This window comes from Lampris incognitus, chromosome 9 (genome assembly GCF_029633865.1).
Source record: "Lampris incognitus isolate fLamInc1 chromosome 9, fLamInc1.hap2, whole genome shotgun sequence".
Taxonomy (NCBI): Eukaryota; Metazoa; Chordata; class Actinopteri; order Lampriformes; family Lampridae; genus Lampris; species Lampris incognitus.
In genome coordinates this window covers 8,564,455-8,706,727 of record NC_079219.1, presented here as the reverse complement: position 1 = coordinate 8,706,727, position 142,273 = coordinate 8,564,455, and the positions used below count along the sequence as shown (strand labels likewise).

General features: G+C 46.2%; 7 protein-coding genes across 8 annotated transcripts; 4 read left to right on the top strand and 3 right to left on the bottom strand.

The window, feature by feature from the left end:
* The first annotated feature begins 15,332 nt into the window (after window positions 1–15,332).
* si:dkeyp-77h1.4 (uncharacterized) lies at window positions 15,333–37,787 on the top strand. The gene is made up of 9 exons (XM_056286130.1): window positions 15,333–15,428; window positions 18,020–18,158; window positions 31,199–31,264; window positions 31,625–31,645; window positions 31,796–32,071; window positions 35,130–35,250; window positions 36,329–36,504; window positions 36,730–36,872; window positions 37,055–37,787. Exons 1-9 carry the CDS (start codon window positions 15,333–15,335, stop codon window positions 37,208–37,210), a joined length of 1,194 nt encoding a protein of 397 aa, XP_056142105.1. The 3' UTR covers window positions 37,211–37,787.
* An 8,345-nt stretch (window positions 37,788–46,132) lies between these two features.
* On the bottom strand, window positions 46,133–54,410 carry si:ch73-54f23.4 (zinc-binding protein A33). The gene is made up of 6 exons (XM_056286908.1): window positions 54,285–54,410; window positions 53,949–54,044; window positions 48,072–48,305; window positions 47,246–47,268; window positions 46,909–47,024; window positions 46,133–46,814 (listed from the first exon to the last, which is right to left on the bottom strand). Exons 1-6 carry the CDS (start codon window positions 54,363–54,365, stop codon window positions 46,270–46,272), a joined length of 1,095 nt encoding a protein of 364 aa, XP_056142883.1. The 5' UTR covers window positions 54,366–54,410; the 3' UTR covers window positions 46,133–46,269.
* A 1,403-nt stretch (window positions 54,411–55,813) lies between these two features.
* Window positions 55,814–60,040, top strand: ino80e (INO80 complex subunit E). Its single transcript, XM_056286909.1, has 8 exons — window positions 55,814–55,868; window positions 56,231–56,313; window positions 56,416–56,486; window positions 57,090–57,142; window positions 57,301–57,376; window positions 57,886–58,009; window positions 58,350–58,448; window positions 59,435–60,040. Exons 1-8 carry the CDS (start codon window positions 55,841–55,843, stop codon window positions 59,630–59,632), a joined length of 732 nt encoding a protein of 243 aa, XP_056142884.1. The 5' UTR covers window positions 55,814–55,840; the 3' UTR covers window positions 59,633–60,040.
* Window positions 60,041–61,475: 1,435 nt separating this feature from the next.
* On the top strand, window positions 61,476–69,313 carry LOC130118454 (uncharacterized). 2 transcript variants are annotated; one of them, XM_056286903.1, is made up of 4 exons: window positions 61,476–61,771; window positions 62,298–62,875; window positions 64,637–65,473; window positions 68,399–69,313. In XM_056286903.1, the coding sequence occupies exons 2-4, from the start codon at window positions 62,558–62,560 to the stop codon at window positions 68,912–68,914; spliced, it is 1,671 nt and encodes a 556-aa protein (XP_056142878.1). In that variant the 5' UTR covers window positions 61,476–61,771; window positions 62,298–62,557; the 3' UTR covers window positions 68,915–69,313. The 2 variants fall into 2 exon arrangements, with proteins under 2 accessions (XP_056142878.1, XP_056142881.1); XM_056286906.1 differs by lacking the exon at window positions 61,476–61,771 and adding an exon at window positions 61,970–62,012.
* Window positions 69,314–74,988: 5,675 nt separating this feature from the next.
* vars1 (valyl-tRNA synthetase 1) lies at window positions 74,989–94,514 on the top strand. Its single transcript, XM_056286902.1, has 29 exons — window positions 74,989–75,065; window positions 75,565–75,920; window positions 76,012–76,155; window positions 76,827–77,034; window positions 77,140–77,255; window positions 77,430–77,505; window positions 77,647–77,747; window positions 77,864–77,991; window positions 78,103–78,267; window positions 78,368–78,449; window positions 78,539–78,658; window positions 78,795–78,903; window positions 79,020–79,199; window positions 79,320–79,444; window positions 79,586–79,689; window positions 79,798–79,956; window positions 81,698–81,788; window positions 81,935–82,040; window positions 82,166–82,236; window positions 82,794–82,919; window positions 83,009–83,113; window positions 83,568–83,715; window positions 84,504–84,631; window positions 86,815–86,970; window positions 87,128–87,352; window positions 87,562–87,673; window positions 92,905–93,080; window positions 93,979–94,128; window positions 94,234–94,514. The coding sequence occupies exons 2-29, from the start codon at window positions 75,567–75,569 to the stop codon at window positions 94,300–94,302; spliced, it is 3,834 nt and encodes a 1,277-aa protein (XP_056142877.1). The 5' UTR covers window positions 74,989–75,065; window positions 75,565–75,566; the 3' UTR covers window positions 94,303–94,514.
* Window positions 94,515–94,523: 9 nt separating this feature from the next.
* Window positions 94,524–109,981, bottom strand: abhd16a (abhydrolase domain containing 16A, phospholipase). The gene is made up of 20 exons (XM_056286907.1): window positions 109,880–109,981; window positions 108,985–109,041; window positions 108,679–108,745; window positions 107,997–108,083; window positions 107,629–107,714; window positions 107,345–107,418; window positions 103,951–104,058; window positions 102,972–103,086; window positions 102,772–102,873; window positions 102,151–102,214; window positions 101,986–102,035; window positions 101,533–101,656; window positions 101,251–101,355; window positions 101,088–101,151; window positions 100,214–100,270; window positions 97,103–97,165; window positions 96,912–96,988; window positions 95,929–96,027; window positions 95,782–95,828; window positions 94,524–95,202 (listed from the first exon to the last, which is right to left on the bottom strand). Exons 1-20 carry the CDS (start codon window positions 109,979–109,981, stop codon window positions 95,119–95,121), a joined length of 1,632 nt encoding a protein of 543 aa, XP_056142882.1. The 3' UTR covers window positions 94,524–95,118.
* Window positions 109,982–117,073: 7,092 nt separating this feature from the next.
* g6fl (g6f-like) lies at window positions 117,074–139,128 on the bottom strand. Its single transcript, XM_056286128.1, is given in 14 exon segments — window positions 117,074–117,095; window positions 117,479–117,525; window positions 118,619–118,645; window positions 118,985–119,058; window positions 119,526–119,559; window positions 119,561–119,652; window positions 132,645–132,765; window positions 132,767–132,900; window positions 136,640–136,975; window positions 137,368–137,403; window positions 137,678–137,938; window positions 138,233–138,361; window positions 138,364–138,573; window positions 139,050–139,128. Coding segments are annotated over 14 exon segments (1,602 nt in total).
* Window positions 139,129–142,273: the final 3,145 nt, after the last annotated feature.

Genomic DNA, 142,273 nt, shown 5'->3' with positions numbered 1-142,273 from the left:
ATCTGTTCCCTTCACCAACATGCCCATTGAAGTCCGCTCCAACAACCACTCTCTCCTCCTTGGGTACCCTCTCTACCACTTCATCCAACTCACCCCAGAATTATTCTTTCTCTTACATCTCACACCCGACTTGTGGGGCATATGCGCTGATAACTTGGAATAAGCTAATTCAGAATTTATGTTGGGAAAAAATATGGTCTCCTCCTAATAGATATCTACTGGTTAACAAAGTTAAAGACATTTCTTTTAAGATCATTCATCGCTGTTATCCTGTCAAGTCTTTTCTTTTAACTTCTGGAGTGATTCTGAATTGCTGGTTCATCTAGAATAGAGTAAGTATCATCTTTCTTGCTTAACAAGTTGCTATTAGTCTTATTCCAGCTGCTTGAGTATTAGTCCTTTTCTCTGTACATCTGCTGCTGGTTCCTAGTGGGAACTAGTGGGATCTTATTCTAGCTGTAGCTGTCTTATTCTAGCTGTAGCTCTTTTTTTTTCACCTAGTGTGTCCTTAAATATTTCTTGTTGACCAGCTGTTTTGACTTAGTTATCCTTTTAGCTTATAAATATATTCCTTGGTAACTTGCTGTTTGCAGTTATTGTACTGTGTGAGTTTTGATAGAGTTTTACATAAGTGACCGGTTTCTGGCCAATAGGCCTATTTTCAGTGTACCTCTTTGGCCAGTTGGGTGTTAAGCGGCCAGAGTTTGGCCTGCACTCCTGGCAGACAATTAGCAATCAGTGTTCTTTAAATCACTGCTGCTACCTGGCGTCAGGCAAACAAGCCGAGGGCAAACAGGTCTAGGTTGAACGAAGGGTAGAGTGAACAAAGGCAAGCGTGACTTTTTCAAGCCAAGACTTCGTCAAGCAAGGACTGCTCTTTTTCGATCCGGTCAGTCATCTGTGTCTTGTGTACCTAGTATAGACTATGTGTTCCCTGCACATTCCTGTCCTTTCCTCTTCCCAGGGCTGGTATAGACGTTGGGTCACTCCTAGGCGCTGTGACCCTACCAATCTCATCTATTCCACTCTCTCCACTCACGTTGAGCAGGTGGTGACGGGAGGGCTCTGGAATTGCCAGTCTTTGGTGCCAAAAGCTGAGTTTATCTAAGGCTATGCATCCTTGCTCTCCCTCAACTTTCTTGCTCTAGCTGAGACCTGGATCATGCCAGAAAACACTATCACACCTGCAGCTCTGTCTGATATGTACTCTTTTTCTCACATTCCCAGAGCTGGGAGGCGGGGTAGTGGTACCGGCCTGCTAATCTCCCTGAAATAGAAATACTCTCATTTCCATTCCACAATTTTCTCCGCCCTCTTTTGAATTTCATGCTGTTACTGTCTCTTATCCAGTCAAACTCACCATTGTGGTTGTGTACTGGCCACCACGCCCCCTTGGTGAGTTTCTGGAGGAGCTTGACACAACTTCCCTGTTGATGACTCTGCACTTATCCTTCTCGGTGACTTCAACATCCACACTGACAAGCTAGATCCTCTTCTCTCTTTCCTCTCCTCCTTTGACCTTCACCTCTCACCCTCTCCTCCTACCCACAAGGCCGGCAACCAGCTAGACCTTATCTTTACTAGACACTGTCCTATTTCCAATCTCTCTGTTACTCCCCTCGAGCTTTCTGACCACTATTTCATGTCCTACTCTCTCTCCCTCTCTTCACCCCACTCCCCCTACCCACATGGTTTCCACCCATAGACACCTCCGCTCTCTCTCTGCCACTGATCTTTCTTCCTCTGTTACCTCTATCCTCCCTACACCTGAATATTTCTCCTACCCCCTGACACTGCTACTGGTCTTCTTCTCTCTACCCTCGCCTCTTCTCTGGACAGTCTCTGTCTCCTCACCTCCAGGCCTGCACGCCCAACTCCACCTGCCCCTTGGCTGTCCGACTCGGTACGTACTGACAGACGGAGCCTAAGAGTGGCAGACCGCAAATGGAGAAAAGGCAAACTCCCAGAGGACCGTCTCAACTTCCAATCTCTTCTTTCCACTTTCTCCTCCTCCCTTTCTGCTGCTAAGGCTGCCTTCTATTGCTCTAAAATCCTATCCTCTTCCTCTAATCCTAAGAAACTCTTTGAAACCTTCTCTACACTTCAACCTCCTCCTCCTACTTCCTCCCTTCTCCCTGATGACTTCGCTAACTTCTTTGACAAGAAGGTAAATGACATCAGATCCTCCTTTTCTCACCACCTGTTTAGTGCTGCTTGCACTATCCCACCCTCTGCACCCTCCCTCACCTCTCCACGTCCCACCCTATCCCACCTTGCTACCCTCTCCCCCGACGAGGTCCTCAACCTCATCACATCCAGTTGCCCCATCACATGCTCCCTTGACCCGGTCCCCTCCCCTCTTCTTCAGTCTATAGCACCTGAACTCCTTCCCTTTCTAACCCACCTCATCAACACCTCCCTCCAGGCAGGATGCTTTCCATCTTCCTTCAAGACTGCTAGAGTCACCCCCCTTCTCAAGAAACCATCACCTAACCCCTCTGACATCAAAAACTACAGACCGGTTTCCCTTCTACCCTTTCTATCCAAAACTTTCGACCGTGCTGTCTTTAACCAACTTTCTTTGTACCTCCACCAGAACAACCTCCTGGACCCCAACCAGTCTGGGTTCAAGGTGGGTCACTTGACAGAGACAGCCCTCCTTGCAGTGACAGAATCGCTGCACTCTGCGAGAGCAAACTCTCTCTCCTCTGTCCTGATACTCCTGGACCTGTCAGCTGCATTGGACACAGTGAACCACCAGATCCTCCTCTCTACCCTCGAGGGGCTGGATGTCACAGGCTCTGCACCCTCAATGTTTGCATCCTACCTGACGGGTTACTCCTACCAGGTGACATGGAGGTGATCTGGGTCGGAGCCTCGCAGACTGACTACAGGCGTTCCACAGGGTTTGGTTCTGGGTCCTCTCCTTTTCTCCCTGTACACGACATCCCTGGGTTCTGTTATTCGCTTGCACAACTTCTCTTACCATTCTTATGCGAATGACACTCAGCTGATCTTGTCCTTTGCTCCCTCTGTCACACAAGTAGAGACACGCATTGCTGCGTGCTTGACTGACATCTTGGAGTGGATGGCGACACACCACCTGAAGCTCAATCTGGACAAGACAGAGCTGATGTTCCTCAATCTGGGTGTGATCCTGGACGACCAACTGTCGTTTGCTGCAAACGTTGCATTGGTTGCTTGCTCCTGCAGACTTCTCCTCTATAACATCAGGAGGATTCGCCTATTCATCACCGACGAGACGGCACAGGTGCTCATCCAGGCTCTGGTCATCTCCCGGCTGGATTACGGCAACTCCCTCCTTGCTGGAGCCCCGGCGTCGGCCATCAGACTACTGGAGCTTGTTCAGAAAGCTGCAGCTCGTCTTGTGTTCAACCGCCCTAAGTTCTCCCACACAACTCCCCTTCTCATGTCCCTACACTGGCTCCCCGTAGCTGCTCGCATCCAGTTTAAGACTCTGGTGCTAGCGTACAGGGCAGTGAAAAGAACAGCTCCTTCCTATCTCAAGGCCATGGTCAAGCCCTACACCCCCGCCCAACCACTTCGCTCTGCTGCCTCGGGACGCCTGGTTGCCCCGTAGCTCAGAGGCCCCTGCTGCCGATCGAGCCGGTCACGGCTCTTTTCTGTCCTGGCCCCACAGTGGTGGAATGAACTCCTCACTGATGTCAGGACAGCGAAGTCGCCGTCCATCTTTCGGTGCAGGTTGAAAACTCACCTCTTCAAGAACTACTACCCTGTTACTTGCTCTTAGCACTTGTTGTATTCACTCATTTAAAAAAACAAAACTCTGTCTTGCGCTTTTACTTTAGCAATGGTTTTGCTCTTAGATGCTTGTTTAGATGCACTTATGACCTCTGATGACTAGTAGTTTTCCTGATTTCGTACATTAAATGCATTTATTGTAAGTCGCTTTGGATAAAAGCATCGGCTAAATGACTGTAATGTAATGTAATGTACAACAGGCACAGATCAAGCCAAGTATTGAAGTCAAGGAATGCTATCTCCTCTCTCTTAGATAAGTTGCAGGTCCTAAGTATGTTATTCATACACAGACTGTAGATTGGTGCGATCACAGTTTGTGCAATCACAAAGAGTGTGATTTTGCTCTATAGTTGTGCTTGCATGTTTAATAACCTAGGTGACAGAATTCCAAGGTCATAGTGACATTTGACAGCACAAATATTAACTTTTCTCAATAAGATTTTTATTTACTCTCACAAATAAGGATATATAAAGAGAATGATATTTCTACAAATGTAGAAGAAATCAAAATCCAGACCATCCCCAGCCAGAGGACAATAGGGCTGTTTGTCAAAAATCACCAACAAAAAGGCATATGCATAAGATGGCAGTATTCATGACAATTTATATAGTGGGCTGTGTTGAAATCAACATCTTTCAACTTGCTGACTTCACTCCACAGTGTAGTCTGGTTTAGATTGGCTCCTACAGTGTTAAGATTATGTAACATTTTTGATGTTTGGTATGGAAATTGTTATGATGATATACCTGGACATGGAACTTTTTGCATGTGAGTGAATTTTCCATGGAAAATATTTTCCACAACCATGCAAAGCCACACTCAAACAGTAGACAGTTGTTCATGCATAACATATTTCATGAATTGGACAATATTCAGAATGCAGAATATAGGATGGTTTGTGACTGAACACAGGTTTTGCACTTGAACCGATCTCATAGTACTAAAAACCAGGAGAAACACAATGGAATGAATGAACGACGGATCAGATGGAAAGGAGTTTTAACAGACGGGTATAAATAACCATTTTCAGCAATTACTTAATTTACTGAAACTGAAGGTGCTATTTATAGAGAGAGACTATTTTGTGGGTGGGAGCATGCAAAGAATACCTTCTGTTTTTGAAGGTGACAAATCGGTTTTGATTCTGTTGCGACTCAGCAGCCCTAGTGTTTTGCTCTCAATTGACATGGCTGCAAGATTGTGAAGCCTCTTCTGCCCCGTCATTTTACGCAGCCAGTGGCAGACAGACATTGAACAATAGCAGGTAAAGTGTCAAGAACTACATTAAGGGATCGCAGCTGGCACGCCGAGCAAGTGATTGAAAGTTGTACAAGTTCAGCTGATGTCAATCCAAGTTTGGACTGAGCTTTGAACGTGTGGTGCTTAACTAGGGAGGTGCTGAAAAAGGAATAGACACTCTCCAAACAAACTGAAAAACCCTGCAGCCTCTGAAACAGCCCTGCTGTCAGAGGTATCTCAGGGAAAGGATGGAAACCTTTCTGAACAAAATGCCTAATCTGTAAATAGTGGTAGGGGTGGGAGTGGTGCAGGGTAAATTTTTCTTTCAATTGATTGAAGCGAATACCCCATCAAAGTATAAATCTTTTATAAATCGAACCCTATTCCCATGCCGTGCTCAAAAAGCCATAAAGTGCAAAAGGCACTTGGCAGGGGTAAAGAGGTGGTTGACATAATGGGTGTCATTAAGGAGGCTTTTTGCAGGCTAAATGTTTTCCTAACTTGAGTCCATATTCTGATTTTATGAGCTGTAACCAGATTTTTGTGTGGTGATTCTATCTTCACCCATTCAGGTGTGTGCTCAAGTGAGCTGCTTTGAACATGCGTGACAACCTTCTGGATATTACTAGCCCAATAGAAGTAAAGAAGATTGAGCATAGCCATCCCTCCCAGTGCTTTGGGGCGTTGTAGGAAGTCCTTACGTACCCGGGGCTGTCTGCCATCCCAGATAAAGTTAAGAGAACATTCTGTCAAGAAAGCTAAACTCTTTTTTTCCCTTCGAAATTAATGTAGGGATGTTCTGAAAAAGATATAGGAACTTAGGGACAATATTAATTTTAAGCAAGCTACTGTGCCCAACCATTGATAATGGTAATGTGCAACAGCGCACCATATCTTGTTTGCATTTGTCAATTAAAGGGGAGAAGTTTAGTTTGTGTAAAAGCTGAAAGGAGTGAGGAACCATAAACCCCAAATGTTTGAAGTTTGAGGTCACTCTCCTGAAGGGACTATAGAGGCAGGGATACCAAGGGATGCAGGGTTCAATGTGTGTGTGTGTGTGTGTGTGTGTGTGTGTGTGTGTGTGTGTGTGTGTGTGTGTGTGTGTTCTGTATTCACTGGAGACCATGGTTTGACAAATTGATATCTATTTAGGTTTTTTTTTTCAATTTCCAGTTTCCAGTCCTTGTGGCATTAGGTGGATTATAATATTTGTTAAATTGTATCTGCAGCTGTATCCTGCAAAGAGGACATGATGTGATAACGCAGATCAAATCGATGGGGATAATACGGTGGGTGGCAAGGATCAAACTTTATATCAGACAACATGCATGTATTTTTGAGGTGCTAGGGGTGCTCGAAAACTCAGGAAACTTTGCACATGTATCAGAAGTAGCGGAAATTGATATCTGATATGGTTCTCTGGCTTGAGTGTAGCAAATTGGCTCGATAGCGCCCTCTAACTGCAAAGTCGAAGCCCCCACCTTTAAAATTGATGTAGCTGTACGAAATTTTCTTGGCAGATGTAACATCTCTTTAAAAAAAAAAGCCGTACCCTAAGCACAAGTCAGCCATTTTGAATTTACTGTCCAGGGTGTCTCCCCGCCTGTTGCCCAATTGAAGTAATACTTGGGGTAGTATTGGTCAAGGATCAATGACCACACCGGGTTATAGAACTCAGGTTTAATCGTGGCAGACGTAATAACCATACATGGTAGTGGTGTAACCATAATAACAGTCCGGGTAGTACATAACACCTAGTGTAGTTCCAGTGGATATACATGGCATTATATCACTACACCAATGACTGCTGGAATAGGCTCCAGCATCCCCGCGACCCTGAGAGCAGGATAAGCGGTTAAGATAATGGATGGATGGATGGATGTGCAATTTCAAGGTGGCGCCGCGGACGGTAGCCTCGGTTCTGCGCTCTCTTGTAGTTTTTCTGTTTTTGTTTATTTTGTGTAGTTTCCAGCGCCCCCTCTCTGATCACATACAGTGGGAACTTTTAAGCCTTTTAACTGTCCACTGGACAAACTGAACAGAGTTTTTTTTTTAACCGACTTTAATTTAATGTTTTAACGAAAGTCTTAGGACTACAGACTACGTGTGCGGACTACGATTTAGACGCCAAAGGGGTAATCGAGCTGGAGCATTAATTAAACTGCGACAGCGGGGCGAATGTCCACTCTCTGGCCAACAAGATGGACGAACTACTACTCCTAAACGGAAAAAACTCAGGACTTTTCCAAATCTGCCACCCTGTGTCCCACTGAAACCTGACTTAGTGAGCATATCGCGGTCTGTACACTTCATCTGGCCCAGTTCAGCATAACGGAGTGATGGGTGGTGGTGGTGGCATATGCTTCTACATAAAGAAGGTTGGTGTACGGGTGTCAGTGTTGAAGAAATCACGCAGCCCTCGCTTAGAGACCTTTTTCATTCATCATGTATTCTAGTCGCTGTCTCTATCTCACCCGAGGCCTGTGGTAAAGAGGCGTTAAAACACCTGGCTGATCAAATTACAAACATGGAGCGCAAATATCCAGACTCCCCTACTCATTATCCTTGGGGATTTTAACAGAGAAAACCTCAGCCATGAACTGCCAAAATACAGACAGCATGTTAAATGTCCCACCAGAGACAGAAACACTTTGGATGGATCATTGCTACACAGTATTAGAGGATGCCTATTGCTCTGTCCCCTGTGCATCCCTGGGCTTCTCATATCACTGTCTGATTCATCTTATCCCAACCTACAGGCAGAAACTAAAATCTGCAAAGGCTGTGGTTAAAACTGTGAGGAAATTAACCAATGAGTCAAAACTGGAGCCCCAGCCCTGCCTCGACTCCACTGACTGGAGTATTTTTGAGGCGTCATCTACAGACCTGGACGAACTTACTGACACTGTGTGTATGACATCTTACATCAGCTTTTGTGAGGATGTGTGTGCCCACCAAAACCTTCTGCATCTTCAACAATAATACGCCATGGTTCACAGCAAAACTCAGGCAGCTCTGTCAGGCCAAAGAGGAAGCCTACAGGAGTAGAGATAGGATCCGGTAATAACAAAGCCAGAAATACAATCACAAAGGAGATCAGAGTGGCAAAAACAAGTGTGAATGTTCTCCCCATGTCTGCGTGGTTCTACTCTGAAAAGTTGAAAAACAGGTTTTCTGCCAACAACCCATCATCAGTCTGGAGTGCTTTGAAAGACATTACCAACTACAGGAGACCATCTCTCCACACTCTAGGGAACCATCAATTGGCTGATGGCCTAAATGGGTTTTACTGCAGGTTTGAAAAGCAAACTTTCACACCCCTCACCCTCTCCGGCCATCACACAATCAACTGCACTCCCTGCCAGCCACTCTACCCTCTCCACCAAACCCTCACCCACACTCAGGATCTGTGTTGAGGACCTGTGACAGCTCTTCGGGAGACAGAAGACCAGGAAGGCACCAGGCCTGTATGGAATGTCACCCTCCTGTCTTAAAGTCTGTGCTGACAGCTGGTCCCCATTTTCACACTAATCTTCAACAGATCACTGGAGCTGTGTGAAGTCCCCTCCTGCTTCAAGAGTGCCACTATCATCCTGGTTCCCAAGAAACCCCGTATCGCAGGATTAAATGACTACAGGCCCATTGCCCTAACGTCTGTGGTCATGAAATCCTTTGAGAGACTAGTGTTGGCCCACCTGAAGGAAATCACAGGCCTCCTGTTTGACACCCTGCAGTTTGCCTACCGAGCAAACAGGTCAGTGGAGGATGCAGTCAACATGGGATTGCACTACATCTTCCAACAAGTTGACTCCCCAGGGTCATACGCAAGAGCACTGTTCGTGGATTTCAGCTCAGCATTCAACACCTTCGTCCTAGATATCCTCCACTCCAAACCCACCCGGCTCACTGTACTAGCCCCCCATCTGTCATTGGTTTAAAAACTTCCTGACAAACAGGAAGCAGCTGGTGAGGCTTCTAAAGTTTGCGGATGACACAACCATAATTGGCTTTATCCGGGACAGTGACGAGTCTGCATATAGACAGGAGGTTGATCAGCTGGCCCTCTGGTGTGGCCATAACAACCTGGAGCTGAATACGCTCAAAATAGTGGAGATGACAGTGGACTTCAGGTGGAGTCCCCCAACACTGCCTCCCCCACCATCCTCAACAGCATGGTGTCTACTTTGATTTCTGGGTTCCACAATCTCCCAGGACCCAAGTTGAGCATCCATCATAGACACAATCATCAAAAAGGCCCAGCAGAGGACTTTCTCTACCAGCTCATGAAGTTCAACCTACCCCAGGAACTGCTGATTCAGTTCTACACTGCAATAATCCAGTCTGTCCTCTGCACATCTGTCTGGTTTGGATCGGCCACCAAACAGAACAGGGACAGACTACAATGGACAGTTTAGTCTGCAGAGAAAATGATTGGTGCCAACCTGCCCTCTATTCAGGTCTAATACACCTCCATACTCAGGAAATGGGCAGGCAGCATCACTGCAGACCCATCACATCCTGGTCACAACCTGTTCCAACTCCTCCCCTCTGGTAAGCACTACAGAGCACTGTACCCCAAAACAACCAGATATAAAAACAGTTTCTTTCTGCGGGCTGTCATTCAAATGAATGCTTAACACTGTCAAATAAATCCAACCATTTTGTATATACTGGTACTGTACATTATGCATACTGGTATGCTATGTCATGCCCATCTACCTCAGACATGCATATAAGTAACCTACTAACATTTATTTCAGCATCTCTGATATATTCTCTGCACCACTGCACTTTATCACCTCTTATTTCGCCAGTATAAGTCAGTCTTTTTGTATATTATGTGTAGACCACACTATGTAAATTTCATGAGAATCAAATGATGTTTGTCACATAAGGGTGACTTCCTGTTGCCAGTAGGTGGCGCTATAACCATGACTCTTCACCTCCTGTTGCCAGTAGGTGGTTCTACATAAGTGTGTCATAAATGCAGCAATACATTTAATGGAGGTTGCATGACATGCTTGCATATGCATTTCATGAATATCGAACATTGCACAAAGGACTTAACCACTACAAGAACACCACCATATGTCAGTTGCTGTATATCATGTGTAGACTACACCATGTAAATGTCATTTAAATCGGATGATGTTTGTCACATAAGGCTGACTTCCTGTTGTCAGTAGGTGGCACTATGACTATCACTCAATATGGGTATGTAGATGTCTTCAGGCCTGAATTATCCAGCATGTGAAATTTGGGCCAGAATGGACTGTAAAATCAAGTTACAACAGCTTCCTCTTTCATGGCAAAACATGCAACTGTTCTGCATCTCCATGGCAACGGCATTTCATGAAAACTCAAGAGCTTCACAATTTAACACTGTGAAGGTCGTTAGATGTCCCTGATCAAATTTGAGATGGATCTGGTTAACCTGCTAGGCAGAGATCGCCAAATTACAGCGCCTGTAACTTCCTGTTGCCAGTAGGTGAAGCTATAACTACGACTCAGTATTGACATGTAGATGAGTTCAGGCCTGGATTTTTATCAAGCATGAGGAGAAATTTGGGGAAGATTGGACAATGTACATTTGAGTTACAACAACGTCCTGTTCCATGGCGAAAAATGCAAATTGACTGGCACGCCACGTCAGAGGCATTCAACAAAAACTCAGCTTCGCAATTTGCCATCTCAAAGGTTTTTAGATGTCACAGACCAAATTTGAAGTCACTCTTGTTAATTCTCTAGGAGGAGTTTGTTAACATGCAACGCCTGGAAAGGGCAAAAACTGCGCAAAAATTCAGAATGAGAATCTGAATCATGTTTATTGGCCATGTAGGTTTGCGCATACATGGAATTTGACTATGGTTTCGTGGCTCTCTCGGTGTACTTAACATAGAATAACAACACTACAACACAACAATCTTCAGATATAAAGAGCAACATGACGTATAGTGGGTGTTTTCTACATGGACACAGATGTAACAATAGGATTGTTGTTCCTAGTTTGTGGTTCCGACCACTCAGACCCTGAGTGATGCTGGCTAGAGCTGAAAGTAAGGGAACTGTATGATTGAAGGATTAATGTTAATAAAGTAATTAGTAAGCAAGTAAAGCTTTAACTGCCCATTCTGTATGGTTAAGTAAAGAATGGAATAGAAGGAAACATGGTGGCAGCGGTGTACAAGTTAAGTTGCCGTTAGATGCGAACGAGTGCTGCTGGCTAGCTAATGTAAATTAGTTTAGAGTCGACGACTAACCAAACGCCGCAACGGGAGAGGGCAAAAGGATAACGGTCGTCGGGATGGATGGACTAAAATCTCCGCTAATACTAGTGTTAGACTCCAGCAACCTAGGCATGGAAGAATTGGGAGGAGTTTACATCGTACATGGACCTTACTATGCCCAATGCAGGAGAAAGCACAAGAGTCAAGCTATTCTGCTGTCTCATAGCAGAGAGTGGGAGAGAGCTGAGCGAGGAGAACAGTGAGCTCAATGGTAGCGCTGTTTGACGGACACTGTTATTCAAAGGTGAACGAGGCTGTTGAGAGATACAGTTTTTTTATGAGAAACCAAGGATTAACAGAAAACATTGACAAATACGTCACAGACTTGAGAATGCTAGCCAGTGGTTGTAATTTTAGAGACATTAAAGACTCGATAATAAGAGACCGGATTGCGTGTGGCACAAATAGCTCTGCAATTAGGGAGAGATTACGCAGGGAAGAGAATCACACTCGAAAATGTCTGCAAATATGTAGAGCTACAGAGCTGTCAAGAGAGAACAGCAAAACACTACAAGGACTGAAACAGACAGCCATGAAAAGCAAAGAAAATGAGATCTGCTGTAAGTTTTGTGGTAAAACACAAGAAAGAAGCAAAAACGAATGCCCGGCTTTTGGGGGAAGAAAAGTGTAGGAAGTGTGGGAAAGAAAATCATTTTGCTTTACAATGCAAATCAAGAACAGAGAACGGCAGGAACTATAAGCCAGTGCATGTTGTCTCAGAGCAGGACAGTGACACATATGAGGACATTATGACCATAACAGAGGAGACTGCATGCTGTGACAAAGGAGGAAAAATGTGACAAACACATGACAATGGAGAGAATAAAAACAGAGTTTGAAGATGTGTTCACCGGTGATGGGTGTTTGGAGGGAGAATACAGCATTGAAATAGACAACAGTGTACCACCAGTGAAACTGCCAAAGCGCAGGGGGCCTGCTTCAATGATTGCACCTCTAAAAGAGGAACTCCAGGATCTGGAGAGACAAGGGATCATTACTCTAGTAGAGCAGAGCAGGGACTGGATAAGTAATATGGTCTCAGCGACAAAACCGAATGGGAAGCCAAGAATCTGTAGTGTCCCAAAGCCACTGAATAGAGCACTTAAAAGGAGCAATTTTCCCCCACCTATGATAGATGACATCCTCCCAGAGATGTCAAAGGCAAAAGTATTCAGTTTGTGATGTGAAGCATGGCTTCTGGCATATCAAGCTAGAGGAAGAGTCAAGCTACCTCACCACATTCACCACCCCGTTTGGCCGGTTCTGGTACCAGAAGTCTTCCAAAAGAAGCTCATGCAAGCGCTGGAGGGCTTACCTGGAATATACACTCACCGGCCACTTTATTAGGCACACCTGTCCAACTGCTCGTTAACGCAAATTTCTAATCAGCCAATCACATGGCAGCAACTCAATGCATTTAGGCATGTAGACATGGTCAAGACGATCTGCTGCAGTTCAAACCGAGCATCAGAATGGGGAAGAAAGGTGATTTAAGTGACTTTGAACGTGGCATGGTTGTTGGTGCCAGACGGGCTGGTCTGAGTATTTCAGAAACATCTGATCTACTGGGATTTTCACGCACAACCATCTCTAGGGTTTACAGAGAATGGTCCGAAAAAGAGAAAATATCCAGTGAGCGGCAGTTCTGTGGGCGAAAATACCTTGTTGATGCCAGAGGTCAGAGGAGAATGGCCAGACTGGTTCGAGCTGACAGAAAGGCAACAGTAACTCAAATAACCACTCATTACAACCGAGGTATGCAGAAGAGCATCTCTGAACGCACAACACGTCGAACCTTGAGGCAGATGGGCTACAGCAGCAGAAGACCACACCGGGTGCCACTCCTGTCAGCTAAGAACAGGAAACTGAGGCTACAATTCGCACAGGCTCACCAAAATTGGACAATAGAAGATTGGAAAAACGTTGCCTGGTCTGACTAGTCTCGATTTCTGCTGCGACATTCGGATGGTAGGGTCAGAATTTGGCGTCAACAACATGAAAGCATGGATCCATCCTGCCTTGTATCAACGGTTCAGGCTGGTGGTGGTGGTGTAATGGTGTGGGGGATATTTTCTTGGCACACTTTGGGCCCCTTAGTACCAATTGAGCATCGTGTCAACGCCACAGCCTACCTGAGTATTGTTGCTGACCATGTCCATCCCTTTATGACCACAGTGTTCCCATCTTCTGATGGCTACTTCCAGCAGGATAACGCGCCATGTCATAAAGCTCGAATCATCTCAGACTGGTTTCTTGAACATGACAATGAGTTCACTGTACTCAAATGGCCTCCACAGTCACCAGATCTCAATCCAATAGAGCACCTTTGGGATGTGGTGGACCGGGAGATTCGCATCATGGATGTGCAGCCGACAAATCTGCAGCAACTGCGTGATGCTATCATGTCAATATGGACCAAACTCTCTGAGGAATGTTTCCAGTACCTTGTTGAATCTATGCCACGAAGGATTAAGGCAGTTCTGAAGGCAAAAGGGGGTCCAACCCGGTACTAGCAAGGTGTACCTAATAAAGTGGCCAGTGAGTGTATATATCATTGCATATGATGTGTTGGTCATGGCAGAGGGAGCAACACAGGAGGAGACAAGCAGAGACCACGATGAGAAACTCAGACGCTTCCTGGCCAGGTGCAGAGAGCGAAACATAAAACTGAATGAGGGTAAGTTCAAACTATGACAACAGGAGGTACCCTACATTGGGCACCTGCTGGTGGCTGAGGGACTGCGGGTCGACACAGAGAAAGTGCAAGCAATCAGAGAGATGCCGAGGCCGACAGATGTCAAAGGTGTGCATAGACTGGTGGATATGGTGAACGACCTGTCAAAATTCTATGAACGCCTGTCAGATGATTGTGAGACAGTGAAACAACTCACACACAAAGAGAACATGTGGGACTGGACAGATGAACATGATGAAGCGCTTCAGAAGCTGAAAGACAAAATAGCCAATGTACCAGTTCTAAAATACTACAACCAGGAAGAAAAGTTGACACTGCAGTGTGATGCATCGGAAACAGGGCTGGGAGCTGTCCTAACACAGAGAGGTAAACCAGTAACATTTGCAAGTAGAGCACTTACACCTACTGAGAGAGGCTACGCTCAAATAGAAAAGGAATGCCTGGTGATAGTGTTTGAGATGGAAGAGTTCCATCAATATACCTATGGTAGACAGGTGAAAGTACAGAGCGACCATAAGCCGCTGGAAAATATCCACAGAAAGCCTCTACTTAGCGCACTTAAGAGACTGCAGAGGATACTACTCAGGTTGCAAAAGTATGATATCAGTATAATCTATTTACCAGGCTGAGGTATGTTGCCGGCTGACACACTGAGCAGGGCATACTTACCAGAGAGCACCAAGGGAGACATTGAGACAAGAGTTAGAGACTGTTAACATGATTAATTACTTGCCTATCTCTGCCGAGAGACTGAGCTCAATAAGTTCTGCTACAAAAGAGGGTACAAAGTTACAGAGTGTGGCAAAGATGATTCTGACTGGGTGGCCACAGAAGAAAAAAAACGACATTCCAACAGACAGCCAGCTTTACCACTCATTCCAGGATGAATTGAGTTTCCAGGATGGCATAGTGTTCAGAGGAGAGAGAGCAGTCATACCTGATGCACTCAGAGCTGATATCCCCTGGCGTGTCCACTCCTCTCATCTTGGAGTAGAAGGATGTCTCAGGCATGCCAGGGAATGTGTACTGGCAAGGGATGAATGAGTACATAAAGAAGTTCATCTCCAAGTGTGACATATGTAGGTCAGTAGACCCAAAGCAACAGAGAGAGACACTACACCCTCATGATATGGCATGCAGACCCTGGGCCAAGGTGGGTACAGATTTGTTTTCCTTTCATAACAAGGACTACCTGATAACAGTGGATTATTACTCCTAACTTTTGGGAGGTAGATTACCTTCCGGACACTAAGAGCAGTATAGTAATCAGAAAGCTGAAAGCCCACTTTGCACGACAGGGGGTTACCTGATGTTGTTATTTCGGGTAATGGGCCGCAGTATGCATCTCAAGAGTTTCAGAGACTCAGCCAAACCTGGGAATTTGAACACAGGACATCCTCACCTGGGTATGCCCAGAGCAATGGTAAAGCTGAGTCAGCTGTAAAAACAGCCAAGCGTCTCCTGCTGAAAGCTATGGCTGCGGGACAGGATCCATACTTGGCTATACTGGACCATTGCAACACATCGAGCCAAGGCGTTAACACGAGCCCGGCACAGAGTCTACTGAATAGGAGGACAAGGACCCTTCTTCCTACCACAGATACTCTGTTGGAGCCAGTGATAATGGACAACACACAAGGACTGATGCACAACAGACGGAGACAGGAGAAATACTACAACCACACAGCAAAGGACTTGGACCCTCTGCAAAAAGGTGACAGTGTGAGAGTTCAACCTTTTGAAACACATAAGGTCCAAGATGAAATAAAAGATAAAAGCAGTGGGCCACAGATCGTTTGAGGTAGAGCTGGAGTCAGGAGGTGTTCGAAGGAGGAATCGCCATCACCTCCGACACAACCACAGCAAACCAGCAGCTGCTGCTGCTGTTTGTGTTGTTGTTGTTGTTGTTGTTGTTATGGAAACATCCCGTAATCAGAAACTAAAAGTCTGATACGGGATGTACTTTGTTCTGTATTTTCGAGAATCAGTTCAGTGCAAATCTATGGGAAAGAAATATAACAGGTTAAGACGGGGCAAATAAACTTGCTGAATGTTCTGACAGAGAACGTTGGGTCAAATAAAATGACTGTGCCGTTGATTCGATGTGTTTTTGCAATGTACCAACATAATTTTAGCGAGCTGTCTGTCAGTATCTGTATTTTATGATGCTTCTTTCGTTGCTTGATGATATGGACTTTTCCCATGTGGTTCAAAGACTGAAACAATGTTTTGTGCGTTTCTCCTCGTGTCTGCATTGCTATAACTTGATCTTTTATTTAAGTTGGAAAGTTCTGGTCGTTATGATTGAGCCTTTGACTCGGATTTCATTAAGTGGCTGTGGGCCCTCTCTAAAACGGGTGTATTATATTGAAATCTGTGATTGTTCATTCTTAACCATTATTATTATACACTAAATAGACCACCCAACTAATTAGGTTGCCTCTAAAGGTAACACTGTGTACCTTACCGAACTGAGGTTTGCCCAAGTGAAAGGGGTGGAATACTTTTGCAAACAGCATATTCCATTTTTCATTTTCTTAAAAATATTGTGGTGTAAAACTCATGTTACGCAATGGATATTCATTAAAAGTACTGTTGTAAGTTAAAATATCACAATGAAAAATATCAATGTATCGATTGTTATCCAATGAAACGAGTGATTTAGCGAGGGGGTGAACACTTTTGCAAGGCACTGTATGCATGTCACATTCTCATTAGGGGCTGAGCCCCCCTAAAGGTCTGATCCTAGCATCACCCCTGAGCTATAGGCCACACTTACTCTTAACCATGACAGATTTTCTTACACCAAGTGTATTTGAAAACAATTTGGGCGCTCATAAAAAGCATGTCTCTGGGCTTATGGTTTGATTTTATGATCAGACTCCCTTTTTTGTTTTATATTGCACAGCATCATCTTTTAGGAGACTGTCCTCCACCAAAAAACGACCCCATAGGCCGTTTGTACAAGCAGCTTATTACGACCTATAGTTACGTTTTAAGCTGCTTCCTCGTTACTTTCCCTGTAACAATAAGCGACCTCCTTCCACAAGCTGTCGTGAGGACGAATATTAATAAAAGCAAAGTTTAATGTCACATAGCGGTTATTGTGTCCACGCTAGCTGACTTTCCAACTTGTAGCTCTTATTACGTTATTCATAGGTAAACATACTGCCAATAGCAAGCTTAGGTACTATACTAGACGGAGAAACAACACAAAAACGCACTGACTCCATATTCTATTCTCACATTGTTTTAAAAAACCCACGATGCACAGAGGCGAAAAGTATCTGTGGCATATCTCCTGCCGCCGGTAGGGGCGCTAATTTGGGAAACGCTCCTGTGGGTCGTATTGGAGGACAAACGACCTATTGTGGTCGTATGGGTTGGAGGACTTGTTGCCTTTTAGTCATCCTATAGCTACACATCATACTGTTAATTCTTTTGTTACAACATCACCACAGTGTCCACAGAACCTTGTACACACCACACACTTCATGAACGCCAAGCCAAAAAACATGCTGCCCGTGAAACTGGGGTGTCCGAAGGGGATGGAAATGGAGGATGGCAGTATTTTAAATATATGCTGATCTGACACCAGGAAGGTTATCACGAAGCTCTTATTGTCATGTTACGTGACCACAAACACGAATCTGTTTTTGTTTTTTGTGGGGTTTTTTGGGGGGGGGGTTAGAGGAAGGGGGGGTTGCAACAGGGGTGGCCAAGTAGTCCCTGAGGGTCGTCAACCCTTTAGATCCGCCTTAGCGCTGTAGGCCAAAATAAATACACCTGACCATCCAATATGTAAATAATCGATTGACTTGATCAGTTCGAGTGAGACAAATCCCAGAGCCTCTCTCCAAACCCCGTCGTCGTCGTCGTCATCGTTGAGGCGAACGCGTCCCCGGCGCGAGGGGCCGGGCGCGTGTGACCGGCGTTCGCCGACATCACACGAGCGTCTCCGAGAGGCAGCGGAGCCCGACGTGTTCTGAGCGGCTCCCAAATGTTGAGCCCCAGTCGTCTAGAGCTGCTGCTGAGAGGTCGGGGTTGAGCTGGAAGGGAAGCGGCACGACGGAGACGGGCATCAACGCAGACTCCCCACCTCTGCATCGGCATCCCCCCGGCGTCCGCGGACTGTCACGTCGGTCCATTGAGGGTAAGCGATGCGAGAAGGGTCGTTATGAGGAGGAATGTGTGTCGTTAGTTTATCCCGGTAGGGAACGGGTTAAATTCTGCAGTTTTTCGCGAGATGCGCTTTTATCGGCTATCCCGGCGCAGAGCAGCGTGGCCAGACTTTGGCACATCATATCCCCCCCGAAAACAACGCCAGCGGGGGAAAGGGTGACCGATCTAAGCGTCCTCTTGTCTCCAGTTTGAGGAATAATCGACATGTGCGGTGCATCTCATCGGTTGCTTAACCTCTTGTGTAGACTCGCCTCACAGACCAGTTTCCTGCACGCAGAAGATGTGCAGGCTCTCCAAGCTCGGGGAGAACGACGCGTTTCACACAGAAATAACGAGCTCACGGAAATATATTGACTCTATGCAAACTTGTGGTGCAGCCCAAATGAGAATGAAGGATTCAACGCTGGCAAATGTGATGCGTTCTTTTAATCACTTTGCTATAGCTATTTTTATTTCTGTCTGCCTTTTTTTTTTTTTGCGTGGCCAGCAACATCGCCTATGAACAAAAGTAGCCTAGATTGTGGTGTTTTTACTCCCAAGTAGCGTTTTTATTCTCATCGCCTTTAAGCGGGAGCAGCTGCCGGTGTTTGCCCAAATGTTGCATCCCCTGTGGAATATGTATGCCCCGTATTCAGTGAGGCCAAACGCAAGACCCTGGTCGTTGCGTTTCCTGGTCATCGCGTTTGAAAAAAAAACGGCAACGTGTTGATGAAAACGCTCGTGTCTCCTCCGCATGTCTTGGACTAGCGGAGTAAAAGCCGCGTCGACGCGCGGAACACGAGTAAATCTGCCCTTCCGCACGAAGGCGCAGTGAGCCAATCAACATCTGCCTTAAAGATGTCACGCAAATCAGACTGTTATATGTTGGGCGTGTTTGATAGTGAAGCTGAAGTTCTCGTGTCTGTGGGATACGTAGTCTCCAGGGGCCGCCAAATTTGACAGAACACCGGCACTGGCTCTTTTGCCCGACCCCCCCCCCCCCCCGCCTGCAGTGTGCGGATGACAGACTGGCTGGAGCCGCATGCAGGCCTCGAGACGTTAGAGTAGGCTGATGTACTCTGGCCATCAGATGGTCTGATTCTGTCTGCACAATCATATCATGTGAAGGCAGAATAAAATCCACGTCTTTTGTGGCCTTTCAGACGTAACGAGTCCTCCTTTGCTTGTCAACACTCCACATAGCTCCACCGTTCATCCCCCGCCCTCTGATTTTAATTAATCTGACAGGTGCAAGCAATATGGTGGAAACCTGTCTTATCCTTTAGTTCAATGTGGCCTCCTTGGCTATAAATGACAATAGGTTGTGAAATAAAGATTTCTAAGTGAACTGTGCTAGATAGATAGATAGAGAGAGAGAGAGAGAGAGAGAGAGGGGGGTAGACAGATATAGTCTTTATTGTCCCGCAGGAAATTTGTTTTCACAGCAAGTACGTGCACAGAAACCACACTGCAATGTACAGATATACATACAGACACATAAACACATTCACTCACACCCACAGATACAGCGTGTGTCCAACTGATTGATGATCCCTACAGTCTGGATGTTTTCTGGACAAGACTGTGGTTTGTGGAGTCTCTTTACCTCCTTCAGCTGTGTTGGACAGACACACTATAGAAAATTATAGAATTAGTCAGTTCCCCAGTATTAGTCCACTAGTGCACTTATTGAAAATGCGATCATATACACAAGGTTTGGACAGTTGCTGGAGAGGAGACCATCAGGAGTGCAACAACAACAATGCAGTTTTTAGAATATACACACCGTGAAAGCTGTGCACCTCAAGTACACACTCAGACAGGCTTAAATGGGTGACCTGCTCTCCTGGTGCAGAGATCCTTTTTATTTTTCATTTTTTTTGATGCATAATTATTTATGAATGTCCAGCGCTGCTAGAAGAGGGTAGCCTGCGTGTGCTTTTGCGGCTCTGCACACGTGTGCAAGTGTGTGCAGCGTGGCTTCTAACATGTGTCCCGGCTGTCACCGTTGCTTTGTATTGGGTACAGTCATTTCTCCTTACAAGCGGGGTTTATGTAAGACAAAGGCAGACAGCGAGATCGAGAGCTAACTGATGGAAGGTGAGGCACAGAGATGGCTTTGTGGGGTTCCCGCATCTGCAGTCATTGAAGGCTTTTCCGCCTCTTTAAAGTGCCGGACAAAGATCTGTCTGTCCTCCCAGTAAGCAGGGAGTCTGGAGTCAGAATGAATACAAGCAAAGGCTTTGATTTCTGAGTGGGATGCACTGGCTGGGATTATATAAAATAAGGAGGAGGAGTGGATGAAAGGGAAATGAGCGAGAGACGGAGAGAGACAGAGAGAGAAATTGCATGAAAATGGGGGAAGAAGGACAGTTGCTGCAAGAGAGGGGAATCGTACAGTGATATAGTGGAACACAAAAGGGTGGCGGAGAGGTGGCCGGGGACGAGATGGAGCTGTCAAAGAGAGGGAAGATGGAGGTGTGACTGAGAATGTTTGTAGGGGGAAGACAGGGAGTGGCGTCAAATGGCGACAGTAGAAACTTGCAGTAGATGGGAGACTGGCAAAAGAAGCGAGAAAATGATAGAAAAGGCAAAAAAAAAGGGGGCAAAGACAGAGTGCAGAATTCACTGGGGTAGAATGATGGAGTGGGTGAAGCTACATGAAGGCAGAGAGGGAGAGCGAGTGAAAGATAGCAGATGGCATATTTTGTCTGTGTCTGGCAGCCCATGGTTAACAGCCCAAAGGGCCGTAGAGACGAGTGCGAATGAGCATGCGTGTATATGAGTGCCTGTGCGTGTGTGCGTTTTGTCATGTGCTTGCATGTTTGTGCTCAATGAGGCAGGCCATATGTTTTTTCATTCAAATGCTTAAAATACACTCAGTGAAGGTGGAGATTCTCGCAGATTGGTAGTGTTCCTTCCTTGAAGACCTACTGTGAGGACAAACAGATGGACATGGTTCACTAGTCTCTCTCTTCCCTACAAACCGGTTCTCGTCACTGCGTTGAGAATCTTGGATCAGTTGAACATTGAAGACCAGCTTGCCAGTGGAGGTTCATCAATGCACAATACACTGGGTTCAAACCAGGGTGAGGGAGCAATATTTCCTGAAATAGGGACAGAGAGAGCACTCTTTTGAAATTTCACCGTTATTTGATCTTTGTGGATGAATGCAGAAAAGGATTGGGCCTGTGCTTTCTGTCGACCAAGCAGACAATCTGCATTGTGACGCAGCTTTGTTCAATCTTTTGTTTCAGATGTAATAAAATCAGTGGGTTTTTAGGCCCTCTGCCTAGACTGTGGTGAGGCTGAGGCAGCAATGGTGCAGTGGGTTGCCAGAGACCTTCTGGGTAGCAAGAAATCGTGGCTGTCAACATTTCACAGTGTCATAATCTAATTAATCTTATTAAATGAAGAAGGACAAAGGCCCCCCTAATGATATCAATGTGTAGATTGTGTGTGTTTTCCGGTTATTGGATCCTTATAAAAACAGATGAAAAGAATAAGCCATACAGACAAATTACATGCACCCAGACACAACAGAGACAGAGACATGGCGAGGATAGCTTCATCTGTAATAATTTAGGAGGGACAACGGGTGATTCAGTAAAGAAAAGCTTATGGCTGAGGTCATGCACTAGGTGGATTGGTGGATCAGCTAGTAGACGTTGTGACAGAACCCTTCCTCTAGGAGCGGCACTGGACATTCCCCCACGCTTGTCAGGATGGAACCGGTGGTAGTACCATATGAGGGAGGGGTACAAGATGTTGTGGGCAGGGATCAAGGAGCATTCTTTGGGGCCATAGCCCTCCCAGTTCATGACGTACAAGAGCCCCCCCTCCCCGCCATCGGGATCTGATGAGGTGATGGACAATGTAGGCCGGCACTCCATCAAAGAGTTGGTGGATGGTGAGGGTCTGGAGGAGGCATGAAGAGGACTTTCAGCAACAAGCTTAAGCTTGAATACATGAAATGTCGGGTGGATCCTCATAGTCAAGGCAAGCGAAGATGGATGGCTGCTGGCTTGAGCTCTTTGGTGATGGGGAGTGGACCCACAAACCATAGTGCCAACTTCGAGACTTCACACAGAGAGGCAGGTCCTGCATGGATAACCAGGCATGCCTCCAGGGGGATAACGAGGTGCTACTTGTTGATAGCAGTTGGAAGCGTGGAGGAGGGTAGAATGATCCTGCATCCAGGTACACCAACACCTCCGAATAAAGGCTTGGACAGAGGGGACACTGACCTTGCATTCTTGTTTGGGAAACAGGGGCAGTTGGTATCCCCGGGCACATTGGAAAAGAGCGAGTCCACCTTCTGGAGTTCTGCCCAGGTGATGTTTTGGCCAGTTGTATGCTCCCACTTGGTCCAGGCCCCCTGCTTACACATACCCACTATTCTGCTGTAGTGAGCTTCATCCACTTCTGCCTGTACCTCCTCCTGGATTAGCTTTCACCTCTCCTTTACTCAGGCTTTACCATAGCAAGATTTTGAGTTGCTCCTAAGCCTGGCCTGAGCAGTTGCCACAGTGCCCATCGGCATGTTGTGCCACAGCCTTGTCTCTGCCCGCTCAACTGCCTCCTGCGCATGCCACTACCTTCCTGTTCTGACCTCGATACCCACAGAGGAGATCATGGTGTCAGCGGAATCTTGGTAGAGCAGGACTTCTCTGGCTTGGGTGACCTTGAACTCCCCTGCCAGACTGCTGAGAGCCCAGCCACCTGTGCAGGAACTGGCTGACCTTCCTTTCGAAGCCCTCCACGATGGTGATTGGGACTTTGTATAGCAGTATAATGGAATTGTTTGGTAGATAGTGGAAAAAAGCTCCAGGGTTTGGTTTACATCCAAAAAGAGCACATTCTACCATGTTTGCGGTCAAAACTTTCACTATGCTAATGCAAACTCGCTCTCTGCACTGACAAGTTGCTCTTCACGGGAGGTTTCAGGTGTCTTTTCTCGCCCCACATTTGCATACTAGACAGCAATTGACTTTGTGTCGTACCAAATCTAGTCCCAGGATATGTTTGAATCTCAGATTTTAGGGAAGTGCACAAACAGCTCCTCCCTCAGTATGGGGATGTGAACACACCACTCTTGTGACAAACTTTGCAAAGATACAAGTCAGTATAGTCAAGTCTAGCCATTTTAGGGGAAACAGACTTACGAAAAACACATTTTTGAGTGGAAGGGGACATCAAGTATTACTATCGTGTTGAACATGTTCCTGTAGTATTACTTTAAAAATGATGTAGTACATGGGTAAAGTGTTTGTATAGTAATGTGATGGGGGGAAAAAACAGGAAATGCTGTAGTAATTTTCGATTTTTCTATTTTGGCACATGAAAGTTTTTTGGGGGTTTTTTTTGTGGATTTTTGCCCCCTTTTTCTCCCCAATTGTATCTGGCCAATTACCCTACTCTTCCGAGCTGTCCCGATCTCTGCTCCACCCACTCTGCCAAGCCGGGGATGGCTGCAGACTACCACATGCCTCCTCCAATACATGTGGTGTTGCCAGCCGCTTCTTTTCACCTGACAGTGAGGAATTTCGCCAGGGGAACATCGCGCGTGGGAGGATCACGCCATTCCTCCCATTCCCCCTCCCCCCGAACAGGCATCTCGACCAACAACCAGAGGAGGCTCTAGTGCAGTGACCAGGACACATACCCACATCTGGCTTCCCACCCACAAACATGGCCAATTGTGTCTGTAGGGATGCCCTACCAAGCCAGGGGTGTAGCACAAAATTCTGGGCCCTATACATAAGCTGTCTCTATGGGCCCCTTTCCTCTTTTTTCTCTCACGCATCACTTTCACATCATTGCAGCTATGATGCTGATAAATGTATGATACTGCGTGTGTTACAGTACTAGCTAGCTAGCTAACTCGTACTTGTCCAGGTAGTAGGAGTTAAGATTAAGCTAGCTAGCTGCTACCTTGCTGTGGTAGTAGGAGTTAGCTAGCCACCTTTCTTTTAAAAGCTCTTAGCTCACCGTTCTTTTGGAAGAAATTACTCAACAGTTGTTTTCCCCCATTTTGCCTTCTCTCCCTTTACTTTTTTTCCCTTCTTTTCTTTCCTGGAACCCAGATTTTGCTTTCTTTGGGAAAGACATGACACTGTGCTTGTATCAGCAGTCACTCACGACAGGACTAGATGAGCTGCATTGAGAGATGCTCGTGAGGGGCGGACTAAACCATTTTGCACCTTTTGTAAGGGGTGAGAGGGGCCTCAGAGAGCCTCAACTATTTTCCTTAAGTCCCTCAACCAATGTATTGAGTAAATTTTAACTGAAGTTATGACACTAATCAGTTAGAAATAAAAATTTGCAAACCAAAACAAACTTTTAATTCCAGGCTTCCTTCCCCCCCACTACGACGCCACTGACCAAGCTAGAGGTAACACGGGAATTCGACCGCGCCGATCCCCAGTGTTGGTAGGTAACGGAATAGGCCGCTACGCTACCCGGGCGCCCTCCAGCAATGTTTTTACGTAACTGTTTTCGTACTGTGTAACGGATGCTGTTGTGCATTACTGTAATGTCTTTTTTTTAATCTATTATCTATATTGGGTTTTGCAATTTATTCAAACAACACAAACAAACAATCAAGCATATGCATCCCCTCCCTCTTTCCCTCCCTCCCTCCCTTCCATCCCCAGAGCAGAGATAAACGGGGGGGAATGGTAGTACTGGTGACATTCACAACAAAGACAGAATTTCGTTCAAAGTCGTGCCATTACAGTAACAACAGGGTTGCAGCAGTAGCATTACTGTAATGCCTCAATAATGTATTGTCTGTTGTCATGTAGAGACATAAAATGCGAGCCTTATTTCAGAGAAAGCTGTCAAGTAAAGTATAATCTAATCCGTGTGCGATGTACAGAGGTACACTAAGACGTTTTAGTCTATTATACATGGTTTTTTTGTTGTTGCTACAAATAGCGCTGTGAGGAGTGCAGTATTTCCCACTTGTCTCCTCTCTATGTAAATGGAAACCACAGCAAAATGCTAACGCACAGTTCCCTTGATGTTCCGCCTCTCTTGTCTCGGTGCTGCAGCAGGGAGTTCAGATCATCATATTCCTCCAGATATTTTGCAGCTTAATTTGGATTCTTCTCAACGTCTCTTGGCCTTTACCGGGCTTTGTGGAAACATGGTTCTGCTTTTCCTGTTACTCTCACACCCCCTGCTCTTTTTACTCGCCTGGTCGTTTTATTTTCATGTCTTTTAATTCTGGTGTCTTCGGTGGACAATTAATCAATGAATAATCCTTAATAGTGAGCCTGAGTGAGGCGGTCCAGGAACACAAATTGTCAGTAAAACGACCTGGAGCGGTATAAAGAATGACTGGCTGGTGCTTTATTCCCACAAGTTCTAAAACCCCTCAGTCTGGAGCACAAATCAACTAGTGACCCTGACTTTAAATTGAATTGAGATACACCATTAGGCTATAATGACAGTCTCATTGGTTTTCTGTAAGACTGTTGTACCGTAGGTTTTTTTTTTTGTGTGGCCACATCCAATCTACTACTACTACTTTCGGCTGCTCCCATTAGGGGTCGCCACAGCGGCTCATCCATTTCCATTTCATCCTGTCCTCTGCATCTTCCCCTGGAACACCAGCCACCTGCATGTCCTCCCTCACCACATACATAAACCTCCTCTTTGGTCTTCCTCTTTTCCTCTTCCCTGGCAGCTCCATATTCAGCATCCTTCTCCCAATATACCCAGCATCTCTCCTCCACACATGTCCTAACCATCTCAATCTTGCCTCTCTTGCTTTGTCTCCAAACCGTCCAACCTGAGCTGTCCCTCTAATATAGTCTTTCCTAATCTTGTCCTTCTTCGTCACGCCCAGTGAAAATCTTAGCATCTTCAACTCTGCCACCTCCAGCTCCGCCTCCTGTCTTTTAATCAGTGCCACTTCTCCAAACCATATAACATAGCTGGTCTCACAACCATCTTGTCAACCTTCCCTTTAACTATGGCTGGTACCCTTCGGGCGCAAATCACTCCTGACACTCTTCTCCACCCACTCCACCCTGCCGGCACTCTCTTCTTCACCTCTCTCCTGCACTCCCCGTTACTTTGGACGGCTGACCCCAAGTAGTTAAACTCCACATCCACATCCAATAATATCCAATAATAATAATCTCAAGGCAGTGGAAGATAAATTCAGTTTACAGGGACTACAGATACAATCTCTTCAGGGTTGTTTTTTGTATAGTTTGATTGAACAGCTTAATTCAAATCTTGGTGCAAAAAAAGAAAGAAAGAGAAAGAAAGAAATAATAAGAATGATGAAATTAATAATAATGGATTATATTTATATATCGCTTTATCTAGACACCCAAAGCGCTTCACGTTGAAGGGGGGAAACTTACCTCAATGTGTAGCATCCACCTTGGTGGTGCACGGCAGCCATTTTGCAAAAGAAGACTCACATCAGCTCCAGGAATCATTGAACAAATTACACAGGGGATGATTAGGTGGCCAAATGGAGAGAGCCCGGTCGGGAATTTTGCCAGGGCAGGATAAGTCTCGTGGGATCTTTAATGACCACAGTGAGCCAGGACCTCGGTTTAACGTCTCATCTGAAAAACGGCATCTCCTACAGCAGTGTCCCCGTCACTGCACTGGGATCCCATCCAAGTACTAACCAAGACCCTACCTGCTTCGTTTCCGTCATTCGGCAGAGCCAGGTTATATGTTGGTATGGTTGCCGGCAAAGAAAGAAAGAAGGAAGGAATAGGAGAGGAATAAGTGCCATATTGCAATAGCACTTCTCCCGCTAACCGATTCAGCAGAAATGATCTATACATCAGAGACAGAAAAGTAAAAAAGCCACATCACAGTTGCTACTGTGATCCAAGCAAAACACATATCAGCAGTCTTATCCTTCGCTCACCATTACGCAGCATCCACTTGAGTAACAGTATCCACACATGATGGCTGAGAGTCAGCCAGAGACTAAAGCTGCACTGGGGCAGAGCCACGTTTTTGGCCCAATGACCATAGCCTGCATTTTATCAAATGGATCAAGGAGTTCATCTGCAAATGTAGCAGTTGCCAAGCTTTTTCCAAAGTGGGAGATGCCTATGCTTTAGGGCTGATTTCCTCAAGAAAGGGTCTAGAGTTCTGACAGAAAAATACTTGAATACTGTGGTAAGTGTCCGTCTTAGCAATACCGCCTGTCATCCATATGCCGAGAACCAAAATGCCAGTAATGAAGATATTGTAACGTGCATGGATAAGAAGACACGCTGGCCGCTGGCTGGCGGGTCTGTGCGGGCGATACAGGTTCGCTTCCCGGCTGCGGCAGTTCCTGTGGTTGCGTTGTCCTCCGAATTCGCTACAATATCATTACAGCCACTGCTCAGTGATTAAATCCAATAGTGGGGATGCTGCCAGACATTGAGCATGCAGACAGCTGGTGAGCCCAGTGCTCACTAAACCTGCAATATGCAACTTTTCCTCCTTTGCAGGATGGTAAGGTGTTCACCCATGTTTTTCAACAGGCCTCATATATGTTGCACATTTAGCAGAGCTGGTACAAAGGGAACTAAACTTCCATCCAGATGTTGTGAAGTTCTAAATTAATTTGTTGTGATGCATCTTTATAACCATTGTCATGGACATTTGCCTGCAAACATAATTACAAATAATTACACAAAACAATGATGGTTGATGATAAAAGACAGGACAAAACAAGACAAGACAAATAGGGGCATCCGGGTGGCATGGTCTATTCTGTTGCTTACCAACACAGGGATCTCCGGTTTGAATCCCCGTGTTGCCTCCGGCTTGGTCGGGTGTCCCTACAGACACAATTGGCCGTGTCTGCAGGTGGGAAGCCGGATGTAGGTATGTGTCCTGATCGCTGCACTAGCGCCTCCTTTGGTCAGTCGGTATGGTATAGAGAGACACAATAATACACAATGAAAGTATAAATGATAACTCTCAATGCTTCATGTTAATTTTCTTCCACATTCCCACCTTTTTATAATTTATTCATTCCAGGGAACATCTTACCTCACAGAGTGACCACGAGCCCTGTCTGTATAAAGAGTATGACACAAGTACACATGTTCTTCATACCTATAGGAAGGAGAAGGACATAATAAGCCAGGATTTTCAGAGTCACTTACTTGGAGTTCTCCACTCTCTTCCTGAAAAATGGTGGAAGGATGTGAGACTTCTGCAGACAGTCATGATCTTTGTGATGGTCGATTACTGTTTCCAAATGGTCTATTAACAGACACACCGGCAGGTGGTGGTCATAATGTTCCATGCTCACCATCCCATCATGCACTGCATTACAGCAGTGCAATCTTTGACCCAGTGACCTACTCGGCCATACGTCCCAACAGGCTTCGGTCCCTTCTCTGCTGTCAAGGAAGAAGCTCCTGCCTCAGCCAGATGGAACATAGTAGGCCAATTGAAGCTTCAGCATACATGCTCCCTCACGCCTCTGGGCGCACATGCTTCCGATGGCCTCACGGTCTCACCATCCCACTTCTGGCACCAATGTAGTGACTTCGGGGGGGGGGGGCAGCCGGGAAGTGCCACAGCCGGGACGCGAACCCGTGTCTCCCGCACCACGGGCGGCTATGTTAACCAGTCGACTAAAGGGTCCGACCCGATAGCCAAGGGCTAGCGAGTCTATTTATCCGTGCACGTCACAGTGTGTTGGCCCTGAGAGCAGGATCAACGGTTTGGATAATGGATGGATGGATGTAATGTTTGTTTGGGGGTTGACTCGGACAAGGTAGACGACTATGTTACTGGCTGACTGTAGGACCGAGATCAGGATTACCGTGTTCAAGAGTGGCCGTGTTTCGGGAAGCCATTGTTCGGCAACCATGGGGAGAGGCAGAATGAAGGCGCACTCCTGGAGTCGTGCAGCGCATGGGACACAGTAGCCGCCTCTCGTTTCTCCTTTCCCGCCAGTTCCGTTCGGTTCTGGCGACGTGTTAAAACGAGACAGCACTCTCGAGGTCGTGCGGTGTGTGGGACACGAAATTTGCGAATAAGAGCTCTCTATCTCGGCGCGCTATCTACTTTCCCACCCGCATTCCGGGGGATACCGGGCCCTACTCTTCCTCTGATTGGCTAATGCCGCTTTCAAGCGCACGTCGGCATTGATCGAGTGCGGAAGTCGTTCGCGCAACTTGCACGCGTTCAAGTCGTGTTTGTCCGGGACCCGGGAAGAGCAAAACGCCTGCTCGGTTTGTGGCTTCTGCTACCGTACAGCAAATACATCCAAAGCTGTTACCAGCGCCTTTAGACGTTGAGTGAAGAGGAGAGGAAACGCATACGGCGATTATTGAACATTTCATCTGGCCAATTATTCCGTTTCTTGATTCTACCTGAATTATTTGTCAGCAAACCAACGAAGCTAATGTAAACTGCTAATAAGACCCGTTAGCCCCTAGCTAACGGGTCTGACCCTTTAGCCGAGCGGTTAGTGATGTGGCCTTGTGGTGCGGTCCACCCCGTATCGAATCCCGCACCGAATCCCGCACCGGGCAAGAAAATGGCCGGTTACACTGACTTGTCGACACTGTTGCCACTCTCAGTGGGTTCGGTTCGGATCACAAGATGCTCCAAACGTTCGTGGTCGAGCGCGGCCATGTTGAACTAGACAATGTCGTCAGAACTCGGCCAGTTCGTGTTGCGTCTAGAATTCCGGTGTACCCGACTTGATTATCCGACTTTGTAGGGTGTTCGTGTGCTCTTCCAAGTGGGAAGCTCGTATATCCGATAAACCCGACAACCACTCGGAAGCACCTTAACTCTAACCTTAACCAACCCAAACAACGGAGGCAACGGGTACTAGCCAATCAGGGGCAGAGTTCCCAGAACGTGGGTGGGGACTAAAACAAGACCGTAGTCGTCATATAAAACCCGCCCCATATTAGATAAACGGTGGTGATTGGCCCGACCAAAGCCAGGTCGGCTGGAACTCTGTCTGAGCAGGAGGGTGGCCAGACAGATATACCAGAGCAAATTTAAGATATGAGCTCGCAGGTTCGTCTGGTTCCCAGATGACTAGGATCTAATCAGGTCCAGATGGGATTGTCAGACACGTTATTTGGCGTTCTTTGGACCGTCAGATACGCCTTTGCACCTGTAATTGCCCCCTGAGGCAAATTTGTAATTTGTGATATTGATGCAAATAAAATTGACTTGACTTAATTGGGCACCATCTTGTGGTGATTTATTGTGAAACATTCCTAAAACATTTTCCTATTGAATAGTTTATATCATGGGGCTCTCCATGTTTGCTATTATTGTTTATTTTGTTTTTTATTTTTTTGGGTGGGGGGAGTTTTTGTTTGTCACATTTATTAAATTTCTAAATAATTTTGATCTGCCATAAATATCTCAAGATAAAAGCTTGCGCTAACCACAAAATAGACCGACGTTAATGGATCCAAAAACACTAAGCCATGTTTACTGAAATTTGTTGTTATGCCATACAATTAGCAAGTAAAGGCATTTGTATACTTTGTAAATTCATTCTTTCTTATCAACAATTGCGTTTTTGTTTTGCAAAATCTAAAAAAAAAAACAACCCAAAAATGTGAAGACTACTCAATAGAATCTTGAATTTTTGACATTCTCTTGCTTTTGTGTAGGTGATGAGACACACATTGTGAGTGAATGCATAAATGACGTCAGCCCTGCCCCCAAACTCATTTGGAGCTCACTGCATGTGTGCCAGCATCAAAATCACGGGATGACATCACCCACAGATGATATCATACACTTTGCTATTACTATGAATAAGAAATAAGGCCATATATTATCTATCATCTACATCTCCTTAGATAACCCCTCCACACACACATAACAAAAAAGGAGATAAGACAGAACAACAAAGGAAATAAAGAAAGAAGACACTGAACAGGTGATACTGCAAAGGAAAGAGAGAAAAAGTTAAATTTAGATATAGAGACGATGAAAGATGAACATTGCTCATCTGTTCCCTGACCAACCTACCTGTTCTTAACATAAATCTACTTTCTCTAGACAGAAGAGAACCAGTCAGTATGATGACAGTGAGTGGGATCCTGTTCAGCTTCCTGCTCAGCACAGGTATGTATGCACAGTAGTATTGCTGATGATGCTCCGTCCAGCAATAATGCGAAAGGAGTGAATTTGTGTTAGCTTTGTCACTTGTTTAGTGTGGATTTGTCTTTTTATCTGCAAAAATGTCACATTGTATTGTTGAAAAGAGAAAAATGGCACCTTTAGTCGTATATGGTTAGTCAGACTGGTGTATAGATAAAGTCAGTGTTTTTTGAAAATCCACATGGAGATGTAAGACACAGCACGCTAGGTAAGTAAACATAATTTTGGGGATAAAGGTGCAGCTATAATCTGTTATTGGTTTCTTGGAAAGACAAATGATTGAAAAGGATCTCTAATGATTGTTATATTTACATTTGTTTCTAGCTCTCTGTGCCCCTGTGAAAGGTAAGACTTGTTTTCACTTTATCTGACCAGTAGATGGTAATTTGGAGATAGACAGTGATCAAAAATAGATTGTAAACTTTTATTGGCCTCATAGGTTTTCTTAATTCTCTTGTTCTTTCTCATCAAACCTCTCCTGCACCCGCCCCACAGTTAAAGAGGAGACAAACACCTTGTTCCATGGGGACGACTTCCACATCTTGCTGCCCTCCCAGGGGGCGGAGGTCACCTTCCGGTCCAGTTCAGCTCCACGGGCAACAGACGTGATCCTGATGCGGGACGGCAATGTGGTCAGCACCAGGGCCAAGCTCAACCAGTACCTAAGCCATCTCATCCTGGATGCTGTCGGCGAGGCAGATGAGGGCGTGTACACTGTGAAGAACCCCGAGACACCGGACGACATCCGGAGCATTTCACTTATTGTTCGAGGTAAAGCATCAGGCGAACGAGAGTACTCCTAAATACATCAAACGCATTAGAGTGGTAGGCGTGGCTGCACAGTTTACCAACAGAGACTCTCCCCCTTTCACAGGAGTTGGGTTTGCTGAGTAGAGCAACCTTGGAGGGTTTGTCCGCACTTAAGAGGATAGGGCGGGTTTCTTTTAAACTATCATTAGTCACAGATTACTGGTTACCTGTTTACAAGAAGAATTAATAATGTAATCCCCAATAGCAGGGGTTCCCAAATATTTTCCAAACTCCATGATGCTGAATCAACAATACATTTAAGATTATAGTTTATAATTTGAACTATTACAATCCTTACATTCAACTATTCATAACTCTAAAAATGTGTATTTTGCAAAATTGCTTTGGTTTTTCATGGACAAATCATGGATCCATCTTTTTATCTGCTGTCATATGACACTATGACTATGCCACCAGTACGGTTGGCCAGCAGGGTGCTGGTGGAAAGTATGCTTCTCTTGGGTGAAGGAGAAGGAGATGGGGGCAGCGGGAGAGGAGGAAGGGCAGGAGTGTGGAGGGGAGAGTCCGAACTTTGAATGTTGGCACCATGACTGGTAAAGGGAGAGAATTGGCTGATATGATGGAGAGAAGGAAAGTAGATATACTCTGTGTGTGAAAGAGACCAGGTGGAAGGGGACTAAGGCCAGCAACATCGGAAGTGGGTTCAAATTCTTCTACCATGTTGTGGATGGGAGGAGAAATGGGTTAGGGGTAATCCTGAAGGAAGAGTATGTCAAGAGTGTGTTGGAGGTGAAGAGAGTGTCAGACAGAGTGATGAGTATGAAGCAGGAAATCGAAGGTGTGATGATGAATGTTGGCAGTGCTGCTCCACAAGTTGGGTGTGAGATGGAAGAGAAAGAAGAATTCTGGAGTGAGTTGGATGAAGTGGTGGAGAGTGTACCCAAGGAGGAGAGAGTGGTGATTGGAGCAGACTTCAATGGGCATTTTGGTGAAGGGAACAGAGGTGATGGGTAGGTATGGTGTCAAGGAGAGGAATATGGAAGGACAGATGGTGGTGTATTTTGAAAAAAGGACGGAAATGGCCATGGTGAATATGTATTTCAAGAAGAGGGAGGGACACAGGGTGACGTATAAGAGTGGAGGAAGGTGCACACAGGTGGACTATATCTTAAGCAGGAGGTGTGATTTGAAAGAAATTGAAGACTGCAAGGTGGTGACAAGGGAGAACATTGCTAGGCAGCATCGGATGGTGGTCTGTAGGATGACTTTGGAGACCAAGAAGAGGAAGAGAGTGAAGGCAAGTAGACGTGGTGGTAGAATGAGGAAGTACAGGAAAGTATTCGGAGGAAGAAGCTGGTGAATAAGTTGGATAGTCAGAGAGATGAAGAAAGTAGACAGGAGTAAAAGGGGATGTGGCATAAGGAGAAGAGAGCGGTGGCAAAGACAAAAAAAAGGCGTATGGCAAGTTATATGAGAGGCAGGACACTAAGGGAGGAGAAAAAGACTTGTACAGATTGGCTAGACAGAGGGAGCAAGCTGGGAAGGATGTGGAGCCAATGGGGGTGATGAAGGATAGAGATAGAAATGTGCCGACAAGCGAGGAGAGTGTATTGAGAAGGTGGAAGGAGTACTCTGAGGGGCTGATGAATGAAGAAAATGAGAGGGAGAAGGTTGGATGATGTGGGGATAGTGAATCAGGAAGTTTGGTTGCTTAGCAAGGAGGAAGTGAGGGCAGCTATGAAGAGGATGAAGAGTAGAAAAGCAGATGGTCCGGAGATGACATACCTGTGGAGGCATGGGGATGTTATGGAGAGATGGCAGTGCAGTTTTTTATTGTTTTTTTTTTTGTTTGTTTTTTTTGGGGGGATTTTTCCCCCCTTTTTTCTCCCCAGTTGTATCTGGCCAACTACCCCACTCTCCGAGTCATCTCGGTCGCTGCTCCACCCCATCTGCTGATCCGAGGAGGGCTGCAGACTACCACATGCCTCCTCCGATACATGTGGAGTCGCCAGCCGCTTCTTTTCACCCGACAGTGAGGAGTTTCACCAGGGGGACATAGCTCGTGGGAGGATTGCGCTATTCCCCCCCCCGAACAGGCACCCCGACCGACCAGAGGAGGCGCTAGTGCAGCGACCAGGTCACATACCCACTTCTGGCTTCCCAGCTGCAGACACTGCCAATTGGTGTATGTAGGGATGCCCGACTAAGCCGTAGGTAACATGGGGATTCGAACCACCGATCCCCGTGTTGGTAGGCAACGGAACAGACCGCCACGCCACCCAGACGCCCCCACTAGTTACGGTGTTGATGCCATACTCTAACTAACACCTAGTGATTTGAAAAAGCCCTCCGCATCCGAGTTGTAATGGGATGAGGCATGCACACACACACACACACATGAATGGTTTGAGGAAGTTGAAAAGGTGGACTCAACTCAGCAGCTCTAGATGACTGCAGTGAGGCAGTGTGTAGAAGCAGCAGCAGCAGTGCCATATGGTGCCAGTAATGTGCGGCAAGGTGTGTGTGTGTGTGTGTGTGTGGTTTGTGTGTGTGGTTTGTGTGTGTGTGTGTGTGTGTGTGTGTGTGTGTGTGTGTGTTCACGAGCGGAGGACCATGCAGCAGATGCCAGGCAGTAATTATGCAGCTCTTTAACCACCAGCCCACCCTCCGTCCCTCCCGGCCTCCTGTTTTCCTGTCTTTACCCGGACTTTACACTGATTCCCTCTATTTTGGGTTTGCCCTCACGCTCTTATTCTGGCTGCTCCGATAGTATTTGTGGATCAGTGCTCCCTGCACCCAGCCTCCTACCCTCGGCTCCTGTCACAACGTTTCTCGTTCTCCCTCTCTCCCTCCTTCATCCTCTCCTCCTCTTCGATGCCATGTTCCTATCCATAATGACTATTCTTTGCATCCCCTTATTCGAAACAAATTGTTTCTCACTCTTTGACACTCTTTTTGTGGCCCTCTTCAATTTAATTCTATTCCTATCCAGTGCAATTAGTCTTTCTGCCCCCCTTAACTTGAAACAAACAATTGACGGACCCATTTTGCCTTCTAGATTGCTCCAATGAACAGAACGTTAAATATGGAGACAACTTCCACATCCAGCTGTTAGGAGTGATGACTCCCATCTCCCTGGAGTACAAACCCAGTGCTGTGGAGGCCACCCAGACATCTAGGTAGAATCAGCATTATATGATTAACACAATATCGTAAAATGTAATTACATTTTATGATATTATGTTAATGTATAAATTGTAATTTAAACAAAATGGAAACAGTGACTTTGCATCTTATCGTTCTCTGTAATGCTTCTCTGTTTTTTCCCTCACTTGAGTCCCGTAATCGACATGTATGAAATACTGCTGAAGAGTCATTGATCGGTGATATTAGTACTCACGAATCAAAAGAAATCAGTTGTTACGTTATTTTATTAGCCACCGTGAGGTATTTGCCAAAAGTCGATAGAGGTAACACATCCTTATAAAAGTACCATAAGACTGCATCCTGCGACCTCTTGTGTTGTACCTCTCACGTCATACCTCCTGCCTCATACACTGTAAGCCAGGCCACATCGAGGTTCAGATTTTCAAAATGAAAGTACCCAGCAAGGCTGCACAATTAATTAATCTTCAAGACCATAAGGCTGTGTGCTGCAGGTGAGATTTTTATTCAGGGCCATATATGAATATTAATGATATACGCGTCCCCGGTGCATTGTCATCGGTTGAGTCGGACCGCGAGCGCTGAAATGCCCACCAATCACTCTGTCACATGCATAGGATGTATTTTGACAAATAAGGACATTGCCGAAGACATCTGCTCAGATTATCCACCATCGTATGATTACATTACATATGTTAAAGTTTAGGTATTACATTAGAGATGATCAAGTTTAGGTGTAAGGTTTGAAATTGTTAAGATTAAGAATGCTTAAGATTAGATATTAAGTAAAAAAATGGTTATGTTTAGGTATTATGTTAGAGATGGTTAAGTTTATCTATGTGTTTAGGTCAACGTAAGGATTTGGGAGGCATTATAATCCACACTGAGTGTAAATCAAGGTTGAAAGTTGATGTTGGCAGATGTTTCCTCAGACTGAACCATGTGTCCCGGTGTAGTTGCCGTTTTTACATGCCCATTTGTACCAGGCGAGGATATATGATGCTGGAGGTATGACATGAGACCTCTCTCCAGGATGCAGTCTTGCCCTGCTCTAATCATCCAAGAAAGCTCATCATCTCCAACCTCTTGCAGGCCTGCTCTGGTGCTGCTGACCAGCACAGGGCTGCCCAGGGGGGGCTACCATGGCCGTTTCAGCGTCAACGACCGCCATGTCACCCTCAACACTGTCACCGGTGCTGACGAGGGCAGCTATACTGTCAGGGATGCCGAGGGGAAGATCCAGAGGAAAGTGTGCCTCAATGTCAAAGGTAAGAAAAGAAACCAAAATGGGTGTCCTTGTTTATTTTAATCGTTGTATTTGTCTAAATAACCAGGAAGTTCCACCCCTTTTCCTGGCTGTGATAATGGCTTTTTAAAAGACCCAAACCATAATGGACTCTGGGATACGATTGCACATTAGATTATCCAGAGGGCTGTTATTAGAGCCATGATGTCGTTATAGTCCCACTTATCCGGTATCTGTTTTGTCTCAGAGCACCAGAACTTTGAGCGCGTTCCGTATGGGGAGACAATGAAGATCCACCTGATCCTCAACAGCTCCTTGGTCAAACTCAACTACATTCCCGACTATGACCACAAACCCCGCCTGCTGATGGACAAGGGAGAGTTCACCAGTGTAACTGATGCCTCTTTTTCACTTTCAATCTTCTCACATTAGTGATGATTTGACGGTGTTGTTTTGTCATCGTGACATTGTCCCATACGTTGTTTGTTGGCCTGTACTGCACATGACGACATGTCTTAGGATGTGAACCAATTAATTAATTGATTAATCTCTTTTTTTATTTTTGTTTCTAGGCCCAAACCGACCTGGGTCTGGAGGGGCGTCTCTCTCTGGACGGTTCTGTGGTGCTTCTGGAGCGGGTCAAGCGCTCAGACGCGGGCGAGTTTGAGGTGACGGATATACTGGGCTTCCACGTCACCACGGCCTACCTGGAAGTCGAGCGTAAGTAAGAAAGGATGGGCAGGGAAGGGAAAGAGGAGAGGATGGGGAGGGGAACAGGATAAGGGAGAGAGGTCTGAGAAATGGCTGATTAATTCACAAACGCGGCACAAAAGAACCCCAAACGGTCGTGAAATTGTACATTTCTGGGAGAATGTTCATATGGTTATTAATGAAATCCTGGGCTATGATACACCTATAGTATGTAATGTATTATACTGTACTTTGCTAATATGACAGGAGATATTGTGTTAAGAGAGGACACATATTTGTTGAAAATCTTGTTGGCAGCTTGTGTAAAAAGGCCATTATGGAAAGATGGGACAAGGCAGAACCACCAACACAGGATGAATGGCTAAAAATAGTGACAGCAGTATATGATATGGAACCGTTAACTCGCAGGATAAGAACTCGACGAACGATGTCGAGAGAAATGGGAGAAATGGATGGTGTTTACATGTCAACGACTAGATAAGTGAATGGTGCGCTGAATATGTCACAAAAATGTGTGGACTTTTTGGTTTTGTTTGGTTTTGTTTTCTTTGGTGTGTCTTTGTTTAATGGAAAAACAAGTATTAAAACAAAAAAGCAAACCCAAACAAAGAGTTATGTCTTTCTTTTATTCTCTGTATTCATGCACTGGTATGTTCATCGTGTCATTAAAAGTCAGCTCAATGGTTTCTTTTCCGACTCCTGATCTTTTGCGCTCTGTTTCTCCTCTCTCCATCCCTGTTTTCCACACCAGCCTACAGGCTTCCACCAGTATACGTGGCCGTCATCGCCCTGTTGGGCCTGCTGGTTTCCCTGCTGCTAGTATGCTTGCTGTCCTGCTTGGTCAAAGTGAAGAATAGGGCCAAGAGGGCCGCTGCCCTAGAGAAGATTGCCGAGAATGCCGGCAAGGAGGATGAGGGGGAGGCCTTCAGGCAGGTAGGTGCTAAGTAGACAGGATGTGCAGTGCAAAGATAACCTGTATCCGCCACAGCAGATCATCTGTTTCCATCTCTTCCTGTGCTCTGCATCTTTCTCTGTCACACCAGCCACCTGCGTGTCCTCCCTCACCGCATCCATAAACCTCCTCTTTGACCTTCCTCTTCACTGGCAGCTCCATATTCAGCAATTGTATCTCTAGTTAATGGTCACAACAATTTGCATATGAAACCGATCGTTGGTTAGGTCATTATGCCACTGAATTGTTTATAAGGGTGAGCATACCTGCAGTCAGTTGAGACTGAAGAGGTGGATGTCCGGGTAGCGTAGCGGTCTATTCCATTGCCTACCAACATGGGGATCGCCGGTTCGAATCCCCGTGTTACCTCCGGCTTGGTCGGGCATCCCTGCAGACACAATTGGCCGTGTCTGCGGGTTGGAAGCCGGATGTGGGTATGTGTCCTGGTCCCTGCACTAGCGCCTCCTCTGGTTGGTCGGGGCGCCTGTTCAGGGGGGAGAGGGAAGTGGGGGGGGAATAGCGTGATCCTCCCATGCGCTACATCCCCCTGGCGAAACTCCTCACTGTCAGGTGAAACAGAAGCGGCTGGCGACTCCACATGTATCGGGAGGAGGCATGTGGTAGTCTGCAGCCCTCCCCGGATCAGCGGAGGGGGTGGAGCAGCGACCGAGATGGCTCGGAGAGTGGGGTAATTGGCCAGGTACCCCACCCCCCCAACAAAAAGACTGAAAAGGTCAGTTGGATGAGTGATGAAACGTTTCTCTCAATAAATGTTGTGTGCAGATGAACTGATTCAACTTCCTGGTGTTTCCTTAACTGGATTCTTGAGCATGCATCAAGACATTGTACAGACTGAACGAGGCGTAGTGGGGTTAATGGATTCCTTATAGTGGATTTTCATCCTGACAATCACTAGGCTAACTCTTTTTAGCAAGTCCTAGAAATTTGACCAAGTCAAAAATAACTCTCGAATTTATCTCCAGCTAGCCTCAATTCAAGGACAAGTCAGTAATACTCACCAAACCAAAAGTGTTCTGCTGCTCAGGAGCTCTTTTACCCATATACATAGTTTTTTTTTCTTAATAGCTTGCTTCCTTTTCAAGAATAGTAGGTACAGTTAAGTTTTCAAAGCTGTAGTCTCATGTTGAATATGAAATAAACAGATGTATTTTGGCTATATCTAACTAGTTTCCCTCCAACTGTAGACTTAGAGCGGTAGTAAAATATCTACACTTTTTGGGTTGAATCTTTGTGTATTATGTTCATGACGATGATCCCTCATGCAAAATTACTTTCTATTAGAAAATTATGTAAATTATTTATGACTGTTACTGTCAATTTGACAACACTTGAGCGTGTGTGTGTGTGTGTTTGATTGTGTTTTATCCCAGGTTGTCAAGAATATCACCCAACTAAATGAGGAATCCAAACATTCCCAGGCTGACACTACAGAGAAATCGCAGAGTACTGAGGTCGACATTAAAGTAAGTTACAAGTAAAATAAAGTTCAGACGAATTGGCTCTTTAGAATTTTTTCTTTCTGATTTGATGGCTCTGTGCATCCTTCAACCTCTTGCCATCTCTGTCTGGATGCAGGGTCTGGAGGTTTCCTCTAAGGAGGTTGGATTGGGCAACCTTGAGACCAGTGACTCGGGGGTCGGGTTCAACACCACCGCCCTCCCACTGGACACGGACACCGACGTCCCCGATCAAGTCCCAGATTCTGAGGCCGTGAGCATCTCTGTTGCCACTGACACAAAGCCAAGCGCTCCACCGGCTGCGGAGATGAAGCCTAGTCCTGTAGCTGAGACAAATCCAAGCCCTCTGGCAGAGAAGGAATCTAGCCCAGCACCCGAGGCCAAGAAAATCCCCGATCAGCCCGCTGAACCAAAGCTTGACATTCCTAAACCAGCAGATGTTAAGCAAAGCCCTGTGAAAAGTCCTGAACCCAAGTCTGGCCTAAGTCCCATCTCCAAGCCAAGCCCAGCTGATGGTGTGGATGCCAAAACACCTGAACCAAAACCAGCCGCCAGCCTAAGCCCAGAGCCAAAACCAACCTCAGCTGTGGCTCCTTCTCCTGAACCCATCATCACCCTGCCAGCTGAATCTAAGACTGACCTGACACCCACACCAGAGCCATCCAAGCCAACTACACCAGAACCGGTCCCTATTGCCAACGGTACACCTGAGCCTGTCTTGGAGTCCGGACCCACCGAACCTGATTGGGGGATCTACTCCAAAAGCAGCGCTCCCTAAAACTCCTGAGGTGGAGCTGAACTCTAGTAGTCCAGCAATAGAGGCCAAGGCGGATGCCCTTGCTAGTAAAGACGGTGCTTTGGCTGAAGGTTCAACCACCACCACTTGATAAAAGCCCCTGCACATACCCAAGGGAAACCCCGTAGATATTCTTCATCCATCACCACTGTAGACAATCGAACACCCCCTACCAAATGATGAAGAAACCACAGCTACTGGGCTGGGGAGTTAGGTTTAACACTTCTAATGCCTGAATATAATAGTAGGTCAGTAATGATAACTCACATGTGTATAACTAATGCTTAACCTGCGGACCTTTTCTAATCAACTGGAACAGTTTGTGTAACTAAATAATACAAGGAGCTCCTTCGCATGATTTTTAGGCCATATGCCTCTTTATCATTTGTCTATTTTACAATATAACTGCCAGACTGCAAATGAGATCCTTTGCAGAGTTTACACCCGAAATATCAACCCCCATGTAAGGTCTTTTTCTAATATATTAAGATGGACAGATTAGATTACAATTTTTCATTTAATTGTGTAATGGACTGGCAAGTAGTTTGAGCTTTGATAACCATTGTCTCTCCTTCTGGAGGCCAAAACGTGACAATTTTAAACCCACCTCTACATGTCACGTAGCCACGGACCTTGCGAGCTGTCCTTTTAATTTGTGTGATGACTTTCTTTTAATTTGGCCACGGCACATCATCTGCCAGGGAAAGCCCCTTCTTGATGTCACAGGGACATTTAGTTGTCCTCAGTCAACAAGGAAAATAATTTCTTAAACCGTCAATTTCTGTTGAATTGAAATGTGGATCGGTGCATCTGTGTGGAACTTCTTCCCACAGAAACATCTGAACTAGTCTGCCGATTTAAGAAAGAGGAGAATTGTATAGCACTAAAACATGCATCGCTAACACCACCCACCGTGGCCTCTTGAGTTTCAGACTTTGATCCCCCGTCAGTATCTCTTGATTGAAATCTGCTCCCTAAACAGACCTCTCCGGATGTCTGGAGCAACCACGTTAGACTCTTGGATACCCCTAAAGCTCTGTGCAATCCCAGTATGTGTAAATGACAAGACAGAACTTGTAAGAGAGTCCTCAGAAACTTCAGGCGTTCTTTGGAGCTGCTAGTATCTTGTTGTTTTACTGCATCTCCATCCTTTGCTCCTTCCACAACCTTCCACCTTTCCTCCCTTCATTCCTTCTTTTTCATTTTATCCTTCCTTCCTTTGTTACTTCCTTCCTTCCTTCTCCCCTTCCTCTCGTCTATTCTTCCTTCCTTCCTTCCTTCCTTCCTTCCTTCCTTCCTTCCTTCCTTCCTTCCTTCCTTCCTTCCTTCCTTCCTTCCTTCCTTCCTTCCTTCCTTCCTTCCTTCCTTCCTTCCTTCCTTCCTTCCTTTCATCTGTTCCTCCTTCCTTCCTTCCCACCATAATTCCTTTCTTTCTTCCTTTTGAAATGCAAGAGGAATCTTCTCTGAGTCTTCAGAGACTCCAGGCTCTCTTTGGAGCAGCTAGTGTTTCTGTATATTAGTTACACCCTTCCCTCCTTCCACAACCTTTCTTGATTCCCTCCTTCTTTATTTCCTTTTGTCTGCCCTTCTTTCCTTTGTTCCTTCCTTCCCCCATCTTTTCCTCCATTTCTTCATGTTTTCTGTTCTTTGCTCTTACATCCATTCCTTGCTATCCCTCTTTCTCCTCTCCATCCTTTATCCCTTGGCAATTGACGGATTGTTCGAGTCTCGATTCTGTCCCTTACAGCTGTTTTAATCAATATTCGTTCCTAAACTATTAGAGCTCGCTGGCTGTTAAAGAAGTTCGTACCAGTAGCTATGCATGTATACTCCAAAATGTGTCCAAACCTCAAGTATCTGAGGTCTAGTGGAGAGCCAACTTCTCACAAATGTCATTTTCACATGCCGTAAGTTCAAAAGCATCATTACCATAAGCATGTTGAAATGATTCAAAACATCCAAATCAGTCGGTACCATCTCTCCAGAACTGCTTCAGTAAGAGATCAGAGGGCGGTTCAGGGTCAGTCAACCATTTCAGAGTAAAAGGGTTGGTTAAAACCCCTGTATGGTGCAGGGGAGGTGTGCAGATACGTTTGTGTGTGACAAAGGTTTATCTCTACCTCATGTTTTAACTGACCACACCCAAACTAACGACAGTCCAGGTTTGGTGCACTTAAATCAACGAAAAACCTTTAGGTTTTCCACGAGAAGCACAAAGCCACGAAATGCCGAACAAAAGATCTGTCAAACGTTGGAAAACCGTATTAAGTAGATCCATCTCAAACCATTTACATCACTGGTGGTTCTTTCTAACTTTTCCTGACTTTTAGAATTTTCTTACGAATAAAGGGACATAAAATTAGGTTACAAAATCTTTAAAAGCCATGTAGGTTTAGATGTCAGATTTGATACTTTGATCAGTCGATAGCCTAGATAGAAAACTAAAAGAACGCAAATTTTCAGAACGAGGTGCCTGAACGCTTTGCCCACAGGATTGTCAGATGGTCAGATGGATGCAATGCAAAAGAATTTAAGGTGTTCTAATGATCACGGGTCTTATTGGTCTTTGACCTTACGGCAAAACATCGGACACGGTCTTCTCACTTCCAGCGAGGTCCTGTGAAGCAACTGCAAAAAACCATTTGGGCAATATGAAAACCAGTGTTTTTTGCTTACACACACACACACACACACACCACACACACACACACACACAAACACAGAATAATTCCCTTATACTCCTGCTGACTTTGTCCAGCCTTGTAAATACTGCATGTGTAAGCCGGTATGAAGTCTACCCCCCTGCAAGGTCGCATTCGTGTCAAGTGTATAGAACAGCTGTTATGTTTTACTTAAGAACATAAAACACTAATCTAAATCCTCACCGAGCCTAACTGCAGAATATGGAATATCCACGCATACTGTATACTAGACACAATAATATTTACTAACTTCTTGACCTGATTTATGAACCAAATATTGTAAAGATTCATCCAGGACTGTCGTGGATCTGATCAGATCTAGTATCCTGTATTAACGCCATTCCATCCTGATACTCACAGCGTAACTCTCACAGTATTTACATCGGTGTATTGAAATGATTAACCTGTGTCACTTTAAGATGAAGTATTGACTGCAGCATGTCCACAAGATGTCCTGAAAGACAGGCTTTTATTGTTCTGTAAAAAAAAAAAAAAAAAAAAGAAGTTGTCTCCGTGTGGGGAACAGAGGAGCGTGTTGGCGTCGCCACATGTGGAGAAAGCGTGTTTGCCTGTGATGTACCTACATGTACGTCGGTAGTCATCCATCGTGCGATTATACATGTATGTGTGTGTGCGTGCGCGCGCGTGTGTTTCGAACCTGTGTACAGGCAGTTTGTGTTGGCTGAAAATCTGTGTGCGTATCTCCCATCTATTTCGAGCAAGATGTCCATGTGCCTGCTTATATTGTATCGCAATATGAAAAAAGTGCTGTGTTATTGTCATGGGTGCGGATGATGTGTTTTAAAGCCACAAAATCTATATATATATATATATATATAAAAAAAATGATTGCATCTCTGAGGTGCTTTGAGAGATTCTCATCTTAGTGGTTCTTGTTTTAGTGCCTAAAATATTCAGTGACTAGTTGGCCTATATGCTATTGTTAGCCTACACTCCTAATGGCACCTTTTTCTTACGTGTCCCGGGCCGGGTATTGACAGACTGGTCGGGGACAGAAGGCCGTATGCACACTCTGACTGGTCGAGCTGTCGGTTTCCTATACCGCGTGACTGACCTGACGTTACCGATGTGCTTACGTAAAGGAGTATGTAGTATGTGATTATGGTACGATAAAGGAGTCAGAAAGCACTTTGAGCACACGCTTGTTTCACTTTATTCGATGAGAACTCGGCTCTCCGGTCGGTCCGGCCGTCGGGGTCTGCAGACGCTTAAAACAAACGAAGGGGGAAAACCTTGTGGCTGTTCTATGTATGTACGAGTGAGGCCGTTGTCCATTTTATGGTACGGTTTGAGCACTTGAATCCGCTCGAGCGGTGGGTCGGTGGATGTGAGGGGTTTGTGTTCGGTAGGGAAGGACCTAGATGAATATTTGGGTAGGCCGAAACAGCATTCTGACCTATGCTGCCGCTGTAGAGTAATTGCGACTATTAACACCAGGCCATTTGAAAAGCCAGGGGATGTGAGAGGAGCAAATAGTGCGAAGAGGGGAAAGGGGGGGGGGGGGCTTTGGTATGCACAATACTGGTGTGTGGAAGATCTAGTGTCCCTACGTCGACCTGCTGCCAGGAGATTGTTGGTTTAGTTCCCACCTCAGATAACCCACCAATAGAAACCACTGTTACCACTGGCACTCCTTGCACTGTGTGCACCGTCTCTGTCCTGATCCTCTGCGCTGTTCCGGTCTGGGTGTGATGTTCATCGTGTTCTTTCTCCACTACCTTTATTGCAGAGCACAGCGCAGACATTTTGTAAAGGGAAAACAAATGTGTAAAGACATACTAAGAATAAACGACAGATTATGACATTGGCTGTGGTGCTGTCCTTATTAACCCCCCCTTTTTTTTTTCTCCCCCCCTTTTTTTTTTCTCCCCCCAGTTGAACTTGGCCAATTACCCTATTTTCTAAGCTGTCCCGGTCGCTGCTCCACCCCCTCTGCCGATCCGGGGAGGGCTGCAGACTACCACATGCCTCCTCCCATACATGTGGAGCCCCCAGCCGCTTCTTTTCACCTGACAGTGAGGAGTTTCACCAGGAGGATGTAGCGCGTGGGAGGATCACACCCCCCCAGTTCTGCCTCCCTCCCTCCCTCCCTCCCTTGAACAGGCACCCCGATCAACCAGAGGAGGCGCCAGTGCAGCAACCAGGACACATACCCACATCCGGCTTCCCACCCCTAGACACGGCCAATTGTGTCTGCAGGGACGCCCCGCCCAAGCCGGTGGTAACTCGGGGATTCGAACCGGTGATCCCCGTGTTGGTAGGCAATGGAATAGACCGCTACGCTACCCGGACGCCCGTGTCCTTAATGGTTTTGTAAGGCGAAATTCTACCGTTTGTGATGGTGATGGCTGCAGGCCTGCATCACGCAGTGACTGGTGAGCCATGGTTGGGGGGTGGGAATGAGCAGCTGGCTCTCTGGGGGCGTGGCTATGCTGTCATTCCAACTCGGCCATGTCATTACGTGTCACCCATCATTTGTTCCTCGACTGTCACTCTCCCCTTAATCAACCAGTCAGGCCCCCCCGGCTCCTCCCAATCCTACCGCCTTGTTTTCTCAGCCATGAATCCCCCGGCCCTGCCAGGCCATGTGACAGCAGTGAAGGCACATATGAGGTATTTATAGACGGGCCAAAGGTAACGTCGTAGTTCGGTTAGCACCTGCTGTGCTGTGGACTTCTGAAGCCGTGGGAAGGAGGTCTAATTGACCCACGAGATTATAGCAACTTTAAAAACCTTTTCATGGCTTTTTAGGGCTTTTTTTATTTTTTAAATTACATTTGCATCTTATTTCAAATAGCACTGCAGAAAAGTGCACTTTTCCTCCCTAAGTTTTGTATTGGTCCTCCTTTTTCCCAACTTTGACATGTTTGTTCAAAAATACATTCAAGTACTCAAAGATGAGAAATGAAGAAATACCCTAAAAATAACGGGGGAAATTAATCGGTGATAATAAGGGTAAACATCTACACATTTTGGTATGAACCTTTAAAGTAAATCCTCTTTATTTACAACATGTAAATAAAATACTAAGTACATAAAAATATAAAATTAGCAAGTTGTTCACCTTATCGATTTAACCGCTAAACTACAGCACTCAAGCTGGTGAGCACGGCCCCCCCAATCCCCATCATAGCGAGGGGCTAAAGATGTGAATGGGGCCCCTATTCTCCCCATCATCTGTATCACATGGATTAAAGAAAGGGAACAGAGGGACCAGGACAGTGTCCATGCTGAAGGTGAAGATTGGCGCCATGGTAACAGCATTATAGAAAGACACTTCCTCCTTATCACAGTCTAGGAACACTCCGATCCGTTGGAGGCGGGCAGAGACGTTGATCTTGGTGGGCTGTGGTTCGGTGCAGGCCAGTACGGCTCCTCCTTTCAAGGACAGGGTCCAGAGGCTGCTGGAGGAGACAATTTCCCCTCTCTGGATGTCTTCCTGTGCCACGCCGACCCTCCAGGCCGTCTTGTAGCCGACGTCCACCTCCCAGTAGTGCCGCCCTGTGGTGAAGCCCTGTTTCCCCATCACGCTGTAGTAATAATTAAACCTCCGTGGGTTTGACAGGCACATCGTCACGTCTTTGTCCTCCTCAAACCACATAGATGTGAGAGAAGGGGATATTGTGACGTTGGGGTGGGCTGTCTCAGGGTCAAAGGTCACCGAGGTGATATCTGCAGGTTGACAAAGAAGAGTAGAGTATGTTTTACTTTTCTTAATTTATCTTTACAGGTGTTTGTTTAATTCCCGTGATATAAAAAGACATACTGGGATAAAGGCAACTTTTCATGTGTTTCCATATTCGGTACTGGATGGGGCCCACAAACCGACCGGAGCGCACCTCTGTCTCCACCTCTGCCGGGGGGATGAAGCTGACCTGAGACCTGTTTGGATGGAGGGGGAAGTGGGGAGTAGCGGAGGAGTTAATTGCTGGATGAGAGGAAAACAGGACATGGCGCATGTGTTAAAAAAGGGATTATGGAGATGGATCAATGGCCACAAGCACATGAATGTGAGGAGATGCAAGGTACATATAGCTTGATAAGTTGGAGAAAAGTAGGGTCGGCAGCAAAATATAGGTAGCTTTGGAAAACGCATAACTTGCCTTTTTACGAGATCCTGAATTTCCTGCAATCAGAAAATAGATTGGGAAGACAACTTTTTATTGGATGTCTTAAAAGTAGAATACAGCACTACAGAATGACTGAGGGCACTGAAGCAAAACTTTGAACAAACTATTTTAGAATTGCACAAGACTAATCCTTGTATGAATTTTAGATGCCAGATGGTCCTATTTACCTTAGGTTGTTAAGTGCCTTTTATTGTTATCTGCTGTGTAGGCTTTCTTTTGTCCTTCCGCCTTTAAATGAGAAATTGATTTGGAGCTGCAAAACCAGGCAAGTCAACTCTTTAGCCAATCAATGCCTATTATTGATCCAATAAGTGCAGAGAACAGCAGAAGGGCCGACTGGGTGGCTCTGCATGTCTTGGCTTGAATTCCTCGTAAATAAAACTCCAGGGCCGTTCTCAGCTTCCATCCGTCCTGCACCCAAAGTGGCCTACACAGACAACTAAAGGATTTCTATTTTCACTGATAACAGGTACTTGTTCCATAGATAGCTTTGTCTCATGCCAGGGGGATGGTTACACTGATCCTGAATTAACCTGCATGTGTTGCAGATCTGTTGCTGTGCAAACTGAGAGACTCCAAACTATTCCTTCTCTCCTCCTCCTTCTCCCTCCCTCACACATGCAGTTAAATTCTCCGTGCTCAGCGTTGAGCTCTGCATACTGCCACATTTACAGTGTTAAGACTCACTCAAACATCAGCTGACTGATTACAGTGTCCATGCCAGTTTCAAATGTAAGATAATCTCTTCGTGTTATGATATATGGTCTACTGTCAACGGCAATAATCGAAGCTCTCTCACTGTGAGCAGGTTAGTGCTGTCTTCCTCGGCCAGTTTGCTGTTGAGCGTCATGATTGCCCTCTCCAGGTCCCTTCGCTGACTGGCGATCTTCCTCTCTCTCTCCTTCAGTAGCTTCACTTGTTTCTCTCTTTCCTTCCACAGTCGCTCCAGGTCTGTACACTCCTCCTCATCCAGGAAGCGATGGAGGTTCTTGAACTCAGCTCTGATTTCTCGTTCCAGGTCTTCAAACCTGCCCTGAAAAGAAAGACAGAACAATAAGGGAATTATGGTTATGGCGTGGTGCTAAGCAGGCGTGTGTCGGAGGCCCCTCCGTAAAGTTTTGACAATTTTGACGGATGAACAACCTTAATCTGTACAGTCACAATCTTCTTGACTAAAAGCAAAGCGGTGATCGACAACCTGCGAAAATAGACTCCGCGCTGGACCCTACACAGAAAGCTTATAGCAACGCCAATGCTAACAAAGAGGCAATAGATGTTACTATGGCGACCAGCCCAGACCAAATCCTGACCGCTATCCAAGAGATGAAAGAAGATTTCATACGGCCTGCTGAGCGCCACACACAAGCAATACAAGGTGAATTGAAAGTGGCCCCGGTGCGCATCACAGAAGCTGAAGACAGAATTAGCACCGATCAGGACAACATCGCATCCATGCTACCTCAAAATACTGCAATGAAAGCGAATGCTGAGGATTTAGTGCTTAAAGTGGATGACTTGGAAAACTGTAGCCGCCGTTCATTTTTGGAGAAATGGCTACCCGATGTGCTTGGTGCAGGTAACTTTCCTGGGCCGCTGCTGATTGAGAGAGCGCACAGAATTGGCTAACTTAATGAAGCTAAAGTGCTGTCAGTGGTATGATCCAGGGCAGTGATAATGAAATACCTGAACTTCAAGACCCGGGTCATGAAGGCCGCCAGAATGAAGGGAACCATATTCCTGAAGAACCAAAGAGTCGTGTGTGTCCCCCCCCCCAATCCTTGCTATCAGCTAATTACGGAGCTCCATCAACTGAGAGCTAAATATAATGTTTGATGAGATTTAAGTAATCCTACTACGAGTGAGGTGAAAAGGCTGGTAAGCTACTAGCCTGGCACATTAAACAGATTCAAGCAGAGAAGGCAATAACTTCCATTCAAACAGATGAGGGGGTGATAGTCCAAAAGAAATAAATAACACCTTTCTAAACTTCTACCATAGCTTGTACAGTTACAGATATTCAGACTCAGTGCTGCATATACGAAAAGAATTTCTGGATTCACTAGAATTTATCATCCTGAATGGGGGATCCTTAAGCTTATTAGAGTTTAACCTTGGGGTCCAGGAACTGTCTGAAGCTACTATAACCAGCTCGAAAGGAGGAAAAGCTCCCGGACATGATGGAATTCCAGTTGGAATATATACAATTTCTAAACTAAACTAATACTGCCTCTGCTTGATATAGATCAAGAATCGTTTGATAGGGGATCTTTTCATCCCTCACTCAACACAGCAATAATTATGTTACTATCAAAACCCGGAAAACCACCAACTCAATGCGGATCTTATAGGCTGAGCCCTTATTAATAATAACCTTAAAATTCTATGTAACATATTAGCTAAGAATTTGGAACCAATTTAACCCAAAATGGTTCACTCTGAACTAAGTGGATTTGCACAGGGAAGGCAGGGCTTTCACAACACTAGGAGGGTGCTTAACAAACTTTTTGAGAAATCTGGCAGCCCTGACAACGCTATCCTATTGTTGGACGCAGAGCATGCCTTTGACAGAAAAGAAAGGCATTATCTGTTTGAAATTCTAGAAAGGTTCAGTATAGGGGGGACATTTCTTACTTTGGTAAGGCTTCTTTACTCTAACCCACAAGCTGAAATTTTGACTAACAGGCTTACGTCAGCTGCCTTTAAATTTAATTGAGGAACAAGGGAAGGTTGTCCCTTATCTCCCTAATGTTTACAGTGGCTATTGAGCCACTAGCCAAAGTAATCCGTAAGCACATCAACACAACAGGAATAAAAATAGGAGCTGTAGAACACCGAATAGCCCTGTATGCAGATGACGTAATTCTGTTTTGCTCCAGTTTGAAACAACCTCTGCCTACATTACTTGACCTGATAGGTGCTTTTGTCATTTTTCAGGCTACAAAATAATGACAAACCTGCAATAATGGCAGAAAACGAAAGGCTCACTCATCCGATTTTAACTCCGTTTGTGGTGTCAACACTGGGATTTATAATCGGCGGTTCGAATCCCCGTGTTACCTCCGGCTTGGCCAGGCATCCCTACAGACACAATTGGCCCTGTCTGCGGGTGGGAAGCTGGATGTGGATATGTGTCCTGGTCGCTGCACTAGCACCTCCTCATGTCGGTCGGGGCACCAGTTCGGCAGGTAGGGGGGAACTGGGGGAAATAGCATGATCCTCCCATGCGCTACGTCCCCCTGGCGAAACTCCTCGCTGTCAGGTGAAAAGAAGTGGCTGGCGACTCCAGATGTATTGGATGAGGCATGTGGTAGTCTGCAGCCCTCCCCGGTTCGGCAGAGGGAGGGGAGCAGAGATCCAGACAGCTCGGAAGAGTGATATAATTGACCAGATAAAATTAGGGGGAAAAGGGAACCCCCCCAACCCCCCCCCCACACACACACACACACACACACACCCAAACCCTGAGATTTACTTACCTGGGCATTAAAATCCCCCAGTTTATTACAACCCCCTAACAGAGGCGGTTATGCAGATTATAAATAGGTGGACAAAATTACCCGTATCCTTGATTGAGCGCATTCAACATTTTAGGCGGCACGGTGGCCCAGTGGTCAGCACTGTTGCCTCACAGCAAGAAGGTCCTGAGTTTGAACACAAGCCCATCCCAGGTCCTTTCTGTGTGGCGTTTGCATATTCCCCCTGTGTCTGCATGTGTTTCCTCTGGGTGGCCCGGTTTCCTCCCACCATCTAAGACATGTACGTTAGGGTTGATCATCCTGTCTGTGCCCCTGGCCGAGGCAATAAGAAGAAATAAATGGAGTTGGTCCCTGGGCGCTGCACGGTGACTGTCCACTGCTCCTAACTACACCGCTAGGGTGGGTTAAATGCAGGGAATTCATTCCATTGTTTGTACGTACAATGATAAATTAAGTGTATTCTATTCTATTCTATTTTACCTAAATTACTGTACCTCTTTCAAATCAATCCCACTTTCCCCACCATCTTCCTTTTTTCAATTTTTAAAGAAAACATTTAAACTTTATTTGGAATAATAAAACATCCAAGACTTAAGCTTTCCTTGTTACTACTGCTACTACTACTACTACTACTACTACTTTCGGCTGCTCCTGTTAGGGGGCGCCACAGCGGATCATCCGTTTCCATCTCTTCCTGTCCTCTGCATCTTCCTCTGTCACACCAGCCACCTACATGTCCTCCCTCACCACATCCATAAACCTCCTCTTTGGCCTTCCTCTTTTCCTCTTCCCTGGCAGCTCCATATTCAGCATCCTTCTCCCAATATACTCAGCATCTCTCCTCCACACATGTCCAAGCCGTCTCAATCTCGCCTCTCTTGCTTTGTCCCCAAACCGTCCAACCTGAGCTGTCCCTCTAATATACTCGTTCCTAATCCTGTCCTCCTTCGTCACTCCCAATGAAAATCTTATCATCTTCAACTCTGCCACCTCCAGCTCCGCCTCCTGTCTTTTCATCAGTGCCACTGTCTCCAAACCATATAACATAGCTGGTCTCACAACCATCTTGTAAACCTTCCCTTTAACTCTTGCTGGTACCCTTCTGTCACAAATCCACCCACCCCACCCTGCCTGCACTCTCTTCTTCACCTCTCTTCTACACTCCCCGTTACTCTGGACAGTTGACCCCAAGTATTTAAACTCGTATGCCTTCATCACCTCTACTCCTTGCATCCTCACCATTCCTCTGTCCTCCCTCTCATTCATGCATAGGTATTCCATCTTGCTGCTTTTGACTTTCATTCCTCTTCTCTCCAGTGCATACCTCCACCTCTCCAGGCTCTCCTCAACTTGCACCCTACTCTCGCTACAGATCACCATGTCATCATAGTCCATGAAGACTCCTGCCTGATCTCATCTGTCAACCTGTCCATCACTTTTGCAAACAAGAAAGGGCTCAGAGCCGATCCTTGATGTAATCCCACCTCCACCTTGAACCCATCTGTCATTCCAACCGCACACCTCACCATTGTCACACTTCCCTACAATATCTTGCACCACTCCAAGATACTTCTCTGCAGTTAATTAGGCTTTCCTTGTTACTTTTGTTATATGACAGAGGTGGACTACAATTACCAAATCCTATAAGGTATTTCTGGGCAGCTCAAATTAGAGCAGGTATGTTTTTTTCTGTTAATAGCCATCCACCAGCATGGGTTGCAAATGAAGCCCAGTCAATTATAGTCCCTATAAACTTGTATATGTACTCAGCAGAAAAAGTTAATTTTAACAGACAAAAATCCCCTTCCTGAAAAGTACAATAATTGTTTGGTACAGTGCCCTCACACATTTGGGTGTGACACAACAGTTAGCTCAATTTTTGCTAGTCTTTGGTAATTAACTTTCAGCCAGGCAAAGCAGACCCAGGCTTTACACTCTGGTCTACCAAAGGTATAGCTAAGGTATCTAACCTTCCATCCATTATCCAAACCACTTATCCTGCTCTCAGGGTCGCGAGGATGCTGGAGCCTATCCCAGCAGTCATTGGGCGGCAGGCGGGGCGACACCCTGGACAGGCCGCGGCTAGACCATCACAGGGCCCGGCAGGCCATCACAGGGTGTCTAACCTCTATAATGGAAACAAATTTATATCATTTGAAGAACTTAAAACCACCACACAATTCCTACAAAGCACTTTTTCAAACATCTTCAGCTCCAAAGTATTATTATGTTCAAGCAGCACAACAGTTTGGAGCTTCCCCCTCGATCTACCTTAGAAGACGTCACTTTAAAGCCTCTACGGGGGGGGCCACGTGGCTTTACTATACAATCCATTTGTAAAAAGCTATAAAGAATCTTCAAACAATATCCTGCAGGCACAGAAAATAGATAATAAAGAGATGTAACAGAGGAGGACTGGTCGGAGGCTCGCTCCTTAGTTCAAACCCAAACAGGAAACACAGGCTCCAAATCACTACAATATCAAATGGCTAAGCAGACAGTACATCACCCCGGCTAGGCTGCATCACCTCAGTCCTGATACTCCCGACCCGTGCATCAAATCTAATCACCAGAAGGGGTCTCTAGTTCGTTGTATGTGGGAGTGCCCGCAGATATTCTGCTTTCTGGGAAAGATACTGGATCTGATTGGTCAGATTGCTGGTAAAGAGGCGTCAAAACGCTGTATTCTGAATATTTAGCCAGATTATTTGGTAACGTCTCTGTTTATAATTCGCCTTTTGGGAGCTGGAAGAAACAAACACCCCGTGGAAGTTCCCAGTGGCTGAGAGGAATTTTGAAAAAATGTGGGATTTTTTTTTGTTGTTTTTTTTTTTACATTGCCCTGGAACATAATGACATGCACGATGATGGTTGGAATGATGAGCTGATCTGACTGCTAATAGAGATGTGTTTTCTTTTCTTCCTTTCTCTTAGTTTTAAAGCTCTACGTTGTATCTGCTCGGATTGGGTTTGTTTGCTGGCGTCCTATTGTCCTTTTTTGAAAAAGCCAATAGAGAGATATTTTTTGATAAACAAGAGGGAAAAAATAAAAGTCTTTCAGCAGTGTGTGGAGCACATGACGCAGTCCCAGTTTCCAATCATTTCTTGGTAGAATACTGTTTTTAAAAAAAAACCTGTTAAACCAGAGCACAGTACACGAAAACACAGAATGAAGACGATTAATAATGCAGTAGTAATACCTCGACCTCCCGTGACTCTATGTACATGTCTGTTTCTGCTTCCATGCACTCGTCTACCTCATGCTTGATTCTTTTAATAGCCTGGACAAGCTTCTCCTGCGGGACACACACAAGGACACACAGACAGGAGGGAGAAATCACATGTAGTAAAGATACAGAGGGGGGAGGGAGAGAGACAAGAAACTGCATTTATGCACTGGAAATACAAAACAGGAATGTTTGGCTATCCTATAAGAGACCTCATTTCCCGTCAGTGATAGAGCAGCTGTCTGCTGCTGCCAGACTCCAACCTGGGGATTCAAGGTAAAGGTGGGAGGTGTACAGTGTAAGGCTTACCTTTTGGTCAGAGAGGAGGCTTTTATTGCAGTTGCTGTCTTTTACGTGATTTTTGTACATTCTGTGTTCTCCAATAACCATGCAAGAGAGAAACGAAACAGAGGGGGCTCTAGGAAATGAACGAGAGAAGGGGGGGAATTGCAATAAAAGAGGGGGGAGGGAGGGAGGGAGAGGGAGGGAGAGAGAGGGAGGGACAAAGTGAACAAATGATACTGTAGAGGGAGTGAACAGGCGAGCGAGGGGGAGAAATCGATGCAGCGTAATGAAACAAAACACATGCCAGGCTGGTTTAAACACCGAACAAACCCACAGACCAACAATGACGCAGGGAGAAAATATGTTAACAAGCGCACAGTCACCATCAACAAGTACACACTCTGCACCTTGGCTGGGAGAATCGATTAACAGAAGAAGGGAGAAACAGGAAGGGGCAAGAGAGCTCCAGCAGCCAGGAGAGGGTGGGGGTGAGTGGGGGGGTGAGTGGGTGGATGGCAGCAGCGATTTATGGCAGCAGATACACTGGCTTCTATTTACGTCTTGGAAACAAATGAGAATCCGGCAGGGGGAGAGAAGCAGCCAGTCAGTCAGATATTGTGTTTCATTTAATGTCGTTCGGCCTGGACGGGAGACAACGCTGTTTACTTTTGTAAGTGGGTTTACTAATGTCTGAGAAGACCCAGTGCAGTAAATATGAACCGTTAGAGCACGTTGACAGTCTCTTTAAAGGATGCTGCCTGGCTCGCTGCACCCCGCTGAGTTATACATTATTTGAGAGGAGAGCAGTGACTCGAAAAAAACACGGTCAGCATTTCTTCTCTCTCTCTCTCTCTCTCTCTCTCTCTCTCTCTCTCTCTCTCTCTCTCTCTCTCTCTCTCTCTCTCTCTCTCCCTCTCTCTCTCTCTCTCTCTCTCTCACACACACACACACACATATTCTTGCTATAGGTGCATAGGCCTATGCAAAGGCAGCATTAGTCATCTCTGCAACCGTTCCTCATCTATAATTCATGGTGCTGGGCCCTGGCAAGCTGCAGTGCTGAGCTCAGGTTGAGCTCGCCGCACCACAGGGTGGAGGGGCTGGGTAGGAAGCTGAAAGGCTTATATACACTGACTGACCAAACATAGGACTGCCACATGGGCATCAACAGCTTGTAGTAGCAGCTCGAATGCCCGTGCCAAGTGAAAATAATACATAATAAGTAATCAAGTCAATCAATGAATGTATTCATTTGTAACTTTGTGAACATGTTGATCTCTGCGTACGCTTGACATTTTTAAAAGACTTTTTTTCATTATTTCCAAGACAAAAACGCATATTTTTCGTGTTCAGAATCAGGTAATAATTTATTATTTGTGTGTGTGTGTGTGTGTGTGTGTGTGTGAATTAATTGTTAAGCGCTTTCATTTGACTTGACTGATTGATCGATTGATTGATTGATTGATTGATTGATTGATTGACTGCGATCACCGCGGTCCCCATCTCTCCGTCCATCGCCGACTAGTTAGGCCCCTCCCACTCCGACGCTGGAAAATGACGTCACGGAAGTAAACACAAGCATGTCGCACAGGCAGACTCAACCGAGAGGTAATGATGCTTTTCCGTCAGTTTCAAGAGTTTCGCAATATTTTTTAAGGATTAATCGCAACTTTTGCCGTTACTCGAAGCTTCTTTGCCTTTTAGAAGTTCAGATCAGCGGCGCTTTGTGACCGCAGCAAGATGGTCGCTATCGCGCCGCTGCACCGTTAGCTTTACCGAGCCAACCTATTCGTGCCTTAACGATGTCTTCCCATTTTTACAAGGACTGTATTTATTTTTCCGATTTCAGAGGCATTCAGTGTTACAAAACGGATCTGGCTTTGGCTATTGCTTGGCTAAGTTAACCCTCAGCTGACGTCATCTGAACCGGAACGTGTCTTACGTGTGTGTGTGTGTGTGTTGTATTTCAGATATGAACGGCCAGGCAGACGTAGAAGTAGACTATAAGCGGAAATATAAACATCTCAAATGGAAGCTGAAGTTTTTGGTCTATGTGAGTATAACCAGGTTATTCTATCATTTATCCCCCCCCCAAAAAAAGTGTTGCACTGACTATTGATAATGACACCCGGTGTCTTGTTTGCCTGTCCTCCAGGAGCAGGAATGTTTCCAGGAGGAGCTGAGGAGGGCACAGAGAAAACTGCTGAAAGTTTCCAGGGATAAAAGGTTGTTTTTTTTTTAAATTATTAATTGCCTTTGAAAATGACTATTTCCCCTGCGCTCTTATAATCAAATAATCAGTGTTTTTATAGCGTGCTCAGCTCTGTCGCCACTCTTATTTTGCACAGCTGGTGTGGCTGGTTGACTCGCCAGTTCATGGAATCATATCTGCTTGTTATAGGCTAAAACCAAGTGTTATTGATAACAGATCATTCACAGTCCGCACACAACTCCACTCTTCGAAGCGTAGAACGGATAGTAAGGCAGTTGGGATCCTGTCAGTTCGCATTCATTTTGTTTCGATCATTACCACTCAGCAGCTCTGATATTTGCTAGTTCTTAATTATGCTTCCGGAAAGCTGAAATATTTTGCATAGCTCATACTAGTGTGGTTCTGTTGGTCTTTTGCCTTGTATGTTTCATTGGCTTTGTATGGTTGTCTGTGTGGTTACTTTGCGCCAGTGTCTACATTCATCTGTGTTGTGTCATGCAGAGGCTGTCTGGTTGTGCAGTTTCTATGTTTGAAATGTCAATACAAATATGATCCAAAAAACCCAATAGTGTTCTTTTATATTAAGTGAATAACATCATGAGTCATGTGTTTTCTAGCTTCCTCCTGGACAGACTACTACAGTATGAGAGGGTAGATGAGGATTCCTCGGGTAGGTATTGCATTTCATTCTCCAGGCAGTACTGAAACTTTTGAAATCCACATTGTTTTCCCTGTTACTCTGACAAGTTTATTTCTTGAGTCCTTTTCACAAGTGTTGTAGCCTATCTGCTGCATTATTGTTCAGTATTTCTTTGTTTTCTATCCCAGATTCAGATGCAACAGCTTCTTCAGAAAACAGTGAAGGAGAAGTGCCCAGGGAGAGGGAAAGAGACAGTGGGAAAAAGTGAGTTGAATATTTTGGATAAAGAAAATACAGAGAAAAGCCTCAATGATAAAGTACAGGTTCAGGGATAGATACAGTTGTCCAATCGATTACTGTTCAGGTTGAGTCTTTTAAGGTTGGGCCAGCACTGAACAGGACTCTAGCTGTGAGTAGTTTTCATGCATTCATACCAAGAATTATAAGCACATGGAAAACAAAATTAAATCATTTGTATTGTCTTGCCTTCCTTAAAGACAGTGAACAATCCCACATGCCAACCCAGTAGGATCATAGAAAAGTGATGCCTCTTGAAATTTGTCTTTGAGTTGTAGACAGAATGGAAGTGGTTAATTCTATTGGGGCCTGCTGAAACTTACTCAGCCTGTGGAGTGGTGACTTTACTGGATCGGCGGACCATAGAGGATCAAAATGAATGTTGGCTCCCGCGAATAGTTCTCAGTAAGCTTACTTATTGGCATAATTCTCTTTGTACCTCAGTTTTAATCATTGTCTCATACTCATTGTTTAAGGCGAAGAAGTAGCCCTGCAACAAGCCTTCCCTCATCGTCATCGTCCCCCCATCCTCTCTCCCTCCTCTCCCGTCCTGGTGTGAACCCCCTGCAGTCATCAGGGTCTGGAGGCTACCTCAACACAGTGAGTGGCTGTCTCCTTTTCTAACACCTCAGTGCACTCAGTAACAATAACATTGTTGCCATTGTCATCTCCCCATCAGCAAACATAATCCCTGTTTTGATTTGGCATTATCGAAATAGTTTTGTTATTTTGACATTTTACTCAGAAGTCTGTTTTATCTCCTTTTTGTTTCTTTTGTTGTTTATCATGGCTTCATTGTCTTTTACATTGTCTTTGTACATTTTCGTGCGTATGTGTGTGTTTGTCTTTTTGTCTGTCTTTTGTAAAATATGGCTGTGTTCGTGTGCATGACTGCTTACGTGGTCAATTGGCATATGGGGCCCTTGTGTGTGTTGGGCAGATGCCCTTCCCACCAGAGTATTTGGCTCCCCCAGCTGAGCGAATGAAGAAAGAGAGAAAAACAAAGACGCCTAAAAACAAGAAAGAGACATCGGGGAAGGTGAGAGAGGAACAGGAAATACAATTTTTGGAGCACAGAATACTTTCTTGTGCTCTTATAGATGCACACACACACACACACACACACACACAAACAATCCTTGCATCCCTGCTGTTGCTTGACCATGTAGTGTATATATATATATATATATATATATATATATATATATATTTATATATATAAAGATAGATGTAGGGAAAAAAACGTGGTAATACATAGCAGTACAAGCTTGTTACGTGCATCGCGCACTCATCAGCTGCCAATGTCTATGTGTGTGTGTATATATATATATATATATATATATATATATATATATATATAGAAGTATGTACATAGAAGTAGTATTGTGGGTGCTGTTGTACAGTTTAAGCATATCAGGACCTGACACATTTTACTAGCAAGGACATTCTCCTCAGCCGTGATGTCCCTCATTGGAGTTCGTGGGTTGTGTGAAAAATGTTAAGCTCGTATACATGCTGATAACCTTTTCTTACTGCGCTGTACAGTGAAGCATGCTGAATGAGGGAGGAGGAAGTGTACACTACATTACATTTTCACCATATTGCATTTAAACCATACACCGATGGCATGTCAAGAATTACATATTTGTTTTTTCACATCTGTTTTATTTTACTGTCACTCATGTCAAGCGTCATTGTTAATAGGTTTTGGCGTAACGGTTTTCAAACAGACTTATCCAAGGTCTACACTGTCTAACCTGGAATAATGGCATTTTCAGCACACTAATCTTGCAGAAAGAAATACTGTTAACAGACCAAATACAATATAATATATTGAAAAGGATCACTGATCAGCGGGTATTGCTGTCTAGGGACACACCACGAGTTCAAACCTGATGCTACTTGAAGCGTATTTGTTCAGCTACTTGAAGGACATTTGTTCGGGATATCCATACTCCTGTCTTCACATTTCCATCCCCCTTTTTTTTTTCTTAACACCGCCTTCTCATTCTGCACTCTTTTTAGGTTGTGGCAGCTAATTACCCAGCAGCCCCCTCAGCTCCTCCTGCAACTAGCGGCCCGTTCAGCTGGGTTCCCAGACAGATGCTAAGTGGTGATGCTGCTGAAGAGGAGGGTGACAGCGAAGGAGACAGTGACAGAGGAGATGAAGACAGGGGGGAGGGAGATGAGGCTGAACTAGTCATTGATATCCCCAATGAGTGAGCCTGAGTGTATTTTCAGAGGAATTTTTGTTGGTCTGTCTGTGTTTTTGTGTACATATTTTTGAGCAAAAGGTGGAATGCAACGTTTGTATTTCTGTGTTCAGCAACCCCTTATGAAAGTTCATGAGAAGAGCAGAGCTCCTCCCTGTGGACTTTGGTCAAACTGCAGAATCACTGCCAAAACAAGCTGCTGCAGAAACGCAGTGTTCAGCTATTATCCTTGTGATTCATTCATTAGTGAAGATGCAGTTTGCAAGCTTTTAGGAAAGCACCGCTTCCAGAGGACAATCGGACATTTTATCCTGTACATGGCTTCTGGCACCCTACTGATTATCTCTTGGTGAAAAAATTTAGCAATGCATACTGTAAATTTTGTGACTTAAATAAAGTGTCTCCCTGCTAAAGCGGTTGACAAGCTACAAGCTTCTTTTTTTTTGCATTTAGCCTAGCCTGTGTAAATTTGAAAGTAACATAGCAAAGCAGTGCTCTATGATAATGGGCTTTTCACTGGAATGGCTTGTGTTGACATCTCTGGATTTATCACTTTACAAGATAAAACCTAACACAATGTATATTTAAAGTCTGCTTTGTTCTCACAAGTAGTTTAGAAAGTGGTTGTCATTTGTATCAAAGAAGGTTGAATCAGTTCATATGGATACAATGTTTATTGACAGATACTTTGTTTCATTGCTCGATTTTGTTGTCATTTGGAATTATTATTTTTTTTTTTTTATTATTTCCCCCCCAGTTGTACCAGGCCAATTACCCCACTCTTCTGAGCTGTCCCGATCGCCCCCCCCCCGTCGATCTGGGGAGGGCTGCAGACTACCACATGCCTCCTCCAATACATGTGGAGTCACCAGCCACTTCTTTTTACCTGACAGTGAGGACATCACATGCCAGGGGGACATCACATGCGGGAGGATCACGCTATTGCCCCAGTTCCCCCTCCCCCCTGAACAGGCGCCCTGACTGACCAGAGGAGGCGCTAAGTGCGGCGACCAGGACACACACCCACATCCTGCTTCCCACCTACAGACATGGCCAATTGTGTCTGTAGGGACACCTGACCAAGCCGGAGGTAACACAGGGATTCGAACCGGAGATCCCCGTAGGCAGCGGGATAGACCGCCATGCTACCTGGATGTCCCGTCGTTAGGAATTATGTTAATGATTTTTTTTTCTTTTTTACTAATTTCTGAACCGGAACTTTGTTCAGATCACAATGGAAATATGCGTCTGTTTTTACTCATCGTGTATCATATTAAAGTGGTGGCGTTTCAGCTGACTTCTTGTAAAACCTAATGAGCCGTCAGGTGTGCTCCTGGTTTCTGCTGACAACTAGTTTCAGTGCACCATTACATCTGAAACAGCTGTTTGGATTTGGGTTCTGAAGAGTTTGTTTTAAAGATGTCTTGTTCAGCAGATTTTATTTGGCTTTAAAATTGAGTGAAAGTTGTCAGGCGAAGAAAAACTTAAAACAGTTTGACCCCTCGGTGCACTTATCGCCCCACCCAGAACAGCACTCCTTAAGAGTTCTCCTGACAAAGTCCCAGTTAGTCATTCAGGTATGCTCAAATAACTACTGTGCAGGGAGTGTATGTGGACAACTGGTATTTTCCGTCTGAATGGCAGAAATGAGGTGAGACGACATAACCCTCGCTGATATTGTTTTAGAGTGTGTTATCCTTGCTTAAGCTTACCCCTCCTGTGAGGCAATCCCCATTCCACCCTTGACAGAAGCCCAAGGGTGCGTTTGGTTCATACTGGTCATATTTCTTTACCCGACAGCGCCGTATCCAACTCCTTCAGAGGTCAGAAAGAGAAAATGGTCTGTTCCCAACTGTCGATGCAACATCAGATACCAGTTTCTGCTTCTTGATTCATAATGATATTTGAAAGAATCCCCTCCAGAGCCAGCATCAAGTCTCGACAAGTGTATTTGTGATATGCTGGAAGACAACGTCAATCCTCGGGCCATGAAAGGGATTACGTTTTTCCAGAGAAGCGAGATTTGAAGACCCACTACACGCAGCGGGACGACAACGACCCATGACTCGTACTCCGGATTACATTTGAGCGAGGTTGAGAGGAACAGTTACGGGACTGTTGTAGTTTGACCACATCACAACATTAAGAGGTCAGTTAGGTGTCCACTGTCCGTTCTATACCACGTGGCTACTGTGAAGTGCATCGCAGTTTGAATCAAGTGTTTACTGCTCCCAAGCAGTCACTGGCTCAGTGTCGTGAGGAGGCTGCAAGTTGATCAGAAGGGGTGTGCTTCAGCAATGACAGTGGTTCATTATTGTGCTGTTGTCGCCTTGTCAGTCAAATGGCTAACCCACGCCGAGAGGGCATTGTTTGAGAATGCAGACTTACAGGTAATTTGGTGGTACTTGCTGGGCGTGGGTTTGGCTCGTATAGCTAACAGCAAAGTGAGTTAAAGGTGTAACCATAGAGAGACAGAGAGAGAGAGAGGGAGAGAGAGAGAGGGAGGGAGGTAAAGCCAGAGGGAGAGTGAAAAAGGGAGGGACGGACAGAGGCAGTGAGGTTGTCAGGGAGAGGGAAATGAAAGAGTAAGCAAGATTGTGCTTGCAACACACACTGACTCTCTCTCTCTCTCTCTCTCTCTCTCTCTCTCACTCTCTCTCACTCTCACTGTACAGTTGTTATTGAAAGAAGACAGGCATGGGTGGAGGACAGAAAATGGACGAGATAACAACAGACTGAGAGGGACCACAAGCCATCGACAGAGATTGCCATCCTGGGTCCAGTATTGTCTCAGCCATCTTGATACGGAATCCTCTGGATAATTCAGAAGCCTCTCCCTCTCTCGTGTGTGACTGTGATAGAAAGAGCGAGAGAGAGAGCGAGAGAGAGAGAGAGAGAGAGAGGGGAGTTGCTGAGCTCACTCACCACACCCACCATGCCGGGTCCTGCTGCTGTCAATGCAGTGGCTGTGGCTGGCTGGCTGCTGGCCGCCCTGGGCCCGTGTCTGTCTCTTCCAGCTGAGGACAGCGCCGAGCCGGGCTTCTCCCTCTGCAGCCACTGCTTCTACAGACAGAAGCCCCCCCAGGGAGCCTCTGCAGGGGCACTGCTGCGCCCCCTCTGCCACAGCCTACCCAGGGGACAGGCATTTGCAACGCTCTACAATCCGACCTGTGACACGGCTGCCTACTCTGCATTCCATCTCAGCCACGGATGGACAGAGAGAGGGGGAGAGGAGGGAGAAGAGCTGGTGGTGGTATGGACACATTTCTATTGCTCTAGCAAATGTTTTCTCACTACTGTTGTTGGATGGCCTGGGCCGTGCCATGAGGAAAAACAAACATATTAAATGGAGATTGTAGGTTTCATGCAATGCACACTACAACGCAAGCAGTAAACGCCGTAAACAATCAGCCGTTGAAGTAGCAGGTCCCTATACCTGAAACTGTAAATCAAACGATATGAAAGTGTAGGGGTAAAGTGTAGGCAGGATGACTGAGCCCTTTTTGAATCAGTCTACAAACATTGCGTCACGGTGACCTTTTGTTAGAGTTCTTAAGGTCGACTGTTTGCACAAATATTAAACATTATTTTGCAATATGATGTCTGTTAAACGGGGAAAAAAAACCCACACTATTTTCTCAAGAGAAACTAAGGCATTATCCTGAATATAATATTATACAATAGCATGAGGGCTGAGTGATATTGGGAGGAAAAAAAATCAGCAATTTTTTGTCGCAATATTAAAGAATACAATACCTATTTTCAGCAGATGCATACATGCAGCTTTTAAGTTTTAAAGCTCCATTTGCAAATCATGTATCGCTCTAGCGATGAATTGGGTGATTTTAGAGGGGGAAATAAGGCTGCTGTGTGAGATCAGATGAAATTATTTGTCAGATGTTGAATATTTTTCTTCAAGAAAAGGAAAAAAATGTGGACCGCGCAACATTTCATTATGTATCAAGCAGCAAAACGAACATGACTGATCCCAGATAGCAAAATTGCTGTGGCCCGGACCCGTCCCACACCCGACACTTTCATCCGGCCCACGTACCGTGTGGAATGATGGCACTTGGGCGGTCCGCTCCTGTTTGCCAGATCTGGGCCAGAACCAAGCCATAGCGATGCCGCATGTGCCACATATTTACAAAAGCTGGCCCATATTTGTTTTGTGATATTTAGGTCATATTCACCATTTACAGGCCACTTCAGGGTCACATCCAGATTACATGGTGCCCAGAGCACCGCATCTTTGCCAAAAAAAAGCCCACATTTGATTTGGCCATATTTGCTATTATGCATGTGGGCCACTTCAGGCTCACATCCATTTTGTCAGGGCCAGAAGAAGGCTGTCAGTGCTGCATCACTGTCTGAAGTGGCCCACATCCGGATGCTGTCTGGGATCGGCCCAATTAGCCTTCCATTGCATCCTTTGCGACATGACTATTGCAGTTGTGCATATTTCAGTGTTGGTTCTTCAACAATATATTGTTCAGTCCCCAGTGGCAATTTTATAATCAAAGAAGTTATGACTAAAAGGCAATAATTCAAGGCGTCTGGGTGGCGTGGCGGTCTATCCCGTTGCCTACCAACACGGGGATCGCCGGTTCGAATCCCCGTGTTACCTCCAGCTTGGTCGGGCGTCCCTAGAGACACAATTGGCCGTGTCTGCGGGTGGGAAGCTGGATGGGGGTACGTGCCCTGGTCGCTGCACTAGCGCCTCCTCTGGTCGGCCGGGGAGCCTGTTCGAGGGGGAACTGGGAGGAATGGCGTGATCCTCCCGCGCGCTACGTCCCCCTGGCGAAACTCCTCACTGTCAGATGCGGCTGGCGACTCCACACGCATCGGAGGAAGCATGTGGTAGTCTGCAGCCCTCCGCGGATCGGCAGAGGGGGTGGAGCAGCGACAAGGGTGGCTCGAAAGAGTGGGGCAATTGGCCAAGTACAATTGGGGAGAAAAGGGGGCACAAAAAAAAGAAAAAGGTTTTGCTTAGACTACTCAACTTCTCTTCCAGATAAAGAACGAGGCTGATGATGTTCAAGTGTTAGTCCCAGCTCTTCTCCAAGGAGTTGGGAGTGAATCTCGGATCGCTTCTCCTACAAACACCCCTCCTCAACGTTGGGACCTGTCAGTGGCAGAAGTGGTCCGGTCAATCCTCATTCCAGACTGTAACTCTCTAGGAGGCGATCTCTACATACTGACAGGGGCGGGAGGACTAGGGGCCGCTGAAGGTGGAGATGCAGCATGCAGGGCCAAGTTTCTTTGGTCTGCAGTGTGCTGCACTGTCTCAGAAGAGGAGGGGGGCTTCAGCATAGGGTTAGTGAGAGAGGAAGGGGAAGGGGAAAGGGATGTTAGTGTTAAGGAGCTGGAGGAGATGCTTGGAGTATCAGAACTGTTTTCTGAAGGGTGCACGGGAACGCACAGGGAGATTAAGGCAGGCGAAGCGAGGCTTCTCAGGGAGGCGTTGTCTGGAAACGTGGAGAAGCTGGATCCAGAGGCTTCTAGTCAAGATGCAAATGAGAATGTTGGTGAAAGTGCTGAGGCACCCGTCGCTAAGGAACAAGTGGCCAGTAATGAAGCTGAGCCAGAGGAGGTTCGAAATGCAGATGTCACACGGGAAACTTCTTCAGTGACCTCAGAGGGCACGCTTGAAGAGCAGAGTGACACGACACACTCGGAGGCTGCCAACTCAGAGTTTCTTCAGTCTTCGGATGACAATGAGATGAAGGCTGCGGCAGAGACAGACACAGAGACCAGCAGCACTCTGGTCTGGATTATCTACTCCACCTTATCCTTACTGACCACTCCACTCCGCCTTGTCGTATCCGCCATCACACAGTTGCCTGGACAGGTGATTAAAAGCAAGAGAGCTGAAACGTGATCACCCGATCCCGGAGGTAGGATCTGGAAGTACATTTGCCATTCATTTCTCCATAGACACTTCAGAAAATTCCTATATGAAGAGATTTAAGTGTTGAACAGATCCAGTCAACTACAAAATTAATCATGGCCTTATAACAATTGATTCCAGCCATAAAATAATATTTGAAAAAAAAAAGGGTACAAGACTTTGTACTTAACATGTTTTAAGAGAGAATGAACCACTCATCCTATAAAATATTGTCACTGATGTCATTAAATCCGTCAACCTCACTTTCATCCAGTCTCAACCGACTTTCTCGTTCGCGCACGTTTTCTTTTATGCTTTATTTACTATATATATATATATATATATATATATATACACACACACACACACACAGTGATACTTGAAAGTTTGTGAACCCTTTAGAATTTTTTATATTTCTGCATAAATATGACCTAAAACATCATCAGATTTTCACACAAGTCCTAAAAGTAGATAAAGAGAACCCAATTAAACAAAAATATTATACTTGGTCATTTACTTATTGAGGAAAATGATCCAATATTACATATCTGTGAGTGCCAAAAGTATGTGAACCTTTGCTTTCACTATCTGGTGTGGACCCCCCCCCCCCCCCCTGTGCAGCAATAACTGTAACTTAACGTTTCTGGTAACTGTTGATCAGTCCTGCACATCAGCTTGGAGGAATTTTAGCCCATTCCTCTGTACAGAACAGCTTCAACTCTGGGATGTTGGCGAGTTTCCTCACATGAACTGCTCGCTTAAGGTCCTTCCACCACATTTTGATTGGCTTAAGATCAGGACTTTGACTTGGCCATTCCAAAACATTAACTTTATTCTTCTTTAACCATTCTTTGGTAGAACGACTTGTGTGCTTAGGGTTGTTGTCTTGCTGAATGACCCACGTTCTCTTGAGATTCAGTTCACGGACAGATGTCCTGAATTTGCTGGTCTAATTCAGAATTCATTGTTCCATCAATGATGGCAAGCCGTCCTGGCCCAGATGCAGCAAAACAGGCCCAAACCATGGTACTACCACCACCATGTTTCACAGATGGGATAGGGTTCTTATGCTGGAATGCAGTGTTTTCCTTTTCCTTTCTCCAAACATAACGCTTCTCATTTAAACCAAAATGTTTTTTTTTTGGTGTCAGCCGTCCACAAAACATTTTTTCCAATAGCCTTCTGGCTTGTCCAGGTGGTCTTTAGCAAACTGCAGACGGGCAGCAATGTTCTTTTTGGAGAGCAGTGGCTTTCTCCTTGCAACCCTGCCATGCACACCATTGTTGTTCAGCAATCTCCTGGTGGTGGACTCATGAACATTACCATTAGCCAATGTGAGAGAGGCCTTTAGTTGCTTAGAAGTTACCCTGGATTCCTTTGTGACCTGGCCGACTATTACACACCTTGCTCTTGGAGTGATCTTTGATGATTGACCACTCCTGGGGAGGGTAACAATGGTCTTGAATTTCCTCCATTTGTACACAATCTGTCTGACTGTGGATTGGTGGAGTCCAAACTCTTTAGAGATGGTTTTGTAACCTTTTCCAGCCTGATGAGCATCAATAACATCTTTTCTGAGGTCCTCCGAAATCTCCTTTGTTCTTGCCATGATGCACTTCCACAAACATGTGTTGTGAAGACCAGGCTTTGATAGATCCCTGTTCTTTAAATAAAACAGGGCACCCACTCACACCTGATTGTCATCCCATTGATTGAAAACACCAGACTCTAATTTCACCTTCAAATTAACTGCTAATCGTAGAGGTTCACAAACTTTTGCCACTCACAGATATGTAATATTGGATCATTTTCCTCAATAAATAAATGATCAAGTATAATATTTTTGTCTCATTTGTTTAATTGGGTTCTCTTTATCTACTTTTAGGACTTTTGTGAAAATCTGATGATGTTTTAGGTCATATTTATGCAGAAATATAGAAAATTCTGAAGGGCTCACAAACTTTCAAGCACCACTGTAGCCTGTACAGGCTTGTACAGGCCTGTACTGTCTAATCAAATAATTACTTTAATCACTGGCTTATATAAATATATATATCTATAATCCGGTGATCCAAGTAAATCTTTATGAGACGGTACAAGCCTGTTTCATGCGATAAGCAATCATCAGCTGTCAATAAAGTTGTATTGACAGCTTTATTGATTTATTTGCTAAACTTTATTGACAGCTTTATTGATTTATTTGTTAAACTTTATTGACAGCTGATGATTGCTTATGGCATGAAACAGGCTTGTACTGTCTCATAAAGAATTTACTTGAATCACTGGATTATTTTGCTCATTTGTTGAGCACTTTTCCTACCGTTGAGTGTTTCTTTTAACAAAGTTATATATATATATATATATATATATATATATATATATATATATATATATATAAAATCTTATTTATTGGAGCGTTTTTTGCTTTGTCTTCTCCTCGTCCCTAAAAAAAAAGCAAATTATCACGTCTGACAGAGAAAACACGACGTGATGATGGTCCTTCGCTACGATCGGGCTCCCAGCCGTGCAATTCGTGGTTTACATCTCCATGGTAACAGCAACGTCTCTAGAGGGACTCTCTGTAGGCTTGTTGGTAGTGTAGTATTCCACTAGGAATTCGATAATAAATCACTTCCTCTCAAAAATGAAGTCCAATCAGACGGATTTATGGTTTCTGCAGGAGTATGTACCATTGTTTCACAAGTCTACCTTGTACGAGTAATACATTATGGCTGAGAGCCAAATTCCCTATGTGACTATGAAGGGCATTTATACTTCCGGAACCCAGCATTTCAGCTCTATTAGCAACATTATGATTTACTAGAATTTCTAATCGCACCTCTGCCGTTCTACATTTTTTATGTCTTATTCTATCTTATCATTTAGGTGACCTACATTCTTCAGGAGGACCTGGGAGTTCTCTCTGTGCTACCTGGAGACACCTTCTCCCTCTTCCACCTCATAACCTCTGACCTTGTATCTGGGTTGGGCTCAGCCGTGGACATGCTGCTGGGCCTGGGGGAGACCTGCTTCTCTTGCGTCTACCACTGCACCTCCTCTATGTTGGAAGCTCTGCTCACTAGCTGCCAGACGGGGGTCACAGGTGTGGGGGTCTTAGCCAGTGACACAGTGGGGATATTTTCCGGGGCAGTGGACAATGCTTGGTGGGTGACCAGCTTCTTTGGGGGGCGACTGTGGGAACAAAGCGAGGGGTATGTAGGAACACTGGTGTCAGAGATGGGAGGTCAAGCGAAAACTGTGGGCGGAGGACTCGGGAGCCTGGCGTGGCGAAGTGGAAATGGGGTGGGGAATGTGGTGGGGCTGGTTTCGGGGTTGATAATGGGGGCTGCGGATATGGTATTTGGTGCAGTAAGGGGGGCCTTTGGGCAGGAGTCAGAATGATGCCAAGTAAAGAATCTAGACTCCAGATAGGACGGCTTTAAGAAAAAACATAGAAACAAGGAAAACAATACAAAGTTTGACAGAGACTACTGAAAAGATGTCTCAGTCGTTGTAGAAATAGTACCACACAAATGCTGCAACACCTTTTTTTAATGTGATTCCGTTATACATTGGTTTGCCGGACAATTTGCCCTACACTTGTTTAAAAAAACTAGCTAGTCCAAAGTAATTACCAGAGAGGTTAAACAGGTAACACTGCGATTCTAAAAACTGGGTTTAGTTTCAGCTTTATTATTGCTGTTGTAACAAAGCTTTTGGGAATAAATGCTTTGGTCAGCTCTTGTATGAAAAATGTTTGCTTCTGTATTTTCAATTAAAAGAGGTTGCTGATTTATCATACCCTCTTTTTCCTCAGGTTTTGTCTTGTTATTAACGTTTCTGTCATCGACACCAGTGAAATGTGTTGAACATGTGTCTTTTTTATTGAGATGCTATCGCAGTAATTTCTCAAGCGAAACATCAAACAGAGGTTGGAGCAAACTTTAATCAAGAGAAGATTAAAATGAGATAAAACTGAAATAATGCCTGTGGCGAAACTGAATTGCTACAGCAGCAGAAGAATAAACAGAATGTGAGATTAAAAGAAGATGAAATTCAAAATAAGCGTTAAAGAAGGATGAAATTAAAAGAATTACAAAAGCATTAAGAGCAAACTTAATGGTAGAACCAAGGTATTGGAAAGACAACATATGTCTGTGGTGTGCAAACCCAACTGTAGAACCCGCCAGCATCAAAACTCTAACAGTAGTTCAACAGATGATGCTGAGGTAGTTTTGTGTAGAAAGCTTAAACCTATAAATAACAGCAGGAATGCAAGAAAGCAAGTTTTGAGAAGTGATTTAAAGGAAGGCACCGAGTTTGCTTTTGTAGCAAGGCTGGCTGAGGAAACAGTTGATAGGGTCCTACCTAAGGAGCACAGGCAGCGGCTAAACTCACAGGGTGTGAGTAAATCAGTGATATAGGTAGGCTTCTCCTGGACCACCACCTTGATGTGGGGAAGACGCTTGCGTGTACCAATGATCCCAAGAGCTATGCCGTCGGGAGCTTGGCTCCTGGTAGGGTCACCCAAGGCGGATAGGTCAAGGGGGAGGCTCCAGACCAGGGGTGAGCAATCTTATCCAGAAAGAGCCGGTGTGGGTGCAGGTTTTTGTTCCAACCAAGCAGTTACATACCCGATCCCACTAATCAACAAGTAGAGTCTTTGCTGAGGAACTTGATTAGGAGAAACAGGTGTGTAATCGCTTGGTTGGAACAAAGACCTGCGCCCACACCGGCCCTTTCTGGATAAGATTGCCCACCCCTGTTTCAGACGAAGCGTGATCCAACAAAGTCCTGAATGGCAGAACTGGCGGAAGATATCTCCAGGTCACAATGGCAGTAAAGGCTGCAACAGAGGGTGGTCTCCAGTCGTCTTGGTTCTCCGTGTCAGTGGACTCTGGCCACCCCCTGCCAAGGACCATGTGGTGGCTACAGGCGCATCAGCTACTCCACTTAAAAAGCTGTCACGCTCAGGCATCCTCCCATTTTGCGGCTCCAGGATCAGCCTCTACACCCACCTGAGGACCCAGAGGGACCCAGAGGGAGGACAGTCATACTCGTACCCAAATGACCGCCGATGATAATGAGGATGATAGTGATGATGATATAGGTGGGAGCAAGGCCATGTAGGGCTTTAAAAGTAACTAGTCTACTACTAACTACTTCCGGCTGCTCCCGTTAGGGGGCGCCACAGCAGATCATCCGTTTCCATCTCTTCCTGTCCTCTGCATCTTCCTCTGTCACACCAGCCACCTGCATGTCCTCACTCACCACATCCATAAACCTCCTCTTTGGCCTTCCTCTTCTCCTCTTCCCTGGCAGCTCCATATTCAGCATCCTTCTCCCAATATACCCAGCATCTCTCCTCCACACATGTCCAAGCCATCTCAATCTTGCTTCTCTTGCTTTGTCCCCAAACCGTCCAACCTGAGCGGTCCCTCTAATATACTCCTTCCCAATCCTGTCCTTCTTTGCCACGCCCAATGAAAATCTTATCTTCATCTCTGCCACCTCCAGCTCCACCTCCTGTCTTTTCGTCAGTGCCACTGTCTCCAAACCATATAACACAGCTGGTCTCACAACCATCTTGTAAACCTTCCCTTTAACTCTTGCTGGTACCCTTCTGTCACACATCACTCCTGACACTCTTCTCCACCCACTCCACCCTGCCTGCACTCTCTTCTTCACCTCTCTACTGCACTCCCTGTTACATTGGACAGTTGACCCCAAGTATTTAAACTCATATGCCTTCATCACCTCTACTCCTTGCATCCTCACCATTCCACTGTCCTCTCTCTCATTCACACATATGTATTCCATCTTGCTCCTACTGACTTTCATTCCTCTTCTCTCCAGTGCATACCTCCACCTCTCCAGGCTCTCCTCAACCTGCACCCTACTCTCGCTACAGATCACAATGTCATCATAGTCCACGGAGACTCCTCCCTGGTCTCATCCGTCAACCTGTCCATCACCATTGCAAACAAGAAAGGGCTCAGAGCCGATCCTTGATGTAATCCCACCTCCACCTTGAACCCATCTGTCATTCCAACCACACACCTCACCACTGTCACACTGCCCTCATACATATCCAGCACCACTCCTACATACTGCTCTGCCACTCCCGACTTCCTAATACAATACCACGCCTCCTCTCTCGGCACCCTGTCGTATGCTTTCTCTAAATCTACAAAGATACAATGTAACTCCTTCTGACCTTCTCTATACTTCTCCATCAACATTCTCAAAGCAAACATTGCGTCTGTGGTGCTCTTTCGTGGCATGAAACCATCCTGCTGATCGCTGATCATCACCTCTCCTCTTAACCTAGCTTCTATTACTCTTTCCCATATCTTCATGCTGTGGCTGATCAACTTTATACCTCTGTAGTCGCTACAGTTCTGCACATCACCCTTATTCTTGAAAATCGGTACCAGTATGCTTCTTCTCCACTCCTCAGCCATCCTCTCACTTTCCAAGACTGTGTTAAACAATCTAGTTAAAAACTCCACTGCCATCTCTCCTAAATATCCCCATGTCTCCACAGGTATGTCATCTGGACCAACCACCTTTCCACTCTTCATCTTCTTCATAGCTGCCCTCACTTCCTCTTTGCTAATCCACCGCACTTACTGATTCACTACCCCCACATCATCCAACCTTCTCTCCCTCTCATTTTCTTCATTCATCAGCCCCTCAAAGTATTCCTTCCACCTTCTTAGCACACTCTTCCTGCTTGTCAGCACATTTCCATCTCTGTCCTTGATTGCCCTAACTTGCTGCACATCCTTCACAGCTCAGTCCCTCTGTCTAGCCAATCGGTACAAGTCATTTTCTCCCTCCTTAATGTCGAACCTTTCACACAAATCACCACATGCCTTTCCTTTGCCTTTGCCACCCCTCTCTTCACTTTACGCTGCATCTCCTTGTACTCCTGTCTACTTTCTTCATCTCTCTGACTATCCCACTTCTTCTTTGCCAACCTCTTCCTCTATACACTTTGCTGTACTTCCTCATTCCCCCACAAAGTCTCCTTGTCTTCCCTCCTCTGTCCTGATGACACACCAAGTACCTTCCTAGCTGTCTCCCTCACTATTTCGGCAGTGGTTGCCCAGCCATCCAGCAACTCTTCACTACCACCCAGTGCCTGTCTTAACTCCTGCCTGAACTCCACACAACAGTCTTCCTTCTTCAACTTCCACCATTTGATCTTTGGCTCTGCCTCCACTCTTTTCCTGTTCTTGGTCTCCAAAGTCATCTGACAGACCACCATCCGATGCTGCCTAGCTACGCTCTCCCCTGTCACCACCTTGCAGTCCCCAATCCCTTTTAGATCGTGCCTCCTACTAACATACGTTATAGTCCACCTGTGTGCACTTTCCTCCACTCTTATATGTCACCCTGTGTTCCTCCCTCTTCTTGAATTATGTATTCACCACAGCCTTTTCCATCTTTTTTTGCAAAGTACACCACAATCTGTTCTTCCATATCCCTCTCCTTGACACCACACCTACCCACCACCTCCTCATCACCTCTGTGCCCTTCACCAACATGCTCATTGAAATCTGCTCCAATTACCACTCTCTCCTCCTTGGGTACCCTCTCCACCACTTCATCCAACTCACTCCAGAATTCTTCTTTCTCTTCCATCTCACACCCAACTTGCGGGGCACATGTGCTGATAACATTCATCAACACACCTTCGATTTCCAGCTTCATACTCGTCACTCTGTCCGACACTCTCTTCACCTCCAACACACTCTTGACATACTCTTCCTTCAGAATTACCCCGCCTGCATTTCTCTTCCCATTCGCACCATGGTAGAAGAGTTTGAACCCTCTTCCGGTGCTCCTAGTCTCCCCTTCCACCTGGTCTCTTGGACACACAGTATACCATAGGTGGAAATCCCGGGGGGGGGGCACGACCCCCCATCTTGGGAAAAATATGATATATCCCCCCAATACTGAGACCAACTTTGTGACGTTTCTCAATGGAGATTCTTTTAGATGAGATCACACCATGCTTGTTGTATTTACGAAAACTGTACCCATTCAATGTACAGTATCATTGCCACCTACTGGCTTTTCTTGGTATTGCTGGTTGTAAATACAAATACCTGCATACATACTGGACTGATAAGGAACACTGCTATAACTATTAGTAGTAGTAGTATAATGATTTAAATATTTGAACAAGTTGGGACAACCCTTTAGTTAACTACCTATCAATTATCCAGTAGTAGTAATTAGGGTTCCTCAATATACATTTAACACATTACAACGTAGGCTATGTGTTACAGCACTACTTTTGGTGTCCCCCTCAGGAATTGCTCTTGAGAAAAATTTCATGTAATTGTCCCCTCCAAAGTTGATATCAGATTTTCGCCCCTGCAGTATACATACCTTTTCTCTTTCCATCAAATCAGCTAGCTCTCTCCCTTTACCAGTCGTAGTGCCAACATTCAAAATTCAGACTCTCACCTCCACACTCTTACCCTTTCTCCCGTCCCACTGCTTCTGCACATGCCTTCCCCCTCTCCTTCTCCTTTGCCCAACAGTAGCATAGATTCCACCGACACCCTGCTGGCCAACAGTACCGGTGCCGGTCATTGGTAACCCGGGCCTCGACCGATCCAGTTTGGAAATCTGATTCATGATCTGTGCTGTGACGTGGGGACGGAATCCTGGTTGATATTGCTCAAAAGATGCTACAATTATTCATGTGTGCAGTTAGTTGAGAAGCAACAGACTTTTCTAATATTTTGCATGAAAAGGTACATTTTAAATTGGTCTAAATGTGCTTAACGAGAGGGCTGAGAGCGGCCTTCATCAGGAGAGGTCGGACTATTATTGCACGTTTAAAATGAGATGGGAACAACCAATCGGTAGACAGTGAGCAGTTGATAATGAAGAGAATTTGTGGGTCGACTGTCTGAAATACCTCTTTCAGAAACCTATGGGGATGGTATCTAATTAACAGGCAGGAGGCTGAGAGATTGACGCCCCTAAATCTACAAAATTATTACGAAAATATTGTGTGTGGAAATTTGTTCACTTGTGTGTGAGTCAATGATCACACAGGCTTGTAACAAAACAAAAAAACAAACTACAAAACAAAACAAAACTGCTGGTTTATTAAAACAAAAATAACCAAGTGACATAAGGCCGATAGCGTTACATACGTGCCAAATCATAGTAGTAGATCCCAGAACACATCGATACCGAGTCGATTTGTACGCCAGAACATAGTAGATCCCAGAACACATCGATTTATCCCAAGATACGGTAGCTCATAGTGAACAAAGAAGACAATCATTTAGCCAAATGATCTGCATTATGTAATTAACCTAAACGTAAATAATAATAATAATAATAATTATTATTATTATTATTATTATTATACGGCATTGTAGAGGTCACCTTAGTGTGGCAGGGGGGTCCTTGAAACCGGAACACATTCACCACATTGCATCAGACGGCGGAGCGGCGGAGTGGGAACTCATGAGTCCACTTGTATGCTAGCGCCAAGCTGACGTCTCTGGCTCATCGAAAGGTATGGGCAACTTTCATAGTAGATTTGACTCAGTAGTTCTGTCTAAAGTGGTTGTCATTAGAATTACTTTTAGAAAATGAATACCTACGGGGAAAATTGCCGAATCCCGTCGTACTCGTTGCAATGTGCTTGCCAATACTCCCGTCAAAGTTTTGACTTGACTTATTGGGTCTGGCGGTTAGCCTCTTCAGTATGGCTTCATCACATGCAATGTTATGACAGGTGCCCAAACACCAGCTCGGCAAAAGATGAACTCGCTCGCCAGCCGATTAGTGTGACCAGCTTCCTTTGAAAGATGCCAAGTAGTAGATAGTATGATTATATCGTAACTACTGTCTTAATACCCATGCATATGCTCGTTTACCTTGCTAGCTAGCCCTCGTTGTTGCTGTGCACGCTGAATTCTGTTACTGAGGAATCATTTGCTTCACAGTTTCAACGATTGTTGACCCTCGATTACCCAACCACTGACCAATCGACAATTCTATTTCCCTGTCAGGGATGGCCGCTCTCTATGTGTCCCCACATCCGGATGACTTCAGGAGTCTCCTGCCTCTTATAGCGGCCGAGTTTTGCCTCTCCTCACGTCCCCGTATCATCAAAGAGGACCCTCCGGCCTCCTTGAATGCCCGTTGTAAGCCCTCCCTTGTTCTAGGAACCAGGCAAGGCGGTGATGTCCTGAGTGGGGCCAGTGCTGTGGCCTGGTACCTGGCCCTTCAGGGTAAGAGGGCAGGCCGGGATGCTAAACAACAGAGTCAGGTGTGGCAGTGGCTCAGCTTCGCAGACAATGAGCTCACCCCTGTGTCTTGTGCTGTGGTCTTCCCTCTGCTCGGGGTGATGAGTGAGGATAAGAAGGTGAGGGAAGGGGAGACTAGAAACATTTTTATATGCCTTTTGTTGAAACTGATTAGGTTTCATTTAAAGTTCACTTCCCCCGCTTCCTTAGCTCCAGCAGAGTTCTCGGGCTGAGCTGTTGCGTGTTCTGAAAGTTTTGGACCGGGCCCTGGAACCCAAGACCTTCCTGGTGGGGGAGGCCATCACACTGGCTGACATGGCTGTAGCAACAGCTGTTCTCCTGCCTTTCAAATATGTAAGTCAGGCTTACATTGTTGTGTAACCTGTTGTCTTACGTGTTTCTGTGGCTATTTTAGTTGATGATTGTTTTTCAGTATGCATGCCTGCACTTGAAACCCAAGGTATTTCCTTGTACTCCTAATCTATTAAGCTGCTTTATCAATCTCATGTGCATTTTCACCAAAAAGAACGAACAGTATTGAAATTGATTAAATTGTAGCAGTAGTATCATCTAAATGTAATATCAAAACAGTGCAATCATAACAATGTTGCTAATTCTATTTTTATATTTTCCTCTTTTTAAATATATCCTTATTTCTTGTGATTGCCTCTCAAATGTTTATGGTTCTGGTTGGTTGTTCATTGCTATGAGACTACATATTTCGATTATTTATAGCCAGAATTTTTTTTGATAGTGTTTTTTTTTTAATCGCCCTGTCTGTTCATTATTTAGACACCATTGCTCTGTTTCTCCAGTCATATTCTGTATTGTTTGTAGTTTGTAATTTTATTGACTTTTATCTTCAGCAATTTAACTCCGCACTGTTGCAGTGTTTTGAGCCTGCTTGCTGCCGAATAATATAATTTCCCAGGAGGGATTATTACAGTTTCTTACCGTATTGATTGTGCAGTATATTAGTCAGTCTTGTTTTTCCCAACTTTTTTTTTTGTTCCTTCGCTTGTGAGGCTTTGGAGTCACCAGACAGGAAGCTCTTGATCAATGTTACCAGATGGTTTATGACCTGCATCAACCAACCCCAGTTTCTCAAAGTCTTGGGGAAGATCGCTCTGTGTGAGAAGATGGTACCCGTTACACCCACGACTATTGTTGCTGCCAATGGCAACCCGGCCAACACCAATCATGCTGCTAATGGCACTGGTGCCACAGCCAATGGTACGGCTCCGTCGTTGGTGGTTGCAACAGTTTAAGTGTAAAACTTCTTTTTGTTAATATCAGGTGTGTACAGTACCATGATTTTAGAAACCTTTCCTCATTCAGGACCACCAAAGACAGAGGCCCAGCTGAAGAAGGAGGCGAAGAAGAGAGAAAAGATGGAGAAATTCCAACAAAAAAAGGAAATGGAAGAGAAGAAAAAGAAGCAGCCACCAACAGAGGTAAAGACACTAGGCTTCAGTAAGTAGAATTATTCTTAAGACAGTGGTGCAACTTCGAGAAACAAATCGTTCCAATATTGACAATATTGGTGTGTAGGTCTGGATTTGCCATGTTTACTTCCTGTCAGTTTGACATGCCAAATGGATGTACTCTTTTCTTTTTCTTTTTCTCAGAAAAAGGCAAAGCCAGAGAAGAAAGAGTTGGGAGTGATCACATACAACATCCCTACCCCACCTGGGGAAAAGAAAGGTAGTTGGTCTGTGTGTGCATGTGTAGGAGAGAGTTTTCTCCCTTGTAACGTGATTATGTGGTGTTTTTGCATTGCTTTATTCTAAGCATAAGACCATGTGGGTTTCTTTTAATCCCTTGTCTCCTTTTCTCTTTTGTCAGACGTCATTAGTCCGCTTCCTGACTCCTACAGTCCCCAGTATGTGGAGGCTGCCTGGTATTCATGGTGGGAAAAGCAGGGATATTTCAAGCCTGAGTATGGGGTGAGAGAGCCTCTTTGGTCATACACTATCAACGCGGTGGAAAATGTCACATTTTCATACATTTAGTGGATTCGCCACCAAAACAGCAATGTGTCTCTCCTCCCTATGCTTTGCAGAGGAAGAACATCAGCGAGCCCAACCCCCGTGGCATCTTCATGATGTGTATCCCTCCGCCCAACGTGACTGGGTCTCTTCATCTGGGACATGCCCTCACTAATGCCATTCAGGATTGTCTGACCAGATGGTAACTAAAATCTATGAAAATATATTTTCAAAGTGGTATTTTGTTGCATGAGTTTTCAGTCTTGGTACTTGATGTGTTTTGTCCCCCCCCCCCCCCCCCATGTCATTCCAGGCACAGGATGCGAGGCGAGACCACCTTGTGGAACCCTGGTTGTGACCACGCTGGCATTGCCACCCAGGTGGTGGTGGAGAAGAAGCTGATGAGGGAGAGGGGCGTAACCCGCCATGACATGGGCAGGGACAACTTCATCCAGGAGGTCTGGAAGTGGAAAAATGAGTAAGTGGAGGAAGTGGAAAAGTTGAGGAGGGATCTGAAGCAGAGAAAAAACCCCTGGATTAAATACCTCAGTCATTACTCAACCTTTTTTACGTTTCAGAAAGGGAGACCGTATCTACCACCAGTTGAAGAAATTGGGCTCCTCTCTGGACTGGGACAGAGCCTGCTTCACTATGGACCCTGTAAGCATCTGAGCTTGCTGAATGCACTTCTGCTGGAAGATACGTTTGCCTACTTATCTCAATAACACGTTTTTTTTTTTTCTGTTTAGAAACTCTCTTATGCAGTCCAGGAGGCCTTTGTCCGTATGCACGAGGAGGGAGTAATCTACAGAAGCAAGAGACTGGTCAACTGGTCATGCACGCTCAATTCTGCCATCTCAGACATAGAGGTAGACTTTGCATGCATATGTGTAGTTCTGTTGCTTATGATTACACACCCTTGACAAACCTTACTAAAACTGTAACACCCAGCACGGCTAGCAAAACAGTTTCCTCTCATGCCTCAGTGTTCCTGTTGTGTTGTAGGTGGATAAGAAGGAGCTGACTGGCAGGACTCTTTTGCCCGTTCCTGGTTACAAGGAGAAAGTTGAGTTTGGAGTGCTTGTTTCTTTCTCCTATAAGATAGATGGATCAGGTAAGCGACTGTTTTTTCTATAAAAAAAAAAAATTTTGGAATGAAAATATTTGATTTGAAACCTTCGATTTCAAGAATTTTCCTCATATTTGCATTGTCTCCTTTCTACTCCTCAGATGAAGAGGTGATTGTGGCCACCACTCGTATTGAGACCATGCTGGGAGATTCAGCTGTGGCTGTCCACCCTGATGATGCCAGGTACCAGCACCTGAAAGGGAAAATGGTGCTGCACCCCTTCTGTGACCGCAAGATGCCCATTGTCTTTGATGATTTCGTAGACATGAACTTCGGAACGGGTAAGCATTGCTACCAGAGAAGCTACTCGAGGAAGTGCTGAATGAGAATAAGCAGTTATAACAGATTGTTTGCCCAGATGGCTTTTCTCATTGCCAGTGTTCTCCATCGCCCTCATCAAGGTGCTGTCAAGATCACCCCAGCCCATGACCACAATGACTACGAGGTTGGTGAGAGACACAATCTGGCCTTCATCAACATCCTGGATGAGAAAGGCTTGCTCATTAATGTGCCCCCTCCCTTTTTGGTATGTCATCTCATTATCCTCTCCTTCCCATGAGAGTGGGCAACTCTATCGTGAACTAAAAATGTCTGGATTTTTGTCTTTGTCATTTTCTTGTAAAGTCTTTTTGTCTTATTTTGAGACTTATTCTTTCCTCTCTCCCAGGGTATGAAGCGATTTGAGGCCAGGAAGGCAGTGCTGCAGGCGCTGAAGGACAGAGGCCAGTTCAAAGAGGTCAAGGACAATCCTATGGTGGTACCAGTCTGCAGGTGAGTTTGTGTATTTGTGTGTGTGTTGGTTTATTCATGAGTTATTTGTTTTTAAGATCTTCTCTGTTAGGTCCTCATCTGAACTTAGTGTGTGTTTACTTCTGTCAGTCGCTCGAAGGACATTGTGGAGCCGCTGCTGAAGCCCCAGTGGTACGTGAACTGCACAGACATGGGCAAGCAGGCAGCAGATGCCGTCAGAGAGGGTCAGCTGAAGATCATCCCGGACCACCACCTCAAGACTTGGTTCAACTGGATGGACAATATCAGGTGACGATTTCTCTTCATTGTTCATTCGTTTCCTTTCAGTTTAATACAGTAGTCTTGTGTCATTTGCAAAAGATCTGGACCTTTTGAGTGGCTCTTTGGTATAAACGAAGGCAACATGTGAGAGCTGCTTTTTTTTTTAACATTAGTGGCAATTTGTCACGAACCCGTGAGTGAGCGCCCACTTCAAAAAATATGAGCCAAACTTGAAAACGCAGAAGTATTTGGATACACTTCAGCAAAAAAATAAGACATTAAAGCAGAGCGCGATATTTGCGAAGGGAAGGGAGTTGGTGGGGAGGGGGGCTAAGCTGATTGCACATGGGCTGCCGTAAAATATCAGAGTACAGCTTTAAATATGAACAAAAGTAATAATATACTGTATACTTGTATGTTTTGCTATTTATTCCATTGATCGACTCAGTAGTGTAATCCTGCCACTAAAGCTTACTGTGTTCTGCCGATAAAGAAAGTAGTGCCCCCCCCCATAAAAGAATAAAGAGCTCTTTCTGAATGGCTTTTACAAAGGAACAGAGCTATTAGATCTGGCTCCCATCCCAAAACTACTATGCAGTACAATTTTCTTGCGGATTTGGAACCAATGGGACTGTGTGAATATGGCGAAAATGATGAACCCGATTCATTTGTGAAATATTGCTTAAATTATGAAATGAGTTTCCTCCATAAGGTGTCTGGGCTCAGCCTTAGAGGTAGGGTGAGGAGCTCTGACATCTGGAGGGAGCTTAGAGTAGAGCCGCTGCTCCTTTGCATCGAATGGAGCCAGTTGAGGTGGTTCGGGCATCTGATTAGGATGCCTCCTGGGCGCCTTCCTTTGGAGGTTTACCGGGCATGTCCAACTGGGAGGAGACCCCGGGGTAGACCCAGAACTCGCTGGAGGGACTACGTGTCCAATCTGGCCTGGGAACACCTTGGGATCCCCCAGGAGGAGCTGGAGGGCGTTGCTGGGGAGAGGGATGTGTGGAGTACCCTACTTAGCTAGAAATATTTCCATTCCCATTTTGCATTTTATGTTAACTTTTTGGTGATATATAGCTACAGTGAGCATCCTAAATTAAGTTATTTGTGTCAATATTGCCATTATGCATATGTTTTCCAACTATTAACCTGGTAAATTCAAATCGAGATGGATAATTTCACCATAAATTATCGAGACCTATTTCAAGATTCTGCAAGGCTACTATTCTGCAAGGCCGCTGTCAATGCCCACTCTAAAAGTAAAAAGCTGGTGGTCATATGGAATGTACCCCCATCTTCCATCAGAGCGATATATATACACGCTTAACTTTATTCAAGAGAAGGCTAAAAACTTGTCTTTTTCCATGCCTACCCATGTCAGCTAAACAGATTTGCAGCTTTGTTTGGCCAACTTGCAATTTGTGTCCCCTGCTATGTATTACTCGTGTCTATGTTGGTGATCTACCTATTGCACATTTGACAGACGTGCACTCTTTTGTCTGTTATACTGACTTGTGGCATTGTCCAACTACTTTTGTAACTTGAACCTCCTGTCACTCGCTATCAGTGATCTATGCGTGGCGTACTTAACACTAAGTGCACTCAACATGACATGCATGCTTTGTGATGTTAGTCAGTATTTGGTGCTCTGTGATACTTGGAGATATGGGAATATATCTGCTACTTGCTGAGACTCTTGTCAATCACTTTGGATTGCTGCTAAATGAGAAAAATAAAATTCATCCCTGTCCCTGTTTCTGCCTCCTAGGGACTGGTGCATCTCCCGTCAGCTGTGGTGGGGTCACAGAATCCCTGCCTACTTTGTCACAGTGAATGATCCCTCTGTGAAACCAGGAGAGGTACAGTCACATCTGTCAGAATTTGCATCAAAAAAAAAAAAAAGTAAAATAAATTCATCTTAGTTCACTAATTCTGCACTTGTCATTTTACTGTCCTACATTTTGGACATTTTTCTTTGGTCACATTTCCTTCATCTTTGCTCCAGGACATGGATGGTCACTACTGGGTGAGTGGGCGGACAGAGGAGGAAGCCAGAGAAAAAGCAGCAAAACGCTTCAACGTGTCCGCTGACAAAGTCTCACTCAAACAGGGTAAGACACAGCAGCGTATACATCTGACAACCCCAATACACATGTCTGAGATCGTCATTTAATTCAATCCTGGTACACCAGTGTCTGGATGGACATAAATTGGAGTCAATGGTAACGTTTTTCAGATGAGGATGTCTTGGACACCTGGTTCTCCTCTGGTATTTTCCCCTTCTCCATCTTCGGATGGCCCAATGAGGTGAGATACAAGTTCATGTTAGATCAACAGAGCTGTGAGTGGGCTACCAATGCAGGCGTCATTTATCTTAAAAATCTCAGTTCCCAAACTAAACTTCTCCAAAGCAGCCCAATTTGTGTGATATAGATGACAGCAATTTGCTGAATTGCGAGTTTTTAACAGGCACTGTCATTTGACACTACTGAGATGGCAGTGAAAGTGCATCTTGCCTCATAAGGGTTCACAGATGACTTTTTTTTATTTATTTTTTATGTAGTGACCATTATATCCACAATGTTATGCTGACGTAAAAATTTGCGATTCAATATCCTAGTCGGCCCTGTGATGGCCTGGTGGCCTGTCCAGGATGTCTCCCCGCCTGCCGCCCAATGACTGCTGGGATAGGCTCCAGCATCCCGTGACCCAAATTGGGATAAACAGCTTGGATAATGGATGGATGTCCTAGTCAATATTTAATGTGTTTTTTTAAAAATTGACATATCATTGTACCTTTTAATGTCCTTTACAGCTTAAATAATTGTTCCATTAATAATGATGTCTGTGGTCCCTCCCTGCAGACCCAGGATCTGAACGTGTTCTATCCGGGAACGCTGCTGGAGACCGGCCATGACATCCTGTTCTTCTGGGTGGCTCGCATGGTTATGATGGGCCTCAAACTGACCGGCAAACTGCCATTTAAAGAGGTGAGACTAGTGAGGATTACCAAGGGGAGGGGGTGGGGATGGGGGTTATTATACAGACGGTGATGTTTTTTGTTGTTGTTTTTTGACAGGTTTATCTGCATGCGGTGGTGAGGGATGCCCACGGGAGGAAAATGAGCAAATCCCTGGGAAACGTCATTGACCCACTAGATGTCATCACTGGGATCTCCCTAGAGGTAACACGCATACACACATGCAACACACACACACTAATATATACATTTGATGCGCCTGTGGGTTCATTTTTACACAGTCCCCACATGCACATTGCACCCTAGAGAGCCGTGGTCATATATAGGCTTTATTAAGCACCATCTTTTCTTCTGACAAGCTTTTATTGAGCACATCCATCTCCCTGCCAGTTGTGAGGGAGCTGCTCACCGGTACGAAGCAGACTTGTCCTCTAGAGGGTGCTGAAGGACTTGTATTAACCTGCATCCCCCCAGCCATTTCTGTAGTCATGTAGTGTCTGGCCAATTAAAACATCAGAAAGCAGTTGAAATGGATTTCTCCTTTGAAACACGACATAAAAATGTATATATGTATATTTTTTGACTTCATTGATAACCACCTCTCCCTTTCCCCCTCTCCACTCCTCATTTTCTCTCCCTTCTTCCTCCTTGCCTCCAGGGTCTTCATGCCCAGCTGAAGGACAGTAACCTGGATCCAGTGGAGGTGGAGAAGGCCAAGCAGGGCCAAAAATCCGATTACCCCAATGGCATCCCAGAATGCGGGACAGACGCGCTGCGGTTCGCCCTCTGTGCCTACTCCAGCCAAGGTGAAAGGCTTTATTTCTCTGTTTGACTGAAGACACTCTTCTGTCTTCATCTGTCATGGACACCCTCAGCTTGTCTGCATTTCTGTCTCTCTATCTCTCTCTGTCTCCCCCATCTCACCCTCCAGTTAAATACATATTTATTGGCATTCACTTTCGATAATGTGTCAAAACACTGGCTAGTCAGTTGTACTGGAAAATTAGTGTTTTAACCTTGTCATAAAACACAAGTTTACACATCTCAATGTATTGTATCAAATAGCCAGATAATTCAACGTCCATCCATCCATCCATTATCCGAACCACTTATCCTGCTCTCAGGGTCACGGGGATGCTGGAGCCTATCCCAGCAGTCATTGGGCAGCAGGCGGGGAGACACCCTGGACAGGCCACTGGGCCGACACACACACACACACATTCATACCTAGGGACAATTTAGTATGGCCGACTCACCTGACCTACATGTCTTTGGACTGTGGGAGGAAACCGGAGCACCCGGAGGAAACCCATGCAGACATGGGGCGAACATGCAAACTCCACACAGAGGACGATCTGGAACAACCCCCCCAAGGTTGGACTACCCTGGGGCTCGAACCCAGAACCGTCTTGCTGCGAAGCGACTGCGCTAACCACTGTGCCACCGTGCTGCCCAACTGAGCTTAAAATGTTTTGCAGCTGATTTTCGTTTGTACTCCGCATCTGATGCCTCTTGTGTCAGCAACAATTCAACAATAATTCAACATGTTCTTCAAAATCTAAATGTTTACTTTTTCCATTGCTTTGTCCCCCAGGCAGAGACATAAACCTTGATGTCAACCGCATCTTGGGTTACCGCCACTTCTGCAACAAGCTGTGGAACGCCGTGAAGTTTGCAATGAAGACACTGGGCGAAAATTTCGTACCGTCGGAGAAAGCTCAGGTGAAAATTAAGATAACAAAGGCGTGAGGATAAACAGCAAAGGCTTTGCCATGTTCATGTTCGGTGACATACGAAGTGATTTCCAAACATGTGACTGTATGTGTTGCATCTCCGCTGCTGGAATGTAGCGTCATTTGTTTGGAGTCAAAGCTGTTATACCCATGGATCTCAGGATCACATGACTGGAGATGACTGATCAAGGAACAGTCGCACCATGTGAAAAAACTGAGGCATTCCTTATAGAACAATACTTTTTGAACACACAGTCTGACTCGTATATTGAACACGTCCTTTTTCAAAGTTACGTGCGGTTGCCTTTAACTGTAGACCAGCTACCCGTGTGATGCTGACAACAGCTGAAGCATCCACACCTCACTGGTTGTTGACAGGGTGTACATAATTCTGAAATAATTGTCTATTTCTAGCTGAGTGATGTTCCAGTTTTATCCTAACAGCATGGTGGCGCAGTGGTTAGCACTGTCGCCTCACAGCAAGAAGGTTCTGGGTTTGAACCTCAGGGTTGTACAACCTTTGGGGGGGGGGGGGGGGTCATCCCAGGTCGTCCTCTGTGTGGAGTTTGCATGTTCTCCCCGTGTCTGCGGTGGATTTTCTCCAGGTGCTCCAGTTTCCCCCACCATCAAAAAGACATGCATGTTGGGGTTAATACTCCTGTCTGTGCCCCTGACCAAGGCATGGCAAGACGAACTGGAGTTGGTCCCCGGGCGCTGCACGGCGGCTGCCCACTGCTCCCAGCCACACAGCTAGGATGTGTTAAATGCAGAGTGTAGTCTCCCCACAGGGATCAATAAAGTATCTCAAATATCAAATCAAATCAAAGTGGAGGAGAAGACCGAGTCTGGAACCGTCTTGCATAGGTCTGGTTGTGGGTAATCGCATAAACGAGCTGAAAGTGTTAAAGGTGCAATTTCTGCCTCTGACTACCTTCTTTCATTTCTGTGGAAGACAATAAATCAAAGTGGATGTGTGGCTCGACCCGTCCTCTGCCGTTTTCAAATGCACCTCGGTAGATAGCAGTTTGCTGTGATCACTTTATTGTTCACGAGACCTGCGAGTATAAGCCAAGTCTTTCGGGAGTCGAGGCGTGAAGCGACGACTCAAAACAACTCCGTTGGCCCGGTTCCTGTTTTCTCAAAGGCAAAAATCTGAAGCGTTGGAGACTGTCATTCACTTTGTTTCAGTGCCATTCAGCCACCCCTGCTTATATTTATGAGTCATCTTATGCTCCAGAAAATGTTGTCCTGGAAATATTGTTTGGTGTACTTAAGCACTGAATAAGGATTCTAGTTTAACCTCCAGTTCCCTGGAAAAGTTTTGCTTTGCAAATATGGTTTTCACTGTCACTATGCAATATCATCAAGGCTCATCGTTTTCAGTTTTTATTTTTCAAAGCCATCCAGCATGCCAAATTTCGCCACAAGAGGGCACTGTTGCATAACCTCACATGAACAGGAACAACTTTTGGATCCGTGGAAACAAAATCCGGGTGAAAATCAGTTTAAACTGATCTGCTCCTTTTAAAAAATCTGGGTATTTTTTGGTGAAAATCGGTAAAAACTGAAAACGCTGAGCCTTGAATATCGTACCCTCAAACACACCTCACATGTGGGAGCTGTCCAGTACCTTCAGTCTTTTAAAGTTAGCCATTAAAGTCATTGCATGAATGCACATCAGTATCTGCCTTGATTTTCCAGGTCTAGAGGTTTGATACGGGAATGTACTGATGGCGAGGCATGGTGGCGCAGTGGTTAGCGCGGTCTCCTCACAGTGAGAAGGTTCTGGGTTCGAGCCCCGGGGTAGTCCAACCTTGGGGGGCGGGGGGAGTCATCCCGGGTCGTCCTCTGCATCTAGGTCAGGTGAATCGGCCGTACTAAATTGCCCCTAGGTATGAATGTGTGATGGCCTGGCAGACTGTCCAGGGTGTCTCCCTGCCTGCTGCCCAATGACTGCTGGGATAGGCTTCCTGCGACCCTGAGAGCAGGATACGTGGTTCAGATCATGGATGGATGGGTGTACTGATGGTTACAAAGCATCACAAGCCCACACTTCCTGCCTGACTTTACACTAACGCGTCTCCAAAAGTGCTTTTTGTTTTATTTCACTAAATCTGCAGTATTCTCCACAACCATCATCTACACCTCGCTTCTTTCTTCTGTCCCCCCCAGTTGTGCGGAGAGGAGAGTGTATCAGACCGGTGGATTCTGTCCAGGCTGAGTGCAGCTGTGGGCCTCTGCGGTGCTAGCTTCCACGCCTATGACTTCCCCACAATTACCACTGCCATCTACAACTTTTGGCTCTACGAGCTCTGTGACGTCTACCTGGTAAGAAATCACCTGCTCAACCTGTGTATATCCATTTATGATGCGTTATTTGACTGCATATAAAGAGCTTATTTTTATTTGAAGTGCACAGTAGTTTCTCGATAACCCCCCTTCTGATTTTCTTTTTTCTCCATCTTCTACCTCCCTCCCTCTACAGGAAAGTGTGAAACCAGTGTTCAGCAAGGCGGAGGAGGACCCTGCCAGCCAGAGACAGGCTCTGGTGTGCAGACAGACCCTTTACACCTGTCTGGAGGTTGGCCTGCGCCTTCTGGCCCCACTGATGCCCTTCGTCACTGAGGAACTCTTCCAGAGATTGCCACGACGACAACCCCAGGATAACCCCCCCAGCATCTCCGTCACACCGTACCCCGAGACTGATGAGGTAAGAGCAAAAGGGAAATGGAGTGGAGTGAAAACTGAGCTGGGATTTGTCTGTATTGAGGCACCACAAAAGTAAGCTGGTACAGTTTCACAAAAAGTGTAAGATGAAGCATGTAAAAACCCTACGTTGCCACGGTTTGCTCTCCTTCCGTCTTTCACGGGGAGGAAAGCTGTGCTGTGACTGAGCCCGGTTTGTGTTGTGTGATGCAGTTCTGCTGGAACAGTGAGGAGGTGGACCGTCAGATGGAATTTGTAATGACTGTGGTCAAGACCATCCGTTCCCTCAGGGCCGACTACAACCTGACCAAGACACGTGCTGACTGTAAGATCGATCTCTACACACACACACACACGCATCCTTGTACTTCTATCTTTGTGGGGACCTCTCATTGACTACATTAATTCGCTAGCCCTTAACCTTAACCTTACCTTTGAAACTACATGCCTGACCTTAACCCTTACCATAACCTAATCCTAAACCCAAGGTCTAACCCTAAAATAGACGAAAGAAGTGAGGACCGGCCAAAATGTCCTCACTTTGAAAAAAATGCCCTCACTCTGATGGTTAAAAACTCAAATTGGGAGCGTCTGGGTGGCATGGCGGTCTATTCCGTTGCCTACCAACAAGGGGATCGCCGGTTTGAATCCCTGTGTTATCTCCAGTTTGATCAGGCATCCCTACAGACACATTTGGCCGTGTCTGCATGTGGGAAGCCGGATTAGGGTATATGTGCCCTGGTCGCTGCACTAGCGTCTCCTCTGGTCGATCGGGGCGCCTATTCGGGGGGGGGGGGTAATTGTGGGGACTAGCATGATCCTCCCACGCGCTACGTCCCCCTGGCGAAACTCCTCACTTATCAGGTGAAAAGAAGCGGCTGGCAACTCCACATGTATCGGAGGAGGCATGTGGTAGTCTGCAGCCCTCCCTGGATCAGCAGAGGGGGTGGAGCAACGACCAAGTGGGGCAATTGGCCAAGTACAATTGGGAGAAAAAGGGGGTAAAAATCCCCCAAAAAAAAACACTCAAATTGGTCCTCACAAATATAGAAGTACAAGAATGAAAACGCCTTTTCCTTTCTTTTTTTTTTTTTTTATTACAACCTATAAAATTAAAATGAAAAGCAATCAAACATGTTAGGGGAAAAAATACAAAGAGAAAACTTAACAATTACCTGGTTGCATAAGTGTGCACATCCCTAAACTGATACTGTGATGAAACACTTCTGATTTTATTACAGCACTCAAGTCTTTGTGGGGTAAGTGTCCATCAGCTTGGAAACAGCTCGATTTGGCAGTATTTCCCAACTCTCCCCTGCAAAAACTTTCTAGATCTGTCAAATGCCAAGGGCGTCTTCTGCGCACAGCACCTCTGCAGATCACCGTACAGATTTTCAGCTGGATTCAGGTCTGGGCTCTGGCTGGACCGTTCCAGAACGTGTATCTTCTTTCGGTGAAGCCGTTCCTTTGTTGATTTGGGTGTGCACTTTGAGTCACTGTCGTGCTGAAAGGTGAAATTCCTCTTCATCGTCCGCTTTCTAGCAGACGCCTGAAGGTTTTGTGCCAGAATCGACTGGTATTTGGAGCGATTCATCATTCCTTCCACCTCGTCTAAAGCCCCAGTTCTGGCTGAGGAAAAGCAGGCCCAGAGTATGTTGCTGCCACCACCACGCTTCACCGTGGGGATGGTGTGTGGTAATATACTGTCATTGTTTTTTTTTGTGGGCCCCCCCCCCTTTTTTTTCTCCCCAGTTGTAGCCTATTTTCTGAGCCGTCCTGGTCACTGCTCCACCCCCTCTGCCGATCCAGAGAGGGCTGCAGACTACTACATGCCTCTTCCGATACATGTGGAGTCGCCAGCCGCTTCTTTTCACCTGACAGTGAGGAGTTTCACCAGGGGGACATAGCATGTGGGAGGATCACGCTATTCCCCCCAGTTCCCCCTCCTCCCCCCTGAACAGGCACCCCGACCGACCAGAGGAGGCGCTAGCGCAGTGACCAGGACACATACCCACATCTGGCTTCCCACCCGCAGACATGGACAATTGTCTGTAGGGATGCTCGACCAAGCTGGAGGTAACACAGGTATTCGAACCGGCAATCCCCGTGTTGGTAAGCAACGCTACCTGGACGCCCTTGTGCCATCATGTTTTTGTGGCGAACATACGTACCTTTTGGAGTTACGGCCAAAAAGTTCAGCCTTGGTCTCATCAGAACATAACACATTTTTCCACATGGCTTTGGGAGACTGGATGTATCTTTTTGCAAAATGTAGCTGGGCTTGGATGTTTTGTTTTTTCAAGTGAAAAGGCTTCAGGCTTGCCACCCTCCCTCCATGGCCCAGACATATGAAGAATACGGGAGTTCGTTGTCACATGTAGAGAGCAACCAGTACTTACCAGAAATTCCTGTAGCTCCTTTAATGTTGGCCATAGGCCTCTTGGCAGCCTCCCTGACCAGTTTTCTCATCAATTTTCGAGGGACGTACTGTTCTTGTTAATTCCGCCCTCTTCCCAGGGCAGTAACACGTGAAAACCAACCATTTCTCCCAGCCGCACACAGGCAAAACATTTCCCATCAACAGCGTCATTACTTGTGCATCTACACGTGATCTATATGATGCGCTGTCCCTGTGGGCGAGCATGTTGGGAAAGCCACCAGAAAACAAACTAGGGATCAGTGAGTACAATACCAGAAAGGATCAGGATTCTCTCATAGCTGTGCATCTTGATGATGCCGTGACATCTCTTCATTACGCTTCTGTGGTATTGAACAGATCAACTGTCGGGTCATTGGCGACTAAATCGGCACCTCCGCTTCAACCCCTTGGGTTGTTGTGAGGAGGGTGTGTGGACCCAGCAGGACTAAAAACCAAACCTGTCGAAGGGCGGATGAGTTCCTCTGTGAACCAACGGCCATCCATACCGGGAGAGGAGATAGGGACCACCAGGTACTCCCCCTACTGAAACACAATGATGACTTAACCCTGTTGAGGCGTCTGCTGTGCTCCTATGACCTCCATAGGTTACGGAACGGATGATGATTTTTATTAGATAAAAGTGAGGGGTGCCTTTTCCAGCTCCAGACAGTCTTGCATACATATGAATATGTACATATATTATCAGGTTCATTTACCAATATAACCTGTCGATTGTGTCCGTTTATATACGCATGCATTGATGCTACATGTTCTTTTTGAGGCCTTGCTGTCTATTGTATTGAGTATTAGGGAGGGCTCTACGTACATTTATTATTGGTGTTAACTTTTTCTGTGTGCTATATTAAGTTTATTCACAAACATAATCTGCTAAATATGCACATTTTTTGACTGCAGTTATCTCTTGGGGCCTGTAGGATGTATTTATAGGTACCTACTACCGACTAGTATAGCTAATTGACGTTTCGTATTTATGCCTTCCTATTGCACGTGGGAGGTTTGATTGGTTGCATGGGTAAAGCCCCTCCCTATTTAAGATGGCTCGTCATTGTCACAAGCCATTTGCCTGATAAAGGTCCAGCACCGAAATGTCGCAAATGTTTAACTGCAAGTTAGACAGTGTGGGAGTTTGTTTTCAACTTTTAATGTCACTACTACTTTCGGCTGCTCTTGTTAGGGGTCGCCACAGCGGATCATCCGTTTCCATCTCTTCCTGTCCTCTGCATCTTCCTCTGTCACACCAGCCACCTGCATGTCCTCCCTCACCACATCCATAAACCTCCTCTGTGGCCTTCTTCTTTTCCTCTTCTCTAGCAGCTCCATATTCAGCATCCTTCTCCCAATATACCCAGCATCTCTCCTCCACACATGTCCAAACCATCTCAATCTTATCTCTTGCTTTGTCTCCAAACCGTCCAACCTGAGCTGTCCCTCTAATATCTACTACTACTTTCGGCTGCTCCCGTTAGGGGTCGCCACAGCGGATCATCCGTTTCCATTTCTTCCTGTCTTCTGCGTCTTCCTCTGTCACACCAGCCACCTGCATGTCCTCCCTCACCACATCCATAAACCTCCTCTTCGGCCTTCCTCTTCTCCTCTTCCCTGGCAGCTCCATATTCAGCATCCTTCTCCCAATATACTCAGCATCTCTCCTCCACACATGTCCAAGCCATCTCAATCTTGCCTCTCTTGCTTTGTCTCCAAACCGTCCAACCTGAGCGGTCCCTCTAATATACTCGTTCCTAATCCTGTCCTTCTTCGCCACGCCCAATGAAAATCTTATCATCTTCAACTCCGCCTCCTGTCTTTTCGTCAGTGCCACTGTCTCCAAACCATATAACATAGCTGGTCTCACCACCATCTTGTAAACCTTCCCTTTAACTCTTGCTGGCACCCTTCTGTCACAAATCACTCCTGACACTCTTCTCCACCCACTCCACCCTGCCTGCACTCTCTTCTTCACCTCTCCCCTGCATTCCCTGTTACTTTAGATAGTTGACCCCAAGTATTTAAACTCATATGCCTTCATCACCTCTAATCCTTGCATCCTCACCATTCCACTGTCCTCTTTTAATGTCACTGTTGTTCCACATTTTCTCTACTTGGTGATGATTGTCTTCACTGTGGTCCATGCTCTATCTGCCTTGGAAGTTCTTTTGTGTCCCTCTCCTGAGCAATACCTTTCAACAATGAAATCCCATTCATGCTTTGTACGCTCTTTGTGGACCGTAGCTTTCACAAATGGATACAGTCAAGATGATGTCAAGAAAATCCTACAGGAACATCCATCCATCCATTATCCAAACCGCTTATGCTGCTCTCAGGGTCACGGGGATGCTGGAGCCTATTCCAGCAGGCAATGTGGGCGGCAAGCGAGGAGACACCCTGGACAGGCCGCCAGGCCATTATAGAGCCGACACACACATTCACACCTAGGGACAATTTTAGTATGGCCGATTCACCTGATCTACATGTCTTTGGACTGTTGGAGGAAAACTGAGCACCCGGAGGAAACCCACGTAGACACGGGGAGAACGTGCAAACTCCACACAGAGGACGACCCCCCAAGGTTGGACTACCCCGGGGCTCGAACCCAGGACCTTCTTTGCTTCAAGGCGACTGTGCTCACCACTGCGCCACCCCTTCAGGAACAGTTGAACTTAATTTGGGGTTAACCAGAGTCACTTTAGCTGACAGCAGGTGTATACTACCTACTATCTAACGTGAGTTTGAATGTGATTGGTTAATTCTGAACACAGCCACATCCCCAATTATAAGAGTGTGCACACATATGCAACCAAGTAATTCAAAGTTTTGTTATTTTTTTTCCCATAAAATGTTTTTCACTTTTGTAGGTTGAAATTTAAAAAGTGTTAAGTTCTGACATGATTTACCTTGGTGGTTTATCAGAAATTGCTATTTTAACAGGGGTGTGTGGACCTGTTATATCCACTGTATATATGCATGGACACACAAACATTGGTCTCATCCTTGAAAGTCATAAAAGATGAATGCTAACAAGCCTTTAGCACAGTAATGTGAGAACTACAATCTCTATTCAACTGTCATGTCGGTGTTTCTGTGAAAGCTCGTCTTCATGTCCTCTGCTTCTGTCCCAGGCTACCTCCAGTGTATAGACGCTGAGACAGTTTCCCTGGTGCAAAAGTACAGTCTCCAGATCCAGACCTTGTCCTACTCTCAGACCGTCATCCCCCTGACAGCTGACCAGCCCGTCCCGGAAGGCTGTGCTGTGGCTATCGCCTCAGACAGATGTACCGTCAACCTCATGCTCAAGGTGAGGACCAACGATCTGGTATACCAGGTTTATTTTAGCTTAATTTGGTGCCCAGTGGGGTGGGATTTGCTGTACAGAACCATAAGATGAGTGCTAAGAGTTTGGGGGGCGTCTGGGTAGCGTAGAGGTCTATTCTGCTGCCTACCAACATGGAGCTCGCCGGTTCGAATCCCCGTGTTATCTCCAGCTTAGTAGGGTGTCCCTACAGACGCAATTGGCCGTGTCTGCACGCAGGAAGCCGGATGTGGGTGTGTGTCCTGGTCGCTGCACTAGTGCATCTTCTGGTTGGTTGGGGGCGCCTGTTTGGGGGGGGGGGGGGACTGGGGGGGAATAGCGTGATCCTCCCACGCACTACATCCCCCTGGCGAAACTCCTCATGGTCAGGTGAAAAGAAGTGGCTGGCGGCTCCACATGTATCGGAGGAGGCATGTGGTAGTCTGCAGCCCTCCCCGGATCAGCAGAGGGGGCGGAGCAGCAACCAGGACGGCTCGGAAGAGTGGGGTAATTGACCGGATACAAAGGGGGAGACAAAGTGAGAAAAAGATGAGTGCTAGAGTTTAACAATTGCAGGAGAGCATTTGAGAGTGAGCTTAGTGTACTTTTATATGAAAGACTACCAACGTGACACATGAATTGTCCCATCACACTAGTGTGGGATAAATAAAGTTGTGTGAATCTGAATCACACTGTACCCCATCCAATTGGTGCTCACAGCAGATCAACCCATTCACAGGAGCACAATCGTTTTTCAAATGCTATTTGACTCGGGGCTCCTCAGTTCCTGGATGGTTCTTTTCAAAGGTGCTTACACACCCTCTTCCCGTTTCACCGAGCTAAACAAACCAGACCTAATGTCGGCTTTGTCCACCATTTTCTTGTCTGGCCTTTATTTCTCCAGGGTCTTATCGATGTTGAGAAGGAGGTTGCCAAGCTGACGACAAAGAAAGTAGACCTGGAGAAACAGATGGAGAAACTGACCGAGAGGATGGCAAAGAGTGACTATAAGGAGAAGGTTCCTCTGAAAGTACAGGAGGTGGACACCGAGAAGGTAGGAACCAAGATATGAGAGCAACAGTTTCTTTTTTAAACATGTTTACGCATAATACACATGGTGTGTGACTGCTTAAACGATACCATTTCCTTTTTCCTACAGCTGCGCCAGAGCCAGACTGAACTTGAAAAAGTCAAAGAAGCCATAGACAACTTCCAGAAAATGCTGTAAATCTTCCCCATGATGGTTTTAGGTTTCTGATACCCCTGTTTTCTTTGTTGCCCGTCTATGTATTTTCTTAATGGATGCTTAGGGGAAGGAGGGAATCCAATAAACCCTTTTAGACAACTGTCCTCAGCACCACATTGTTCCAATGCAACTTATTTATTCTATTAAATGAGACCTTTTTGTGAAGCACTGGGATTAAGTAAAGAATGCCAAGATTTAAACCCTTTCTCCTAAATTTTATTTGTCATATTTCATACAACATTTAAGGGCATCGTTTATGATACAGCTATGTTCATAACGACTGTCCACAGAAAAAAAAAAGAAAATGGAAAAACGTTTTACAAAGGCTTTGGCTGCATTGGTAAAAGGGTTAATTCCTCATCTAATATAATTCAACTATTATTTTGTGGTATTGTGCGTCGTTTAAATAGCGGTGCATTGTCTGCGGGCAGTAACCTCTTTACGAATGCAGCCAAAAAGGAAAATGGAAGGAGTGAGAGAAGATGGCTTGTTCGTTCACTTAAAATTCATCCACAAGTCCATTTCTGTAGAACAAACACTGAATTGTATGACTGTACACTAGCCTCGTGAAAGAAAAGGGCGCCTTTTTATAGGTTTGCTGACGGGCAAGGCCAGATCGCTTCAAATGCCAACGTTCTACATGTCAGGACACCCACCTGGAAACACTTAAAACAACATCACCGCAGCACCTTCACACCGTGGCTGGAACATGCTCTGACTGAAGGCCACCCCAATCCTGTCTACTGCTGCCGCGTTTCCTCTCCCTCCGTCCATCCGTCCTGGTCCCGTGCCTTCTCCTTACAGTCTCCAGGGCGTCTGGAACTCAGAGAACGGTAGAGGAGTGCAGTGTGTCGTTTCAAAGTTTCGCATGTACTTCCGTGCCTGGGAGGAACAGATTCAAGGAGGCAGGGAACAAAAAGGAAATACTGATTAGGTTCAGACTGTCTCTGCGCCTCGCAAATCTCTCCCTCTCTCATCTCCCTGGTGTTTACACCGCATTGAATAAAGTCTAATTTGGCGAGCATTATCTGGGGAGGGAAAACATAGCATTATCTGGGGAGGGAAAACATAGCATTATCTGGGGAGGGAAAACATAGCATTATCTGGGCAGGGAAAACATAGCATTATCTGGGGAGGGTAAACATAAGCTGTAATTGATGGCGCTCGTCTTGTTTGATTTTAAATGACTTCAATAAGCAGAGCTCAGCGAAATATATTACGCCGGTCAACCCGAGAGCACAGGTGAGCCGGTTACTATGGCAACCACAGACGTGTTCCTCGCTCGTAATGAAAAGCTGCGATTTCACAGTGTGAGGAGGGGGAGGGAAGGCAAGTCGAGCCTGAACGAGAAAATGGAAGTTGTTGGAAGAAAATGAAATAAGTCAATAAGGCTGTGTAAAGGGATGGATAAGATAACGCCCCCCCCCCCAAAAAAGAAAATAACTACAGGGTTTGACTTACAAGGAAAAGAGCCAGCTGCCGTCTTCCTTCCAGTGTCATATCCTCACCTGTTATAAAAAAAAAAAAGAGGGTAGGTGAACTAAGACCTATTTAGCCATGGAGGGTGCTGACCAGTTTGACTGTCCAATGTGAAGTGTCCCATCTTACCCACGCTCCATGGGAAGAACACGTCTCTGTCTGTCTGATAGGACTGCAGTACAGACACACACCAGTCATCGTCAACCTCATAGTTACTGTACACCGTTGCTAAAGGGAGACAGGTAAGCGTTACACACAATTGGACATTTTCACAGCTTAAACTATCCTCTGAATAGTACACATGGCCATTGAAACTCTAGTTAATGGCCACGCCCATATTTGCATATGAAACCGATTGTTGGTTTCGGTCGTTATGCCACTGTATTGTTTATAACGGGTGGGGGATACCTGCAGTCAGTTTAAACTGAAGGTCAGTTATGCCCCTTATGCCAGCTAGACTTGCTTCTGTGTCGTTTTCCATTACCGTAACAGTACCCTGCTCAGTGTAGCTGGTCTGCATCAATTTTGGTACCCGCTCCAGTATTTTTGGAACCTCGACCAGAAAAGTGGTAACAGTTACCAAAACGCCGGTACTTTCCAGGAATGGAAAACGAAAAAGTCGAGTCGAGTTGAGTTGAGCTGGTATCATGTAGTGGAAAAGGGGCATTAGATGAGTGATGAAACATATCTCAAACGTTGTCCCCAGATGAACTAATTCAACTTTGTTGGATTTTCTTACCTGGATTATTGAACACGCATAAAGACAGCTTAAACGGTTTGGTACAAATAGACATTCTGAATAATCACTACAGGCTTACGTGTAATATTCCTGCTTCCCACATGCATAATGACTTGGAAATATCAGCAGGAGCTGCTGAATGGTAGTGATTGAAACTAATTAACCCCCCCCCCACACACACACACACACACACACACTCACATTTTTAATTCAAAACGTACACAATGTCCCCTTCACTTAAATTCGTTGAACTGAATTCCAATTTACATAAAATTAAGGTATAAAAGGTTAAACCTAGCCGGTGGACATTGAGCAGTTTCAAAAACGTAATTAAACGTCTACCGCTTAAACACCGAAGTACAAACAAGCTCACCTTCCTCTATGTGGTTGGAGGCTCCCAGCCACTGTCTGACAACTCTGATCCCATCGTCTGTCATGACCTTGGGGTACCTGGGGTGGGAAACCGATATCACATCACTGCAAACAAGTGGACTTCTAAGGTGCAGATGTGACAATAGTATCCGTCAGGGAAAATGGTGAAGTGGCGTTCTTCCTGGTACACACCTGAACTGCAGCAGCTTGAGCAAGAGGTCATTGCCTCTGTTGGACATGATGTCTTCTGGACCCCTGGGACACAATGATATTTCACACGATTACAAAAACTATATACCAGTGCTGTTGGCAGGCTTGGCATACAACACGGAAATTGTGCGCCGGTGTGTCCTCGACAGAGTAAATCGGCAAGTGGAGTTCAGGTTCTCCGCTTGCAAAGGCAATCTTTATTAATTAGCGAGAACCGCTTATAATAACTCCAGCGGATCTGTGGGATGACAAGAGCACGGGGGTTTTGTTAAAACATTTATAGCCAACGCCGGTCCCCCTCCTCAGCTAAACATCCGATCGGCATCACTTCTCCAAGAGGGGGACCGCAAGTGAAACAAGGAAATGCAAATGAAAAATGATAACATGTATCTGATGGGAGATAGAAACAGACACCGACAGGTTTTTGACAAAACATAATTAAATTGATCTTATCGATAACAATTTAGGACCACAGTTATAATGATAAAGGAGAAGATGAGAAGAAAAGGAAATGAAAGGGGGAGATAGACCTAGGAAGAGGGATATAGCAGCTGTCCACTGCTCCTAACTACACAGCCAGGATGGCTTAAATGCAGAGAAAAAATTTCATTTGTATGTATGTATGTATGTACAAAATGACTAATAAAGAGTATTCTGTTCTGTTCTATTCTATTCAATGTAATTCAGAGTGTGTTCCAGAGAGTATGTGAGGTAGATGCTAGTAGTGTGTATGTGCAAATGACGTCCACCTATATGTGTATGTCAAGTGTCCATCTGTGAGTGCTCAGGATCAGCCCCAATTCTAGTGTCTGAGATCCGCAACTTATCATAGTGCCTCTGAGCAGCAAACTGGCCCTCCATGGAACCCACAGTCGTGCACATACCTCACAGCCAAGAAAGCAGCTGGAGCCCACAGGACATAACCCACACACTCATAAGCACAAGCTGAGTCTACACCCCCGAGGTGCATCCCTGCCAACGACCACCATGCACCAGAAGAAAGCACACTCACTGACGCGGGCCTCAAGCTGCGGATGGCAAGCACTGACCGTCAGCCCGGGGCCGGGCCCAGCGAACAACAGACCAACACACAACCGGGACCGCTGCCCCCCCCCCCAGTGGGCGGGCAGGAGGGGCACCACGTCCATCCACACCTTCTGTAAGGGAGAGGGCCGCAGCACCGCAGCCAGCTAGACGCCCCATCCAGCTGCACACCCCAAGCACCCACCCAGGTAGCTGAATACCCCCAATCCAGGCCACCCGACAGGGCCTCACCAGCACTTGTAGACAGCCAGACATGCGGTCCCCCTACCGCCCCCCAGTGCCCACCCCAGAAACGCCAAGCCGCGGGAGCTGCTACTCATGGACCCAGGAAAGCAACTGGCAGCACACACTGCAGCCCCACCGCTATGCAGCTAGCAGGACATCACCCAGCACCGAGGTCAGAGCGATCCACTTGGGCAGGGGCCCTCACCGGATAACCACCCACCCACACAGACATTCCACCCAACCCAGCGGTCCCGATGCTTAATGTGCTCTCGTGTAGTGTATGGAGTTAAAATGGCAAGGTGTGGGCGTATTAGTTGTCCAGGCTCATCAGACCAGAACCACCCATATCCCTCCTGCCCCGCCGGGCCTGATCTGGTGATGTTTGGAGTATGGTTTGTGTGGATGGGTGTGCGTACTATGCTAGTGTGACTGGAATTAAAATTTAGGACATTGTCGAGGTGCAAGCAGGGGCAGGAGCGTCGTGAGCAAGATCTCAGTCACCCGCCTCGCCTCCAACCAAACGGCTTGCACCTCACCTGTCCCGAAAACCCTCGGACTATCATTTGGTGTTTGTGCTGCATTGTGTTCCAGAACTAGAGGTCAAGGGTGAGGCATGCACAAAAACAATATTTTTTTTTATTTTTGAATCCCCCCCCCCCCTTTTCTCCCCAATTGTATCCAGTCAATTACCCCACTCCTCCAAGCCGTCTCCGGTCACTGCTCCACCCCCTCTGCCAAACCAGGGAGGGCTGCAGACTACCACATGCCTCCTCTGATACATGTGGAGTTACCAGCTGCTTCTTTTCACCTGACAGTGAGGAGTTTCACCAAGGGGATGTAGCGTGTGGGAGGATCACGCTATTCCCCCCAGTTCCCCCTCCCCCCCGAACAGACGCCCCAACCGGCCAGAGGAGGCGCTTGTGCGGTGACCAGGACACACACCCACATCCGACTTCCCACCCGCAGACACAGCCAATTGTGTCTGTAGGGACGCCTGACCAAAGCAGAGGTAACACAGGGATTTGAACCGGCAATCCCCGTGTTGGTAGGCAACAGAATAGACCGCTACGCCCCCACAAAAACAATATTAAAGGAAAGTGCGTAAATGAGTATGACTCAAATGTCCTAAAAGGTGAATTTCCACCAGCCGTGGCGTGTGTGTCCTATACGACTCATGGTTGCATAACATCCAGCTAACGGTTATAATGTCAGTCCATAGTGTTGCACAGACATGAGAGAGCAGTGAGGTTTCGGGTTATTTGCGGTGTTTCTGTACTTTAGTTAGGTCAAGTATTGATCCAAGAAGTTTTTGTGTTAATAAATAGTGCTACATAGGTTTCTGAAAAGACAGAGCTGACAAAAAACAAAAACAAAACTAGGCGACAGAGAATCCATCACGAGCAGAGAAGAGGCACAGTAACCTTTCCTCTGCTGTAATCTCTTCTGTGAAAATGAAATCTCAGTTTGACTCAGAGGAGAGACGGACATATTCATTTTTATGTAAGATGTGTTGATAGTGAATCACATGGCTGACAACATTCACAAGTGTATTTTGATGCTTTACTGATGCACATGGCTCCAAGAAACAGACTAGGGACAGATAAAGAGCAACCGCAGTCTGTGGGCAGAACAATGTGGGATAAAATGGCTGCGTGTCGTCTCTGTCACACGCACTGTGTCTGAAATGCTTCCAGTGGACATTGGCCTTAATCCTTCCAAATATAGAAAATGTGGTGCGTGTGTATTACGCTATACACTGCACGCACAACCAGTGTGATACTGTTATTGCACATCCAAATACTGTGGAGGACTGAGGTGACTCACGTGGTGGTGATGATCTCATCTTTGGTTCTTCTGATCAGGAGCACTGGTCCCTGGTATCTGGCAGAGCAGTTTCAAGTTTATTTGCCATATATGATGAGTAAGTTTACACCTTTTTTTTTTGGACCCTCCCCCAACTGTACCAATTACCCCCTCTTCTGAGCCATCCCAGTCGCTGCTCCACGCCCTCTGCCGATCCAGGGAGGGCTGCAGACTACCACATGCCCCCCCGATACATGTGGAGTCGCCAGCCGCTTCTTTTCACCTGACAGTGAGGAGCTTCACCATACCAGAGGGACGTAGCGCGTGTGAGGATCACACTATTCCCCCCAGTTCCCCCTCCCCCCTGAACAGGCTCCCCGACCGACCAGAGGAGGCGCTAGTGCAGCAACCAGGACACACACCCACATCCCGCTTCCCACCCGCAGACACGGCCAATTGCGTCTGTAGGGACACCCGACCAAGCCGGAGGTAACACAGGGATTCGAACTGGCGATCCCTGTGTTGGTAACCGGACACCCAGTTTACACTTATTTTCATAATGATTTCATGATGAAATGCTTGTTCTGCCGGCTCAGGTTCATTGAGTGCCAGCTAAGTGTACACACACTACAAAATCTGTCTTGGTGGGACGCGTAATATGAAAATAATTAGAACAATGAAAAACAAGACCACCTAGCATGAAACAGAAGTGTATGGAGATGTCCATTTTGGAGCCAAGTAAGGAAAATGTGGTGGTTTTAAACCATTATGTATTCCCGTTAAAGAAAACAGAAATCCACCCCCCCACCCCCCTTGGGGATGGTGAATCAATTGTCGGCATGTCTTGCATGATTTGTTTGTACTGTAGTAAATTCATAATGGAGGCTCTACTCACTTGCAAAGCTGCTCTGCATTGTTGAGGTTCATGTACTGCCTGACTGTGTGCTGCACCAATGGTCCTGAGGAAACAAAGACATTTAATTTGCTGTTAACTAAACTATCCGAGGTACGTACAACTCACAGAATAAGCCCTACAACCTCTGACCCCTTGTACTCACTCCAGCTGTCCGGCATAACCTTGAGGGCCAGGGGCAGCAGGTCGTCGAAGGAGGCGTCCAACACCAGTGACCGAATATCCGGGTAGGACATCACCGCCCAGCTGGCTGAGAGAGGTGATAGTTTAGGGTGAGATGAGAGGAAGAGACAGAAGAAAAGAGACGCACACAGTTGGACACGAGAAAGAGAGAAAATACAGTTCAGTATAACTGCAAAGACAAACTGACACATGTGCTGTAGACGGTATTGTTTTGCACTGATCATAACCTGCGGCATGAGTATACCTGTGAATCCTCCGATGGACCAGGCATAAATTATAATGTCACTGAGCTGGAAGCCCAGTTTGTGTACGGCAAACTGAATTACCACATCCATGGCATTGGCCTCGTTCTGAGGGAAAGGTACTCCCTGGGAGAAAGAAGCAAAAATGACACATGCGGTATTGTACACAGGACAAGCAGTTTGGATAATGAATGAATGAAAACACGTAAGACTCTATACTGGTTGAAAAGTGAACAGCGTCGATGGCATGATAATGTCAACTTTGGAGGTTCACAAGCACCGCTGTCCAAATCTGATGGTGGAACTACATTTTTCACATGCCATTCACCACCGCCCTTTTCAGTGGTAGTATGTAGGGTAAAGTGCTGGGACTGCAGGTTCATGCAGCGGTTAAGGTTAAGAGATGGCTCGAGTTTTAATATGACAGAATCGCAAACGGAAAAAATACTGCTTACCGTACTGCCTCCAAAACCAGGATGGTTCCAGCCCAATACGGAGTATCCACCTACAGGACAACACGGATTTAAACCATCTTGGAGAACTCAAATTTACGGCATACTCCTTTACTGTAAAAATCCAAGTGAAATTGAATTTCCTGGCTTACTAGGGGGATTCCTTACCCTCTAATGGCGTGTTCATGCAGCCCACCTCGTAGAAGCCTGCGTTTCCCTCACAGCAGATGACCTACGGCAGAATGTATTCAACACAATAAGCCCTGGCCGACATCAATTGTGAAATAATGTGCTTTTAGACACAACTCACTAAACAACATCCATCCATTCCATTATCCAACCGCTTATCCTGCTCTCAGGGTCACGGGGATGCTGGAGCCTATCCCAGCAGTCATTGGGCGTCAGGCGGGGAGACACCCTGGACAGGCCGCCAGGCCATCACACAGGGCTGACACACACACACACACACACACACACACACACACACACACACACACACACACACACACACACACACACACACACACACACACACACACACGTAGGGACAATTTAGTATGGTCAATTCACCTGACCTACATGTCTTTGGACTGTGGGAGGAAACCGGAGCACCCAGAAAAAACCCACGCAGACACGGGGAGAACATGCAAACTCCACACAGAGGACGACCCGGGATGACCCCCAAGGTTGGACTAACCCGGGGCTCGAACCCAGGACCTTCTTGCTGTGAGGCAACTGCGCTAACCACTGTGCCACCCCGCTAAACAACAATCTGGTCTAAATATTCACCAGAGTTTTGCCATTCTGTCCTCCATCTCTCCTTTGATCCACAAACATGGTGTCAATCTCATTTCCATCACAGGACACAAGCTTGTTCCTTTGGCCTTCAAACTACGATAAAAAGTGGGGAAAAAAAAGAAGGTTAACTGAGGATGTTGGTCAAACATTTTAGGGACTTCAGGTCTTGAGTGAAGATGTGCGTTTCTCACCTCCTCTATGAGCCGAGCCTGGCCTTGCTGGAGCATGGGCCTCATGGCTTTCTGCAGTAAACCCACAGAGCCAGGATACAGCATCCTCCTCCCAAAGGAGTGGGCGATAAGAAAACTGAGCGGAGTGTGAGAGAGATAAGGATGAGTTGGCAAACTTGAGCAACAAACCAGGAACAACTGCACACGCAATCACAAGGCAAGGTCATAGCAACACCAGATACTGTGTACCAGCCTTGGTTATCAAAAATAAAGCTACACTTTTATATTTATACAGACGGGTTACAAATTAAAGAAGAAAAAAACCCGATATGAACTGTCTTAGTAAGGTGTTGGGCCGCCACGAGCCTCTAGAAGAGCTTCAGTGCTCCTTGTCGTACATTCTAAGAGTCTGAACTCTACTGGAGGAATGGACACCATTCTTCCGAAAGATATTCCCTCATTTGGCGTTTTGATGACGGTGGTGGACAGCACTGTCTAACACGGTCCAAAACCTCCCATAGGTGTTCAATTGGGTTGAGATCTGGTGACTGTGAAGGCCATAGCATATGATTTACATCATTTTCATCCTCATCAAACCATGCAGTGACCCCTCGTGCCCTGTGGATGGGGGCACTGTCATCCTGGAAGAGACCCCTCCCATCAGGATAGAGATGTTTCATCACAGGATAAAGGTGATCACTCAGAATAACTTTGTATTGATTTGCAGTGACCCTTCCCTCTAAGGGGACAAGTGGACCAAAACCATGCCAGGAAAATGCCCCCCACAGCAAAACAGAGCCCCCGAACCCCCTCACTCTAAGCATTCAGGTTTTCCCTTTAATTTGTCACCCGTCTGTATATATTTTAAACTAAATTCCTAGTTTAGCAACACAACTACGCCGCAAATCCACCTACTATCCTATGCACAGCAAATGTGCAGAATGATGGTCAGTGTTTTAAAGAGACTACTTTAGTCGTGTTGAATAAACTTATTATTTACCTGATAACATGGCATGGCAGAGTGCGTACCGAGTTGAGGACACCGTCTGTCGCTCCCCTGAGTTTGGGTTCTGACTTCAACAATGAGACGCCCGCCTTTGACAACTTCCTGGCTCACACACACACACACACACACACACATGTACTTAGGATGACACAAGGAGATCCTACAGAACGTACGTTCTGGATAACAGGGAGATCCTACGTCACTTCCCAAAGCTCCACTGTTAGGCATACCCTATTTAGGGTATGCCTAACAGTGTTATGGCATCATGTATTTTTAGTGCAGCTGGCTCCGGAGGGAAGAGAATTCCTGCAGTGCAATGGAGGCAATCTGTCTCTTTCTCTTTCTCTCACACACACACGCGCGCACAAAATGGCATTTAGAAATGGGTATAATACTTTGACAGAAGGGAGAAATAATGGAGGCATTCACTTTCTATGATCTGCAGCAATAATCAGAAATAGTCTAGGTAAGGCAAGATGAGATCATTATTGCACCACAACTACTTTTTTTTATTTTTTACTTTTAACATCTGACAGCGAGGCATCTGGGTGGTGTGGCGGTCTATTCCGTTGCCTACCAACACAGGGATCGCCGGTTCGAATCTCCGTGTTGCTGCCGGCTTGGCCGGGCGTCCCTACAGACACAACTGGCCTTGTCTGCGGGTCGGAAGCCGAATGTGGGTATGTGTGCTGGTTGCTGCACTAGCGCCTCCTCGGGGGGGGGGGGACTGGGGGGAATAGCATGATCCTCCCACGCGCTATGTCCCCCCAGTGAAACTCCTCACTGTCAGGTGAAAAGACGCGGCTGGTGACTCCACATGTATCGGAGGAGGCATGTGGGCAGTCTGCAGCCCTCCCCAGATCAGCAGAGGGGTTGGGGCACAAATCGGGACGGCTCCGAAGAGTGGGGTGATTGGCTGGGTACAATTGGGAAGAAAAAGGGGGAGGGGGAATAATCTGACAGTTTCTGCTGCCTCAACTGTACAAAATGTAACACCGTCCCAATTCACTTGTAGCTTCTCTCGCCCTCTAACTGGTAAGATATTCTCAATGAAACTACGGCTTGTCTCCACTTCCTCACGTGTTCTCATCTTACACATCCAGGTGCTTGTGGTTATAGTTATGCAGGTAAATTTAGACGGGCCCTTAAAACCAGAGCCAATGAACACAAGAGAGTCAGCAGGAGAAAAGCAACACAATCAGCTGTGGTCCTGCCGACCCAGCTGAGCAGGTGAAAACTGGACGCTGAAGGGGAGACGTCAACAACCCTCCGTTGAAGTGACACACTATTTGGATTTTCACTCTTAACACACCAGGCCTTGATGGCCTACATCAAGACTTTAAGCAATCCTCTTTCCTATAATACCTCACCCTGCCATCAGAACTACATCCCTCTTTAGTTGTTTTTTTTTTTAAATTCATAATACGGATTCCTGCAGTTTCATTTGTTGACTTCCACTATGTGTCTTTGATTATTCATTCATTCACTCATCTTCAGCCGCTTCTCCGGGGTAGGATTGCAGTGGCAGCAAGCTAAGTAGGGCACTCCAGACATCCCTCTCCCCAGCAACACCCTCCAGCTCCTCCTGGGGGATCCCAATGCGTTCCCAGGCCAGATTGGATTTGCAGTCCCTCCAGCGAGTTCTGGGTCTACCCCGGGGTTTCCTCCCAGTTGGCCGTGCCCGGTAAACCTCCAAAGGAAGGCACCCAGGAGGCATCCTAATCAGATGCCCGAACCAACTCAACTGGCTCCTTTCGACGGGAAAGAGCAGCCGGTCTACTCCGAGCTCCCTCCGGATGTCCGAGCTCCTCACCCTAAGGCTGAGCCCAGACACCCTACGGAGGAAACTCATTTCAGCCGCTTGTATCCACGATCTCCCCCTTTCGGTCACTACCCAAAGCTCGTGACCATAGGTGAGGTTTGGAATTAAGATTTACTAGTAAACTGAGAGCTTTGCCTTCCAGCGCAACTCCCTCTGCACCACAACGGTCGGACTCCATGTCGGACTCCGCCAAGGTTGTCCCCTTGTCTCCAATTCTGTTTGTGATATTCATGGACAGGCTCTCAAGGTGCAGCCAAGGTGACAAGTGTGTCTGTTTGGGAACCTCAGAATTGCATCTCTGCTCTTCGCAGATGATGTGATTTTGTTGGCTTCATCAGAACGCGACCTCCAGCACACACTGGGGTGGTTTTCAGCTGAGTGTGAAATGGCCGGGATGAGGGTCAGCACCTCCAAGTCTGAGGCCATGGTTCTCTACTGGAAAATGGTGGATTGCACCCTCTGGGTTGGGGGATGAGTTGCTGCCTCAAGTGAAGGAGTTCAAGTATCTCGGGGTCGTGTCTTTGATTACAATACGGCAATTTTTTGTTTTTTTTTGTTTAACCAGGCAGTCATACTGAGAATAAAAATCCCCCCCTTTTTTTTCTAAAAGAGATCTGGCCAAGGAAGCAGCAGCCCAGAAAAACATAGGATTTACAACATAGGAAAAAAGGTTAGAAACAACATTCAACAATCTACAAAAAGGTTAAAAATAGAAGGAAATCTGCTCATTCTGCAGCATTTTCTTCTTTAAATTTATTTCTGGTTTTTCCCTTTTTCTCCCAATTTAGTGGCCAAGGGCCAAGTGCTCCCTATTCTTGTTCAAACACCCACCCTCGTACTGTATGTGTTCGCCAACTGCATCTCTCCGGCCGGCAGTCTCGAAGGAGACGCCTCGCTACTTTCATGACAAGGCGAATCCAGGCTGAACCACTGCTTTTTCCGACACACACAGAGACGCATTCATGTGAAGAACACAAGCCGAGTCCACCCCCCTCCCGAAGACAGCATTGTAAATTATTGCCCCTTCATCGAATCCGTCCATAGTCGGATCTAACGAGACCGAGGTGTGAACCCTGGTCCCCAGTGGGCAACTGCATCAACACAAAGCCAATGCTTAGATTGCTACACCACCACGGTACCATTCTGCAGCATTTTCAATGCAGAGGGAGCAGAGCACATAAAAGCCCCTCTGCCCTTCTCAGTTCGAGCCTTATGGACTGACAAGAAAAAGTCCCAAGACCTTGCACAGTACATGCCACCCCTTTGCTGAGTGTTGTAAACACTGCAGGTTATAGAATTGTCTTATAAATGAAAGTATACCAATGACTAACAAAGCATGCAAGGTACAACGGTGAGTGAAAGTTTTACAGTTACTAATAAACTTTAATGCTATGATACTCAGTGTCTAACATAGGAAGGCCCTGAGAGTGACTGTACAAAATGTCCCAATAGTCGTATCCTCCATAGTTATCCTCTTATTCTGCTTTGCCGACACACCTCCCATTTTCAAATAACCAGGCAATGCACAGGGATCATCTTCCCTGAAAAGTTGCACAAACAACTTACGGATTGCTGACTTCTGTCCAGCTGAAGTCCATCGGCCAAAAAGAGAAGTCAAAGTCATAGCTTCTCAGCTTTTTCTATTAAAAAAAAAACCATGTAAAATCAGGCATAGCAAAGCTTTTCAAATGTTCCCATGAGTCAAAAGATAAATCCAGTCATGGTGATTACATCGAGTTTCTGACTTTTTTCCAAGAGAGCAGATGTATTTTGTATTGGTAAATGACATGGCGCCACCATCTGCAGAGTCTAAGGCTGCTGCACATCGGCTGATGTTGCTATGAACTCACTTTGTTGCTCGGTGTGTTATTCTTCCTGCTTTCCTCCAAAATAGTAATGAACTGAAGGTACTCAGAATTCTTCCATCTCCCCCAGCCTGATAGATATGTGGTAAGGAGCAGGAGGTGGTGGGGGGGTATGTAGAGAGAAAGGGAGAGCAGATGATTGTGGGATTTGTGAGAGAGACATTCAGTTCACTGCAGAGCCTCAAAGACATACTTAGTATGCTTACTGGATGTAGCACTTAATGCAACTGTCTCAATGTTAATGAAATCTCGTTGGTATGCAGGAGCAGAAGCACAACACAAGTACATGTTGATATCTAAAAATGAGCTGAATTAGCCTCGGCTTTTTAGTCAGTTGAGGCTGGTGGTCTCACCTCTGAGACAGGCCACTCCAAGCAGACACACCAGAACAGTTCCAACATATTGACTGACTGGAACCAACTTACTGCTGCAGATATAGCCTGGAAAATTTGAGAAAACCCTAGTTAATAAAGCCATCTACACAAAAACACTCATTCTCTCAGTTTCAGTAAAATGTCTGAACTTGTAATTGACACCAATACTCAAACTTGCAGTCTGAAAGCTATCCCTCATGCACTGATATATTTCAGAGGGCAATTATACAGAGAACTAGCAGACTACCTCAAGTAATTCATTTCTATTAATGTGCAATAATAATGTTGCTGCATGAGCCAGTGGATTAACTTTATAAATCTTTATTGAAACTAAAGCCTCTTTTTAAGACTACTTTGGAGACGTGTCAAACTTGCCATCTTTAAAAAGGAAAGAACACCATGCTCTAGGAGAGGAAAAAACAATGGTTGCTTCAGGAGGTGGATGTTTGGAAAAGCATGCCTGTCCATCAAAACCCTACGTTGAAGCAGTGAAATACCTATTTGGTTGATAGACACATTTGGTTATGTCTCATAGCAATGGTGATGCATGGTAAATCAGTATCTTTTTTTCCTCTCCCACCTCCAAACACACACACACACACACACACACACACACACACACACACACACACACACACACACACACACACACACAACATACCTTTTCTGTAGAGATAGCAGAGGAGAAGAGGCGAGCTGTAGTAAGAGAGCGACCATAGTGCTAAGGCCTTAAGGGAGAAAACACACACACACACACACACACACACACACACACACACACACACACACACACACACACACACACACACACACACACACACACTCACACTTTAGGCTTCTTGCTAGGGTTCTCCATCTCTTGTCATATTATAAAATCTGGGATAGGCTCCAGCATCTCTGCAACCCTAAGAGCAGGATAAGTGGTTTGGATAATGGATGGATGGATGGGTGAACATACAGTACCTACCCAACCAAGGATGCTGTCGGTGTGTTTTTCCAGAGTCTTAGGCTGGTAGTTCCATCCCTGGGATTGGGATAGGAAAGTCAGTTCAATGATTATACACCATCCAGTACGGTCCTTGTGTCTGGCCCATTCTAGCTGTCCGTGGAACAGTGTTGAGCGGGACAAACCCAGAACTGCTGCAGTTCTTTACACGTTCTGGGTGGCCTCTTACCCCACCGAAAGGCATTTTAACCTGGGTAATGGGCTCTTCAACGACACAGATTGAAACGACTTTAACCAAGGAATAACTGAGGTGGCAGTTTTCATCTACCACGGTTCACCTGGTCAGCCTATTTCAAGGACAAATAAAGCATTTCCCATGTTTTGTACACGCCCAATAGCGTTATATTTCGTATAATTACAACGTCTGAAGCTAGTTCCTCTTACTATGGCGTAAAGTTGGCTTCCCAAACAGTCAGCTTTCTTTCTTTGCTAGATTAAGATCACATTCGCCGTTGACACTACCCCAGCCTTTTACATGCTAGTCTTTTCTCGGAATGGCAGTTTAGCCAGCTACCTGCCTGCTTAAACAGTTAAAGTAACACCACTTAGCTACATGGCACGCTATCACGTTTTATTTATCGGCAATTTCGTCACTGGGGCCCCAAGACCGACGTAAAAGTGATTTTTGTTTAAATAAAGAAACAGGGTCAGCGTATAAAAGCAGCTGTCTTGATTTGGTTAGTTGCTATGCCATCTCATTCATAGCGATTCGGTCACAGACAGCAGAAATTCAATTAACACACTGCTTCCGGGCCGCAGCCCGAACAAAACTGTCGCAAAATTCGTCCGATTTGCGGCCAACCCTCGCCGACCGGGTCGTATGAAAGATAAACGCACAACTTTAGATCAAGCCTACCCTCCTCGCCGTCCTGCCTTCGGGTCGGGACTGGTCCTGCGCACGGTGGATTCGCTGTAGATGAGGCCCAAAAAGACAACGAAGCCACAGCCAGCCGGCCATTCTTTCAATGGGAGTACTACGGAAGCCCGCGCTGGCCACAAATGCCAAAAAGCGAAGCGGACAATTTTGGGTTAAAGCGGTACGACAAGCAACTCGGCAGCAAACGCCCAAGGATTTCTGCGTGGGTGGGTGGGGGGGGGATGTAGGTACGTTAACAACGCAGCAACGACACAAGAAAGATAACAGAGCAAAGACGACAAGTCACGTTCATATAAACTGAAACAATGAACAGCTGCTAATGACTCTTACAGATAGCCAGGGTTGGGTTAGAGTACTTTGAAATGCAGTCGGTTACTGAACACAAATTAGATGGCAATTTTGCAATTAGCAATGTAATCCAATGTATTGCAAAAAAGGATGTAATCTAATTTGAATACTTTTGGATTACTTCAAAATCAAACATTTAAAATATTGCACCTTATACTACCTAGTGTAAACTACTAATAACACACGTTAGCCCCCTAGCTAACGGGTCTGACCCTTTAGCCGAGCGGTTAGTGATCTCGCCTTGTGGTGCAGTACACCCCGTATCGAATCCCGCACCGCGCAACAAAATAACCGGTTACATTGGTGGCAGCGGTGGGATCCGGAAGTGTGCAGATCCTCAGGAGTCTCTTCGGAGCGCGGAATGACAAAGCGTGAGGGCGCGCTTCCGGGGAGGGTGACGACTGTAAACTACTAATAAGACACGTTAGCCCCCTAGCTAACGGGTCTGACCCTTTAGACAAGACAGAGCTGATGTTCCTCCCGGGGATTGGTTGCCCGCACCGAGACCTGGCCATCACCATTGAGAACACCGTGGTGACGCCAACTCGGACTGCGCGGAATCTGGGTGTGATCCTGGACGACCAACTGTCATTTGCTGCAAACGTTGCATCGGTTGCTTGCTCCTGCAGATTTCTCCTCTATAACATCAGGAGGAGTCACCCATTCCTCACCGATGAGACGGCTCAGGTGTAACTCCCTCCTTGCTGGAGCCCCGGCGTTGGCCATCAGACCTCTGGAGCTTGTTCAGAAAGCTGCAGCTCGTCTGGTGTTCAACCACCCTAAGTTCTCCCACATGACTCCCCTTCTCATGTCCCTACACTGGCTCCCAGTAGCTGCTCACATCCAGTTTAAGACTCTGGTGCCAGCCTACAGGGCAGTGAAAGGAACAGCTCCTTCCTATCTCCAGGCCATGGTCAAGCCCTACACCCCCGCCCGGCCACTTCACTCTGCCCCGTCGCTCAGAGGCCACTGTTCTGTCCGGCTCTGTTCTGTCCTGGCCCCACAGTGGTGGACTGAACTCCCCACTGATGTCAGGACAGCGGAGTCGCTGCCCATCTTTCGGCACAGGTTGAAAACTCACCTCTTTAAGAACTACTACCCGGTTACTTGTTCTTAGCACTTATTGTATTCACTCATTTAAAAAAAAAATCTCTTTCTCGCGCTTTTACTTTAGCACTGGTTTTGCTCTTAGATGCTTGTTTAGATGCATTTCTGACCTCTGATGACTAGTAGTTCTCCTGATTTCCTAGGTTAAACGATGCACTTACTTTAAGTCGCTTTGGATGAAAGCGTCGGCTAAATGACTAATGGAATGTAGTGTAACTCGGAACAACCATGGGTTAGAAAAAGCTTTCAGCGCTCTTTGATGGCCATCGAGTCTGACCTTGTGAGGGAGCTGGATTTTGAGGACTTGATCACAGAGTTCGCAAAGAAAAAGTCAAGAAAGAAGAACTTCTAAAGGTAAGAACCATTTGATTGTGTTGTCTGTGCATCGAGCAGTGTTATTTGTTGCGATTGTGTGTTGCTGCATATTTTGTGGATGAGTTTGATATGCTGTTTGCATAACATGTGTATTGTATCACAGGGGTGGGATGCTGCTATACTGTATTGGAGTCAGTTTGTCAAGTTCATTATGTTGGTTTTTGCAGTTCTGTGTGAAGTTGCCTAGCTCACTTAGTGAGCCTTATTTTGAAACCTGCATTCAGCTGTGCTGTGTGATTACCTTAGGATGGCATTGTTGTAAGCCTATAGCCAGTCACATTATTATGCACCATAATACCTGGCGTGCTGTCTGCTTGGGTGGTTTTCCATGAACACATATTGCCATAGTCTAGAGTCATACACTGCCTTGGGATGATTTAATCCATTGTTTCCTTGTCTTGTGATTTGTGAGTGAAATGGCAGTACTTTTGATGTCGTCGTGAGGAGGAGGAGGTGTGTCAAGGGTGTCTGGCTGGGAGAGCTGGCGCTGAATCGGCTGAGAGAGCTTGGTCTGCTTCGTCCGGTGGGCCCAGGGACCACGGCCCCTGCCTGGAGCTGCGCCCGAGGGGGAAACGCCGAGGGCGGTCTGAGAGGACGCGGAAGCGGGGCGGGCTATGCTAACTGCTAGTCCATGCAGACCGGCGGTTCCGACATTCATCCTGGCTGGCGTTCGTTCCCTTGGACAGTGATGTTTTGTTTAGTTTGTATGTGTGTATTCTTGTAGTTTTTGGATGTGTTGTACTGCTGTGGGCTGGGGAAACGGCATTTCGTTTCATCCCATGTACACAAGTGCATGAAGTGAAATGACAAATAAAGTGCCCATAGTTCCTGGCTTGGTCTATTGAACTGTACAGGTGTACCTGCTCAGCTGGACTGGTTATTCAGTCTTTGACCGATAGGTGTGTGATTATGGTCTGGTGGATTTCACATGCCAGTTTGACTGGAAGCTCAAAATAATTAAGGTGGGGTTTAATGACTGGGGCGTGGTGTGTGTGTGTGTGGGGGGGGGTATGGGGCCCCTGGGGGTACTAATCCAGCCTTGACTGAACAATATGGTGCATGAAACTTTTGAACGAATCTTTTTAATTTAATGAACTGATTCTAATAATAAACCCAGCCACTGAGGATGCACAAGCCAGTGCATTCTTAATGCCGGTCCCAAGCCCGGATAAATGGGGAGGGTTGCATCAGGAAGGGCATCTGGCGTAAAACCTTTTTCAAATCAAATATGCGGATCATAAATCAGATTTCCATACCGGATCGGTCGAGGCCCAGGATACCAAGGACCGCCACCAGTACTGTTGGCCAGCAGGGTGCCAGTGAAAACTATGCTACTGTTGGGCGAAGGAGAAGGAAAGGAGGCATGTCCGGAGGAAGGGTAAGAGTGTGGAGGTGAGAATCGGAACTTTGAATGTTGGCACTATGACTGGTAAAGGGAGAGAGCTGGCTGATATGATATGAAGGTAGGCTGTGTGTGCAAGAGACCAGGTGGAAGGGGAGTAAGGCCAGGAGCATCAGAGGTGGGTTCAAACTTCTACCATGGTGCGGATGGAAGGCAAAATGGGGTAGGGGTAATTCTGAAGGAAGAGTATGTTACGAGTGTGTTGGAGGTGAAGAGAGTGTCAGACAGAGTGATGAGTATGAAGCTGGAAATCGAAGGTGATGATGAATGTTATTAGCACATGTGCCCCACAAGTTGGGTGTGAGATGGAAGAGAAAGAAGAATTCTGGAGTGAGTTGGATGAAGTGGTGGAGAGTGTACCCAAGGGGGAGAGAGTAGTGATTGGGGCGGACTTCAATGGGCATGTTGGTGAAGGGAACAGAGGTGATGAGTAAGTGATGGGTAGTATGGTGTCAGTGTGGAAGGACAGATGGTGGTGGATTTTGCAAAAAGGATGGAAATGACTGTGGTGAATACATATTTCAAGAATCGGGAGGAACAGAGGGTATCGTATAAGAGTGGAGGAAGGTGCACACAGGTGGACTATATTTTATGCAGGAGGCATGATCTGAAAGGGATTAGAGACTGCAAGGTGGTGACAGGGGAGAACGTAGCCAGGCAGCATCGGATGGTGGTCTGTAGGATGACTTTGGAGATCAAGAAGCAGAAGAGAGTGCAGGCAGAGCCAAGAATCAAATGGTGGAAGTTGAAGAAGGAGGCCTGTTGCGTGGAGTTCAGGGAGAAGTTAAGACAGGCACTGGGTGGTAGTGAAGAGTTGCCGGATGGCTGGGTGACTACTGCAGAAATAGTGAGGGAGACAGCGAGGAAGGTAGCTGGTGTGTCATCTGGACAGAGGAAGGAAGACAAGGAGACTTGGTGGTGAAATGAGGAAGTACAGGAACGTATACAGAGGAAGAAGCTAGCAAAGAAGTAGAGAGAGATGAAGAAAGTAGACAGGAGAACAAGGAGATGCAGCCTAAAGTAAAGAGAGGGGTGGCGAAGGCAAAGGAAAAGGCATATGGTGAGTTGTATGAGCGGTTGGACACTAAGGAAGGAGAAAAGGACTAGATAGAGGGAGCGAGCTGGGAAGGATGTGCAGCAGGTTAGGGTGATGAAGGATAGAGATGAAAATGTGCTGACAAGCAAGGAGAGTGTGTTGAGAAGGTGGAAGGAGTACTTTGAGGGGCTTATGAATGAAGAAAATGAGAGAGAGAGAGAGAGAGAGAGAGAGAGAGAGAGAGAGAGAGAGAGAGAGAGAGAGAGAGAGAGAGAGAGAGAGAGAGAGAGAGAGAGAGAGAGAGAGAGAGAGAGAGAGAGAGAGAGAGAGAGAGAGAGAGAGAGAGAGAGAGAAGTTTGGATGATGGCAGCCATGCCAACATGTACCCTGGCTCTGCTGAATGACGGAAGCTAAGCAGGTGTGGGCTTGACTAGTACTTGGATGGGGGATCTCCCGTGAAAAGTGAGTTGCTGCTGGAAGTGGTGTTGGTGGGCCAGTAGGGGGCCCACCAAATTCCAAATGCCCCAGTGCAGTGATAGAGACACTGGATGAAACATTAAACTGGGGTCCTGACTCACTGTGGCCATTAAAGATCCCATGGCACTTATCGCAAAGAGCAGGGGATCGCCCGGTGTCCTGACAAAATTCCCCACCTGGCTCTCTCCATCTGGCCACCTAATCATCCCCCATGTAATTCATTCAATGACACCTCCCTCTCCACCTCAAGCCGATGTGTGGTGAGCATTCTGATGCAAAATGGCTGCCATGCATCACCCAGGTGGGTGCTACACATTGGTGGTGATTGAGCTGAGTTCAGGAAGTGCAGTGGATTAGCAAGGAGGAAGTAGGGGCAGGTTTGAAGAGGTTGAAGTGTGGAAAGGTAGTTGGTCCAGATGACACACCTGTGGAGGCATGGGGATATTTAGGAGAGATGGCAGTGAAGTTTTTAACTAGATTGTTTAACACAATCTTGGAAAGTGAGAGGATGGCGGAGGAGTGGAGAAGAAGTATACTGGTACCGATTTTCAAGAGTAAAGGTCATGTGCAGAGCTGCAGTAAACAGAGAGCTGTAAAGTTGAAGATATGGGAAAGAGTAGTGGAAGTTAGGTTAAGAGCAAGTTAAGAGCAGCAGTATGGTTTCATGCCACGAAACAGCATTACAGATGTGATGTTTGCTTTGAGAATGTTGATGGAGAAGTGTGGAGAAGGTCAGAAGGAGTTGCATTGTGTCATTGTGGATTTAGAGAGAGCATATGACAGGGTGCCGAGAGAGGAGGTGTGGTATTGTATGAGGAAGTTGGGAATGGCAGAGCAGTATGTAGGAGTGGTGCAGGATATGTATTAGGGCAGTGTGACAGTGATGAGGTGTGCGGTAGGAATGATGGATGGGTTCAAGGTGGAGGTGGGATTATATCAAGGCTCGGCTCTGAGCCCTTTCTTGTTTGCAATAGTAATAGACAGGTTGACGGACGAGATCAGGCAGGAGTCTCCGCGGAGTATGATGTTCGAGGATGAAATTGTGATCTGTAGTGAGTGTAGGGAGCAGGTGGAGAGGTGGAGGTATGAACTGGAGAGAAGAGGAATGAAAGTCAGTAGGAACAAGACGGAATACATATGCGTGAATGAGAGGGAGGACAGTGGAATGATGAGGATGCGAGGAGTAGAGGTGACGAAAGTGGATGAGTTTAAATACTTGGGGTCAACTGTTCAAAGTAACGGGGAGTGCAGAAGAGAGGTGGAGAAGAGAGTGCAGGCAGGGGGAGTGGGTGGAGAAGAGTGTCAGGAGTGATGTGTGACAGAAGGGTACCAGCAAGAGTTAAAGGGAAGGTTTACAAGATGGCTGTGAGACCAGCTATGTTATATGGTTTGGAGATGGTGGCACTGATGAAAAGACAGGAGCTGGGGCTGGAGGTGGCAGAGTTGAAGATGATAAGATTTCCACTGGGAGTGACGAAGAAGGACAGGATTAGGAACGATTATATTAGAGGGACAGCTCAGGTTGGACGGTTTGGAGACAAAGCAAGAGAGACAAGATTGAGATGGTTTGGACATGCGTGGAGGAGAGATGCTGGGTATACTGGGAGAAGGATGCTGAATATGGAGCTGCCAGGGAAGAGGAGAAGAGGAAGGCCAAAGAGGAGGTTTATGGATGTGGGGAGGGAGGACATGCAGGTGGCTGGTGTGACAGAGGAAGATGCAGAAGACAGGAAGAGATGGAAACGGATGATCCGCTGTGGCGATCCCTGAGGGGAGCACCCGAAAGTAGTAGTAGTAGTAGTAGTAGTAGTAGTAGTAGCAGTAGTAGTAGCAGTAGTAGTAGCAGTAGTAGAACTGATTCTAATGATTCGGTACACCGAAAAGAACTGCTTTGCCCGTCACTACCACAAAGTGGAGCACTTGTCTAAGAATGTCAAAGGTGCTTTTCATGAGTTTAATAGAGCACTGGTTATCATGAAAAAAAGTTTCATAATTTTAAAATCGACGTAATGAAAAATGCAACCAAGTAATCCTTAACAATATAACTCTAATCTAATAACACCTCCCCCCAAATGTAATCTGGGCTGATTATAGTTACTTGTTTTTTGTAATATGATTACGTAATCCCGATTACATCTAATACGTTACTACCCAGCCCTGCAGACACCATATATAGACGGACGTGGTCCCTGCGTGCACTGCACTGTACAGTATATGAGTACCTTCTGATCGGTTATCAGAAGTTATTTTACAAAAGTAATTGAGTCGCGTGCCCTTGAAACGCTGAGCTTCTTCTCCGAGTCGTCCTCGTGACACGACGTTTGGTTGCTGTTGTTGTTTACGGAGGTCTTCAGCAGCAGCAGCAGCAGCAGCAGCTGGGAGCCGAGCGGCTCTGACAGTCGGATGCAGATGAGATGTGGGCAGGTGATCAGTCCTGACACCGCTCGTATCTGAAAACAGAGCACAAAGACGGAACTCACGGCAAAACCTCCTGTCCCCCAGTCTCTGTTATTCCACCTTAAACACAAACACGCACGACCCACGCAGCAGCAGCAGCAGCACACGGGCGCAGCGCTGTCAGCGCCCGGCGTGCTATGATGCCACAGTGTCAGAGTGATGTTCGGGCCGGTATGATTGGTGGGTGTGAGAACACTGTGAAGGGCAGATGACTGACAGCGCATGTATACAGACCCACGCACACACAAGCACACATACACACACACACACACACACACACGAGCATACATGCACACACACTCCTACATACATTCACAAATGCTCACACACACACACACACACACACGCACAAAGTGACCCGAGGCTGTTTTCTTACCGATCCAATTCCTTATAAACATCCTCCTCTCCTCTTGGCTTCAAATCCTAGCGAAGGAGAGAGAAGAAAAGGAGGGAGAAAAGGAGCGGGAGAGGGGGTGGAGAGGAGGATAAAGGAGAGAGACAGAGAGAGAGAGAGAGAGCCACGGTGGTGAGGCCAGATTTATATCTCTCCAGTGTGCAATGTGGTTGATTTGTTAATACCACTAATGTAAGGCTGACAGCTAGGAAGCGACGGGTTTATCTGAGTGAGGGCTGACAGATTGGTGGGGAAGACCAGGAGTGTGAGAGAGAAGACATCTGCTGACAGCTTACGGACAGAGAGAGAGAGAGGGAGAGAGAGAGAGAGAGGGAGATAAAGAGAGAGAGGGAGACAGAAAGAGAGTGTGATAGAGAGAGAGAGGGAGAGGGAGATAGAGAGAGAGGGCGATAAAGAGAGAGAGAGGGAGATAAAGAAAGAGAACATGAGTCAGGGAGAGACAGAGAGAGAGAGTACAGAGAGGGAGAGAGAGAGAGAGAGGTACAGAGAGAGAGAGAGAGAGAGAGAGAGAGAGAGAGAGAGAGAGAGAGAGAGAGAGTACAGAGAGGGAGAGGGAGAGAGAGAGAGAGAGGTACAGAGAGAGAGAGAGAGAGAGAGAGAGAGGTACAGACAGAGAGAGAGAGTACAGAGAGAGAGAGAGAGAGAGAGAGAGAGAGAGAGAGAGAGAGAGAGTACAGAGAGAGAGAGAGTACAGAGAAGGAGAGAGAGAGAGGTACAGAGAGAGAGAGAGAGAGAGAGAGAGAGAGAGTACAGAGAGAGTGAGAGAGAGGTACAGAGAGGGAGAGAGAAAGAGAGAGTACAGAGAGGGAGGGGGAGAGAGAGAGAAATACAGTCTGTGTGTGTTAATGGGGTTGTGTATCACATAAGGTGCACGTGCACACACACACGTACGTGCGTGTGTGTCAGTATAAAGAATACGTATATATATATATATATATGCATGTGTGTCAGTATATATGTATGTATTTATATATATGCATGTGTGTCAGCATATATATACGTATATACACGTATATATACATATACATATATACGCATATATATATATATACACACACACTACGCTGCTGTGTCTGCAAAGGGGACAACACAATAACTCACCATGTAGACTGAACCCTGGGGAGAGGTCTGCTGGGAAGGAAGGAGAACAGAGAAAACAGGTTTCATAAACAAGCAGTGACGGAGAGGTGGGGACAGCGGGAACGGGGAGAAAAACAGACACGAGAGATAGAAAACAGACAGAATACATAAAAGGAAAAAAAAAAAGGAGATTGGAAAAAAAAAGCACTGAATGGGAATGTGAGCAAAAGTGTGGGTGAAAAACAATAAATGCTACACACACGAGGGAGGGAAGGAGTGAGGGGGGTGAGGGAGTCAGGGTGCAGGAGGAGGGGAGATATGCGGCGGATGCGAGGGAGGGAATTCATCAGAGGATATTGAGACGCTGGGAACGCGTAAATCCGTCACCTGTCTGATGTCCTCTGGGTTTTCGTAGATGTTTTCTGCCTCGCCCGAGTGGTGAGAGAGGGACTGCTCGATACCTGTGTTTAGACAGATAGTTAGATACTCGTGTAGTGTAGACCCCCCCCCACCACCCCCCATATACTCACATACACTCATACATGCACACTATATGCATCCATCACACAGAGGTGCAAGTGCACACACATGTACATGCATAAGCACACATTTACATGCATAAGCACACATTTACATGCATAGGCTCTCTCTCTCTCTCTCTCCCTCTCTCTCTCTATCTCCTCTCTTTCTGTCTCCCTCTCTCTCTTTATCTCCCTCTCTCTCTCTCTCTCTCTCTCTCTCTCTCTCTCTCTCTCACTCACTCCACAGCGAGGGGGGGGAGGTGGTGCAAGATTCATTACACCTAGCTCGGAGCATGTCACGGCCCGGCTCACTCAGTGCAACTGACAGCGGCCGAATGTGACGAGAACATGAAGGACCACCAAAAAAAAAAAGAAAAAGAAAAAAAAGAAAATGCCGGAAGACTCACTGCGTTGAGAAATGTGTCCCCGTCTCCATAGCAAACACACCGGCGGCGGCGGCGGCAGCCAGGGGCACCAGGAGCAGTAAAGCGGAGAGGGAGGGGAGCGGGGAGGAGGCGGCGACACTGGCGCCCTCTGCAGGGGAGACAAAAGTGAGAAAGAGGAAAAGGGCAGGCGACTCGTTTCCGGGAACGGACGCAACTCGGCGCGAGCGCCGTGCGAAGCGCCGCCCGGATTTAATTGGCGGAGCGCGGACGCGCGAGCGTTATTTCCTGTCCAGCAGGGGGCAAGTCTGCTCTGCGGGGCGAGTCGAGCTTGTTTTAAACGCGAGGACCCCGAAGTTCAGAGGGAGATCTTATCGCTGCACGCGCAGCCTCCTCGGATGAGCGCTGAACGTTACACGCGTTTACATCACGCTGCTATCAGGCGCAGCATCGCCGTGCTGTCAGTACAGCGAGCGGGGAGAGGAAATCCAGCCGCCGTCGGTGGGGGATGAACGGGCCGCGACGTGCAACAGATCAGTAAACATCGGCCTGACAGGCACACGGTCCTGGACAATGAGCAAGTGAGATGAACGCTGTGTATTTGACGTATCTGGGGGGAGTGGAAGATAAGCAATGAACACACGCACCGTTATATCCTCCTATAAAAGAAGCGCAGCAGCGGCCCACTGACTTGTCCGCGGATGTTTCAAAATGTAATGACACCGAATGTGGTGTACTTGCTCATTGTCTGGCAAGGCCGGGGGGCAAGGGCACTTCTTGGGCATCTGACCCTATAGCAACAAACTGCCGCTGGGCAAACGAGCCAACACGACGGGGCACATGTCGCTCCGTCGAGTCTGACCTCATAGGCGCAACACGAGGAGATGGAGTGATTCCATTGCACACGTCACACAGGCTATAAACTATTAACTCCGCGTGGTGCTCGTCAGATCGGGTGGAGAGAGCAGCGCGTGCAGACAGGCCTGTCAGGTTTGTTTGCATAAAGCTGTGCATGACGTCACCCTTGCAAAACTCCGCCACAGGGCAACGCAGGAGCCGGAGGGAGGAGCCGGTTTCTATGGAGACTACTGGAGTTTAACGCACCGGCCAAAGGAACAAGTACCCCCCCGCTGTTTGCCCGCGCGCTGTTGCCTGCGCGCAGAGCAATCCAACCCATCTGACGTCTTTGACCAAGTAATTAGCTCATGTTGACGTTTTTTTTAGTGGAAGCAATGAAATCATTTTTAAATCAATAAAATCCTTTTGTAATCAATATTTTGTGCCAAATTATTGATTTCCTCAGTAAGTTGCCGTGTAATAAGTGGGATAATGTACAGCGTCATTATTGCGCAATCACCGGCTCGCTGTCCCTAATTATAAAACAGGTAGTTCCGACCAAGTAATGTGATTGGTCAAGAGGCATTCCGTGAGTGCTGATGCATCTTTAACAGTTATAACCAGGTGCGGCCCGTTCATATGGGCAGGTGGGGCAGCGCCCCACTAAAAAAAAAAAATAAAAATCATCCACCCAAAAACATAGTTCCTCCTCATAAACCATTTTCCGCGTTAATTCGTCATAATTTACATTGCAATAAATATTAACTAGTTTTTGTGCAATAATTGAATCAAACTAGTCAGCAACTTTCGATCTTTGAAAGTTAAAATCGTAATTTTAGTGATTCGGTCTCAATTTAGTGCGTTGCGCAATATTGGGGCGAGAGAACTCGGCGCCCGCCTTCGCAGGCATATTTATTATAGCGCCTTGTGGTCAAAGATGGGAACTGCAATAAGCCCCAATGGAGGCTCATTGGGGCAGAAATGAGTCTGCCGTACTCTGCAGCCCTCTACTGTTTTCTTGAGCTGGTCCGCATGTTCAGACTACTGCTGAAACGGCGACCAGCGTTGTTGCACCTGCTGTGTAGAGATTATTTCAAAAAACCGATTTGAACGACTACAGTTACAAGACAAGTTAGTAATTAAGGATCACAAGAAGGAGGTGGACAAAAACCGGTGCTTATAGACAGCATAACATTCTGTGGAGCATTTGAACTAGCCCTCTAGAGGACACGACGAGACCGAATCATCCGATAACCCAGGCGTCTACCGTGGCCTTGTGGATTTAGTTTCGTCGTTGGACGCTGTTGTGTCCCGTAATGGTGTATCTTGTAACGCCGCTAGGAGGCACTGCTGGGTAATGAAATGTGTGTTTTACGTTAACGCCAGTAAGAAGAAGAGAATACAAGATGGTGGCTACACGTGGAGCGTTGAACGCTTATCGTTCTCAGTAAACCTTTTCTTAACGTTGCCCGCTGTCCTTATTGAAATCGACTGCGATGGCACAGGTGCCGCCACGCAGGAGCACCTAGAAAAGGCAACGGTTTTCTAAGGTACGTCCAAAACGAGCTACTCGACTGCACGCTAGACGCAATGTCCGTCTCATAATTATGAAAAAATTGGAGTAATCTATTTTTAGACATTGAGTTAGTTTATCGTGGGTGGGTTTGTTTGTTGTTGTTTTTTTGTCGCTTACACTCGGGTTAAAGGATAGCCTATTGTTGGCTACTGCGGTGTCATGTAGGCTGGTGGCTGGTATGTTTACAGGTATGTACCGTCTGTCCTCTAATATAGTAACTATTATGCTTAATTAGTATACGTGTTTAATATACTTAATTATTCAAATAACGATATCAAAAGTGGGCGTGGCTAGTGATTCAGGCGCTGGAACCAGTGTCCGCCCATGGCCACGCCCCCCTCCAGGCGCTGCAGCTGCCCACTGCTCCTGTACAATAAGATGGGTTAAATGCAGAGGGCAAATTCACTGTAAGAATACAATTCGTTGTTAGAACACAATGTCAGATAAAGTGGGCTTCATTTAATTTTGTGCCAACAAACAAATGGACCACATTTATGTAACACTTTTCTAGTCTACCGACCACTCAAAGTGCTTTACAGTGTCTGCTTCACATTCACCTATCCCCACACTCATTCACACACTGATGGTGGAGGCTGCCATGCAAGGTGCCAGCCTGCTCGTCTGGAGCAGTTAGGGGTTCAGTGTCTCGCTCAAGGACACTTCGACACGCTGTATTGAGGAGCCGGGGATCGAACCAGCAACCCTCCGATTTCTAGACGATCCACTCTACCTCCCGAGCCATGCCGTCCCATTAGAAAAGGATTTCATTATTACTAAATCCAATTCCAAAATATAACTTGATAAGAGCATTCATGTCATCCATTTTAACGAATAACCCCAATAAACACTAAACTTTTTTCTCAGAAACTCTGACTTTAATCTCAGAATGGTGGGGGAGGGATATATTCTGAGGCAGCACGGTGGCGCAGTGAGTAGCGCAGTCACCTCACAGCAAGAAGGTCCTGGGTTCAAGCCTCGGGATAGTCCAACCTTGGGGGTCGTCCCAGGTCGTGCTCTATGTGGCGTTTCCTCTGGGTGCTTCAGTTTCCTCCGACAGTCCAAAGACATGCAGGTCAGGTGAATCGGACGTACTAAATTGTCCCTAGGTGTGAATGTGTGTGTGTGTGTGTGTGTGTGTGTGTGTGTGTGTGTGTGTGTCGGCCCTGTGACGGCCGTGTCTCCCCGTCTGCCACCCAATGACTGCTGGGATAGGCTCCAGCATCCCCGTCGCCCTTAGAGTAGGATAAGCGGTTTGGATAATGGATGGGTGGATGGTATATTCTGAATCGTCCGGGTAACGTAGCGGTCTATTCCGTTGCCTACAACACGGGGATCGGCGGTTCGAATCCCCGTGTTACCTTCGGCTTGGTCGGGCATCCCTACAGACACCGGATGTGGGTATGTGTCCTGCTCGCTGCACTAGCACCTTCTCTGGTCAGTTAGGGTGCCTATTCAGGGGGCAGGGAAACTGGGGGGAATAGCGTGATCCTCCCATGCGCTACGTTCCCCTGGTGAAACTCCTCACTGTTAGGTGAAAAGAAGCGGCTGGCAACTCCACATGTATTGGAAGAGGCATGTGGTAGTCTGCAGCCCTCCCCGGATCGGCAGAGGAGGTGGAGCAGAGATTGGGACGACTCAGAAGAGTGGGGTAATTGTCCAGGTACGATTGGGGAGGAAAAAAAAAAGTAAAGAAAATACCCCCCTGCGTGCACCCCCTCTTCAAGTAAAAAACTACCTACCCCAGTTTTAATTACATTAATGATTATTATCTACATTAGATTGTAACAAACTTTGCACTGCAAAGATGAACATGTTAACACAAATAACGTTTGTGTAAATTATGAATGGTCATCAGGGGAAGAAGGAGGGAGGGAAAGAAGCCTGGATACTTAAGCGCAGACCTCCAGGTGTGCTCATATGACATCAGCCGACCCAGACAAATTAGAGAAGAGCAAAAATGAACTGTAAGGCAAACAACATAGGCTCTGAACTGCTTTCAGACTTGGCCAAGTCTCAAAAATATAAACACTACCATTTAGTCCGTTAAGAAGACAGAGCTGAATAGAGTCTTGTGGCAGTTTTATGGATCCAGCAGGACAACTAAATGGGAGCTGTACAGCATAGGCAGCTACTTTGGGCTATGGGCTGGTTTAAATCATTATATCAACAAGCCCCCGGCTAGACGTTCATGGAATTTAATTCAGGACCCAGAATTCACAATCTCAAACCATTCATCATAAAACGTGATGAGAATGGAACAAAGTATTTCACCGTGAAATTCAACAAAGAAACAAAAAACCATTAAGACCCACTGGAGAGAGACAGAAAATTGGAAGAGCAATATGTTTGAGGAGCAAGGCAATCCCCCCCCCCCCCGCTCTGTAGCATCTCTCGAAAAATTCCTGAGCAAAATTCGGCCTGCCACAAAAAAAAAAAAGCCCTTCTATCTGCAGCTGCGACAGACAGCTTCTGGTATACTGCCGTTCCCCAGGGAGTAAACCAGCTGTCACAGATGTTACCCAGGATGTGCAAAGAAGCAGGGACACACACGTCTTACACCAACACAGCCTTGGAGCCACTGACATACAAGAACTGTCTGATGCAGGACTTGAGGCGAGGGAGATCATGGCAATGAGCGGGCATAGGTGAGATGTTTTATATAACCATACAGATACAACGATATGAATTGTGATTTGTAATAAGTCGCGGACTTAAAAGAAAAAAATAGAAACAAAGAAAAAATTGTCTTGCAGGTCTGAAAGCTCACTAAAAAGTTACTGGAGGCCATCCATGGAGAGCAGTAAACGATGGAGCAACGTACCGTCAGATCAAGCTGTTAACACATCTGAATCACACATCACCAAAGCTCCTGTCAACAGACTCTTATTTCACGGGTGCACAATAAATGGAAACATACAGATAAATGTACATGATTGCCTGCGGTAACACATAGACCTACACAAAGTAGCAAGCTAGTGAAGGTCCATGTTTTCGCATGCTACATTGTACATGAAAAATGTAGCTTCCACATGCTACATTGTACATGATACAATGTAGCTTCCGCATGCGCCTCAGGGCTCAGTACTTGGGCCCTCTACTTTTCTCTCTTACTTACACCTCTTGGCCAAATTAATACGCAGTTATGGAATAAATTTCATTGCTATGCTGATGATACTCAGCTGTATGTGCCTATAAGGGCTGATGATCATACTCAAATCACTAACTTAGAGGCCTGCTTGGCTACTGTGAAAAACTGGATGTCACTTAACTTTTTGCTTTTAAATTCAGATAAAACCGAGATGCTAGTCATTGGCCCTGCTAGACTCAGACACCAATTTGATCAAGTAATGATAACAATCGACAACTCTGTGGTTTCACAAAGTGTGGCAGCCAAAAATCTTGTGTTACGTTTGATCCCAGCCTTTCTTTGATAAGCACATTAAAGAAATCACCAAGACTGCTTTTTTCACTTACGTAACGTAGCTAAAATTCGGTCTTTTTTCTCCATGGCTGACGCAGAGATTCTAATACATGCATTTGTTTCGTCAAGAATTGATTACTGTAATGTTCTGTTCTCAGGTCTGCCACATGCTAGTACTAAAAGTCTTCAGATGGTTCAGAATGCTGCTGCTGCTAGAATCCTAACTAAAACTAGGAAATTTGACCATATTACACCAATTCTTGCCTCCCTTCATTGGCTTCCTATCCATGTTAGATCAGAATACAAGGTGCTTCTGCTGACTTATAAAATCCTAAATGGGCTTGCCCCATGTTACCTGTCTGATCTCCTTAAACCTTACATGCCATCTCGAGCACTTCCTTCTCAAAGTACAGGGCTCCTGTGTGTACCCAAAGTTAAAAAGAAGTCAGCTAGTGGCAGCAGGGCCTTTTCCTACCGGGCTCCGTTCTTGTAGAATAACCTGCCTGCTGCCATCAGACAACCAGAGTCTGTTGAGTCTTTAAATCCAAACTTAAAACTCATCTTTTTGCCTTCGCTTACATTAGTTGCCTTTAAGTTGAGTGCTTCACAATCTGTACTGCATGGCGGGTTGGTTTTCTGTCTCAATGAATTTACCAACCACTGTTCTGCGACGAGATTATCGAGTATAGATTACAGAGTATAGATTATGACGAATTGATGACTTAATTGATTATGGCTAATGACTATTGCAAACTGTTCTCTTCTCTAACATGTCTTTTCTCTCTCTCTGTATGATGTCTTCTCCTTTCTCTTTTTCTTTGTTTGAATGGTGTCATGTGAGTCTCTCTTGCATGCATGTGCAGTCGGTTCTCCTCCCAGGTCTCCGTGGTGATGGTGGTCGTCATTTGGATGCTGCCTGCCCTTCCACTCCTCACATAAGTTTTTCTTTAATTACATGATGATGCTGGTCGCGTGGCTTGGGTCCTGGACTGCTCCTTTGGCATGTGGACACTGCTTGGCATCCTGTGCATCATGTTCTTCATAAATTCTATGTCCATTATAATTCTGTTATCCTCTTTCAATGTTGTATTATGTAAATTGCGTGAACACAACATCCATTGCACGCTGTCCGTCTTGGGTGAGAGATCCCTCCTCTGTTGCTCTCCTGAGGTTTCTTCCTATTTTTTCTCCCTGTTAAAGGGTCTTTTTAGGGAGTTGTTCCTTATCTGATGAGAGGGTCTAAGGACAGGATGTTGTATTGCTGTTAAGCCCACTGAGGCAAATTTGTAATTTGTGATATTGGGCTATACAATAGAATTGATTTGATTTGATTTGATTTGATTGTACATGATACAATGTAGCTGGCCTGCTGAAACGTGTAGACCTACACAAAGTAGCAAGCGAGATGTGATGAGCTCCAAGTCCAACATTCGCTTGTTTTACACTGACCCGATATTCTTTTTCAAGACCCTTACCAAAATAACTTATAACAAAAGGCAGTGAAAACATCTCTCATCTGGAAAAAAATATTAAACACACCAGATAAATGAACTGCTTAATGTTACATTGTTTTTCTTCTGAAAGACTCCTGACACAGTGGCTCTTATTATCATCATCTGATCATCGACCTCATAAGTTTATTTTTGTGTTAACCTTGTTTGTTTATTTATTCTATTCTTCCATTTTATTTTTTGCATTGTATTATATTTAGACTATGATTATGACTTTTTTATGTTTTGACTCTCTCCTGCACTGAAACTCTGGCATTGCATTGTTGCAACGTAAAAAACAAATGTACATGATACAAAATGAAAAAAAAAATTAGCAAGCAAGTTTGCAGCAAAATGTTTGTGTTGCTTGGCAGCAGTCCAGCCCCGGTCCAGTCGCACATCTATTCGTGTTTGGCGGAGCCCAATAATTGATTGAATAAACAAACGAATCGTAATCTGTTGTCGCTTATTGCCGTTAACTAATAGACGGCGCGTGTAGAACCGTTGTGGAAAAGCCACGGCTTGTACCTTTCACCGCTTGGGTGATATTGTTTAATCATCATTTAGGCCCACGTCATAATTACCTCGGAACCCGAGTTCTGATTGATGCGGACCTGGCGAGAGCCAGTTAGTCTTCTGCCCAACTTTTCTATCACTTTTTCTGTAAAAGTCCTGGCCTTCGGACTTCACCTTAGCCCCGCGGTCTCGCCTTCGGGCCGGCTTCAAAATAATCAATCATTATAAGCTGTGTGAGACGTAATTGATTGGGGTGTGCGTGCACGTGTGTGTGTTTACCTGCGTGTGTGTGTGTGTGTAGGCTCTGCTAATGGAATAGTGTGGTGAGGGCTGACCCCTTGACTGACCTGCACTGTTCCCCGTGCCAACTTGAACGTATGAATTATGGTAATCGAGTGCAGCGAAGCGAGGCAAAAAATACCCTCACTTTCTCTCCACCTAATCCCCCTCGCTCGTTCTCTCTCCGCTCCTCTCTCTCTCTCTCTCTCGCTGTCTTTTTTCACCTCCCTCTATCGCCCTCTTTCATTCCTCTCTTGGCGTGGTCCCCCTCTCCCCTCATCTTTCACATCCGATGACGAAGAGGGTGATTTGTATCAGTGGGGCTCTAAAGGAGGGCGGCTGATTGGAAGCAGACAGCAGAAGTGCTCCAATATTTTGCAAATTATGTTCGCCAGCCCTGGAACGGCGAACTATTGCAGAGCATCTCGGAACGTTTCGGGGTGTTTTGTGCACCACAGAACAGAATGATTGCCCTTTAAAGCAAGCAAGTGATGGTGTCTGCCTGAGTTTTGCTTTTTTTTTTTTTTTCCCACCGTGTCAGACCAGTGGGTAAAATTCTAAGGCCCCGGGGTAGTCCAACCTTGGGGGTCGTCCCGGGTCGTCCTCTGTGTGGAGTTTGCGTGTCCTCCCCGTGTCTGCGTGGGTTTCCCCCGGGTGCTCCGTTTCCTCCACAGCCCTAAGACTTGTAGGCCAGGTGAATCTGCCATAGAAAATTGCCCCTAGGTATGGAATGTGGGTGTGTGTGTGGGCCCTGTGTGATGGTCTGGCGGCCTGTCCAGGGTGACTCCCCGCCTGCCGCCTGACTGCCGGATAGGCTCCAGCATCCCCACGACCCTGGGAGCAGGATAAGCGGTTCGGATAATGGATGGATGTTTTGTCCTCTTGGACTCTCTAGAACAACCCCGAGAGTCTGCCCCGGCATTTGGCTCCTACTTTACATTTGATACTGTAATTCCAGCAGAATTGGAGGCGCACCAGAACACCAAGTTAATTCTGTCTTTTATGACTCAACCTCTGAAATACTCTGCAGTTTCCAGACCCCCCTCCCCTCCCCCACCCCATCACCGTCCATAGTACTATTTCTAAATCTTGATAATGTTGCTTTTTATTACAAAGCTACGTATTGACGGCGGTGGACTTTTTCGCAATTTACACCAGTCCATTGCCTGTAATATACTGCGTGATTTGCACCTCGTAAATGACCCCTCTCAGCCGTGTAATTGTGCACTGTCATAATTTATTTGACGCTTCTTTTTTCTTTTTTTTTTTAACTGTAATTTTCTCACCGTACAACGGATCAATGAACTTTTGGTCACACGCCGCACTCCCCTCGGAGCGTGCCGCACCGCCTGAATGTAAAGTGGAATAGGTTGTCTGCCATCCGTAGACCGACTTGCAAGGTCCCTTTGCGGCCTATGCGAGGCCCTGTTATTTGTCTACCAATTCGCGTCAGCGTGTGCTTTGTGACTCCATAAATTGCCGGTATGGCCTCGCACCAACGCCGCCAAGATAATGAATGTCCTGTGCACTTCCTGTACATGGCTGCTACAACGATTCTGATATACTTCCACGTAAACTTCAGTACAGACTAGAAGAGAAATGCCGTATACCGGTTACAAAGTATCATTGTTATAATATAACATAAGTATATGATAATTTTGTAACGGATAATTTAACGATCACGGATAAGTAGACTCGCTTAGCCCTTGGCTGGGGGGTCGGGACCCATTAGTCGACTGGTTAACGTTTTCGCCTGTGGTGCGGGAGATATGGGTTCGCGTCCCGGCTGTGGTGGTGGTTCCTGCACTGCCCCCCCCCCCCAAGCTTGCTACATTGGTGTCAGAAGTGGTCACTTCTGGTCTCACCATCCCACTTCGGACACCAATGTAGTGAATTAGGGGGCAGCCCGGGAACCGCCACAGCCGGGACGCGAACCTGTGTGTCCTGCACCGCGGGCGACAACGTTAAACCAGTCGACTAATGGGTCCGACCCGTTAGCAAAGTGGCTAACGTGTCTTCTTATTTGTGTACATTACACTATGATATCCATCCATCCATTATCCAAACCGCTTCTCCTGCTCTCAGGGTCACGGGGATGCTGGAGCCTATCCCAGCAGTCATTGGGCGGCGGGTGGGGAGACACCCTGGACAGGCCGCCAGGCCATCACAGGGCCCACAAACACACACACACTTAGGGACAATTTAGTACGGCCGATTCACCTGACCTACATGTCTTTGGGCTGTGGGAGGAAACCGGAGCACCCGGAGGAAACCAACACAGACACGGGGAGAACATGCAAACTCCACACAGAGGACGACCCGGGACGACCCCCAAGGCTGGACTACCCCGGGGCTCGAACCCAGGACCTTCTCGCTGTGAGGCGACCGCGCTAACCACTGCGCCACCATGCCACCCATAACACAATATAGAATAGATAAATATACAGTATATATGTTTAGTATATAATATATAAGCAATATAATAACATACCAGCACAATAAGTTATTCATTATTCAGCCATAACACAACTGTATAGTAGTGACGTACCTGTTGTGCATACATACTTCCTCGAGTATTCTATTTATTATTCCGTTTATTTCTTGTCTTTTTCTTTGGGTCGGTGTTGTTTTTGTGTGTGAGTGATATGTGCAAGTACTGGAAGCTGCTGTAAGTCGAATCAAATTCCTCGTTCGCATACGCACACTTGGCCAATAAAGTCGGTTCCCATACTGATCCCGAGCAATAGCTCGGCCACACACTGCCCCTTAATTCACATAAGCGCACACGCAGACGATTTGTAAAGCTAAATTTGAACTTCAGTGAGTCCCCCCTCCCTCCCCTCCCCCTCCCCCCCGACTCCTCTGTCTTTCTCCCTCCGCCTCCATCTTCATTATTTTCCCTCCAGCTCCATCGGCGTGCATCACGATGAGCTCTGGGCTCCCCAGTACAGCGTGATGTATCGGGGGCGTGGGGCGTGAGCCCATCACCGCACAGAGATCCGTTCAGCCGCCACGTCCTCCAGTGCTTCCCCCCCCGCAGCCACCAATACAATGGGCCTGAATAATTTACTCTGGGTGGCCGGCTCGCTGTATCCTAAGGTCTCCTCTCCTAATATCCGTATATTATTTCCCGGGCAAGCGCGATGGGAAAGATATTGACCCCATATTGTCTAAACAATAGGAGCAGGAGCAAAGAAGGGGGAACGAGGAGCGGATCTTTTATTTAAAGATATGATTGGTGAGCCAGGACGCCGGCCCATGCGACTCCCGGAGATTATCCTCAAAGCACAACACTATTCGCCGCACAGTGGCGATACCCTCTAACCCAGTGTTTCTCAACCCAGGCCTCAAGGAACCCCCCTTATCCTGCAGATTTTCATTGTAACCCTGCATAGGTAGTCCTGCTTGTACTTACTCGACCGATCATCTAGCAGCACTTAATTATGCAAGGTGTGCAATGTCTGACAAAATTCATTGCTGATTGGTTGATTAACTACAAACAGGTACCTATTCAGGGTTGCAAAGAAAGTATGCAGGATAGGGGTTCCTTGAGGACTGGGTTGAGAAACACGGCCCTAACCTCTTAACGGCAAGGCAATACGGGCATGTAGGACGTCTCATAGCAGCTGGTGCCTAGCTTCTCCTTTCTGCAGACCAAGGGGGTTGGGGGGGGGAGGGGGGGGTTCGATACTGGCTCTCTCCGGTAAAGGCGGCCTGGAAGGTAGGTCGACCTGACAGCGGCTCGGATGCACCGTATAGTGCTTCACAAAGCACCGTGTCCCGGAGAATCACAAGCGGTCACGATTACACCCTGCATCGACTTGACAGGAAGTCTGCCGGATCTCCCGTATAAGAGAATAACCGAGAGGACAAAGGCGGTTTCAAAAATCCGTATAAGAGAATAACCGAGAGGACAAAGGCGGTTTCAAAAATAGAACTGTTTTTTTTTTTTTTTTTTTTTTTTGCTTGCCTGGAATCCCTCTGTGGCAGCGAGGCCTGGTGTGTGTGTGTGTGTCGTCTTGAGGCCGGAAGACTACAGACTACATGCGGCTAGTCCACTTAACACACTTGCCATGAACTGAATTAACAAGTGATTAATGCGTGTAGAATCTGTATTCAGCCATGTGCTTTCCACTTGGCTGGGAAACGGGGACCTGACAAAAGACCAGACAGACACGCGCGCACGCGCACGCGCACACACACGAGACAGAAGGAAAGAGACCGGGCTGCATCCTTGATGAGAGGAGAGAACGCTGGCCTTCGTTTATTCGTCGCGAAAACAAAGTCGTTATGTGTGTGTGTGTTTTTTTTAATACATGTATTTCTGATTTCTCCCAATTTAGTGGCCAGTCGATCCCTATTTTAATTCAGACACACCCACTCTCGTACTGCGTGCGTTCGCCGACTGCGTCTCTCCGGCCGGCAGTCTCGAAGGAGACCGCCTCGCCACTTTCGTGACAAGGCGACTCCGGGCCCAACCACTGCTTTTTCGCCACCCACCCAGAGACGCATTCACGTGACGAACACAAGCCGACTCCGCCCCCCTCCCGAAGACAGCGCTGCCAATGATTGCTGCTTCATCGAGTCCGGCCATAGTCGGATCTGACGAGACCGGGGCGCGAACCCCCGGTCCCCAGTGGGCAACTGTATCGACACAAAGCCGATGCTTAGACCGCTACACCACCGCGGACCGTTATGTGTGTTTTTAAACCTCTCTCTCTCTCTCTCTCTCTCTCTCTCTCTCTCTCTCTCTCTCTCTCTCTCTCTCTCTCTCTCTCTCTCTCTCTCTCTCTCTCTCTCTCTCTCTCTCTCTCTCTCTCTCTCTCTCTCTCTCTCTCTCTCTCTCTCTCTCTCTCTCTCTCTCTCTCTCTCTCTCTCTCTCTCTCTCTCTCTCTCTCTCCTCTCTCTCTCTCTCTCTCTCTCTCTCTCTCTCTCTCTCTCTCACTCTCACTCTCACTCTCACTCTCACACACACACACACAGACATTCCTAGAGGGTACTTTGTGTTTGCCACATCCTCCTACCTTTACGGGGCAGTGTAACGGTGTGCACAGCCGAGACGGTCTGTCCGTTCTTCAGCTGCAGCGTGCAGGTGTAGTTGCCGGCTGCGGCGGGGCTGATGGGTAAGGGGAGAGCGACGGTAATGTAACCCGGGCCTGGAGCTGGAGGCGTTCAGCCTGCGACTCGGGTCCTGGTGGGTCCAGCCAGCGCGGCGGACCTGGGAATTCTGCGAGTACTGGCACAGCAGCTCCAGCCCAGAGGGGGAGGGATTCGCTTTAACTGTGATGGAGTAGAGGGCAGCGGCGGTGGGAGGACGAGGGAGGAGCAAGGCCACAGAGCGATGGAAGAGGCGAAGGGACCGGGAGGGGAGATTAATAGGGAGGTCAAAGGAGACGAGAGAGGAAGGAGAGAGGGACGGCATGAGGGGAGGGGAAAATGTTGGGAAAGGTGGCGTGTTGGAAGAGCAAATCAGGCCAAGGGCAGAGGAAGGGTAAGGGTTGGGCAGAAAGAGGGACGCACAATGAACAATTCAGACAGGGGTCAAAATAATATATATTCATTAAAGTGATTTGCTGCTAATGCGTTGGCTGACTGTGACTGATGCTTGGTGTCTCATCAAGCCGAAATGAGAATCCATCTGGGTGTAATCAAGCCCCACAGACCTACAAGCACGCACACACACACACACACACACGCATGCACACACGTGCATGCACGCACACATACAAGCATTTCAGCCGTGATTAGAGGGATCAGCATGGCCCTCCTACAGCCTCGGCGGGAGGGCAGCAGGTATAATCACACGTAATGACACATAATGAGGTGGGGTAAAATTATATGTGTTACAGTTTGTGCGTTTGCATGTGCGCATGTGTGTGAGGAGACATTTGAAGTTGGGTGACAGTGACGGATCGGCCGGTCATGTCTGGGCAGCTTTGATGGATGCCAGTGGGACTGTGATTAGTAAAGCCTTTCAAGGCTGCCTAGACAGGGCAGCACGCACGCACGCGCGTGTGTGTGTGTGTGTGTGTGTGTGTTTGCTGAGATGTGTATGGTGTGTGTGGGTGGGTACGTGTCCAAGGGGTGAGACAACCCAGAAAATTTTAAATATGTGTGTGTGTGGTGTGTGTGCATGTGTGCGTGTGTGCGTGTTTGTGAGGTTTTGTGTGTGTGTATGTGTGTGTGCTGGGTTGTGTATGGTGTGTGTGGGTGGGTTACGTGTACGTGTCCAGGGGTCAGGATGACTCGGACCTTTTGCAGTCCGCCCCCATAAAGAGTATGGGTGTTCTTCTAAATTACAGTGTGTCCCCTTGAAAGCTCGGCATGGTGCAAATGATTATTTTTGTGTCTAAAGGTGCTGAATTGAATCGCGCATCGTGATAATTTATCCGTCCCCAAGGGGCGTTTTTCCTTCCGCCGGCCCACCTCCCCCGGGGAGAGCAGAGCCCGGCGTGAGCTAGAAAAGGATTTTTATCTCTACCCGCTTTTCAGTAGGTCAGATTCTTCTGTGCTCTACTTAAGTTACTCAAGCCTGGGTCCATTTTTGGTCTTTCTACCCATCGTGCTACTCTGTGCTGTTGTTGTGCTTATTTTCCACTACTGTATATATTTCACAGGTTGCACAAAGTAGAAAATAAAAGCCATAACTTCTGTAATTAATTCCCAGTGTACAGAAATTGATGACTTTTGCAAATATTTCCCTAACTATACAAAACCTTGAGACAAATGAGCCAAATTGCACCCTTAAAATTCCTTCCTTACATTGTTTTTAGATGCGAGGCAACTCGCAAACCTGCTTCTAATGCACTTAATCACAAACTAACTGACACTTATGCTGGTCCATTAGATTAGTGTTGGGGGGGAGGGGGGGCTTCTCCAAACATGCTTGTGATCGAGTACATCTAAAATTATATGCTGTTGTAAGCAGGGGTGAGCACAAAATTCTGGGCCCTATACATAAGCAGTCTCTGTGGGCCCATTTCCTCTTTTGTCTCTCACGTATCACTTTTTTGAGTTCTAGCATACTGTATATTATTTACAATCACAGTACATTCACCTATTTTAACCTGACTTAACCTAACTTAGCTATCTGGCAGTGATTGAAAAAAAATGTATAGTATCACATCAAAATTCCCCAGTAAATGCCCACTGACAGGACTTCTTGTTTGTAAAGTCATTGATTAGAGCTCTAACATCCAATTGTTTTGCTAACCGGCTTTCAATTGAGAGTAGTGCCAGGCTGTTCAGCCTCTCCTGGGAAATTGTTGATCTGAGGTGGTTTTTAACTAGTTTTAACTTGCTGAACTTGCTTGTAGCTATGATGCTGATAAATGTATGATACTGTGTGTGTGTTACAGTACTAGCTAGCTAGCTAACTCCTACCGTGTTCAGGTAGTAGGAGTGAAGAGTTAGCTAGCTAGCTGCTACCTAGCTGTGGTATTAGGAGTTAGCTAGCCACCTTTCTTTGAAAAGCTCCTAGCTCTCTTTTTTCTTTGGAAGAAATTACTCAATAGTTGTTTTCTCTCATTTTGCCATCTCTTCCTTTCCTTTCTTTTCTTTTCTGGAACCCAGATTTGCTTTCTTTGGGAAAGACATGACTCTGTGCTTGTATCAGCAGTCATTCGTGACAGGACTAGATGAGCTGCATTGAGAGATGCTCGTGAGGGGCAGACTAAACCATTTTGCACCTTTTGTAAGGGGTGAGAGGGGCCTCAGAGAGGGGTGAGAGGGGCCCTCAGAGAGCCTCCACTATTTTCCTTAAGTCCCTCAACTGATGTACTGAGCCAATTTTAACTGATGTTATGACACTAATTAGTTAGAAATAAAAATTTGCAAACCAAGACAATTCCAGGCTTCCCGAGGACCCCCCCCCCCCTTTCTGGGCCCTGGTAGCCCCCCCCCCACTAGGACGCTGCTGGTTGTAAGACATCAAAGATTTTGCGCTGTTTTTTTAATCCTCAATAGAATTCTAATTGCACGGTGGCGCAGTGGTAAGCGCGGTCGCCTCACAGTAAGAAGGTCCTGGGTTCGAGCCCCGGGGTAGTCCAACCTTTGGGGTTGTCCCGGGTCGTCCTCTGTGTTGAGTTTGCATGTTCTCCCCGTGTCTGCGTGGGTTTCCTCCGGGGGCTCCGGTTTCCTCCCACAGTTCAAAACATGTAGGTCAGGTGAATCGGCCATACTAAATTGTCCCTAGGCGTGAATGTGTGTGAGTGTGTGTGTGTGTGTGTGTGTGTATGTGTGTGTGTGTGTGCGTGCGTGTTTGTGGGCCCTGTGATGGACTGGCGGCCTGTCCAGGGTGTCTCCCCGCCTGCCACCCAATGACTGCTGTGATAGGCTGCAGCATCCCCGTGACCCTGAGAGCAGGATAAGTGGTTTGGATGATGGATGGATGATGGACAGTTCTCACTGGTGAGAAAATTGGCAATGTGTATTTTTCTGCACTCCCACCGCTATTCTCTCCTAGCCTGTCCTTCATAGTCTATCTCTTCATGTTGCTCATGCGGTTTCATTCATGGTAGGATTTTACAGAAATGCCACAGACAGGGATGCACGTTACAGCATGCTCTATCACTGTTCTACTACTAGTACTACTACTATTTTCAATGTGCTCAGACAAATCAGTCGTTTAATAAACGTTTTCAATTGTTTCTGATGTGTCAGCTTGCATTTCAGCATCTTCGGATTCGGATGATAAACCGGGGCTAAAACATCTGTTTACAGTATCATTATTGAGCATCCAATAAGGGCTTAACGTAAATAATACATAACGTTAGCTACTCTGTTGAAAATGTGCAGTCAATACCATGCCTACGACCAGCTGCAAACTGAAGACAACATTTTTGTCTGTGACGGAACAATACGTTGTTTTCACGACAATATCACAACAGTTGTGCTTTGCATCCATGACCATGACACCGTGTGTGTGTGTGTGTGTGTGTGTGTGTGTGAGTGTGTGTGCATGCAGGCACATGTGCATACATGGATGCACATGGATGCCCCCCCCCCTTCTCATCCATACCTCTCAGCACATTGAGCAGGGTTCTCTGGCTGAAGACATTGTCGTTGAGGTAAACCTTGCAGGTGTAAAGACCTCCATCTTTGAGTCCAGGGGTGAGGAGGAAGGAGAAGCTCCCGGCCCGGGGGTTGTAAGGTGGGCCTGCGAGCTCCAGTTGCACGTTCTGTTTAGACAGCTTGCTGGTGTCCCTCCAGCGGTCATAAGTGTACACCAACTTCATGGCGCTGGGCTTTGTGCTTTCCTGAGACTGCCAGTAGAGCATGATGTAGTCCCCCTGGACAGCAGGACAGTTTAGGCAGAATGGGGTCTGAGCCACAGTGGCGAAGGAGGTCTGAGGACCTGCATGTTAGGCCGAAAATGCCAGAGGAAGGAGATGGCGGGGATGGGGGGGGGGGGATAGAGAGATACCAGTGAGTTAAACCCAGAAGGAGAGCAGGGGGAAAAAAAAACTGTGAAGGACAAACCACAAACGGATATTATGGGCATGTGGTAGTGTGAGATGTACTGGAAGGATATTGGAAGAAAAGAAATGGTGGAAGAATGAAGAATGAAGGAGATCAAACCGGGGAGAGCAAACAGAATAGCGAGGAAACGACGGAGGCTGAGATAGGTTGACAACAATAGGGATTAGGTTCTTATGCTACGAGAGCTGCTCCTTCAGCTCCTCTTGCATTCTCAGCAAGCTGCTGACACAGGACTTTCAGACTGCCTGCGAAGAAAAAGTCACTCACCATGTGTTATGTTGGTGAACGAGGCCACCTTGGCAGCTGTAGAGAGTGGAAGCACAAAAAAAAAAAGTGAAAAAAAAAGAAGCAAATAATGAATAATACATAGCTAAAAGCTTCTATAATATTCAAGGGAGGGCTTGGCTGAGTTTCAGTGCAGAGCGGCAGGCTTGTGAGCACTGAAATACGGTCTGTAAAAAATAAATACTTTGAAGAACTACCGCCGCAGGACGCTTAAATATCTGTAATGACACTTCTGCATTGGTATTCTACTTCCAGACCCTTCTCTCTTTCTCCCTCCTTCGGTCCAGCTCACCATCCATCGTGACATCGATGTTGAAGGCAAAGAAGGCTTTGCTGCTGTTGCCTCTGGGGTGCACCAGACAGACATAGGCCCCGCTGTCTGAGATCCGAGCCCGTGGTAGTTTGGCTATCTGCATTTTCTCAATTTTCTCTGACCTCATGGGAAGGCCGCCAGGCGCCCTCCAGGTGATCCTGTTGGCGGCAAATGGAGGGGTGACCTCAGCGACCAACCGCAGGATGCTGTCCTGTGGAACGGGCTCTCTGGGGGCCACGGTGACTGCAGGTGAAGCAGGATACGGGATGTTGTGGATGAGGCATGGGAGGCGGAAAGAAAATCACACATTTGCAGGTCTAAGACGACATTATTCATCAAGCAGTCAGTCAGTTGTTGCCTAAGTTCCCTGCTGGCTAGCTGAAAATAAGCTTCAATAAAAGACGTTGCAAAGATTTGCATACAAACACATTACTTCGACAGAAAACAGGAAATGAAAACATAAAACGACTAATCCCTCTCCGAGGGGGAGATGGGTCGCGTGGAAGTCTAAGCCATAGCCCTGCTGGTGTTTGTATACCTGTAAGCACAGCAACAGTATGATCTTCTCCTTCAGTTTCCTCTCTTGCTGCTTAATCAAACAGGAGTAGAGGCCACGATCCTCCACTGTCGGAAGAAAGATGAGGGAATAGACCCCGGTGTCCTGAAGTTGGTGTCTTTCAATCTCATGGACTCCTTTGAGGCACTGCCTGAGAACTCTCGCTTGTCGTTGGTCAAGAGTACCAGTTTCCATTCGTCCTTACCAACTGACTTCGTCATCCAGTTGATCGCCACGGCACCCTTCACTGTCTCGTCTACACAGTCCAATGTGATTTTTCTGCCAACCGTTGTCACGAGGACATCATCCCAGTCCGTCTCTGGAGAAGGAGAGAGCGAGAGAAGAAGAAAAAAAAAATCCAGCATCGTCATTAGCGTAAGCATCCCGGGAAGAACGCCAACTATTCTTTTTTTAAATTTTTTTTTACCCTGCCCCTACATGAATAGCTGATTCAGATCTGGCCAACACTGGGAGCGAGCTCTTAAAGCCAGTCAATGGATATTAATTGAGTAAATTAGGGAGAAATGAAAATCAGAGAAGAAGGGTATAGCAAAAGGACTCCTTCAAAACTCAGTCTCTCATAACTAACTTCCTGAGTGTTCTTTTGTGACACAAAAAAAAAAGGTCTGCACACATGTGTACCTTCCCGCATCTTTGAAGAATCTGGTGCTGAAATGATCCTTTAATGGTAACACCGTGACAGGCACATCAAAAGGAGGAACATATTTTACCACCGCTAGTACTAGTACACTCAAGTGCAGTAAAATCGCAGAGTGCTCCCAGCTTCTCCCTTACCTTTAGCAGGCACGCCAAAGTCGGTGACAAGTGCCACCGAGGAATAAAAGAGGATGAAAGTATGAGAGCCAAACTCCATGATGCATCCGAGGGACGCAAACACTATCTGCAAACCCCCTTTTTCTCATCTACACACCCCAACGCCTCGTCGTCCTCTCAACGGCACCGAGCCAGGCTGGTTCTCTGGATACAGCTCAAGTATCTTGAACTGACATGTCAGGGGGGCTTGGGTGCATGTCTTCCTCCTAAACAGGATACGAAATGACCAAAAGTACAACAATCAACAGGAAGGGGACTGTCACTGTCATCACTAAATGCTTGTGTGTGCCACTGATAAACCAGTTATGGCAGACAGGGGTGTGGCACAACATTCTGAGCCCTATACATAAGCAGTCTCTGTGGGCCCCTTTCCTCTTTAGCTAGTTAGCTATCATAGCGTTCCTCTTTCGCTAGTTGGCTATCATGGCTTTCCTCTTTCGCTAGTTAGCTATCATAGCGTTCCTCTTTCGCTAGTTAGGTATCATAGCGTTCCTCTTTCGCTAGTTAGCTATCATAGCGTTCCTCTTTAGCTAGTTAGCTATCATAGCGTTCCTCTTTAGCTAGTTAGCTATCATAGCGTTCCTCTTTAGCTAGTTAGCTATCATAGCTTTCCTCTTTAGCTAGTTAGCTATCATAGCGTTCCTCTTTCGCTAGTTAGGTATCATAGCGTTCCTCTTTCGCTAGTTAGCTATCATAGCGTTCCTCTTTAGCTCGTTAGCTATCATAGCTTTCCTCTTTAGCTAGTTAGCTATCATAGCGTTCCTCTTTAGCTAGTTAGCAATCATAGCTTTCCTCTTTAGCTAGTTAGCTATCATAGCGTTCCTCTTTCGCTAGTTAGGTATCATAGCGTTCCTCTTTAGCTAGTTAGCTATCATAGCGTTCCTCTTTAGCTAGTTAGCTATCATAGCTTTCCTCTTTAGCTAGTTAGCTAGCCGCCTTTATTTGAAAAGCTCCTAGCTCACCTTTCTTTTGGAAGAAATTACTGTACAGTTGTTTCCCCTCATTTTGCCTTCTCTCCCTTTCCTCTTTTCTTTTCTTTTCTGGAACCCAGGTTTTGTTTTCCTTGGGAAAGACCTGACTCCGCGCTCGCGCTTCGATCAGCAGTCACTCGCCACAGGACTAGATGAGCTGCACTGAGAGACGCTCGCGAGGGGCGGGCTAAACCATTTTGCACCTTTTGTAAGGGGCGAGAGAGGCCTCGGAGAGGGGTGAGAGGGGCCTCGGAGAGCCTCCACTGTTTTCTTTAAGTCCCTCCACCGATGTATTGAGCCAATTTTAACTGAAGTTATGACACTAACTAATTAGAAATAAAAATATCTGCACCCTGGTAGGTCACCCCCCCACCCCCCGCCCCACTACGACGCCACTGATGGCAGAAGGGCAACGCCATAACTTCCCTCTCAAACTCAAATTAAAATGTGTAAGCTTGCTGTGGCATCTTTAAAAAGTAGTCCATGGGCCAGAGCCCAAAATTTCCTATTTCGGTACACTCAAGGTGGCAAAACTTACTTATAATTTTTGAAAGGATCCATGTCTGTAGATGATATTTTGGTATGATAACCATTCCTGAGTGGCAGCTGTATCACAGTTATCAGCTCATGAAGTTAACCACCCCCTAAAGTAAATTGCATTTTAGACGCTGGTGCATATCCTGGTTTAGCCTCATGGTCAGAACATTTTTCAATGTTCTATAATATTGTCTTTGGTATCATTTTAAAGGGGACCTTCTTAGCTTTCATTCAAGCCCTGTTGTGGATATTTCTCACAAACATAGAGGTCACTTGAGCTCTTCAACCCGTCAATAACACACATCTTTCTGCAATGTTCGCCTAAACTATATACTTTCTTTTAGCCCTGTGGCATCTAGGAATATCAGGGACACAAAACACAAAAACTGGAATACTCACAGGACTGTAAAGATTCAGGAAATGTATAATATACCCATACTCTTTCATTGTGTGAGGTGATTGTGAGCCTTAAATTAGAGGGGCATTATTACTAAGAAACTAACTAGACCAAAGCCAGTTAGTCCATGGGTCAGACCAGATATCGATATCACCCAAGGTGACACAACTTCACTGGTGCCATTTTATTTGGTACACTAACAGAAGTAAAATAATACATGATAACCTTTCCAAATGAGCAGCTATTTCATTTTTCTTTCAGGAAACCTGTTTCTGTGCCTCTCACGATTGTGTATTTGCCCAGATTTTTACAAATATAGCATTTCAACACCCCTGGTACTGATTAGCCTAGCTTAAACTCTGGGACAGTTCTTAGTTGGCCAACAACCAAGGATAACCAGTACTGTGTACTTCCATTCATTGTGCTAAGCTAGGCTAACGTGCAGCCAGATAGCTTTCTACTGAACACATATAGAGGAAACTGGTATCTATCTTCTTGTCTCACTCTGGAGAAGATTGTAAGCTAATTTCCCATAATGTTAGCATGTTCTTTTAATGTATATGTTAATGTGATTAGTTAAAGTGGCTACGAGGAACTTTCATCTTGTGTTGATTTTAGCGGCCTCATGTGGACAAAATACAGCTGTTGCATAGCAACTAGGTAATGTATCTATTTGTGGCTATGTAAGATAAATAATGGTAATATGACGCTGGTGAAGCAAAGTAAACTTTGTTTTAGTAGTGTTCATACACCTAAGTTACATGTATTTGTTTGTATGTGGCAGGTGAAAACTGACTGAATATGGCCACTGGTGAACAAGCAAGTTTTTACCCAATACCAAAGCGCCCACGGGTGGAGTGCATTATCCACTGTTCTGATGATACAGATAAGCTGGTTTCACTACAAAGTGTCGACTCATGGAGAACTCTGCTCAGGGCAGCTCAGATACGAAATCATGCACCAGTTTTGAAACTGGCAAAAGACATTCCTGAGGGACAGATTCCAGCAATCTACTACCACAGAAAGTGGTACAAGAGGTAAAGAGGAAGGCCAAAGAGGAGGTTAATGGATGTGGTGAGGGAGGACATGCAGGTGGTCAGCGTGACAGAGGAAGATGCAGCAGACAGGAAGAGATGGAAATGGATGATCCACTGTGGCGACCGCTAATGGGAGCAGCTGAAAGTAGTAGTACAAGTAGTAGTAGGCACTTGTTTACTCTTCTTGTGTATATCCTCGATTCTAAGTCTGTTTACCCAGCTTGATTGGCCATGACCGGTGAC

Excerpts from the sequence above, each read along its gene's own strand:
- si:dkeyp-77h1.4 (XM_056286130.1), top strand. The coding sequence starts at position 15,333 with ATGGGCCGCAGTATGCATCTCAAGAGTTTCAGAGACTCAGCCAAACCT. Across the intron at positions 31,265-31,624 it reads CAGCTTCCTGCTCAGCACAG|CTCTCTGTGCCCCTGTGAAA; the intron begins GTATGTATGCAC and ends ATTTGTTTCTAG. Across the intron at positions 36,505-36,729 it reads AGTGTGCCTCAATGTCAAAG|AGCACCAGAACTTTGAGCGC; the intron begins GTAAGAAAAGAA and ends GTTTTGTCTCAG.
- si:ch73-54f23.4 (XM_056286908.1), bottom strand. The coding sequence starts at position 54,365 with ATGGTTATTGGAGAACACAGAATGTACAAAAATCACGTAAAAGACAGC. Across the intron at positions 54,045-54,284 it reads GCCTCCTCTCTGACCAAAAG|GAGAAGCTTGTCCAGGCTAT; the intron begins GTAAGCCTTACA and ends TGTGTCCCGCAG. Across the intron at positions 46,815-46,908 it reads GAAAAGTTGCCTTTATCCCA|ATATCACCTCGGTGACCTTT; the intron begins GTATGTCTTTTT and ends GTCAACCTGCAG.
- ino80e (XM_056286909.1), top strand. The coding sequence starts at position 55,841 with ATGTCGCACAGGCAGACTCAACCGAGAG. Across the intron at positions 55,869-56,230 it reads CAGGCAGACTCAACCGAGAG|ATATGAACGGCCAGGCAGAC; the intron begins GTAATGATGCTT and ends GTTGTATTTCAG. Across the intron at positions 57,143-57,300 it reads GGTAGATGAGGATTCCTCGG|ATTCAGATGCAACAGCTTCT; the intron begins GTAGGTATTGCA and ends TTTCTATCCCAG.
- LOC130118454 (XM_056286903.1), top strand. The coding sequence starts at position 62,558 with ATGCCGGGTCCTGCTGCTGTCAATGCAGTGGCTGTGGCTGGCTGGCTG. Across the intron at positions 62,876-64,636 it reads AGGGAGAAGAGCTGGTGGTG|ATAAAGAACGAGGCTGATGA; the intron begins GTATGGACACAT and ends CTTCTCTTCCAG. Across the intron at positions 65,474-68,398 it reads TCACACAGTTGCCTGGACAG|GTGACCTACATTCTTCAGGA; the intron begins GTGATTAAAAGC and ends CTTATCATTTAG.
- vars1 (XM_056286902.1), top strand. The coding sequence starts at position 75,567 with ATGGCCGCTCTCTATGTGTCCCCACATCCGGATGACTTCAGGAGTCTC. Across the intron at positions 79,200-79,319 it reads AGACATGAACTTCGGAACGG|GTGCTGTCAAGATCACCCCA; the intron begins GTAAGCATTGCT and ends GCCCTCATCAAG. Across the intron at positions 87,674-92,904 it reads GACCAAGACACGTGCTGACT|GCTACCTCCAGTGTATAGAC; the intron begins GTAAGATCGATC and ends CTTCTGTCCCAG.
- abhd16a (XM_056286907.1), bottom strand. The coding sequence starts at position 109,981 with ATGGCCGGCTGGCTGTGGCTTCGTTGTCTTTTTGGGCCTCATCTACAG. Across the intron at positions 107,419-107,628 it reads ATAACACACCGAGCAACAAA|AAAAAGCTGAGAAGCTATGA; the intron begins GTGAGTTCATAG and ends TTTTTTTAATAG. Across the intron at positions 101,152-101,250 it reads GGTTATGCCGGACAGCTGGA|GACCATTGGTGCAGCACACA; the intron begins GTGAGTACAAGG and ends TTGTTTCCTCAG.